Source organism: Thamnophis sirtalis, unplaced genomic scaffold, assembly GCF_051295495.1.
Source record: "Thamnophis sirtalis isolate CommonGarterSnake01/CBP01778 unplaced genomic scaffold, rThaSir2_p1.2 scaffold_4, whole genome shotgun sequence".
Taxonomy (NCBI): Eukaryota; Metazoa; Chordata; class Lepidosauria; order Squamata; family Natricidae; genus Thamnophis; species Thamnophis sirtalis.
Genome location: NW_028261384.1, coordinates 96,849,991 through 96,961,699, shown reverse-complemented (window position 1 = coordinate 96,961,699; position 111,709 = coordinate 96,849,991). Strand labels below are relative to the sequence as shown.

Genomic DNA, 111,709 nt, shown 5'->3' with positions numbered 1-111,709 from the left:
GTGAATACAGACATCTTCAGGTCTTATCATTCGAAGTAATGAGTTTATGTTGGGCAGAAAAAGCCACTAATACTAAAAAACAAACAGAACCACAAATCCCTGCTACACTGAGGGAGCACCAAATTGCTGACATCACCATAACTTTGAGATCTGTCATTTTTGACTGAGGGTTGGTTATAACCAAGCAAATTGTAAATAAATAAAGTCTCCCATTTGCTATCAAATATCTCAACGGTGGGTTTTCAGTAGTTAAGTTAGTAAACCAGTTAACTTGAATGTAATAACACTGTCATGTAATTGAGATTTAGGGTTAGTATTTTGTAACTGTCTCTGTGTACAATCACTGGGTGGATTTTATATATTCAAAGGGAAGCCAAGAATAACACAAAAGTATTCCCCTCTCCAAAATCTTATCTAACAATCTGACGATTATAATTTGCTCATTTATCTTTCCAAGCAGTCATTAAAGTAGAAAAGAAACCAACTGTTACATCAAAACTAAAATTGGTTTTAATAATTCTGCAGCCAGAATGTCAGCATGATTCTTTGGTAGACAAAATAACTGAAGAAAATATTGCTTTCCGATCTACTATGTTGCTTCTTCTTGTTTTCTTTAAAATTGCAACTTGTGGAGCATGATGTATAGAAATTAAGAAAAGACCCAAGTCAGCATTATGATCTATTTTAAGTAGCTTTTCCGTAGCTGGAAAGGAAAACCCTGAAGTTCTAATCTTCCCTTTACTCTGTTATCCAACTTGCCATTCTCCTCCGACTCCTTGATTATACCATATCTAATTCTGCAAAACAAAATTTAATTCACACCAGTAAGCTGGCAGGAGAGAGTAAGTGGCTTGACATTGGATGGCAATGGTTATACAGAAGCAACTTTGCTTCCTAGATCCCTTTGATCCTGAATTCTTTTATTTGTCATTCTAGAAAGATTAAGTGGCTCACGGGATGGTATTAAAAAATACAATTTGCACTGTAGACCCAAAGAATGAATCTCAGGGGAATAAAAACATGGGGGGGGAAGTATAAAGATCTACTTCTCTACACTTTATTCCAAGACAATCTGGTCATGTACAGTATCAACTGAAACTTTGCTTATGTTGATGTTTGATACTTTTTCTTTCCTAGAAAACAATTACGGAACTTTTTGGCCAATGTAACACTGGGGGTTGAGCTAAATATAGAGAAAGGCAAATGATCTGGAGATGGGGGGGGGGGGGGAGATTGCTATCCTAGTCCATTACATCAGAGAAAGTTATAAATATCATTAGGTGAAAATAGCTGTTTCATCATAGAAATTCCATAATTTACATAGTCCATATAGGAGGGAGGGCTAGAAAAAAAATGAGAATTTTCAGCCACCATCTTTGACAATGAAGGCTATGAATTTCAGTCCCAAATATCTGGAAATGTTGGAAAAGTTTGTTTTAAATAATCACATGTGCTGTAGGAAACTGATATTGCAGTGTTTCTGCAACAAACACAATTAACCCAGGAGAAGATTGCTCTTATATACTACGACTCCTATCCAATGCTTCACTGGGATTTTTGATGTACAAGTTTAGCACGTCACAAACTTGCTAACATTTTATCTATTCTCAATGTTTCATTGTCATTGGGAAAAAGATGTCTGCTCAACAGGGAATGTTAAAAATAATTTGCTTAGTGTCAGGAACCAAAATAGAAGTCATGATACAGATTTTAGAAGTATAGGACAGGACAGGTTACTGTTTACGGAGAAGAGATAAATTGCAAAGGAAGCTACACAAAAGAACTTTATCCATGTAGTTTCCTTTTCATCTCTGATACATATATTTTGTAGTGTTTACATGTAAGTGGCACACCTGAATCATTGCAGCATTCTGGGGTATAGATATATAGATTACAGCCACATACTCCTGCAGCATAGAAGAGGCAGAAACAAGGATGTCTCTTAAATGGGGGGGAATGGGGGGGATAAAAGTTAAAAATGGCTAGGGCCTATAACATGACATCAGACTGGGCTTTCGGAGACGTTTTATCTGCAATATAGCTGTCTTCTACTTCAGTTGTTTCCCACCTTAAACTAACATGAAATTATGCTGTTGTTTTGAGCATTTATGATCAGATCTGAGGGCAAAAAGAATACATGTGGCCTTGGAGCTATAGCTACCTTCTCACTACTTTAAGGATTAAGACAATGGAAAATGTGGGCACATCCCATAGGAGCGCTCTTCAGTTACTTTAGACTATACAAGTAGTCCCCAATTTATGACTGCAATTCAATGGACCAGATTTAGAGTTATGTCATTACAGTCATAAGTCAAGGTACCCATGCGATCAGACCTGATTTTGACATTTTTTTGCAGTGGTTGTTAAGTGAATTACTATCGTTGTTGAATCTGCAGCCATGAAGCAAACGGTGCAGTTTTAAGTGCAAACCCATTTTTTTCTGAATATTTTTTGTCCATATAAAAGCGAGTCTGTTGCCAAGCAACTGAAACGCAGTCACATGATCCTGATAGATTTTTTTGGGGGGGGGGAAGACATTTTATGATGGCCATAAAACACCTGTTGTGAGCTTGTCATAATTTCAAATAGTTAAGTAACCTGCCATAAGTCAAGGACTGTCTTTCCCCATTGGTCATCCTCATGGTACTTATTGATGGGAATCGAAGTTGAAAGGATTATGATAGTGTAAAGCTAGCCGTTTCCTGCAGTTGGATTAGCTAATCACATGTCAGCTTCTACAACTGACTTCAAGGGCAAATTGTGATTTCACATGTTGACAATGTATCAGCATACCAGTTAATGTTCAACAAACATTAACTGCTGCAACATGCAGCCAGGTATAGCCTTTCCACTATGAGGATATATATCTGCATGATGGAAGTATTTCCAAGCTCTTGAACTTTGTCTTCAGTACAAAAGGTTTAGTCAAATACGTGCTGGATGCCTTCAATGCATTGTTGAAAGGGGCTTAGTACCACAACTTCAATGAAAGCTGTTTTTGAAAGATCAAAGTACAGAATTCAAAGAAATCTGAACAGTGTGACACAGGAATGTATAGTTTCTTTTTTTATTCTCTTCTTCCTTCTCCCTTCTGCAGTCCAGATCAGCCTTAGGAAATTGTGTACCCTCACTTTTCAGCCTCTCTAATTAAAATTGAACACACCAATTCAAATATTTAACCATTTGGTCTTAGACATCACCAAATCACACTATGTTCTCTCTCAAGGCCCACCACTTACAAGAAAACTGGGTCAAGGAAAAATATTCCCCTTTCCCTTAGTTTAAATCTGTATAATCTAATTTGAACATACATTTTCCACAATCCTTTCCCTCTGTGAATCTTCTTTCGCTTCCCCCCACCCCAATTCAACAGAATTTTACTAAGTAAACGCAAAAAAGTAGTTCATTTGCATTGCAAGTTTAGGTTTAAAATTTTATTTGTTTTTGTTGGTTTTTTTCTAGCTTTGGTCTATACAAAAAAAATCCCTTAGAGAAATAATAATAAAATGTTCTAAAGTACAATTGCAGCTACATCGATCCCTTTTCCAGTGGAAGCCTTAAACCATCACATTGAGAGCTGCTTTTAAAAATGCATTAGAAGGAGCAAGGGAATAGGAGGAGGAAGAGAGCACGCCAATCACCAGGAAGATTGTGAGAAAGGAGGGAACAAAAAAGGGGACATTGGATTAAAAATATGAAAAAGGTGGCCTGGTGAACAGGAAGAGTTGTCACCTATTTTTTTTTTAGTTATTCCTGTTTATACGGCAGATTAAAAACCTGATTGGGTTGAGGTCTCAAATCCACAAATGCACCAGTTGGGTTAAAAAAAAAATGGAAGAAACTGGACAAATGCAAAGCTGTTTATTTCTTGGTGAATTTACACCCAATGGCTGATTCTATTTTATTTTTAAAAGTTAAATGTGTAAAAAATAAAAGGGATATAATAGAAATATTCTCATTTTATCCTCCTTTGATTTAGTTCTGATTTGTGTTAAAAATACAAAGAGGCAAATACAATCCTATGAAATGAAAAACTCTGCACCAAACACACAATCTATGTATGCATTTTTCTCTCTCAAACATTTTATCATCAGTGTGTGTTAGTTTTAGGGTACAGGTTTAAAAGTACTTATCAGCATCCCATGGCAGTTTAAGGATAGTGCTCAAATTTGCAAGAAAAAATTATAGTGAATGTTAACAAAAAATATTGCGGGAAAGAGCAGAAAGAATAGCTGACTGCTAATATTACAATGTTGTTAGCTGCAGCACAGATTATGGACTGGGAATCGGTCCCATAAGCCCACAGGAGGGAAACAAGAAAATAAAACCGCCTCAAAGGGAAAGGAAGAAATTTGTCATCATCTTTCTCAGGCACTTCTGTCTCCTGAACGCCCAGAACTTGAGCACTGGGGCTGCCCTCTTCTGTGTTAAGGAAACATCTGCTGATTAAGAAAAACAAAGGAAGGGAAAATTAGATTTACACCATATACAGGAAAGCAAGATTTCCCTTTAGGATGGAGGAAGCTGCTTTGAATGTCAGACCACTGTCTACCTAATAAGCCCTGTCTAATTTTATGGTCCTAATCTGGGGGACTGCCTGGTCCCTGAAAAAAAAACCCAGCCACTTCTGACTTCTTGAAACTCAGAAAATATAATGGGCCATATTTGTTATGTTGGCAGAGAATGATGAGAATTGTAATCATATACAATGTAAAAGACAGGACTGGCAATGCACCAATCTCCACCTTTTCCTATGAATAGAAATTATATATTTATTTTAGCATGAGCTTAATAGTGCAGCCAGTATGCATACTCAGTAACAAAGAGTACCCTCTACCCCCTTTTTTTAAAGCACTGGCTAGTTTCTACACTTCATGCATTGGTGTATAAGTTTTCTTTTTTCATTCACCCAGAAGTGGAAACCAGCCACAAGGATTCACAGCTACTAGAAGCAACTCATTAATAATAAAAAAAGAGAAGTAATATTTAGTAGAACACACAAAGGACATTTACAAGCATTGAAAATGGAGGTTCCATTTCAAAATGTTGTATTTTCCCCATCAATGTTACCAGGTTGTTTCACAAATTCATGAGCAATATGGCTGGAAACTATATCAGATGCAAAAAGCTGGAAAGGAGCCATATTTGGTCTAACCAAACACAACAATTGAGTTCTGTTGGTAATAAACCTGTATGACCTTTATTTTGCTTACCATTTGTCCTTCATTTACTGAGTAATCACTATAAAGATTTAATTTTTTACTAAAGAGAGGCAAGACATAAATCTATTTTCCCCTGGAATGGGAAGCAATGTTATGTTCTGCAGGTCAATGAAAGTGTGGAGGATGTTTAGTTATAAAGAACAAAAACATCCATTTTATCTTCTTTTACGTTTCATTTCCATTAACTGGTCAATTCCCAAATGCACTAAACTGGATGCTTTTACCTTGAGTCCTGCCCAACACGTCCAAGGGACATATTAGGCGAGCATGTGGTCTGGGTAAGGTGCTCGCACACCATCGCTGTATGTATCCATGGGGTAGTCTCCATCCATGTCCATGTGCATGTCCATGTGGTCCATAGGGATTTCCCCAGAATACATGGCACGATATCCTCCATCCAATTCTATTGAAGCGTAAAAAGAAGAAAGGGGTATATTGCTCATATAAGCTGAAAATAAAATAGTTTTCTAAATAAGAATCACTCCAGAATTTCCCAAAATGAGCCCTTTCAAATGTGTTCAGGCTGTATCATTATATCATTCAGAATGCCACGGTGACACTGAGAGTTGGAGTTCCAATTTATGAGAATTACAACAAGTTGGTAAAGCCTGCTCCCTCCAGCATGATCTTCCATTGCATGCGGTCTTGTCCCCAAGTAATTAAAACAGTCTGGAATGTTCAGAATACAACCTCAAATTATTTAAGCCTGCTTGGTTAGAGAAAGAGGAATTTGAAAAATTCTTGTAACATACATGAAACACAGGGGAACCAAGGCTTCAGACTGTTAATTTAACTATCATACATGTTCCCACAAACAGCCTATTCAACTACCATACATGTTTCCAGGAGCATCTTCAGAGAATAAACAATAGCTAAGAATGGGAATTTTAGCAAAGCAGTCTGGTTATATGTCATTAGGAGCCGAGGTGGCGCAGTGGTTAAATGCAGCACTGCAGGCTACTTCAGCTGACTGCAGTTCTGCAGTTCGGCTGTTCAAATCTCACCGGCTCAGGGTTGACTCAGCCTTCCATCCTTCCGAGGTGGGTAAAATGAGGACCCGGATTGTTGTTGGGGGCAATATGCTGACTCTGTAAACCGCTTAGAGAGGGCTGAAAGCCCTATGAAGCGGTATATAAGTCTAACTGCTATTGCTATTGCTATTATTCTCCCTCCCACCTGAAACGACAAGCCCTCTATACTCACCATCTGCATATGGTTCGTGAATGGGTATCATACTCTGGGCCTGTGGAAAGAAACCCAACTGTTCTCAGAACAAATACAGAAACTTGTAATGGCTGCAAGTTACACCAAACCTGCCATAAGAAGTCACTACCTAAGGATGCTGCCTATGCAACTGAGCTCTGGTTTCCCATGGCAACTTAATTATCTAATTAACTCTGGTTGCCTGTAAGCAGGATAGCAAAAATTTCAGAACTCAGCCAAGCAATCCTAAATGTTGACCAAGAGAGCCTAGAGACATCCAATCTGCTAATTTCTGGAATGACCCATCTATGGGGAATGGTTAAACCTACCCTCAGAGCCAATGGCTTAGATACTAAGCTTGCTTAGGCAAGGATACACAACAGAAGGTTTAAGACTTCTTTTATGCATAATTAACTCATCCCAAAAGGCTACTTCTTTGGTATCTTTCCCAGGAGTGATACTGGGAAGAACAAATAAATGAGGGCAAGGCATTTTTTAAAATCAAGTTCTCCCTTAGTTCTCATCCATCTGTTGTCAAAGTTTGTGTAGATGTCAACATTCACTACTGCTATTAGCAGTAGTACCGCGTTGAATGAAAAACAGATGTTGCATTGTAATCTCCGTGTGATATGTATTTGCTTTCAAGCATGAGATAAAGACTTAAAGTGGTTTTTGTCAGTATTTTGTTAAAGAGTCACTACTTTAAAAAAAGTTGACAGTGATTCAGGTGGACTTTAAGATAAATCTGAAATCGTATCCACAAATTTTGTTTTATATTGGCAGATTTCCAGATGACTTTAAATATGCAAGACTGCAATTTTCTTTCAGGGGATTATATCAGATAGAATTCCAAATATTTGCAGTTCTCCTAAGGACACACGTCCCCCTTCCAATAATGGCTAGTTCCCTCATAATCAAAGAATAAACTGCTTTGATAGAGAACTGAGGAACTGGGGAGAAAGAGTTCAAGAATTACAATCCTTCTTTCTACCTTTTTAGTACCAAAAAGGTGTAGACATGAGGATGGTAACAGACAAAACCAGAAAGTATTATTCTGAGAACTGAAAAGAACTCTCCTAGGCATGTTTGAAGTTATCTGGAAATGTCTGACTTCCCAAATATTTCCTAGGTTTGGCCTTTGAAGTGAAATTGATGGTGACAGTGGCAAGGGGGTAGATTTCCAGGAGGGAGGGGCTGCATTCCAGAGGAGTAAGAGGCCAACTCAGCCCAGATATCATGTGTGAGAAAAAGAGGATGAAGACAACAGTCCCTCCCTAGTAGTTCACAGAGTATATCATACATGCATATAGTCCTCTATCTGGCAGTCTATAGGTGTGAAAAAATAAAGAATTCAGGTTGAAAAATCGCACCGTGTCATTCTTGGTTTTGGATTTACATGGATTCTGATTAAGATCAGAGGCTTAGAACATGTACATCTAAATAACAGGAAAACTCACAGCTTCCCAAGCAGCAGGGTCGTGTTTAAAGAGTGAGTTGGTGAGTTCCACAGAGACACGTTTCCGATAGTCTGGGTTCTTGTCTTCAGAGATGCGGAACAGCACAGCAGCTGCATATGTAGCTGGAGAAGTAAGAAAAGGACCTTTAGCCTGCCAGCTAAAAAAAGCTTGCCCTTGATCAGCTGTTGCATTGACTACCTTGAGAAGTATGTGTATGACATTGATTTCCCAGTTTGCTTCCCCATACTACAACAAAACCCACTAATTTCTGATAATAAAACAAGCTTTTTGTTTTTGCAAGAATTTTAGAAGCTCGTTTTATAGTACAATTACTTCTGGTCTATATCACATTCTAGGTTTTTAAGAGAAGAGTTGTATGTTAGAATACTTTTGTATTGGAGGACGCGCCTCAATGAATCGCTGGTCATGGAAACTATCCAGGGCTTTAATATTACTATGACCATGAGCTTTTGGAGTCAATTCTTATATAATTAACTCCTTTACTGTAATAAAAATAACTATCTCTGGGCTCCAACATTAATAAAAGAATATATACAGGAGGACTACATTTGATGTCTAAATTTTTTAGAACTAAATTACAATCTTACTCCTAGATGGTGATATTCTGTTACTACCAAATGGTTCAACTACAATATAGGCAATTCGTTTCCTTTAAAATAGATTAAATAGGCAGACTCTATATTATTCTCCCACCTCACTTTTCACCTAATTTCACTCTTTTAACATTTGTTCTAAAAATTCTCAATCCTGGTAACCTATGAAAATATAAGAAGTTTGACTGGGGTACTGTGGAAAGGTACATACTGTAAACCCAATGCTTAAATTAAGCTGTGGTGATGATAATGTGATCATAAAAGAATTATACATGAACATGTGTCTACAATCCTTACCTGTGCCCTCATTTCTGGAATGCAGAAGCTCCATCAATGGTGCTGAAGCACCTTCTGCATCAATGGCATCAGCCGCCTCTTTATCCTGAGCCAACTCACACAGTACGCCGGCTGCCACACGCTGAATGTTTTCCACTGGAGAATATAGGAGCTGTTCCCCCAAATGAACAGGAAGAATAAGAATAAGTAAGGAAATAGTCCCCTCTTGGTAAATTACCTACACTCAAGTTGTCTTCTATTGTCAGTGCTTGTGTCTTTCAGAAGGTCACTATTAATCAGGATATACCAAAATTATTAAGAACGAAAGCAAACTGAGAGAAGGCTAAACCAGTGTTTTTCAACCACTGACATAGTGTAAGGTGTGCCGTGGGAAAAACACTTTATATATAGTCAATATAGGCACAGAGTTAATTTTTTAAAACATTTTCTAATGGTGGTGTGCCTCGTGATTTTTTTCATTAAAAAAGTGTGCCTTTGCACAAAAAAGGTTGAAAAACACTGGGCTAAACAATACCTGGTTAATTTTAACAAAGCGATTCTAAAGAATAAGCTTACCAATCATGATTACATTATTTTTACACAGGTATTGCAACTTTTCTGTATTTTATCATTCCATGTGACAAATGTTAGACCACAATGCAAAGAATAGTCACTCACTGCATTGTCATGGGTGTCAACCTAACCCAATAAATCTGAATTCTCACCAAGGTTGAATTCTCATCAAATAAGAAAGCAAAAATGGGTAATTTTTCATGGGCACAATATATATATTCATTCACCATTAAGCTTTGATACCCTAAATATTCAGAAAAACAAATAAATGAAATTTACTCTTTGGGAATTATTCACAGGTACTATATTATTAATAGCAATAATACATTATTAGATATTCTGAGAATCACATGGAACCCATGGGCTTCTCACCTCTGTCACAAGCCTTGGTTTACAAAAAAAAAATGGTTGAATTCTCATGTTCTGCTTAGCAATCATTATATCTATTTACTATTTTACTTCTGCAGAAATCAAACTCTCTGTTTCTATCCACACTTAACCTTGAATATTCCTCCCCTACAACTTCCATCCATTTAGAAATTCTGACCTGCACAAAGAGAGGAATGGTGTTTAGACGGAAGATTTCCATTCTGTTCATAGGGTCTCGGGCTAAAATGTGTAATGCACCTGTGCAGCCTTCTACAATTTCTTCCATCTTTACCCCATCCTGAAAAAATAAGACAACCATTAAAGAATGGAAAAAAGGCACTGCTCGTTCCTAGGCTAGCATCCAACACCTGAGAAAACATTGTTCCTTTTAATAATTATTTTAATAAAATAAATAAATATTAAAATAGATAATAAAAACAATAGGTAAAAATAAATCATAACAAAAATAAATTAAAAATACAAAGAAATTAAATAAAAAATAAAAATATATAATGAGAAAAAGAAGCTTCCCCCTTCATCACTTTTTCTAACATTTCAACCAAAGATCTCCTCTTCAGGCAGACGAGGCATCTCAGAAGGCATCAAGTTCAAATTATAGTTGGGTGACCCTCCAGGAATCCCAAATAAATAACTTCTAAAACAATTAAGATCATAAATAGAAGTTGCTCATCTCCTCTTACCGTGTATGGTTGCTGTGTGCCTGCAGCTGCATGACGTTGAGCATCTTGGTGAGCCTTTACGAGTAGCTGAACAAGGCGAGGGATGACAGCAGCTTCTTGTAGGGGAGCATGATTGGCTGGACATAAAGCCAGGTTACGGATGAGGCCAATTGTAGCCTGTGAGCAGGAAGGAGAAGACATGTCTTCAAAACACTAGCAGATGCAAAACTAGACAAGCTTTCAAATAGTTTAATCAGTTTTGGTGTATGATTTTTGACATTTAGGTCTAACAAGGAAAGACGGGTCATTTCAATCCAGGATATTTTATACTAAATTAACTCTAAAATACAAGAGTATTACTGTGAGCCATCAAGTGCCTGGGACAAAGCGCGGAGCTCTACCAGGTGCAAAGTAAGCCCTCACTCTGTCTAAGGCTTGCAACCTAAGGCCAGAGTCACTCACCACCCACTAGGGGCTACAGGCGTCAAAGGCTACAAGTCCAGGTGGATGCCCAAGATGAAATGATCCCAGTCAGGGACTACTCACAAGATCAAATTATTCAATTTCAGTAAGTCCTGAAATTCAATATAGTCTCCCTTTGGGAGCAATTCGATAACACATCCATCCTCACTGAGGGACTGATTTGAAAGCTGGGTTTGCCTAGCGACAAGGGCGTGGCTTAACATCTTCAACAGACTCAGTCTTATCAGTGAGCGGATGAAGTCAACCCATGTCTGGATGCTATCTCTATGGAGAAAGGCATGTCTTCAAAACACCGGTAGATGCAAAACTAGACAAGCTTTAAAATTGTTTAATCGTTTAATCAGTTTTGGTGTATGATTTTTGACATTTGGGTCTAACAAGAAAAGACAGGGATCAATTCAATCCAGGGTATTTTATCTAATAAATTAACTCTAAAATACAAGAGCATTGCTGTAAAGTTCCATCTCTGACTAGCAAACGGAATTATCCTCCCCCCACCTTCCGTCCTGGTTCATTCACTGGCTTTGTCTTTTGCTCCACACACACAAAAAGCTTGATTATCAAACTTCTATCATCATTTTGGCACTTATGCCTCTCAGATTACTATTCTCATTAATAGTATCCTAAACATTTATTGGGGGAAATGCAATTACATGCTTAGAGTACTTTACATAAATTGTGTAAGCAATTTTTATTGCATGGATGCAATAGTGGCTGGTATTATCATAAAACCCTATTAAAGATAAGAGCTGGGTGAAGGCAAAAGGAAACTTGCTTAACCTACCTAATCTACACCTCTGAACTGTGATTTGAAAGTAATGCTATCTTGGCTTGCAGCTTAGGGACTTAGCCACTATATCTCACAATTATTCAATGTGGTAAGAAGTCTTTTACAATCAATGCTAGTAAGATTCTTTTCTCACAGAGGGGTCTATGATCCTCACTCCCCCAATAAACATTCTGATGGCTATAGATTCCAAAATTATGATACACTTCCCTGAAAATAGTGATCACCCTGAAATGTGCCTATCAGGAATAGGAGCCTGTTGTAGTTGAAGAAAAACGAATAGAAATGCATATGTCTGCCTATAAATATTTAGCTACTATCTCCCTGGGCCTGTACCTTGATCAGTGGCCATTGGTTGGGCTGATTAAGCAGCTTAACAATGGCAGGAATTCCATAGTTAAGCCGCACAGAATTCTGTGCCATTTCAGCCTCTGGATGCCGACTGGTGAGGTGCCTGAGAGCACACACAGCTGGTTCAGTGATGTCTTCTTTGTCTCCAGCTCGGAGAATAGTGTGTATGAGGGCTTCAACTCCATTTGACTGAGTCACCAGGGTTTTGTTCTTGCTGTTGTTGCAAGTCAAATTGGAGAGGGTACCAGTGGCACAAGTCAGCACATTGATATCATCTGAACTTAATTGGTTGACCAGAATCTTCAGGACACCATCAAGACCCTCCTTTAAAGATAATAAATAGCACAGAGAATTATTACCTCAATCAGAAGCTAGGTCAACATAAGGAAGTCACCAGACAGACCCACTAGGATAGTACTACTACGAAGTTATTGGAGCAATCAGTCCTTAGTTTTAGTTCAATAGCACAATCAGGGAAGGCTCAATAGCAGGATGTGCCAGAACATATTTGGCGAATAAATCCTTTTACAATCCTTCGTAAAGTAGGTCTCCGAAGAAACAGTTATTGCATAGAAATCTTAAGTAACTAGATAAAAAAGGCTGGGTGGGGCTTAAGTTTTAATAAAATAGACTGTGGGTGGAAAAGCATTGTTCACCTGCTTTGTGGCCACATCTGAGAGGTTTCTTAGAGTCCACAGACAGTTCTGCACAAGTCTTGGACTGGAGCTAGTCAGGTGCTTTCCCAGAGCTTGCATACCACCTTTTGGAAAAAAGAGTACAAAAATTAACAAAAATGAAAGAAAGAAAATGGGAAAAATGGAATTTAAATGGTTTGAAAAATTTCTTCAGAATATTATAAACCCATTATAACATCACATTATGTATTTTTTGTTTTTAGGGCAAGACAAAGTATAACTAGGGCCCTGTTCTTTAATCAGCAAGACTTATATGGCTACTTATTGGTCTGCTTCTACAGTAATGCAGCTAAAGAAATAGAAAAACATGTATTTTTTAGAAACAACATAACATAAAAAATCTTTTGATTGTAATGAAAATTAAACCTCTTTTAAAATATGCATTGAATCTAATGTATGCATATTTTCTATTTATTTATTCAATGTTCAGTTTTATTGTGAGGCAGATTAATTTATTTAAATAAAAAATACATAAGTAACTGTAATGTTAGGGAAAATGTTTTACTTATGTTACTGAAAGAATATTTAGCACCTAATATTGATAAATTATTGTACATGATTCTTTAAAGCAACAGAATCTTAATTTTTCCTACCTAGCTATTTGCTTATCCTACACTCCCAAAATTGTCATCAAGAGCTCTATTGTTTAGGAAATTCTGGGAATTGGCCTAAAAAGATTACATAATAACCTAATCATACATGTCCTCATCAGATTGCTGTTCTGTCTCAATTGTCACCACTCACCAGCTTCCACAATGGCTGGCTTGTTGCTGGGGCAGACTGACAGGACTTTGAGGACACGGCTAGTAGTCCACAGAAGTTTCTCATAGGTGTAACTTCGCATAATTTGAACAAGAGCTTGGGGACCTCCATTGGCCAAAATTATGAGCTGCAGATACAAACATAGAGAATAGCATTCTTTCATTTCTCTGGGCAAAGGCAAGATAATTGTAATTCATTTTCTTAATCATATACTTTCTCCTTACTCCTGTCTTCAGCTGATGACCCTGAAAATAAAGCTCTTCCTCAGCAGAATAAGAAAACCTGCTCCTCAGACATATGTACACAGGTGTGCCTAAACTAACACATAAGCTGTCATCTGTCTCTTAGGGGTGATTACCTATACTGGGATGATTGCCTGTATTCTATGAACAATGACAAATTTAAATTACTGAACCAGAGTCCATCCCCCACCCACCCCCCAAAATATTTCAAGGTTAGAATACAAGTTTGTACTTTGCTTTCTTGGTTCCCATAGGCAAGCAGCTGCAAACAATCAGTGGTGATAGCCAAGAATTTAGGATTATTCTTTGTCAGCAAGGGGACCATCTTCTGAAGACCATCAGCAAGGCGAACAGCCATCTTGGCACCTTCCTGGTACAACAGTAGGTTGTGAAGAGTAGTGATGGCATAAAACAAGACTGACTCCACTGGAGAGCTGTGGGTAGAGAGGCAGGAAGATAGCAAAGAAGAATTTTGTTATTTAAGGCAAATACAACAACAAATACAACAAATTGTATGGATATATGTGACTACATATGTGAGCCGAGGTGGCGCAGTGGTTAGGGTGCAGTACTGCAGGCCACTTCAGCTGACTGTTATCTGCAGTTCAGCGGTTCAAATCTCACCGGCTCAAGGTCGACTCAGCCTTCCATCCTTCCGAGGTGGGTGAAATGAGGACCCAGACTGTGGGGGCAATTTGCTGACTCAATTTGCTAAAAATCTGTAAACCGCTTAGAGAGGGCTGAAAGCTCTATGAAGCGGTATACAAGTCTAATAAATAAATAAATACCTTTAATTCTTTTACTCTAATAATGTCTATATCAGAAGGCAACATGGTACCCCACACAAAAAAAGCCCAGCCAACATGTTTAAGGATCATGGAAATTAGTCTCTAAAATTAACTACTCTAATTTATACCGAGAGCCTGGTAATGCTTTTTTCCCCCCTTGCCATTGATCAGACCTGGAACATTTATATTATGGAAGAGTATGGAGCTAACTGTTCTTGTATTCCTTCATCAAGTTAAGAGAGAGAAAATGAAAATTTAGTAATGGAAAAGGAGAAGGCATAAGAAAAAACCTAAAGTAACTGTACTTTGAATCTTCTTGATATAAGAAGGGACAGAAAGATGCTCAAGTAGACTTTCAATATTTTGTTATTATATTTTAAATGGGTCAAGTTCTGAAAACCTTGCTGTTTCTCTTCCATAAGAATACTTCTCCTAAATTTCCCACATAATTTTTTTTGACCCTGAAGCAGCATAGGAAGCCACTAAGCAAGAGATCAAATGGATACAGTTTTTTGCAATCATAATACTTCAGCTTATTTAATTATGCCTTCCCTCACATCTAATATATTTTTCCTTCCATTTGTCAAGGTAAACTGAGGTTGAAATTGGTGATAGTGAACAGTGAAAGTCTTGATCCAATTATAATCAGAATTATTTTTGTTTAATGGGGTTCCAATATGGTGGTGTCAAAGGTAGTACTCTGGAATTTTTAAGACTTTTTCTACTGCAAGGAAAGAGCAAGAGTAAGCATGACTCAGCCGTAGCTTGCTGAGACTTGTGTTTCTACAACAAAGCCAATTCCTCCATGTCAAAGCAGCTGCTCATCAGCTCCATTTTGTGCCACTGGGTGTGGACTTATAGCAAGATCTGCCTGGCAAAGGAACAGGAGAGACAGAAGAGTTGTGGGAACAGCTGGAAGAAATTTTGCACAGATTAAGTTCCCATGGGACCTGCGATGAATAGCTAGAATCAGCATATCTTAAACAAATACCCTTGGAATTTATTAAATATTAAATTTAGTCAATAGTCCTAAAATAAGAGGTGCTCTTCACACATAATAGCAGTATAAAAGGTCCTGGTTACCACTAGGTACACTTCAAAGTATTGTTTTTGACCTACAGAGACCTATTTAGCTTGCCACTTGCAATAGTCTCTACATTAGCTACAACATAACCATCCAGCCTGTAAACAATACTATATACCGTATTTTTTGGAGTATAAGACACACCAAGATTTTGAAGAGGCACATTTTTTTAAAAAAGTTTTTGTACACTTTTCCGCAAAAACGGGCCTGTTTTTTTTTTTAAAATAAAGGGCACGAATAGGCTTTAGGAGGCTTGTAGAATGCTCCTGAGGGGGGGAATGAACAAAAAAACGGCCCATTTTTGTCAAAAAAAGAGCATGCATAGTCTTTAGGTAGCTTATAGTGCTCTTGGGGGCTGGGGAGCAAAAAATGGCCCATCTTTCACTCATTTCTGCCCTCCCCAGCCCCCAGTAACACCCTGGAAGCCTCCTAAAGGCAATGCAGAGCCATTTTGATGAAGGGGCAGGGTTTCAGGAAGCAAAAAATGCTGTATTCAGTATATAAGACGCACCCAGATTTCAGCCTCTTTTTGAGGAAAAACGGTGCATCTTATATTCTGAAAAATATGGTATTTTTTACCCCTGCATAATGAATATGAGATATAAAGAAGAGTTAGAAACCATGTTTCTCAGTTTTAGCACCAACTCGCTGGAAGAGTTTTCCTCCATAAATCTGTATGCTGCCCATCTTCTGATGTTCAGGTGACCATATTAAGATCATGGTCACTTGGATACAATATTATAAGCATAACAACAGTGAGAGTAAAGATTTTAATTATCTGAATAGTTCTACAATCATCTTTTATTTATGATATTGTTTACTCAATGCATTTGTTGTGCTATTTTAAGCTGCACACTATTATGAGTTCTCCAGAAGTAGCATTATAGAAATGTAGTAAATAAATTAATGCTAAAGTGCCCTGATTAGCTGTTGATTATGTTAATTATTGTAATCAAGTTAACTAGTTTTTTCTTTTTGGGGGGTCGCCAAATCCCAAGATAAAAAGGCTTTGAGAAGTCCTACATCAAAAATAAAATGAACATATCAGATTATAGTTGTCAATGAAACCAACAGAAAAGAAAGAGTTAAATAAAGTATTAATGGAAGCAGTTATAGTGTTTCTGGAAAAATCAGTCAAGTGAGTATAGCAAATCAAAGCCGGTTGAAAAATTGGATTTTAAGGCATGTACTTTTAATAATGTAATCGATGAAGTAATAGGAGTGTTCTGAACAGATTTTAAGATAGGCAAAAGCTCTTTGTAGCCAAGAGACTGACTGTGAAGAATCGTTGTAGAGGACTAAAAATGATGCATTTTCAAGATAGGGATATTTCTTTTGTTATTACTTCCAAAGCAGTAGTCACATGCCAAAACAGCATGGGACAATGCAAAACACACCATGTTCAGGAAAGCTTAGGAGTTTGGCACTTACTTAATCCAAAGATCTAGGCAGGAGGGATGGAGCTTGCAAAAATGGCAAAACTGACCAGTTTGATCAGAGAAAAAACGATAAGCACTTTTTAAAAAGAGACTGGAAGACTTATATGGGTTTGCATTGAAAGAAGAAAAAACAGAATTGATAATTTATTGACTTAGGATTAAAAAGGATCACAGAGGAAGAGGAAAAATAACATGGCAATTACTTAACCGAAAGAAGTGCATATGTAATTCTACATTTTCTTTTTCTTTTTTTTCTCTTCTTAATTTTCTCTTAATCTTTCTTTAATTATATATGATTTTACTGTATTGAAAAATTCTAATAAAGCCCAAAAAGATAAACTTAAAAGAGAAGAAAATTACACCAAGCCCCATGTGAACTATAATATTGAATAAAATAGATAGGAAGAGTGCATAGACAAAGCTATCGTAATACTTCCAGCGACGGAAAAAAAAAAACATTCTTAAAACCATGTGTCTTCTCTTTGTGACATAACTCCTGAGGCATTACCTAAGCATACGCACAAGGGCTGGGATACCCCCAGACTTAAAGATGGACAGCAGCCCTTCACGATGGTGAGACAGGTTATGGAGAATGCTGGTAGTGCAGCGGGCTGTATCCAGGTCACTGGTGTTTTGCATGGTGCGCACCACAGCAGCAACAATTTGAGCAGACTGCATAAGAGCCCGGCGTGAGGCTTCTTTCTTAGACAGCTGGTTTACAATCATGGCTGCTTTGCTGACTACCACCTGGGGGGGAAGTTGTAGAATGGAACAATTATTAGAACACTCTTCAGAGCATCAAGTTCTACTAAACTCCAGATTTCATGTTTCAGTGTTATTTATAATATTTACTACTTCAGAGCCAAGAAATACTACCTGGTGTACAAGGCGGTTAATATTATTATCATCATAAAACAGTAACAGACATTTTGGTACCAATGATTCCATACTCTCTCTGAAACTTTCACAAAGAGTGGGATTTTACCAACCTTTGGAAGGTCATGAGAGTCATTTTTACCCTGGGGAGTGAGAGGGGAGATGTTCCAGAGAAAGGGAAGCTCATATAGGGATGGCAGCTGCTAAGCTCTCTCCCATCGCATCTAACTTCAGAAATCATTCTCTTTTGCAACAGGTTGCAACATGCAGAATCTCTCCAGAAAACATGTCATATTAGATATATCCAATGCCATGAATCATGTAGGATTTAATATGGAAAGATCAGCATTTTGAATTTGTTAATTCAAACACACGCTAATAAACTAATGCAAATGCACTTTTGTGAGCACTCTGCATTAAAAAGTCAATGTTACTGTGTGCAACCAAGTTCTAGGTTCTGAATGAATTGATAATTAATGTTCATGTATCAAGCCTCCCTGAATAGTTGAACAATTTTTGTGAGCTGGATTACATTTTTTAAATCCTATGCAAGAAATTACAAGGTTTGAAAAATATTCAAAATTCCATCTCGGATGATAATGCTAGACATTAAAAGCAAAAATTGTTTAAGCCCTCCAAACTATACTCTATAAGGTAAAACCCAGAGCTTTCCTTTGAGTATACATGATAAATATGAGGGGGAAAAAATCAAAAGTTATTTTGGGTTGATAACAATGCATTTGGCAGCTTCTTTGTGTTTTCATGGAAAGTATCATTTTATGCATAGTATATGATTACTGAAACATTTACAATGCTTCAAATCATAGCCAATCAAGCAATTAGCTCTATTAAATCCCCCAAAAACCTTTTAAGACACCAAGGGTCTAATTGCATTTCCATACCGGATCTTCATCATTCAGCAGTTTGGTGAGTTCAGGGATAGCACGAGTGGCTAGTTCAGCATCATCTTGGTAGTTGATGAGGTGCACAATGGCTGACTTGAGCAATTGAGAGGGCTCAGCCAATCGTTGTACATTTGTCTGCTGCCCCTCAACTTGGGTAGTCAGTAGCAGAGTGTGGTCTTCAGCTGTCTCTGGATACATGGCCGCCCGGATGCGCTGGGCACGGGTCATTGCAATCTGGGACTCCAATTCCGCTGCAAGGATGATTGACAAGATAGGATTAACAAAGACAAAACTCCAATCAGAATTTTTAACAGTCATATTAGGAAGTTCCTGGGATTGCTTCAGCTCTATGAGGTGTAGGAAACTTCACATCTGAGCAAAGAGATAAGGCTGGAGTTAATTAACTAGCATGATTAAGCAGCTGTAATACAAAGCTGTTTAATTAAAAACATGAAAGTGAGATGGGAAATGGTAACTAGCATGCATAAAGACCTGAACATTTTTATGTATGCACACACAGACATACTGACACACACAGATACAGAGGGAGGGAGGGTGGGATTGGGGTGAAGAATCTTAAATTTTGCAGCAATCTAGATTTCTCTGCAGTTCTGAGAGACTTTAGAAAGAAGCTGGTGCTTCTACTTGCCTATTCTTGGTGCCTGAATTTTTTTTAACTGTTTCTCATTAAATAGTTTCTCTGTCCCATTCCCTGCTGTCTTAAAATGTAATATTAAATATCAATATATAATATGAAATGTTTGTAAATTTTTATTCATCTTTCTACTATCTGGGATCCTTGGCAATAGAAATTCCTTATAGTGAATCATATCATTTTTACTCAATCACAAAAACATAATCCTTTGTTCTTTCAACAGCCAAGATATTCTGCTTACACCTGAATGTATTGATTTGCATGAAGTAAGAAGCAGTAGTTAAAAAAAATCTCTAACTTCTCCAGATTACTTTTGTAATGCTTAGAAGACTTTTATGTTTCTATGCTTTATTTTGAAATAACCTGTTTGTGTGGGCTTTTTTCACTTTACAGAGAGTGAATTAAGTCTTAGGAAAAGTGTCATGATCAATTAGAACTTAAATGTAGATTCCCAATTCATAAAATAGAGGATTATTTCTAAAAATTGACTGATATTGACAAATGACAAAAAGAGGCAGATTAATTCCTTTCTAAGCTAATAGATGTACTGTAACCACGTACATCAATGGTGTTTATGATGTGGTTCTAAATCTTTTGCTTAAAATTAAAAACTGACCAAAGCAAACTGTTATCTTCCAAGTGTGTGATGGTAATTTCAAAGACACTGATTTAACAAGGTCTACAGTGTCAGGATTCTTATTAGGACAATTATCTGTCACGGTGTGTTACAAAAATCAAATCCAGAAAGCATACACAAATAACTGATTTAGCAGGATTCATTTAAATAAGAAACTTCTTTATATATATAAGAATATGAATATATATATACAATACATACAATACCAACAGCAGACAGCAGTTTCATTTTTTCAGTTCAGAGTTCAGCATTGCAGACAGACTAGTTTCAGTTTCAATTCTGAGAGCAGACTAGATTAGCTCTTTTATACAGACTCAGAGCTACATAGGTAAGCCACACCCAGGCTCCGAGCCATCTGGCATGGCTCTCTGTCATCAAATAGTTCCCATTGGCCATGCCTATACATTTGCTGACCTTGTTACCATGTCGTATTTCAGCCAGTCCCCAATGGATGATCTGTTGCTATGTCCTATTCCAGTTAATGAATATTCTGACATTATCTTTACCCATCTGACTAAAAATCACTATTGTAATAGACCAATAATTCAACATTACAGTCAGAATCTATGTAAAAAAAAAACTAGTGGATATAAGCCTGTAAAGCAAAAATAAGCAAAAGGCAGGCCTGCGAACCAGATAACTTTCAGTCTATAAAACTGTGTCCATTTTAATGCAGATAAAATACTGTTTCTTACATTCAATCAGTGATGTGCGGTGAAGCTTATGGCTGGTGAGGCAAAAAGAAAGAAAGCAGCTTTTGCCCCCCCCTGCAGCAGCTATGTTCGAAATAGAGGCGCCCCGCACCCCGCAGCTATGTTTGACCCAGCTGCGGGGCGCCTCTATGTCAGACAGAAGCGGTGGGGTGCTTTCTTTCGGCTTTTGTCTGCCCCGCAGGGCATACACTTCCACCTTGCAGGCGCTGGAGCCACAGGCCACCAGGAGTACGTCCCGCCCGCAGCAGAAGAGCGCCGGTTCCTGACCAGGCTGAAGCGAGAGCCGCGGAGGCGAAAGGCGAAGAGGGGTGGGGGGGTGTTCCAAGAGCCCCCCTTTTTGCACTCCGCAAGCCAGGCCCGCAGCGGCAAGAGGCTCAGCTCCGCTTCTATCCCCCCCTCCGCTCCAGAGAAGCCGGCTGTGAGTGAGTCTCCGCAGCCCCGGTTCCCTCTCCAAGCAGCCCCAGGAGGAAACGGGCCAGCCCCCCTTCCCTCCCTGTACTTCCCGGCAGTGGAGGACCCGCATTCTGCTCCCTCTTCCAAGCCCCAGTGGCCAGACTTTCACCTCCGCGGCTCTTGCTCCAGCCTTGTTGGGGCTCCTCCTCGGCAGGCCTGCTGGAGCTCTGGAAAAAAGTGGCGGGAGCCAAGGCCGACCACTGGGGCTTGGAAGGGGGAGCAGAATGCGGGTCCTCCACTGCCGGAAAGTCCGGCGAGGGAAGCAGGGCTGGCCCGTTTCCTCCTGGGGCTGCTTGGAGAGGGAACCGGGGCTGCGGAGACTCGCTCACAGACGGCTTCTCTGGAGCGGAGGGGGGAATAGAAGCGGAGCTGAGCCTCTTGCCACTGCAGGCCTGGCTTGCAAAGTGCCAAAAGGGGAGGGGGCCTCTTGGAACACCCCCCCACCCCTCTTCGCCTTTCGCCTCTGCGGCTCTCGCTCCAGCCTCGTGTGGGCTGTGGGCTCCTCATTTGAAGAAGTCAGCTTCTTTTTACCACTTTAAATATTCTTCAGGGATTCAGGGAACTATTTCTGTTTCAACTAGTGAACCAACTAAATAATACATACATGTTTCAGTGAAGAGCGAGCCTCCTCTTTCTCCCCCACTCCTCTCTCCTCTGAAGCGCGCTCTCCGAAATAACCCGCCCAACGTAAGCGTGCTCAACTGCAACAACAAGGCATGATTCGCTGCTCCCAGATCAGAAGGCGGGAAATCAGTGCCTCATTTGCATATGAAATTTTTTGCTTTTTAACTCTTTCTTAACTTTTAAAAGGCGAAAAATTTCTTATGCAAAGAAGGCCCCGAGTTCTCTTGTCTCCTGCTTTGGTTAACACTAAGCAGACACTAAGCCACTGTGACTTGGAATCTGGTAGCAACTACCCTGGCTTTAATTATTTTTAAAAAATTCTTTAAAATTATTTCCTTTTCCTGAGGTGACTGGTGAGGCCCCGCCTCCCTTGCCTCTAGTGACTGCACGTCCCTGCATTCAATTGATAACCATTTTAGAATATCCAATTGAATATAATGTAAAATTGTTATCTCACATAACTAACTTCACAGTGAACTAAACTAAATGACAGAATTTGTAGGGTAGCAATTTTATTGCAGCAATCTCGGCATACTGTGATTTGTGATTAAAGAATACATTACTTTAAGATGAATATTTTCCCAGACTAATACTCTTGTGATAGAGCAGTGCATGATCTAGGGAGCTGGGGATTCTGGACTTTATATTTCCAGCGCACTAGAAAATAAAAGGTCAAGGATAGACAATACTTTGAATTTCTTTATGGAATAAAGGCAAATCGTGCATTTAAATAAATAAAAGCAAATGTTACCTTGAGTCTGGGCCTGCCCTGATCCAGGTTGGCTGTAAGTAGTAGTTTTCTTAATGGTGTACTGCTTGCCATAGAGGTCATCTTCATCCATCAAGCCCTTGCTGCTCACTGATGGCACCTGGGTGTTCATTCCAGAATGGATGCCTGAATCATAGGTGTATGTTTGCTGCCATTCTGTCACCTTGATGGGTTGATCTATTATGTTCATCATATCCATGGCTATTCTGTAAAGACACCCATCCAGATTAGATCCTCAAAATATAATTAATAGTCAATCTTCCCAATGTCCAATTTTCAATAAATCTGCATTTGCTCTAGGCAACTTTTCAGAATGCAGTTTGCTGCTTCCTACCATTTGCTTCTAATAATCTGGATGACAAATTCCCCACATCAAAACTAAAGCTATTCAGTTAGATGTTTTTCTTGTCCCACACATGGACTCCCACCAAGCTTTAAGTAGTCTTTATAAAGTACAAAGGCTGTTATTGCTCTACCGTTAAAACTCTTTCCTGATTTAGTCCAATGAAATGATTATGGAGTTCTACATAACTACCAGTTTCAGCTCCCCAAAGGTCCAAAAAAAAAGTTTGATCCTGGCACTGTTACCATAGTCATAAGACACTGTATCCCCAATGAACCAATAGTGCTCCCTTCAACTGACCAATGATTCAATGTTACATTCCATGTCCAATTTGCACCCAGAAAAAGGGAAAAAAAACTTGGGTTGCTTACTTAAAAAGCATAATGGAATCAAAGCAAGACATTGTGCCACTGATTTCAGCACATTAGTGGTGATGAATTTCCTTCTGAATTGCAGCTAAACTGGAACTGCAACATTGTGAGAACATAGCCATGAAACAATAGATTTCCTTCCCTTTTACTTTTCTCTTCCTTTTGTTACTTTTTCACTTACATCTGCACTTTATGAGAGAACAGTCAGTGGCAGGTCACCATCATAACTAGTCCAGGCATGTATTGTGATACATATCCAAGGTTTGCGATAAGCTATGGATTCTCTCACAGGTGCACAGGTAGGGGAAGGGATAGCAAAGGTGAAGAGGAATAGAAAAGGGAAAGGAATTATGCTTCGTTGGAGGTGGGATGTGCAGAAGACAGGCAGGTAGGAGAGGAATGAGGGAACGGTTGATCACTGATTTTGCTCAGGTGCTTCCTTCATGCATCGCAGAACATTTACATAGAGAAAGGCTTTTACCTTTGGAACACATCGTTTTTCTGTCAAACTGCTTCAGCAGCATGCTGTCCCTAATATAAAGGCTCCAATATGAAGATATATTCTCAGTGATTGTTAGCAAACTTCCTTATTACACAGAGGCTCGTAGATGACCTGAGTTCAGAGCCTTGGTCCCGCTTCTATATTAAACAAATATATTTCTCTCTTGTTAAATTTATTTCATATTTATATGGAAACTAGTTTTTTAAAAAACTTTTCTCTGCCAGGGCAGCAAGATAAATATCTCTGCTTGTTAGGAATAGCTATTTTACAGAACAGAAAGAGAACAGCTACCATGAATATTGGGAAATAACCTTTTAATATTATTTCTCATTAAGGTAGAAAACTGTGACCACTGAAGAAGGAACTGCCAGTATTTGAAAGGCAGAACAACAAATGACTTTTTAAAAGGCTTAATTTTTCTAGGGCGTTCTCAGGAAACCTAAAAGAAATGCTGCCAGTTGTATTCCCTATCATGAAATGTGCTTTTAGTAATTTATTTGCTTTGGAAAGTGAGAGGAGGGAAGTAGAAGAAAGAAACTGTGCCTACCAAAATGGCATTAGTACTAAAGGGTAGAAATGGAAATCTAGTATAAGAGTTGCTTGGTAGCAACCTCCTGTCCCAGATAAATTTGCTAGCTTGTTTTCTAATGGGTAGAGACTAATAACAGGCACAATTAAGTGCTTCTCCTTCCCTAAAAACATGTTGCCCTTCTCCTCTGAGCAATCCATTGCCTCCTATTAAATCTGCACAGTGTAACTTGGGAAGGAGAAGGTATGCCTGATGCCATCAAGATAATCAACTTACAGGGCATGTATGTGCAAAGAAGGTAGGGAAAGCTTAATGGCAGCACTTTCAACAGCTGTCATTAACAGTATGTGTTTGAAAAAACTTTTCCCCCCAAGTAGATTAAGTTGTTCAAAACGCTACTATAGTCAAACTGGAGATTTATTCCCTCACCTCATCCCATCTGGGGACATCATAGAAACCTTACTCATAAAACCTTGACCAGCTGTCTGCAGTCAAGCAGCTAAAAACGTGTAGCTCTAAATAGCAGCTGACTAAACTAATATGTTGAAAAGCTATGCTTCATTCTATCTGCTATTTGGTGATCATTTTTGCAGCTGTTTCTACAGAACAACCTCTCCCCAACCTGACTTCCTCTAGACATTTTGTGGGTATTACTCCCAGATTTCCCAAAATTTACTAGTTTATGTGGTACAAATACTGTTTTCATTTTTTAAAAACATTAATAGTATGATAGGAATATAATATAGTATGATAGGAATATAATATAAACATGTCAGTTCATTTTATTTTGGAATATTATAAAACGGCAGAAGAGAACTTAATTTTTTCACATGTCCTCTCATAGGATAGAAGTTACCATACAACACCAATCCCAGTTTTTCCTGTCTATAGTATTTTTTTTTCTGTCATTGAAATTAAATCAATTTTCATCACAACATTTTTGAGGCTGTCTTCCTTCAAAGCATTTAGTGCAATGTATACAGGCTTATCCTAGTTTATACACACCACAACCTTGTGATTTTGACAAGGTAGCTTAAGTCATAGTTCTGGTATGCTTTAATTTAAAATAGAGCTGTCTGCTTAGAGTCATACAATACTTTCAAAACAGCACTTTAACACTGCTAAGAGTCAGTTTATACAATTAGCAAAACACAATGGAAAAGTTTTGTCGGACATATATCTGTTTCTTACATTTTAGTTCTTACATGAAGCTAAAAAAATAGTTTGCTTAAATATGATTTGATGATTTGTAACCAATATATGTCACAAAAATGGTTTAGTGCAATGTTAAAAATCAAGTCATACAGATAGAAACTTATTTTGTAAAATAATCCTATTCAAATGATGAAGAAAATTCAGTTATGACTAGTTCTCATTCAACATCATTAAATTTGGAGAAGAATTCTAGACAAACTGAATATTATACATATTTAAATATTCTTTAACTACTTTAACTTTTGAAAATTAGCATGCTTACCCATACATCTTTTATGTTCAGTGTTTTTATATACCATCTGCTCTCTATACAGTATAATGGCTGAAAAATGTATAATTTAAAAAGAAACCCTGAATATATAAAGTGACCTAGATAAAAGCATATTATTAATTGATGGTATCGGAAGTTCTTGAGCCAAATTTATCATTACACTGAAAAATCCTGATCACCTTCTGCTTTACCTCCAAACATCTTGGAAATTCCTAGTTTTGCAATGGTGTTGTGAGCATAACAATCATAGCAGTCATTAAACTACAACTTCCTTCTGTCTCATCTATCCAGATGCCACTTTTTCCCACTTACCGGTAGATTGGGAACACAACCCATTGATTGGGAACTATAATTTCTATAAATTCAATAGTATCACATCAGAAAGATTGTACCTAGTTTCATAATGTTGGCCTGTCTGGACAGTACTGACTGACAGACAAACCCAGTCAAATACTAAGCAGATTACACTAGGAACACTGTGTTAAAGTAAAGTGGTTCTCTAATGTCAGGGGAAGGGGAACTGGGCCAAGCACTAACAAAGGATGCATCAGCTATGTTGATGATTAGGAAGAAAGTCCCTCAAGCAAACAGAGAACAACTGCCACACCCAAGCTAGGAATAGCATTTAAGTTGCTTCTCATTTCTTTTCTCCAAAGAACACAGACAGGTTCCTTCTGCCAGATGGAAATAAATTGAAACTTGTGAAGGAAGATGTATTCCTCTAGAAAATGGCTTCTTAGCTTGGCATTCCACGTACTAGTATATCATGCAAATAGATCCAAAGTAAATTATCGATGTGTTTGCTTTATATAAATAACTGTCCAGTGTAGATTTAAATATTTGCTTGAACCAGGTGGTCTTTTGCCATGTACTTCTGGAATGATTCAAGAAGTGATATTATAGAGCTTTTTAAATGACTGTATAGCTATCACACTTTCCTCCTAAGAGTCCCAGAAGTTGTACTTTGAAATATCTCATCAAATGTGGATGGAAGAGGTAAGATTTCCAAATACACTTAGAAGATAGGAGATTAATTATCTGGTAAATTGAGTAAGGGAACATACAAAAGAAAAGAGAAAAGTAAGCCTAAAGAAGTGCACTGCTTTCCAAATTTCTGAGTCTTTAGAAAGTTTCAATCAGTCCTGAAAGTAGACTCTGATCTCCAGATGACAAACGGCTATTGTGCTCAAAGCGGATACTTATTACTCACACAAAATCTACAATGGCCAAAATTTAATGGCTGTATTGTTAATCTGTTGACTTTGTCGATTAGTTGGGTATCAGCACTTGGTTAATTTTAGATGATCTCAAAAAGTTAAGGCAGGTCATGTTTTAATATTGGAATGTGAAACCATCAAATCAGTAGGTTTGAGTGGGAAAATGAAAATTATCCTGGAGAAAGGCAGTGATAAACCCAGTTGTGTACTACTACCCACATATGGTAAAAAGATAGACATGAATGCGTTTATAAAATCACGAGGAATTGAATTTAGTTCAAAGATGCTTGTTTTAATTTTATGTTAGAAACTAGTTTGGATGTCCAGTGCCCCAATGTTTCCATTCCCCAATCAAAAATGAGAAGAATAAATCCTATTTTTTAAAGAGATGATATGGCACCCATTAAAAGAGGGTGGGAAAAGGAAAGACTATTTTTTAAATTCATTTTCTTTTCAGGCTCCAAAGGACCATTACTTCTGTCGGAGAGCTGTTGCTTCCAGAATGAATGTCCCAAAATATATGGTGAGTTGGGAGCATGAATTGCTGCACAATGGCAGGGCAGGAAATTCATTTAATTCCTTTTCAAGCAATTGTGCTGACACATTTAAAATCACTGCATAAAGAAGGTCCTTCCTGCATTGTTAAGCACGATGGCTGCAGTAGTTAACGTAACACAAAAGTAACAAGAAAATTGAGCCAAATGCTGTTAATTAAATCAGCCAAGCTTTCCGATTTACAGTTTAATAAAACTAGAACTGCATAAAGAATTATGGCCTCTTACTGCAGGTAATTCTTTTCTTGCTGTGCATGGAAACCATATGGCTCCTAGTTAACCAACTGGATCTCTGCATAATGAGTGAACCCCAGCAAAGAAATATGTAAAAATCAATAATTTATTCTTCAAAATATACACTGAGCATAAAGTAAGAGTGTTTTTGGATCCAACTTCAAGTTTCTACAAAAAATATTTTTAAAACCTGCATAGTTCAAAAATTTCAAAGTAAAATCAATTATGGATAAAGACTTAGAAATCAATTGATCATCTAGACTTTACACCAACTTGTTTCAAGCAGCAGCAAAAGTTTAATGTTTTTTTCTTTTAAAATATTTAGGGAATATTGCATGGAATTTCTTCCAGCCTTGCCTTTGAAACAACGTTTCAGATATCACAATTTACTGTCTTACATTGACAGTTTCAATGTAAGATTTGTTTGTCTAATCAAAAAAAGAAAGAGGTGGAAACATACAGAAATTCAACTTTTTAAATATACAACTGGATTCACACATTTATATGGAAATTATGTATGCAAACCAAGCCATCGTTATTAATAGCAATGCCACCATTATTTGTGTACCTAAATTTACCTGGTGTGAATTGGATATTATATAAAACAAAAAGTAGATCTGCCCACCACTGGCCTAGATCAACCCAAGCAGAGCATGTGTATGCTTTGAATTACAGTACACTTGACTTCATCCTCCGCTTTATAGCTGCATAAATACAAGTTTGCCTAAGTTTGCTGATTCTGCAATCTTTTTCAAGCAACTATAGCTGAGGAAAAAGGCTCGTTTCTAATCCAAGTCAGAGCGATAAGATGAGATTTGGTAGTTAGGGTGGATAGTACAAGGAGACCAAGTTTCAAAACCTTCCCCCCCCCCCTCCCCAGGAATCTGCGTTCTTTCTCTCTGAATTCCACTGGGGGTCCTGATTAACCAGTTCAATGATGGGAGCTGGCATTTGAGAGAGGTGAGAGAAGGAAACTCCCACACTGAATAAAGCCAAAGAGTTTCCTTTTATGGACACACTGAGATAACTGAACACATAATTTGCTCCTACTTAATAGAAAGAAGCACATTCCAGCTGCCTTCCTTATCCTCCTCCCACTCATTTCTTACAAAGGAGGCCAAATTAGAAATCCAGACCTTGCAGATAGAAAATACTAAGAGGTGACAATATTTACTTCCAGAAAGATATGGATCTCTTAAATTCTTACTCCCACACAGATTAGTAGCTAGCAGAATTTCTGCAATAGCTAGGTTATGGATTCAACATTCAGACCCAACATGGTCTGATTTAAATGACTACCAATGATTCTTTATTCCATTTCCCTAGAGAATGGGAATTTACAACTCCAAATCTATTGCCACCCCTGGCTCAACAATTACTTTCTTCGCCTCATAATTATGCTGAAAAAGTTAACATGGCAACTCTTCTCCAATATATAATTAACAGTAATGTAATTAATTTACAGTCCTCTATACAACAGTTGTACCCTTATCTTAGTTTGATATTTTTTTAGTAGAAGACTGGTATTTTTCACCATAATTATACTTTGTTCATGTTCTATAGCATGTTACGCATGTGATGGAGCGCCACAAAGTACAGTATTGGAAGAGAGTTGCACTAAGGAAAATGTTGACTTTTATTTAAAATGAGAGCAGATGTCAACCCTCATGATATAATATTATGCAAAAATGCACCACGCAACAGACAAAAAATTAGCAACATCAAGTACTTTTCAAAAGAGCTCCAGTGCTGAATGAGTTATTTTTGGCACTCTTTGTGAACATAAAACTAAGTATGTCATATAAAATAGTGGAATTATTAATGAAAAAGTATAACAACTAACAAATAAAAAGCACACTAAGCAATATGCAGATTTTCTATAAAACTAGTGTGCTCCATTTAGCTTAGTTTTCAACTCGGATCAGTTTCAACCAGGATGAACCATGGCAAAGAAATGTAATGGTAGTAAGTGAAGGAGAATGGTCAAAGGAGGACACAAAATTGCCTATTTCTAATTTACAACATTATTAATATCAAGGTTTTTTTCTACTTCAAAGTTTTGAACTGTATGCAATTCTGCACATAAACTCATCTAATAACTACCCCGTTTTTCTCCATTTGTATTTTAATTCTTTCTGCCATATTATTACCGTCTAAAATAGTTCAACCCTATTCCAAGCATTTCAAGACCTGTTATTACCCACCCAGTGATTTCAATCCATTTGTTCCTGTGGTTTCTGGATCCACATGGACGTGCACAGCACGTGTGCACAGGTGCACAGCGCCCGCATGCATCTTAGCTCCTCTGCAAGCCTCCGCAATGCTCCAGCTGCTCAGCGGAGCGTCACACAGGTGCTGTACCTGCCATGCGCAAAAGCGCAGAAGACTTAAAAGACCGGTTAAGGAACTCGGGTGGGTGGGTGGGCCCTCTGGAGCACCATACCAGAATGGTAGCAGGTGCTCCAGGCTGGCTCAGGTATGTCTGTACTGGGGCATACCGCCTGCAACCCACCACTGATTGGTTCTAATGAGACCTGGAGTTGCCAGTGATAATTCTGAAATATGTGCAGGGAGGTTTTAAAAAAGGCAATAAATGGGGACAATGTATTTTTTTAAATTGGTACATGGGGAAAATCCTGGACACCTTATCAGCCAGGCACAAGGTTAAATGTCTACATTAAAAATATATAGAACTTTCCCTTCATTATTCATGCATAGAGATAACAAATAAAATACTAATGTTAATATTTACAGGAAGATGTCCATATTAAAAAGATGGTAAATTGTCAAAAGAAAGCAACAGCTGTAAGCATGTCACTAAATATTTTTAAAAGGTTCAAGTTTTTTGACACCCAGTGCCTGCACAAATGCTGGCTACAATACAGGAGGAAGCATCTGCTGATAGGAGATACTATCAAAGAAAATGAGTTCCTTGCTCAGAGGGATTTACATCTGACTGAAATTATTTATCCCTTCCTTAAAACAATCAGTCTAAAGAAAACAAAAAGATTGTTGCATGTAATTCTGTAGAATTACTCCATTTTCCCATTCATGAAATTAAAAATGGATCAATAATTCTAACATTAAAAATAAAAGTAACCTTTCCTTCCAATTGGTGATAACTGCAGGTGACATTGTTTTAAAAACAATAAAGTAATTTTCCATTGCTTTCATCCAATATAGTTTTACTTCCTAGTTTAACTTAGGAATCCCCTGCCAAAATATTAATCAATTCCAACAAGGCTCAGGTTTTAAAATCAGCCAAGATATATATGATGTAATATTTACGAATATTAGACAATATTATTGTCTTGTCTAGACATATCATCTGAGATATAAAGCATTTATAGCTAAAAAGTTCAATTATGCATTATGAAAGAAGAAAAGAATAAAAACAAAAATCTCTTTTGGGCTGAGTTTGATGTATCCATGCAGTTTTCTTGGCCAAATCAAAGTCTAGTCTAGCAAGTGTTAGGTTTTCATATTATTCCTCTGGAAGATACATTGCAAGTTGAAAGGACAATGATTTATTTGGCTGGAAAAGGATTGCATAGATCAGAACACTAATCTATTTTTATATTATCTGTTTTTCACTTTAAGCATGTTTCATCTACTGAGAAGTTATTCAATGAGACAACTACCTTAACAATGTGCAACAAAGCGACTGCATTTTTCCCATTTGTTAGAAAAGGTAGGGCAGTGATGGCTAACCTTTTTCTTGTTGGGTGTCAAAAATGCAAGTGTGCTTGTGCGATAGCGCACACGTGCCAGCACCCATAATGCAAAGCATGCCCTCACATGCGCATGTGTGCACAACCCCCCCGTTCCCCCCCCTACACGTGCTGCTCTGCTCGCCTCCAAGCTGAGCTTGGTAATACCACCAGGGGGCCGGGGGGAAAAGCCTCTGAAACCTGGGGAGGGTGAAAAATGAGCCCAACTGACCTACAGGAAGTTCTGAAGCGGCCTTCCCCGGAAGACCGAAAATCAGCTGACCAGTGCACACATGCGTGCTGGAGCTGACAGCTCTGTGTGCCACCATGTGTGCCATCATAGAGGTAGGGGTTAGAAATTGAAAGGGGTGGGGCAAAATACATAGTTTGTACAAACAATAGTTATTGTAATAGCTAAAAAGATTTAAAAGCCTAAAGGGCTACTTTACTCCCGTTTCAGGTACCATACTGAGATAGGCAACTAATATGTTGACTGAGGACTGCAAGTAAACTATTGTTTGTTTTCACATATTGTACATGGGCACACATATATATTCACAATAAATATTCTAAGCTGGCCAAACCAAAGTAGCACAAAATGCAGCTTTGTGGAAAGATATCAGCATTTCCATCACCTCTTTGACTGAAGCATAAATTGAGGGGATATATATGCATAATCGTACCGCAAAACCTGTAATACAGGGAAACAACTTCAGCAGAATTCAGCAAACTGCATTTCATATAAAAAATGGAGAATTACTTAGTCCCCATATTGTAGCAAATTACTTTTAGTTGCCAACAGTGAGTCAGGTTATCTACGTATTGATCGTATTGCTTTGGAGGATGTTCCCACCCACTACATTTTTTAAAGTTTGTTGGGCTTTCTTATTTTTCTCTTTTCTTTCTCCAGCTCCTTCCTTGTTCTAGTTCACTATCTAATTCTTGCCAACAAACATCTGATTGGCACCTATTCCTTTCCTAAGTCTAGATTTCCCTGATGCATACTATTTTCCTAAACTGATTTGAATTTCTTTTCAAATCCTCTGCCGTGAAAGGACTACCATATTATTCATTTTAATGATATAGAGATAAATCTAATCTGTAGCCTTAACTATAAAAGAACAAAGAGTTGTATGAAACACTTCTATGAAGATATTTTTAACAAAAATAGTCTCCTTTATTTGTTTGGGTGTTTGTTTGCTAAATGTATATGCTACTCTTCTCATTATCTGAAGGAACTCTTTTTGACTCAAATCCTGCAATTCAGACTTAAGGGATCCTTGATCTCTCTTGAGCTTTCTTGTTTTCTTGCGGATGTCTCATTACCCCAATTAGGTAACATCATCAGTGCTAGCAAGGAGTGCAGTTTGCCTCAATTTATATTCTGGTGTCTTGCCTCTCAGTGTTGGTAGAGGTGGTCTTAGAGATTCTTTGCTTGAGCTGTTGGTTTCATTGGCAGTTACTTGATTGGGGTATTGCTTACTTGATTGTTGGTCTGAAGTTGACCTTGGAATTAATCAATGCTGATCTGGGTGATGATTGCTGGTGAGAGGTGCGTGTGTCTTTTTGTTCCTTTTTTGAGCTAGATGATGATTCCTTTTGCATAGTCTAAAGAGGTTGTTAATGTCTATATGTCTATTGACAGCTGATTTGCCAGAGTGCCAGCCCCTTCTAGAAATTCCCTGGTGTTTTTGGATTTGGCCTGGTGTAGGATGATCACATTTTCCCAATTGAAACTATGGTTATAAACGTGTATATGTTGGAAAATTAAAGAATTTTCCTCATGTCTTCTGACTGCTAGTTGATGTTCTTGGATGCATTCTCCCAGTTTCCTGCCTGTCAGTCTTACATAGTGGTTATTGCAGTCCTTAATTGAATGCTGTAGATGCCTCCTGTTTTTTCTTCTCGGGTTGTTGAGTATTTTGATCTGTTTAGGATGTTTTGTAGGGCTTTAGTTGGCTTGTATGCTACATTGTTACCTAGTTGGGGAATGAAACATCTGCAAGAAAACAAGCTAGCTCAGAGAGCAGTGGCCCCTCATGTCAAACCTGAGTTACAAATATTTTACTTTATTAATTCAGACTTAGTTAGAAACATTCATTTCTTTTATTTTAATTAAAATGCAAATAGGTTAGTAGATCATGCATTGTATTAATTTATCAGTTCAGATAGAAGATATGCAATTGAAATATCCCTGATAAATTAATGTAAGAAATAGTAGTTCTGTACATATTTATTGTACATTATATTTCTTCTGTAGAAAATAGTTCTTTTGCACAAATCTTAGAAACACAAATCTGGAAGATATCTTGGAGATCATCTAGTTCAACCCTGTGCCCAAGGAGGAATCCTCATACCATCCCAGAAAAATGGTTGTTCAATGTTTTCTTGGAAATTTCCAGTGATGAAGTAACCACAACTCCAGGGAACAAGCCATTCCTCTGATTAATCATTCTCACTATCAGGAAATGCTCCTTATTTCCAGGTTGGATCTCTTTCTGATAAGCTTCTAGCTATTGTTTCTTTTCCTTCTTCGGGTGCTATGGAGAATAAATGAACTGTAACAGCCCTTCAAGTATTGGAAGACTGATATCACAATGCACTTTTCTTCATTTGAGCAGTTATGTGAAATTTAGAGATAATGATCTGAAAAAGAGATAGCTCCTAACACAAAATCTACAGGTAAGAAGAGATCATTTCTCAGACAAAAATGGGGACATACAGAAAGATATTTTCAAGACACCAAGCCATGAATTATAATATGCCAGTTCCTATATGCTACTTTATAGAAAGCAGTTAAGAAGAAAAATTCAGGTTCTCAGAAAGGAAGTCTGAAGTTCACAAATGAATTATGCATACAGATCCATGTTCTCTATATACACGGGGGGGGGGAGAGGGGGAGATAGACTTCAAAAAGAACATTTCAATGCAGAAATTGTACTATTCATATAGAAATGAATGCCAAATTGAATTATAACTTCATATGTTTGATAATTCAAACCCATTGTTACTAGTTTTATTTGTTCAATACAATTTTTATATATAATCATTTTAAGAAGACATTTACAATTTTTGGCTGTATAAGAACATCATATTGCATCAGGTTAGTTGTTTAGCTTCTTTACAATGCCTAGGTTATCACCACTGTGTTGAAATCCTTCATTCAGTCTATCCCCTTTTCATTATATTAAACATGTGTATGGCATATTGACATTTATGCTGGCTTAAAATATTCCATCTTCAGAGCTAAAGATTTTCAAACTGCCTTGGGATATAGAAACTATTAGTTTAAAAAAAATAATTTGCAGAATCCCTGATCAGGAGATAAAACTCCAGTGATAGAAAACTAAATACAATTCTTCTCCTCTCCTCACAGTTTCTCGGAGTTTGAAAAATCCCACTCTAAAAAATCATCTTAGTGTAACATAAATGGTACATACATCTAGACCCTTTTCCTATAATAGAAGTACTTAACATGGTTGATATGGGCAGTTTGTTGAAAAGAGGCATGTATGCATCTGTTGTAAAAATTGGACCTGAAATTGGACACCTCTGTCTAGTGCCATGGATATATTAACATTTTACATAGTTGTAAAATTAAATAGCAGTGTTTCTCAACCTCAACATCAAAATGTATGAACTTCATCTCCCAAAGAACTCCACCCAGCATGTTGTGGAAATCTAGGAGTTAAATTCAAAGAACTTAAATTTGCTAAATTTTATACATTCAGAGACACACAAAATCCAAACATGCATGATGAGAATTTCTAGTAAAAGGAGATATGTAAAATAAGAATCAAGATGTTTCAGGTTTTGATAAGTGAATAGATTAAAAGGTTGCAAATTGAAAAGATAATTAAAAGGATTTTTGAACACTCCTTCACTCAATATTTAAATAAACTATGCATCACTATATTTTTTAGAAAAGTGGATAATAGCATAATGGAGTTTTAATCCATATCTTATTTTGGTCTTGAAATCTATCCAAACAAAAAGCAGGTAAAGTCTTTTGCTTGTTTGCCTGATGTTTTTGATGTTACATTACTGAAATAGTTCTTGCAAAGAGGCTCTTAAATACTAGGAGATAAAAATATTTATTCAGTGGACTGATGTGATTTTCAGATTCAGATGTACATATCAAATGAGTAGGGATAATGAATACAAAATGGATAGCTACAACTAAATCCATTTATTTATATTTTTTGTCTTAAACAGTCGGGGCTTAATTATATTTCTTAAGAGTAGTAATAACAATCAAACTTATTTGTATATTGCATTCCAAGCTATAGTTCAGGCCTATCCCCAGATATGAAAACCTATGATTCAGAGAAAGTTACTGTGCAAAGTGGCGGAAAGGCACAAAGCAAAAAACAAAACAAAATAAGGAATTTCTTTGGCAGGTAAGAAAATAAAGTAAGTAACATGCAATAATGAAACTCAGAATGCAATTTATGCTTTCCAAATATTACATACATATTTTAATTAAAATTTATATCCACCCCTTCAAAAATGAGCTGGTAATGCTATTATCCTACTGTAGATGGGAGGGGCATGTAAAAAAAAATAGCATGTCTAATGCCACTCTGCAAATCAATGGCAAAAATAGTTTAGTATTATTTAAAAGCCATTGCAATGTAACTAATGCATAGTACCTATGAGAGGCTTGTAATGAAGGACGTGGGATGAGCTAAGTTAACCTAATGTTATGAATGGGTGAGGTTCAGCATTTTAATGATTTTGTTAATCTGTGACTTAAAATGAGTAATGGATTTATGTGAACCATTTAGATCTAAAACCATCCTGAAAGGAATGAGATTACATCTTCTACACCACTTATTACATTGTTAAATTACTAATACTGTACAAACTGTGCTTCTTCTTTAATCAAAATACATCCTCCTATGCAAGCAAATGTTACGCTCAGAGCTTCCTAATGTTTTTTTTCCAAAATAAACCTTGATAAACCCTCAAAATTTGTGTAATTCTGCATGGTGTCCAAATACTTTGAAATAATTATTATACAGTAGTCGCTTTATGTGAAATAATTATTATACAGTAAAGTAGTCACTTTAGTTATAAGTTCCTTTTTAGAAAGCAAGGAATTAAACTTATTAACACGTTCATTAGATATCAAGACTTTTCTGTCTTGATAGAATTTACAGACACTAAATTTTTCCATAAATCTTGCTGATACACAAGGCTGAAATCATACCCAAAGACTAGCTTTCCCAATCTTTGTTCTCTTTTCACCCAGAAGGCAAGATTCTTCTAACAGCAATCTTTTGCTCAATTTGCAGCTCTCTCAAGAGCTTATCAATGAAATTCTGAACACAAACAGTCTCTGCATAACTTCAATAAGTATTTTCTCTATTCGGAGCTGGATCATTCTGGTTTACAGAATAATTTATTTTGTTCTTTTCACTACCATTCTCCTTTTTACCACAGACATGCCAAACTGCTTCCTTGAAGCTTTATCCTAAGAGTTATTGTGTGGAAAACTTGGGAATAGGGGAAGAGAGTAGAATTCAGAGTAGGTGGAAAAAGAAGCGTGGAATTAGTTTGCATAGGATTTCAATCAAATCAGTTCAGAATCAGAAGGGTTTTACAAAGCCCCAATCTTTTTTCCACTCAAAAGCCAAGGAAGTCCAGTTAAGTCAACATCTCTGAGAGTAGAAAGAACATTTTTCTCCTACCAGGAAAACTCAAAAGCACTCTGTGTTAATTTCACAATTAACAGCCATATTCTTTCAAAAAAGTCAAAGAAAGCAAGACAGAGTTTTATAGAGGTTCTTTATGTGCCAAGTGCTCACCATTTTCAAGTTCATTCTGTTTGATGCTTGAGCCACCAGAACAGATACAGTGTTATTGGTATGCCAAGTCATCATTCTTCACACCAACCATTTAGAAAAACAAAATATTCAGAACTAAATGTTGATGTTATTAAAAATGATTAAATCAATGTATTAAATCAATTTATTTCTATGATATGGTTAAATTACTAAGCATTTTTAATAAGGAAATAACACTGTTGAGTGATTATTGCACAGACCTGTTTTGCTCAGGGGTGGGCTTCAAAAATTGCACTGGATTCATTGCTCCATTGCTAAGTGGGCATGGCAATGGTAGGCGTAGTCTAGTCAGCCTCCTGCACCATTGGGGGTGGGGCATTTTTCACCCTCCCCAGTCTCTGGAGGCTTTTCTCGAGCCTATGTGAAGGTGAAAACTGCTTCCCCTGGGCTCCAAGCCAGTTTCCGGAGCTTCGCCTTCCCCAGCCTTCACGTGGGCCCTGCACTTACCTGCCATGATGAATAGCCCACAAGAAAACTCCTGAGATGGGATGGGTAGGAGGGGTAGGGTGGGGTGGGTGTGACCAGCCAAAGGTGGTATTTGGGGGTTCACCGAACTGGGCGGAATCTTAGCTAGAGGTTGGCCTGAACCCATGCGAACCCCCAGCAGCTTACCCCTAGTTTTGCTGGAGTGCTCATTTTTAAAAGGCAATACATTTGTGTATTTGAGCATTTGTGGCTTTACAGCTTCCTATCTTCTGCAAGCCTTTCCAATTCTTCTGTGCAACTCAGAATTCCCCCCTCCCCTTGCTTCTACAGACTACATACCAGAGGTGGTATGCTGCCGGTTTGCACTGGTTTGGACGAACTGGTAGTGGTGATGGCATGGGGCTCTGCCCACCCACCCATCCTGACATCATCACGGATCTTCTGTGCATGCACAGAAGGTTCTGCGCATGCCCAGATGTGCCACATGTGAGTGTAGCTACGGAACCAGTAGTGAAGAGAATAGAATACCATTAATGGTCTACACATCTCATTTTGGAATATATAGATTTTCAAACAATAGAATGTACTAGCAAGAACAGAAAAGGTTCATAGTTCCCACTTCTTTATAATCAACAATGTCTAAAGAAAGATAGATAATAATATTCAAAAGTAAAATGTTTATGGCATGATAGTACACTGTTCATGTATGAAAATGCAATGCCATCTATAACACTCCATCATTGTAAACTGTTAAAAAAAACATTTTTATGTTTGATGTTGATGTTTTCTCGAGCTAGTTATGAAGCCAGAGAAGGAAAAAGAAATGTTTATGAATACAAGAGGACTTCCCCTACTGTTTATAAAGATTTCCTTTTCTCTTCCAATTTTATGCATGATTCCAGATAACATCAGAATAAAAATACAAGAATTACAAGAATAGAAGAAAACTATCAGAAAAATGCCCTATTTCTTCAACAGTAAAGGGACAAGCAGTCGGGAAATACACTGCAGTCTAACACTTTTGGAGTAGCTATGAAATCCAACTTTCATTTCCATAAAGTGTAATAATTAGTAATAATATTGTCTGCTCTATTCTAATGCATTAATGGAAGTAAAAGTTGGATGCTGAAGAAAAATATTGACATTTTTGAATTTTGGCCAGAGTACAGACATACTCTCTTGAAGAAAATCTTTGTATGTAATGCCATTGATACCAACTTGATATATAATCAATCAATCGTTTTTTTCTGGTTCATTTCTTTATTATATCACAAAAATTCCCAATTCCACCTAAAGATCTCAATTATGCATTTATAAACATCTCTGCATAACTGCATACATTCTTTTCAGCAAACTGGATAGGGACATCTAAGAGGTGCCTGCCAAGTTATAGCTACATAAGTGGCTGCTGTACTGTTGCAAGTGCAACAGACGCTTATGTAAAACCAAACCATTCTTTTCCTAATAAATTCTGGCTCTATAATAAAGGAAACCAGATCAGAAGCTAGGAAGGTATTCTAGGCATATTTATATCCACAATTTTATATCCCAATCCGTTAGGTTGTGTCTTCTGCCATAAAATGTTTATTAAAATACTGGATTAAAGATTAGAGGCTATTGTTTATCATATATTACCCTTACATATTTGAAAGCATTTCATTTAACAAACATTATTCTATGCAACTGCAGACTCAATTGGTGAAGCTTTCCACATATTCTGCTACTTCTGGATAGAGATGTTTATAAATGCATAATGGAGATCTTTATGTGGCATTTGGAATTTTAATGATTTTTTTTTCTCTCTTAAAGAAAAAAACAATGAGCTTGGAAAAAGCAAAATGCACTAGTAAACTATTACACATTTATCAAAATGTAATGTGGAGAAATTGGATTATACTTCATGCAAAATGTTTACTACTATTATTTCATGCACACCTCATTAGAAAATTAATATGGATTTATTGTGATACTGCTTACATAATCACAGAATTGGGTTTTAAATTTTTGACTTGCTAGAGATACTTTTGATATAAGATTCTTCAAGCCAAAGCCAGAATATGAATTTTGTTTGCAAAAACAGACTAGCTCTGACAGGATGTATGATACTAAGAGAGCTTACTGGGTTGAAAAAAATAAATAAAACAAACCCACAATCACATGCATGCATCATTTCCACAGTTTCCTATCAGTATCCTGCTATTCATAATTGTCTCAAAACTATAAAACTAGCTTTCCTCAATATTTATATTCATTGTTTCCTGATGAAAAAGGGGTAAAGCAATTATTGGCTTTCTGGCACAAAATGGTATTCAAGCTAGTGATTGAAATGAAGTGTTTGTAATTGAAGCAAAAGTCACTAATGATTTTGGAGACTGATCTTGTGTATTTAAACATAAATCTCTAGGATAGGATTTTCAAGTGGCCAGAATCCATCAACAGAGTCTATAGTATCTTTTAAGACATCACCAAATAATATTTTATGGAGAGCCTATTGTTCTTTGAGAAATCTAAAAATAAATTTGGCGTGAGCTTTTAGGAATTGGGCAAATAATATTATATAAGACAGGAACATTGTAAAGCAACTACTCAATTGCTAAAAAGTACAAGCTAAAGGAATTTCAGTCTAGGTTTATATGCTAAAGCAGTCATCTAACAATAACTAAAAGCAGCTGTATGTCTGACATTTATATAAGGTATAATGTATAGGATATACCTATATAAGATATAGGAGGTATAGGATAGGTATATGATAGGGCAACCTACTTCTTAAATTTTAATAGGTTATATTTTTCTCATTTCTCAGCCTAGATGCATGCATGCTAATACTTTTTTCTTTTGCTCAAATACAGATATGGGACAAAGATAGAATACCCTTTTTGAGTTCTATTGTTTTATATACCAGGACATAGAAAAAGTTATCTGGTCCTTAGCAGTTCTTAAAAATACAACCTCAGATGAAAAATAACACCTGACATATTACACCATCATTTAATTACAAAAAGAAAGCCAAGGTATTTACCTACTTTTAAGAATTGCTAAGAACCAGATGATTTTTACCATGTCCTAATACATAAAACCATTGAAAACCAAGCAGGTGTATTTTATTTTTCATATGACTGTATCTATTTCTTGGCCTACATTTAAAAATTGAGTCAAATGCTATAGCTTGTATATTTTAAATTAAAATGGTCATGCGGGAGTTCAAAGCAGTTTTGCTAATTTCTACAAGAAGCACAGAATGGTGCAGGGAAAGGGCAACTGATGCTAGCTTGCTCCAAAACAAATATTTTTCTTTGAAAATATCTGGTATTCTTTGCCAAAAGAATCATCTGCCTTTGAAAGGCATGTCATTAATTAAAAGAGTTAATTAAAAGCAACAACTTTAAACATTTTTCCTAGCTATTTACAGGGGGTAGTTTAATTGTGGGTGATACCTTAATACTAGGGTGTCCAACCCACAGTCCTGGCCTGCATGAGACCCTGGATAACTAGTAATAAGGTCTCACAAAACTTTTAACATTACTATATGTTATTTACATGCATTAACCGTATTATATATTTTATATGCAGCCTAAGACAATTCCTCTTTACTCAAGCAGTAGCAAGCCCAAAGGTTGGATACTCATGCCTTAGTACAAAAAGAATAGAGTTGATCAGTTCTGTGTTATGTTTATCTGGGTTTTCTTACAAAAGCTCCCTTCCCTTCATTTGCAAAGTTAGTCCAGTATAAAATATGTGTTTTGTGCCTTGAATGTACACGTTGAAAAATGTCTCTAATATTTCCCTACAGTTTGACATAAAGTTGTATGGTTGCTATACTATGCCAATATGCTATGCGAGAATGAGCCCATTCTTTGTCAAGGAGTTCCCAACATATAAACTGAAATTTAAGGTTGAATTTAATTTGAACTAAACTGTTTAATCTACATAGTAAGCTCAGTTTCAAAAGTTAATAAAGGTGAGTTCAATATTCAAAAAGATGAACATTTGAAAGATTGGGGACTTGTGAGATAGTGGCCAATGGCTGGGTTAAGTGCTAACATAAGTGTACTACAATTGGCACATCAGAAGAACCTCAGTCTGAAGACCAAGTGTGTACATAATCTGCAAAAGGTACTGAAATGTTTGCTCCAATTTTGGAGCTTAAAATGTAGTCTTTCCTTATCATGTAGACTTATGGTAAGATGAAATATTACCAAAATAGATTTTTAAAAACTGGCATAGGAATGGAACTCTGCAAATGTAGACATATTAAATAAACTGTAATATGTTAGCCAAAATGAAATATCTATAGTTAATTTCAGCTACAACCATTTCTTGATTTTCCCCCACAAGCATTTAAAATATTTTACAATTAACTGAAGGCAGAATATTTTAAGAATTCAAGATTAGAATGTCAAGCATTCATTAAAATCTTCCAGGGAAAGAAAAATGGGGGTGGAGATGGATGGAAGAGAATGAAATTGAAAGGGATCTATGTATCTCATCCAAGTCAAAACAATATTCTGAAAAGGGGGAGGGGGGCTTTTTGCTATCATTTGTAAAAAATAAAACAGATATTTATAGCCCCTATAAGTGATGGGGGAAAGCAACAGAATCTCAATTATTTGCAGAAGGCAAGTTATACACATGTAACTACAACCAAAAGACATATCAGTCAAAGCTCGTATTGATACTACCAATCAATTTATTTCAGTCAATCAAAAATTTGCTCATGTAAACATTATTAACACCCAAAAGTAATTCAGCCTTGTTGGTCACTTTCTGTTCAAGTAATCAGAAAGTTCAAATGACTTAAGAGAATTATTTTCTTACCAGAATAATTTTTCAAAAATCCAATTTTTATATGATTGGGATATAAAATTGTATACCAGGCCCACATACAGCTGTGCTTTTATAAAATGCTAAATAGAAAGGAAAGGATTTTCATTAGAGAAGACTTAATTAGCTTTATCCCCGCCAGCTACATTCTCACTGCAATTCTTGTCTAAATTTTTAAAAAAACATATTCAGTTTCATATATTTATAAGAACAAAAAGGGAAAAAAACAATCACATTATAGTAAGAATTAAGAGTTGGCGGGGTTTGGTGTGTGTATGTGCACATTCAAGTAAGCACTGATTCCTGACAAGTCTCTGTAATTCTCTTGGCAAGATTTTCTGAAGTGGTTTGCCTTCTCACAGTATGTATGACTGGCTGAAATGGCTTTGTAACTAGAACTCACAATGGAACTAGAACTCACAATCTTCTGGCTTATAGCCTGATGCCTTAACCACTAAATTAAGTAAGAATTAAACACTAAAGATTTTTGCTTTGAAAGCTTATTTTCAAAAATATAGCATCAAAATAATAGTCAATTACATATGTGATTGCAGATGATATAAGTTGTGCTTAAGAAGACTTTAGCAACACATCAGAGTCAAGGTGATTCTATTTCAATATGACTGCACAATTTAATGGCAAACCATGAAATTCATTTCCTGCACCTAAAAGGGCTGGCAGGCCCTGGGGATAGATTTGAGTATGGCTGCTTCAGATACGTTCCTCACGGTTGCCATACAGGGAGGGCTTGGGATGATATAAATAGGAAACACATGTGCAGGCTTCATCAGCACAGGGAATGAACATCCCACTCCCATGAAATATGTCTCGAGAGTGTCAGTGCTTGAAAACATCATTGCATCTCATGAAGCGACTGCTATTTCAGGAATGCATGAGTGAATTCTGCATTTCAATACTACACAGCAAAGCATTCTTTTTTACAAACTAGTAAAAGAAGAGAGTCCTTTTGCCCTTTTACACAACCTCATAGTAATCAGCAAGACATGTGGGGTAGACTCTAATGATAAAGTATTAACTTGCTGCGACAGGCCAGTCACTGATGGGTGTTGCTTTTAATTCCTTTTGAAGGACTTGAACTTTCCAGATGTAATTTGGCTGGAAGTAGAAATTAAGTTAGGACACAAAGCCATGCAAATGAATCAGCTTGCATTCGTTTATCTTCCTTTCATTAGAAGCCCTATATTGTACTCTATTGAAAGTGTTTGTCCAACACCCAAATTTTTAAAATTGAAATATATGCATAAAGAATACATTTACTAAATAAATGATATTCTACCTTCAACTTTGTACAAAGAAATACTGTAAGAGAAACAAAGGGAAGGGAAAGGGAAACAAGCTGTAAAAGACATTAAGCTAAAGTTCTCCATTATACTGCAATATTAAAATGTACTGCAAATATGCATTTTTACACTCTTAAGCACACAAAAGTATTTTACACGGACTGATAACCACTCTTGCATGCTGCACAGATCGATATTATTGTCGTTTTGCAGACAAGAAGGGAATTGAAAGATTTTGCCTTGCTCAGTATTACCCCATGGGAACATTATTGAAATCTCACCTCTCCTATGAACCTTAGTTATTACTATGGCAGCTGTTACACATCTTAAGTTTTTTTTACAAAATTAGCATCACACAAACTTAGCACCTCAGTAAACCAATAAAACATGGATGGAGCCGCTGTTAGTGCTGTTCTCCACATTGTTAAAAATTACTGGAAGGAGAAAGAATATTATGACCACCCTGGAATCCTTATCAAAGATGGAAACAGTCCTGTAGAACCCAGGATTTGCAGGGAACCTTTTAGAAGCAGAGATCCTGTTGATTCAGAGTTGTAAAAAGTAGATACTTATAATGTCTGGCTGCAAGAAAAAGCTCTTTTAAAAAACCTGGAAGATATGGAAGAAAAATGTCTAAATCAACAGCATCCTGATTGTCCATTTCCTGTTACATGGCTGAACTTTGGGTTTCCTGGATTACATTTCTTGCTCATACCCCAATGCTGCTGTTTACATTTTTGGCCTTTGTTGTTGAATTTCTGGCTACCTTTGTTCTTTATCCTTTACACTGATTTGCTATTGTTCCTGTGAATTGACTTTAGTCTTCTGATGGATGACTCTGTTTTTGTGTTTTCTGACCTCAAGCATTGCAGAACAGTAAGAAAGACAAGATTATCAACTTTATAGTCTTGCAAAGAGAGTACATTGTGATGCAGTGTACAATTTTTGTGCTTTGAAGTTTATGTAAAAAAAACCTATTCAGCTTAAATCCAGGTAAGAGTTTTGTGCAGTACTCTTAGCCTAACATTAAGTCTATTTACAAATGAAAAAATCTGTAATCTGCCTAATGGCATCAACCAATATGCTTTGAATGGAACAATGGCCATGAGCAGAGGAGCATGTAGAGGACATGTGGCTACTTCTATTGGTGCTATATATTGTAACAATAGAACAATGATGTCATTATCATCATAATCCTTATTATTCAGGCAACTGACAGAAAAACTAAATATATGAAAATTGCAAATGAGTTGGACATCTCTTCTAATCATCTGTTAGTATCATGTAGATAAAAGGAGCCATATCAGAATGAATTAAGAATTTGGGTGGTTGTATATCACACTGGTACTTTGCATAGAGATGCTGGATCTACTGATTCAATTTAGCATCTACAAAAATCCTAGTTGTTATAATCAAAAGACATGCTTTCTCATCAAGAAAGCTTGGTGACTATCTCCTCAGCAGCAATTTTTGGGAATCTACAAAAATTGGAGTTTATATTGTATGTAGACTGGGCAATGTTACTTAATTTATATTTGAGTCAAAAATGTATTACATCTAATGGTTTTCAGTCCAATATTCTACATTCAGTGGACTAGGACACAGATGCAAATTTGGAGGGGTAAGGCTTCATATGGCCTTTCAGTGCTGTACTAAGTAAGAGCCCAAGTAAAAGGTGGTGCCAAGTTATTTCAAACATTGTTCAATTAAAGGAGACATGAGTTTTGTAGTTACAATGCTAAAATGATTTCAACTATTAAAAGCAAGAATAATTTCAACTGTGAGATTACTGCTGGCTACCCAAAATTTGTGATTACTTAAAGCTGGATCCTAATTGCTAGGGTTTAATATTAGAAAACAAAATAAAAATGCAAAGAGTAATTGCTTAATTTTATCCTGTATTCATAAGTGTGCTGGACACTCTTTCAGGCAATTCAATCTACTTAATTTGGGTGGGGAAAGTAATGAAGTCTATGAAGTCTACCTAGGTCTCTCACATGTGTACAAAAATATGCAGTTTTAATTTAATAGAATTCTCAACCCAAGTTATTAGGATTTACCACATCTATGGATCAGCGAATATTTGTATTTGTGTATTCATCCTATCCCAGAAGAGTACAGTGTATGGCCCACTCTTCCTTCGGGTTTATAAGAGATATCAGAAGCTCACCCTCTGCAAACCAGCTGAATTTATGTGTAAACTGGTTTGGAGATTTCAGCTATTTCTCACTGCAAATATTTTAGATGCTAAAATTATACCAAAATATGTATTAGAACATGTATAAATATGCCAGGGAATATTTATGTCTTGGGAGGGGGGAAGAATCATCAGATAAAGATAAAAGACAGTTTATTTATAAAATGCTTTCACAAGAAGCAAATCATAAGATGTTTTGAAGTTATGCTGAATGTCTACACTTCACAAAATCTAATTCACAACTGGGGGAGGGGGAAGAATTGCTAGAACAACACACCCACGCTAATTACTAATATTACAAATGGATGAACAAGTTATTCTTGAAATGATTAGCTTAGTAACATCTAAAAAAATATGAATCCAAATTAAATGACTGGTTAGATAGTAGGAGACAGTGGCTCTCCAATTCTAAGTGTTGACATTAAATAAAAAACATTGCAGTTTACTTTCAAAAATTATACCCTCTGAGTCAACACTCATTAAGAATTTTGGAAAACCTGTTAGAGAGAAGGACAAACAATACTTCTATGTACATGGTAAACTTTTCCTTAATATCTTTTTCTTCCTGAAGAGATTATTATACTGATAGCTGTCCTACTCTCTTAAGAGAAGCATCATGTTCTCTTTTTACATTTGTAAGAGAGAGAAAAAAGACACGACCAACAAAAGAAATTCTTTTCTGATAATGTTCCTGTGAACAAAGAGCCCAAGTTTAAAAATGAATTTATTTCTTCTGTGATTATCTTAAATTCTTTACTAACAGAAAAATATAGAACATGAATTAAAAATAGTATGAATCTAAAACCTTTAGTTCACCTTCCTGGCAAGGGTTGAATCCAGTGATGTTCAGCACCCCTTCCAACTCTGTGATTCTATCATCATGGCCAAGGTTAATTCCTCAATTTAATCTGGACTTTTACAAATGAAACCTGCCTTGTCATAACTGAAGGAAGGTCAAAGATGTGATCTAGCTGTTCAAGTAAACACAGTCCTCAAGTCTCAAACATTTCTGTATTCAGCATGCTTTAAATATTTCAAAAAAGAGACAGCATGACAATTCACAAAATGCTACTTACTTCATAAAACCACTGAAGCAGCAGCGAGGACTGTTTAGAGGACTGATACATATCACCTCAACCATGAATGTGAACTGAAGGACTACAAAATATGTGTTCCCTACTATAAGTTACAAACATCCTGTAGCACAATGCCACACAGACATCATGGCCTTTCAAACAATTTAAAGAATCTCCAAATTCTGATATTGCCTTCTAATTCTTTCTGAAACAGTTCATTTTAAACAATAACAATAAAATATCTAGATCTCAAACCCAAGAGTGATTTTCTGCTTAAATTCAAAGCATTAGGGAATTGTCTATATGAAATGATGATGATGATGATGATGATGATGATGATGATAATGTTTGGTGAGATTCACAGCCTTTGGGGTTGGTTGGTAGCTCAAGAGCTTGAGCCCTAACCAAGGACCTAGGAACTGTTACGGTAATGTTGGATTATTATTATTATTATTATTATTATTATACAATTGTTATCACAGCGGCCAGTTGTTTCGCTGGATTTGGCATTGGTTATTAGTCGGGCCCCACCCAGGGGCCTAGGACGTCCTAACGTATTTTCGTAATATGCGTGCAGATCCAAGCAGTGCGGCTTTTTGCATTTGACTGATGGTGATTTTGTCAATTTTTAACTGTTTTAAATGTAATTCCAGTGCTTTTGGAATAGCACCCAGTGTGCCAATTACCATTGGAATTACCACTGCTGGTTTGTGCTGGTTTATTTTTTATTATTATTATTATTATTATTATTATTATTATTATTATTATTATTATTATTATTATTATTAATTGCACAGTCAGCCAGATATTTAGACTGGGTTTGGCATTTTTGTCTACCTAGAGTCCTTACCAAGGTCCTGGCATAGGCAAATCTGGATGTTTGACTGTACTGTTGTTGTTATTAATTAGATTTTTATAGGATGTTAAGTTTATAGGTTTAAGAAAGTGATGGAAGAGAATCAAAATACCATTACTACTTGTCTCAAATAAGCTTATCTGAACAACAAGTACAAAGCCACTATAATATGCCATAAGTGAAATGCACTTAATTTTCAAACAACAATTTCACACACACTGCTAGACCACAGTTTGAGTTTTTTTGGCTTAACACAGGAGTAACCTGTGGATCCTCAACTCCTGTTTTATGGTCCTCACACCATTCTCAAATTATGCCACTGAAATATTTTATCATTTAAAACTCTTACATTTAAATCTCCCCACAACTTACAATGAGGGAAAAACCAGTAAAAGAAAAAGATTGCCTCACCACATCATCACACAAACTACCTGTAACTCTTGGAGACTAAAATAATTTTAAAATATATATTGCTGCTTTGAAGCCACAAAAAGCTTGCTTACCATGTTGCCTACTATGATTAAAAATTCAATTTGGTGCTATGTGTGAACACAGCCAAACTGAATGACACAGGGAGGTTGTCAACTAGTCTAGCCTTAGGGTAAATCTAAATATGTCACCTACCCTCTAGTTAATGGCATATTGAAGAAATGCAGTAGCATTAAGTGGTGCAAGGAGACAGTGTACAAGCAAGGGTGTATTTATGAAGAGTTGGCTACATAAATTAATCCTTAGCTGCTTCTAGTCACAAAGTCAGTAAATAAGGAATAGCAAACATTCCAGTAAACTACAACATTAAGCAGCCATGGAGAAAGATGTTGAGAGTCTGAATTCATTGGCATCAACAGATTCCCCCTCCCTCCTGCTTTAAACAAATACTGAGTGGTGTTTTTTTTTAGAGTTATAAGGCCATGCTTTTTAGAATTAATTGAATGCAAAAGAAAATGTAAAACAAAGTACTACACTCTGTTTTTAATTATATGTTTTCCTCCTCCATATATGTAATACAATACAAACTAGCTTGAACCACTGATGTTTCCAAAACTAGTTATATAACAGGAAATCAATCCTATATTTAAAGAACTATAACACATATGTAAATAAAACTACCAGCACATGTATTTCTGGGGGTACCCCTGAATTTTAATGTGGTGTAAGAACATTGTATATACTGGTATTTCAGACCCAAATTCTTTTTTCTCAAGGAAAAATACAGAAAACTTCCTTCAACTCAAGTCCCTTATGGTTTCAAAACTTCCAAAAATATTAAATCTAATTTTATGGCTAGTTATTGAGGGGATTGTTTAGTCTCTAACCTTTAAAATTGGAAGTATCACCTGTTCCTTTACTTTTTTTTTATAAGCCAAACAAGATCTATCTCTGGAATCTGATCTAAGAAAGTTTGATTTTTCTACTGAATTAAACAAGAACTGTTCAAATATTACAGTGAAATTGTTGTGAACTAAAATATATTTATAAGGAAACCATTGTTTCAATTAGATGAGAAAGCACAGAAACATTTTTTTAAATGGTCCAAAAATGTTACAAATTAAATTAAAAGACCCTTCCATATTTGACATATTACACAGTCCTGTCACAATACAGGCAGTCATTGACTTATGGCCATTCATTTTAGCAATCATTCAAAGTTATGATGGCACTGAAAAAAAGGTGACTTACAACCAGTTATTACACGTAACAATCATTGCAGTATTCCCATGGCCACATGATCATGAATTAGATTCTTGGAAGCTGACACTTATTTATCAGGATTGCAGCAATATGGGGTCATGTGTTTGTCATTTGTGACTTTCTTGATTGGCTTCTGACAAGCAAAGTCAATGAGGGAAGCCGAATTTCCTTAATAGCTGTGTGTTTCATTTAACAACCATAGGGGGAAAAAAGTCAGAAAATCAGATGTGGTGATGTGATACTCACTTAATGACCCCATCTTTCCATCCCAATTGTGGGATTATCTATGGAATACCACTTGGACTGATAAGTAAAAAAAACTGTAGAATGCTACTGGCACTACCCAGGTTAAAAAAACAACAACCTGTCCACTATTTATAATGTCTATCACAGTTCACCAAAGCCTAGTGAGTTCTCTAGCTGTAAAATACTCTCAATATATTTGGAAGGAATCAGCCTAAGGAAGGTTAATCTAATCTATAGTTGTTTAGCTAAACCTACTGTAAAGATATGTGAGAATGACTTTGAGGGACAAGATAAGAGATGCTGCCTAGGAAAGGCAATCACAGGAAAGATGTGGGGAGGGAATGGAAGCCAGCAGCTAATAGTTAGAAAGAGAAACTTAGGGAAGATTCCCCCTAATAGATCAGGCAGTTAAAAGTGATTGTAGGAAATTTGTACTTTAAGATTGCAATATTTTGTTGCAATAGCTTTACAATAAAGTAGAATTAGTTCATCTGGTCATGTTTCCTGTCGGTTTACTGGGGAGGATGACCTGCCTGGTTTTATCCAGGGTTGCTCATGTTCCCTATTTCTTTAAATGAAAATACCAAAATATAATGTGTATTCTCATAAAACTGCTGACAGACCAAAATTTGTCAAAATCTAGTTATGTATTCTGAAACCACTTTGCCATATCGTATGATAATAGTACTAACCAGATCCTTTAAACATCCCTTCTTCTAGTGTGTCTAATAAATCTTTAGCACCTAAGAAGGGCAACCTTATATCACTGTAATACAAGAGCAGAATTAAAAGACTGCATATAAACAGAAATGAAACAAGCATCAATTCCATTGTCTATTAGCAAACATACATGTTTCTGCCAAATCTAAACCTGGCAGTTATACTGTCAAATTAGATTATTAATTGAACTCAAAGTAAGATTATATAAGATTATCTTGAAGATATAAATCTTGAAAAGCCAGAAATTCCAACTCCAACATTTTAGAATTTCAACAAATTAATTTCAGTGTTCAGATTCTATTTTAAGATAATGTACTATATATCATTACTGTTTTTAATAAATTCTTAACCATATCTTGTAACTATGAACACACTCTTCATGGAAGGATAAACTATAAACATTATTTATAAATAGGAATTGTGCAACATAGGTACAAAACTTTAGGGCTTCCAAATGTTAATTTGGAAGAATTAGATAAAGCCTGTAACAGTCATACTTAACAAACCCACACTTATGTTTCCTACCTGAGAAATGAAAAATCTCAAGCAAGCAAACAACCAAGTTCAATTAGTATCAAGAATTCCACAATTCAACTACAAATGTTGTTACAAATGTTCCCTTTGAAAGGAAATTAACTTTTACTATAAAGTCCCAATATTTTTGAACTCCTTGTTTGATAGGAAAGCTGCCAGTCTTACACCCGACAAAGCAATCATTAAAAGTGTTACTACATTCTCTAGAAAAGCATCCAAGTTCATTTAAGCCAAATTTGTGGAGAAATTGATTTTCCATGACGTTGTCTGGAAGCTTTCCAAACTGAGGTATTTACAGGATCCAGGGAGAGCCTAATTGAGTCATTAGAGTTTTTATAACTGATAAATGTCACTGAAGAATATGACTGGCTGAAGGCTTTCGTTTCATTCATTGTTAAATCTATCTATTTATACATAAACCATATACATTAAAGCATCTGAGATTCTCTTCATTTTGTTTTCCTGAACAGAATGTTGAGCATCAAGGCCATAGCTCTAGATATATTATGTATATCAATTCAGCCAATGTGTTCAGGTTTGCTAAACAAAATGACTGATATGGCTATTAGGGGGAAAGGGCTTAACTTTATTTTCTATCTTCTATATAGATACCAGTAATAATTAAATACATCAGAAAAGTTAAATACATGAGGTTAAGAAAAGGTTTATAACTGAATAGCAAAGGGATGTTTTTGTCTTTCCCTATCTCGGAATATTGCCCAGGCAGCTTTTGATGCCAAATGTCATTAAGGACAACACCTGCAAGGGTTAGGCCTTGTTCCTGTCATACAGCTTTAGTGTATTTGCCTCACGGCTGCTTTTTAACTTACCTACTGAAATCCAGTGAAACAGGAAAACTTAGGACTTTTTGTCTAAGACAAGTACATATTTGAATCTTCTTGAGGGAACTTGCTACTCAGGGACATAAAAAAGAACACACAAAAGACATAAGCAGGGACACATCTTTTAATACTGAATAATAAAAGTATTGAAAATTACCATAGTACTAGCCCCTCAGAAAGTTACATGCAAACATTGAGGAAAGAAAATCTAATATGGTATTAATTTAGAAGCTGATATCCAGTTTGGCCTTATAAAATTGAACCCAATTTATTTTTTGCTATATCTTTCAATAATTTGCTAACAAATCTGTATATTTTTATTGGAAATTTGTCCAATTTTAACTCTTTCAGATAGGTTACAAAATGTTTGCTAGTGGTGATGATCTTATTGATTAAACCAATAATACATCCTGATAGTAGGCTTAAGAACTGAATATTAATGTATGTCACTAAAATATTAGGAAACAAATTTTAATATGATATGATTTCAGCAAATAGCATAAATGGGGAAATCAGTTAATACCAGACCTTTTAATAGTATCAATTTTCATCCCAGGCAATGGAAGTTATGGTATTATTTCAAACTACTTGTCTGTTATCAACATCTTTCTTGCCACAATAAAACTAACCCATCCACATGGGATAGTTATATAGCTATACTATATTTCAGTCCCAAGTTTAACTAACATGAACTTGGAAAAATGCATTCTAATGCAGTCAGCTAGATTGTTCAGAATTACTTCAGATACATAACTTGCCATTTATCAATCAGTTTTCTCCAAGTTAGGTCCCATATGTGGATTTCAACTCTCATAATAATCAACAATGCCTATGCTGGCTGGAGAATTCTGAGAATCAAACTCCTGATGTCAGAATGCCACTCACACTGGGGAAGGCCATTATAGAATATTCCTTCAGAATCAATTCAATATTGATTCTGAAGGAATATTCAACTTAAAATAAGAATTGCTTCCATCATTATTACTTCAAGAGAAATAAAGGGGTAATATGCATTATAAAATCCACACCTTGGGAAACAATGCTTTTATAGTTATACCTACAGAACCTCACCTTCTCCATTTCTTTCCAAACAATTTCAATAATCAAATTTATTTTAAGGACTAATCTAGTTTTATTTCAAAGACTTCTGAAGAAAACTAAAAATAAGCCCAGCAAGCAGTATGTATAACTTATTTTAAGTGTATTTTCCTATATACACTCATATGTGAATGAACTGGGAATTTCTGGTATGAATGGAATCAGTAGGAATGAAGTGAAATTAAAGCTTTCTTATTTGCATATAAATAATTTAGTAAAGGTTATCATACCACCTCTAACTTCTAGTTTTTGTAGTTTTTGTAGTTTTTGGTTATAGCAAAAAAAACACCTAAGTTTAAGAATAATTCCTAAATCGAGGAAATGTGTATTTAAGCAAACTCTGTCAGAATTATGTAATCTCTGTAATCTTTCTCTGCAAAAAATTATATTGAAATAGAGACTAATATAAATGAGAATTCTAAATTTAATTTATGAAACATTCACAAGATACAAAAACTCCCTGTGACCAAAACCACAGGTTAATTCATTGATCTGTCTTAGAAAGGTAGAAAATATGCATATCCAACCTTGATACTAAATGATTTTACCATCATTTTTTTCAACTTCATCTTAAAGCATTGAAGAGCTGAAGGACAGACTTCAAATAGGTATTAAAAGATGGTAGATATAGACAACAAAAAAGAGAGAAAGATATTAGCAGTACTCATGCATACAATCTAATTAGTGATACTAAATGGAATATTCTAGGAAGAAGGAAAGGAATAATAAGAAGACCCATCCAAGTTTCTTTGATTTCTGAACTAAATATAATTTTAGCACCTTAGGTAGAACTTAAATATAATATTTTTATGTACTGGCTGGGCCTGATCACATTTAAAATATACAATACTTAGTTTACAGAAGAAGACACAATGTAATGCTTGCATATACACGTCCACACACATTTGATTATACTGAATTTCCATCAGAACTGGATCTTTCACTTGTTTTTTTCCCCAGCAACTTATTAGAAGCATAAGTTGGATCTTTCACTTGTGTTTTTTTCCAGCAACTTATTAGAAGCAAGCAACTTCTTTCCCAAGCCAACTCCCCACACTTATCCTTTAATCTATGCTGCAAGGCTGATTAATTAAGCAAATCATTTGGCTAATGTAACTAGAACACCCCTTGCCTCACCCTCTGCTAAGATTAAAAGGCAACTGAAAAAGAAAAGAATTTTCAAATTCACCAGCTTCTGCCAAGCAATGAATGACTAAACATGCTTATCAAATATAAATGTAGTATCTTTTAAGAAAATATTTAGGGGAAAACACTATTCTTTAATGAAAGAAATTTTTATTTAAAAAAAACAGCCATGAGACATGAGCAAACCAAAAAAGGAAGCTTCAAGTTGACTTATACATCTACGCATTCACACAGAAATCAGAATCTTTACAGATTTCTCCACTCAAATTTCTCAAGATAGGAATTCAGACAGTGCAGTTTACCAACTTTTTTTCCAGCCTCCAGAATGGAGAATGCAGTCCCTTAAAAAGATGTAGCTTTTCAGTGGCATGTAATAAAAACCTTCCTGCATAAAATAAAGACATCGGACAAATAAAAAATAGATCTTAACTTTTGAATATTTGGTCCATACTTGATGTCACTAACAGAACACTTCTAATATACTACATAAGGGCAAACAAAAACAACAAAGTAAAACAGAAAAAAATATACAATTTGTTGACCATAGTTACTGGTTAAAAGTGAAGCTAATTTCCATATTTTTCAGTCCAACATTCTTAGTTTCAGATTTCCAAACTTGATTTTAGCAAGGATTGATAAATGGTAATAAAAATTCAAACTCAGAAAAAGAAAGTTCATATAACCCTATATTGGCATTTTTTAAATAAAAAAATAATTTTTGCACCCATAAAATATAATTTCTCTTTAATGTTTAGCTGTTAACATTTATAAGTTAAAGGTAACCATCCTAGCTCAATAGACTGGCTTCTTCCAACATTATTCAGAAGTTCTACTGCAGAACCTACAAGAGAAAATGTTATCTTCCAGTGCTCCATTTCCTTTTTTCTAAACATAAAGTTGTGCTTCTTATTTCCACAGAAACATTACTCTTCATTTAAAAACAGAAAAATTGTTATTATACTGGAAATAGCTGGGAAGCAGGGAGATGGAAGAGACATGACAAATGCATACATGAGAGTCAGCTTTCCTTCCTGCCACCCCCCTCTTGTGAAACTCACCAAGATTCCCATATGACTCACTCAGTACACAGACAAAGCAGTAAAATGTCTGGCATTCTGGATCTTTTATGAAGCAATAATAGAGCTGCTTCAGAAGTCAAACATATTATGATTTAAGTATGAGCAATGAACACAAAGTTGAATGTCCAATGATCCACAATTCCATCAACCATAAAATCCTTTTTAGACTATCTCTATAAATGGACTATTTATATGGGAAAAATGGGTTCATATTCTTATATCTGTATCTCTTCCAATAACATCATATAGTTATTGAACAGCTACAGTTTTTTCTTTATAAACTTGTAAAACATAAAAGCAACAGAAACAATCAAACTCAGCCTCAAGAAACAGAAAATTTCAAGAACTAATTATACTTCTTTTGTGGTGATTCAGCGTAAATCAAGTTGCAATCACTAATTCAGTATGACTATTCTTTGTAACTTCCCTTGCGTTTTAATTGGCAATACAGCTTTTCACAGCAATAAGAACTCTTTGACCTCCTCTCTGCAGCCCATAAGGGACATCTTCAGGATTGCTCCTAGTCATAGAACCCAGTTAACTTAGTCTGCATTGTCACAAATATGCATATTGAGTGCAAAAAAGTACTCAGCAATTACTTAGTCTAACAAACAATGTGTATTGTTATTATCATTCTTGCACTTCTAAGCAATCCCGTAAATCAATTACAAGCTTTTACAGAGGTATCAGCAAAGCCTTTTGTTTTTAATCACATTTATTTTATTTTTTATGAACTGGTTAATCTTTAAAAGACAACTTTTAAAGGAACAGAGACTTCTTAGCAGTCTATGCAGATAAGACAAAATTAAGAATTATATCAGTTTTATATCTATTTTGTTTATACAGTACTAAATTATCAACAACCAAAATAGCTAAACATCAAACAACATCTGCAGATTAAAAAGAAATTCTGTCCATACAAATATGCTTAAAATCCCATTTGCCATTATCTTCATCCCACTTATTATAGTATTTATACTTCAGGACATTACAATTTTTTTTAATACAGTAGACAACTATTAAAATGGCTGAAGGGTAATGAACAATTCGTTTTGGGACAACATAAAGGGTGTGTCTGGGAGAGACAAACTGGATTATGAGACTTCTAAATGCAACAGCTCAAGTTGAGCAAACAAGAGCCAAATTTAATTAGCACACTTCGGAAATCAAAGTATGAAAGAGTCAAGGAGTATGCACCCTTTGTTCACAAATCAGTCACATAAATGAGCACACAGCATACTTTTCTCTGAACCAGCATTCATGCACAATGGTTTTTTCCTATCAGTGCTCCAGAAGGGGGAGTGCTATTCATCCATAATTAACACACATTAATTTTAACAATTAATTATTTTATATATTTTCTAATACGTACACAAAGATTCACTTTTCAATGAATTGTAAATTCATTCTTGCACATTCAAAACTAAACAAAAGAGCAGGCATATTTTATCCCTCAACAGTAGACATATACTTACCATGGTTAGGTGAACTGAATCCATAAACTAGTAAACCAACTTACTGGGATTTCAATCCCTAAACCCAATAACTGATATTATTCTTGCGCTAAAACATATGGTATCCTTTGAAACACTGACCTTGAAACAGAAGCAGAGCAGCTGACAACTAGAAATATTTCCAGCTCAATGCCAGCCCACTCCTCCAAGTATTCTTCTACCTCTATTAATCAGAATGGTCTCTTTTACTGTCTTCAACTCCACATTCCCTTAACCTCACTCTGTAATGTCTTGCCCTGCCCAACTTTTTCTCAACAATTCCTGGAATGTATATCATCACCATCACTGAAAAAACCAACCCTCATTCTCCAAGGTTTTCGCTGCAGAGCCAAAATCAATGCCCCAACTCAAGCTTATCTCACACCTACCACTTCAAAATGGTCTTTTGTGCTCCTATTTCCATGACGGGATTACAGCTCATTTCCAGCACCTTGCTCTCCCTGTTCCCCCCTGGGCCAAAAGTCTTGTTTCTTTTCAGCTTCGATGAGCGCATCTGGAAACTACCTCAACTGGCATGAGCTTCCCACTTCACCCACCACCATTTCAAAACCACCTTGAATCCAAGAGCAAGCTCCCCATATCTTGGAGGCACAAACCACCAACCGGCAGTCCCATCCCTATCCAGTTGCACCCCCCGGTTTATCCACAGGCCTCCTGACCACGTCCCTTCTCCACAAGTTCCCGCATTTCTCTTCAGACTCCAAAGGGGGGGAAAGCCCACCGAATTTCATTCAGGCAGTGGCGTATTTTTTTTAACACCGCCCCCCCCCCGCTCGCTTCCTTTTTACCCACCTTTCCGTTTCTTTTCACCCACCCCAAGGAGCTCCACTTCCACCACCTCCAAAGACCCTCTACCCCCACCCCCAGGGAGCAAGGAAATACCAACCCCTTCGACATATGGTAGAAAGCGGGGAGAGAAGTTTGGGGTGTGGAACCTAAACTCGTCCCTTATTCCCTTTCTCCCCCGCCCCCCGCACGAATCCCCTCCTGCATGCCACTTCATTGCCGTGGGGACAGCGCCCAAAGACTTCCTTCGGCGGGAGGGGTCTTCTTCCCTCGCCATCCCCTTAAGCATACTTCCTGACACGGGACTGTGTCCCCCAGCCCGCTTCCCCGGAGAAAGCTCATACCTTGCCGTCCCCACCCCCATACGTCCCCTCCGAAGCGACCTCTCGCCCGGGGGTCCCTTCCCTGCCCCTTCCTTCCCCCTCCCTCCCCGACCCACCTGCTGGCCCCGTCGCCACCGCCTTGATTGCTTCTATCCACTCCGCCCCGCTCCAAGTGACTCGATTCAGCGAACAATGGGGGTGAACAGCGAGCTTGGCAGAGCCCATCCCTGGTCCCCATGGACACAGGCCACGCCCCCAGATCTCTGAATGGCCTATTCCGTCTGGAGGAGGCGCAGTCACCTCTCCCGCTGCCACGCCCAGTTTCGCCCTGCCCTGGAATGGTGTTTACCGGCCAAGTCTCCTGATTAGACGCGAAGAGCAGGTGGCAATCAGAGGCCGGAAGGAACTTTCGCGCAAACTAGAAGGGCGAGTCGAGGACTGAGGGAACGGCAGGTGTGGGAGGGGCAGGATACAAGGTGGGCGGGGCTAGCGACAACGAGCGGGGTGGGGGAGGGAAGGCTGGTTTTGAAGAGAGGCAAAACATGTGCTTGGCGGGCGGAAAGTCTCCAATTCTGCCTTAGAGGTACCAAACAATGTAGAAAAACCTCTCCTTCAAATCCTATGGGACACCGTAAATGACATTAGGATCCCATAAGTGATAGTAGACCAAGTGGGGGGAAAAGATAACTTGACATTTTCAAATAAAAATGATAAACTTGTGAATAGCAAAAAACGATAATTTATCACCCTTGGCTCTTCACAAATTTGTGGGGTCCTTTCTTTACAAATTCCTTTTTAATAAAAAAAAATGCTTTCAGTAATTACTCCCCTAGAATTCTATTAGGTTCTCAATCCAAAGCCATAAATATTGCCCTATGCTATTTACTAGCTGGATCAGACAAAAGCAAATCCAATTCAGAAAGTTGTTCCTACAGTGGTCAACCAAGTGTTTCTGGAAACACCCCAGCTGGAGTGAAAGCTGTCATGCCTCCCCTCTTTTTCCCAACTATCCGCATTCAGAATCTATAGCCTTTGTGATTTACCCTTCATTTTTATATTCTGTCTTTCTCTGAATAACTCCTGCGGACTGCAGCTCTTTTTTTGGTTTTCATCTTAGTTCCCTTTTTTCTTATACCTAAACCTCCACTCACACAACGTTGTTTCCCATTTTTCTTTCATCTGAATTCACTTCTAAAACTATTGTCTTTATCCTTCAGTTTGTTGACTCCTGGTAACTGCCTGAACAAGTCCCTGCAATTTTCTTGGCAAGATTTTGGAAATGGTTTACCAACACCTCCTTTCTGACTCAAGAGTTAACTGCCCAAGCTTACCCAGTTGACTTTGTATGTAAGGCAGGACTAGAATCTATGATTGCCCAAATTTTGTTTGTTTGTTTATTGGATTTATATGCCACCCTTCTCCCGAAGGATTCAGGGCGGCGTACAGCATTAAAAAAACATATTACAAAAGTTAAAAAGGAAATTAAATAAAGTAACCAAAACAAACCCAATTAATATTAACAATAAAAATTTAAAAATTAGATTAAAATTAACAATTAAATTAAATTAGTTTTTAGTCTAATGCCTTAACCGCTACATCAAATTGGCTCTTAATTGTTCAGGAACTTTCACAGTATGTCATCCACTACCTCCTAGCCTTTTCTCATTTAAATATTTATATCCTGATTTATTTCCAGAAAGAACTCAAAAGAACTAACAGATCATTTAATATATAAGAACACAGACAGATGTTAGTCATAAAAGTACAATTTTAATGTACTAAAAAGAAACACTCCCAAATTTTCCCTACCCCTTTAAATTATCTCTACAATTTGCTCCCCAAACCTCAAATGGCATTATATATCTTACTAGGTTTTTCCTTGTAAAATTCCTCATCTATCTCTTTCTATATTTTATTTAGTTCGATCTCCTATTCCCATAAAAGCTATCCTTGATGCTCCCCTCTTTAAAGTAGGGGAGTATTCTTTCCCTTAAGGAAAACCAAATATGTTTTCCACTAGAAAGAGAATAGAATCCTTGCAACTATAAACACATACAACACCAGTTCATTGCATCACTTTCCCAATTTGTTGCGCAAGGACTGGAACTGCCTGGAACTAATATTGCATTATTCAGATCTAATGTAGAAGGTAAGTTCTGTAAGGTTAAAATGGAAGGTTAGCGTTTGATTAATATCTTTCCTGCTGCCTATAATACTTATAACTTCATTTAAAGACTGCTATTCTACTTCATTAGCAATCTCATATTTCTCAGACCTGGGATCTGCCTGGAGCTCAAATATACCTTTAGAGAGTGATTTTTTTAAAAAACTTCATACCATATACATGTCTTCTGGGACAAGATGCTGATTAAGTGAACTGTAGCTCCTGAAAGCCTACACCATAGTAATATGTATTAATCTTAAAATATGCCACCAGAGTTCTTCTGAACTTTAGCGTCTTTGGACGAATCAGACCGTTTGGGAGTCTCCCTTTACCCAGAACGTGACAATGACAACAGTACATTAGACTGCTGTTATGTTACTGTGATAGGGGCTTTAAGCATAGCCCCTCCTGCAGATGGTGGACTTGGCCACGTTTTACAAATTAGTGTACTATAACAACAAGACTGTCTTTAAAAATCTTTGGAAACTGCATCTGGCACAAAATGCTGCTGTCAAAATAGCACCAGAAGTCAATAATTTGAAACACATTACTGCTGTGCTTATACAGTTGCTATTGTGAAATTGATCTAGAATAGTGATGATCTTGTGATAATTTCTTTTAATATGATGCCTCCTGTTCTCAATAAGGTTCTTCCAATTTTTCCTACAACAACCTAAGTTGGGCTAAGACAAAGTGACTGACATAAAATCTGGATTTGCACATTTCACTCTGCCACATCATTTGTTTGACTTGGCAGATGTGTTGTGTGAATCTAATTGTTTCCCCCACAAATCATGGTTTAAACAAACCACAGCTTAGCATAATGTACAAATCTAGCTGCAGAGTTCATCTGAAAAACTAAATGAGAAGATTTATGTTCCAGCTGGTAAGGTTAATGCTCCAGAGTAACCATCTGGGGAGGTTGTGAACACCTATTAACCCTTGAAGAATTGATTCATGCCTGTGGTATTATACCTGCCCCCCTGCTCAGAATTATAATAGTCATTCAAACACAATAATAGTTAGAACTAGTCCAGAACTACTATTTTATTTGATCACACATTTGTCTTAAAATAACTATCTGTATTAGTAGTGTAACATATCCTAAGCCTTTTGCTGACTTTTGTTGACTTACTATTACAGAACATGAATTGAGAGAACAAAGCGTGCAATGATGAGTGACAAAAACAAAATTGAAAATAAGAATGGCTTTTTTCACTTCAGATTCAAAAGCAAACAGCAGAGAAATGGACCAAGGCAGTTCTTCCAAACCAGGCACAAAAAGATTTCCCATTAAATGGCAATGAGATAAAATGAAACCCGATCTGGAGGAAGAAAGGATTGAATCAATCAATCAATCAGAATAGAGCTGGAAGCAACCTTGCAGGTCATCTAGTCCAGTGGTCCCCAACCTTTTTATTGCCGCGGACCAGTCAGCCTTTGATAATTTTACCGTGGCCCGCTGAGCGCGCGCAGGGGTGGGGGGGGCGTTGTTCGCAACTATCTTTTCTAACTAACGTTAACTTTAAAAAGATGTTACATCAGACTACAATACAAGTAATTAAATGAAGACTAAAATAAGTGTTTTGGCATATTGAGCTTTTTATATTTCTTTCTTATATTGCTTCCTTAGTTGAGAACTTGCTCCTCAGCTTACGCATTAACTGTTTGTTGCTTTTATGGTTTATTCATTCACTGCTCCATCTTCAGTTTTTTTCACAGGGGGCAGGGCTTCCTTCCTCCCTCCCTCCCTTCCTTCCTTCCTTCCCTCCCTCCATTCCTTTGGCCACCAATTTTGATCCAATTCTCTCTCTCTCTCACACACACACACACACACACGTTCTTTGGGGGGGTTGAATTACTCCGCCTCACTGCGCAAAGTCGGCTAAGCATGCGTTCGGCCCCCACTTATGCCGAATCAAATCCGCGGCCGGCGGGACCAGGGGGTTGCATTTCAAAGCCGCCAGTCCTCTTGCTTCTTCTCCTTCACTGGCAAAGCTCCCGCTGGCGGCTCCGCCCATGGCAGCAGCGGTGGTGCCTCCCCCTCTGCTCGGAGCACCTCAGCTGGGCTCTGGGTTATCCCTGCCGCCGCCTCCACCTCCGCCGCTTTCCTACTAGCTCCCGCGGCCTCAAAAGCACGGCAGAGGAGGAAGGGGGAGGGATAACGCGGGGGCCAGCTCAGGTGCTCCGCGTGGAGGAAAGGCACCACTGCCATGGGCCGGGAAGCCAGCGGGAGCTTTGCCGGTGAAGGAGAAGAAGCAAGAGGACTGGCGGCTCATCAAAACAAGACTGGGGAGGTCCTTTGCGGGAGGCCAGTTCTAGCCGCCTGCAAAGGACTTCCCCACATTTGCTTTACAGAAAACTCTGCGCGGCAGATAGAATCTGCTGCACGGGCTTTCTTTGTGACGTGCGCGGCCGCGCAGGCGCGCACCTTAGAGGGAACAGTGATCATGGCCCCCGGTCGCTGCGCGGCCCGTTGCCAGGTACTCCACGGCCCGGCACCGGTCCGCGGACCGGGGGTTGGGGACCACTGATTCTAGTCCAAGCAGGAGACCCCACACCTTTTCTGACAGATAGCAGTCCAGTCTCTTCTTGAAAGTATCCAATGATGAAGCTCCCACAATTTCCAAAGACAACTTCTATTCTGTCGATTGATTGTTCTCACTGTCAGAAAAGTTATCCTTGTTTCCAGGTTGAATCTCTCCTTGATTAGTTTCCATGAACACCTTGAAATGCTAGAACCCCGTAGACAGCTTCTTGATGATTATATAATCCAGATTGCTATATTTGAACCTTTATTGAGAACAAATATCTCTTTCCATCTGGTCTTTTTCTTGGATACAGTGTATTTGAATGTCTCCCTTAAAATTCTGTAAATTTCAGATGTCCATGATATAGAGGAATATACTTGCTTTACAAAGTCAGCTTTGAAATAAAACAATAGGTTTTCTAACTCATGAAAAAACCATCCCCAGGATTAGTCACAGAATTCAGATGTAGCATAACAGTAAGAAATATACAGTTTGCTAATATGCTGCAATTAGAATTTCCTTTGTTAACATCCTTATTGTTACAAAAATGGTCCTTTCTCCTAAGTAGATTAATCCAATATTTAATTCCAACTGCATCTACATTGTAGGATTACCATGTTCCTTTTTGTTCTATGGATGTAATACTACATGCAGAGTTTATAGTGACAATCCAGTCCAATAAAAAAATAATGGAACAACGTAATCTGTTATACTACATTTCCATCAGGTTTGGGGGAAAAAAGTATGAGAGATTTATCTGTTCTCCGGCAAATCATTTCTGAGGCTTGGGTTGTTATTTAAAGAATGGAGTTCAAGCAAGGCTTTATTGTTCTTCATGATGATACCCTTTGTATTTACAGAACATCTTTTAAAATAAGTATACAGTTTTAATATCCAGCAATTTTCCTTGATGGTTCATCAACCACAGTATTTTCTGGAAAGCTACAGAGACATCTTTGTTTCCAAATCAATACAAAGGTTACTACTTTACATTAAATAGTTTTGGCTTCCATTCTTACAGGTCCCTCTTCCCTCAATAGCTTAACAGAGAAAGGAGATCTACATTTTCGAAAGAGCAATGTTGGAATTTGTTCTGGACACCTGGGATCTATTTCACTGCCAGCTATGGAAGTTCACCAGAAAATCTCAACCTAACTTACCTCTCAGTTTGTTGTGGGGGGGGGGGGGGGAATAAGAGAAAGAAGTAAGTATCTTGAGCTCTTAAATGAAAGGTGAGATATAAATCAAATAAGTAAAAGAGAGTATCTTCTTTTTGCTGGTATTTTGACTTTGCATGCTAATTTTGCTTTCCTTTTAGTACAGCACCAGATCAAAATGAACCTTTAAAAAAAAGCCCATATGCATTTTCTAAAATATTATGTACTTAAGCTGCTTATTTTTTGTTTGAATTGCTGTGTCTCTTATATTGAAATGTTGGAGCTATGTGATTTCATTGAGGTTCCTTACCAGGCATTGCCCTGTGATCCCTTGGGGCAGAAGAATAGTCTATACATTTGAGAAACAAAATTACAAGAAATAAAAATAAATAAATTCAGCAAAGAGTGGTTGTTGCTTAGGCAAGCTATATGGACGTACAATTATAGTGTTACATAACTTACATAGTTCCTATTATTTAAAAATTGGTTTTTAGTTTTTTAGCTGTAAGCCATGTTCTCTTTCAGAAATACTCCTGTATACTCATTGGTTGCTTGTCTGTAGCAATGCTATTTTTAAAGGGCTCAGCACTTGAAACATTCCTGTTGTACCATATCTCTTTCCACCCCCGCCTTCTGCAAACAAGTCTAATCTGACATTTCTCTTTGTCCAATAGAAATATTAACTCATTGCAATGGACTTTTATTTTAAGCAGCAGGAGACTTTTTTTGTTTATTTCAACTCGAAGAAATGTTGGAAAGAAATTATATAACAGGACTCCAGGCCCTGTGTTTCTACTAGCAGAACAATTGTCCAAAAACAGATCACTTGGCCAAAGAAATATCATGTTTGACTGTCGCTTGATCTGGCTTCAGGGTGCAGGGAAACCACTTTCACCAAATGCTACTTTTGGGGGAAGGCGGGTGGGCGCTGACTTTGAATGTTGTCATTGACTCCATTCTACCCCCCCCCCAAATCCTTTTGTCCCTTGGCCATTTGACCCATACATAGCTTGACTTGTGTTCTTAGTGTATGGAAATACATGCAAAACATGTATGTGTGTGGAAAATAAGGAAGATTGCCTTGATAGAAATAGACAATAGTATAGCTTTTACCTATTTTCCATCAAGGTTATCTTTTTTTACTGTCTACAACACAGTTGAATAGAAAGAAGTAAAAATATCAGTTCCCCCACCTGCATGCACACCATACCCCAATGTTTTTCTATGGGCATTATTAGTAAAAGAACTGGCAATTATTCCACAAGTCATTTTCTGCATCATTTCCTCACTCCTTGAAAATTTGTATAAAAGAAAACTAGCAATACAATTATATGCTAGCAACAATATCAATAGTCCAGCAATATTAGCACCATTATAACTGAGCTGCAAAAACATAGGTGATTGCTAATTTGATGCTGTATGCAGCTTTGTTTCCATATGGTTGCTGCCCAGAATTGTGCAACCCATTTATGGCAGCTGTAGACAATATGTCCATATTGTATTTGTCTATGGTCTTCCACACCTGGTTGTCAATTTAACTGGATTTACTGCACTGCCTTATCTCTTCATCAATTTCAGTTTGCCCTAACTTTTGTCAAGGGGCCATAGGATTCTGAATGGGTTACCTGATTGATAAGAACTGTGAAACAACTTTTACTAGAAGGACTTTTTTCACTGCATATGAAAAACTATGTCTTATTAGCTTTTCCAGAATGATCGTCATCTCTGATTGTTTTTACTATGAATACAAAGGCTGAAACATATTTAATTATTGAGGGGAAAATAATACCAACCACAGCTTTTTTAAAATATAAAACTTTAGTTCAGAAGAAGAATCTGTAAGAAAATGTGGCCTTCTGAGGGAAGTATGGTGAACTGATGACAATGGCAAAGACTAAGAAATCCCTGAATAGTCTGGTTCCTTGGAACCTTTTGGAATAAGGAGAAGACAGGAGATTGCCCACATGTACTTCAGATGGCTGTTCCTCATGAAAGGATCGCAAGACAGTGGTTTTTAATGAGTCTGAGCACTGGGAGACAGTGGGATTGGCCTTCCTGCTCACGTGACAGCAGAAACTTTGAAAGAACATTAAGTTTGCAAATGTTACTTTCTAATCACTTTCAAAAATTGACTATCAACTATTCTAAAAAATAAATTACAAGTTTAAGAACTTAAAGAATTTGAAATAAACAGCAAAAAGTTAAATTAGATTTGATCTAAAAAAGTTATAAATGGATTAACGGTCCAGATAAATTTGAATTATTATTACTATAAGATTTTGGAATTAACTATAAAAAGTAAACAACTTTTTATGGGAAACAGACTTATTTTGGTAATTATAGCAAGTCATAACAAAAAATAAGTAATGATTTTAGAAACAACATAAAGGGGACTAATTTTTTTTAAATAGAGGAAGAAAAAAATACAACACATGTCAATTCAAAATGGGAGTTACATAATATTAGACAATATTATAACATTGGAAATATTAATGTAGCTCTTTAAAAATGGAGACATAAGTTAGTAAATTACAATATCAATACTGTCAGTAATGATGTCTGCTTACATAAATAGAAAATGTCTAAAAGATGGAAGTGACAGATGTGGAACAAATTTTATCCGATAAATAGAGTACTGAGTGTAGAACTGCAAATTACAGGCAAAGAGAATGATTTCAAAAATCATTTGAAAAATATGGTGGAATATAGTATGGAGTCCCTTAAGTGCATGAAGTTTAAATAGTTTCTCTGTGAAGAAGAGAATTCTCAGATTATCTGTTTAATGATGTAAGTCTGCTTTATTTTGGCAAGATTTCTGGCTATAGGCAAAGGAACAATAAAAATATTGTTTATTTAAACAATAAACAGCTTAAAAGAACCTCAGTGTGTCTTTCTTGCAACCTGACAGAAAAGGATATGTTACTTCTTTTCTTTACAAAATAAACTGGTTGAATTTTTAAAAATTAAAAAAGCAAAAGCAAATGATAAACCAAAGGAATGTCCTGGAAAATTTGATCAAGAAAATAGGCTTCTTAAAGCCTTGAAGAAATTTAAGTAATGGGATAAAGAAGAACTGAAGAGAAATCAAACCCTATGATAATATATGATTGAATTAAAGGTTAGAATTAAATATAAAGGAATATAAAGTAGGCTTACTTGACCAAGTCTAAAATAAGGCGCCCCCCCCTTTTTTTGTGTGCAATGTTTTGGCAATTTTTAAATGGACTTTTTGCTGTCAACCAGGATTGAAAAAGTAGATGTTATCAGGATTTGCTTATAGATAAGAAATGGGATGAAGAGATACATGTTTAACCTTGTGGGAATGAAAAGTTATTAACTGTGCTTATACTTTGTTGTTATAAGGATTCTAAGTTACTTCTTCATTTATTTGTTCTTGTTCTTCTTTCTTTCTTCCTACTGTAATTAAAATTCTTAATAAAAATATATTTTTAAAAGAATCAATAACAGGGAAATAAATATAATACAAACAGCATAATAAATGGACTGGATCCAGAACTCACAGTCCTGAAACTCAATTGAAATCCTATTAATAAAAACCAAGCTACAAGCCACCCAAAGTAACTACACAGTAAGATATGTACAATTGAACAAAATATTTGTTTATTATTCAGTGTTTTCCCTACTTAAAGGCTTCTTTACAATACCTAAAAAGTATAACAGTATTCATAATTAGGAATGTTAAAAATGTTTTTCCTATTATATAAAATAGGAGTAATGTCAAAAAAGAGTTTGGCTGGTAATAATAGTTCAGTATTTTATGGCTCTAAGGTCTGAGCTATAAAGTACCAGTCAATTCTTGAGTTACGTATTCAAATGTTAATTTTTAACATGGCATATATGCAGAAATAGCTTCATGTTTTACTAATATTAGATGCAATTTAGATACAGTTGCTAATTAAGGAAATGTGCTATATACCTTGCTTGATTAATTATTGTACCATAACTCAACTGAAAAACTAATATTATTTCCTTTTTGTTGGCTTAAAATGAATTTTGCCTATGGGTTTCAATTTCTTCATACTTATAAGACATTGTAAGCTGGTCTGATTGTGCTAAAATTAACATGATATAATTACAATTTCTTGAAAAATTACAATAGATGGCTTTTGACATTTTTGGAGACACACATTTTTTTCTTTAAAATATTCCCATGATATATTGAAGCCTTCATCTTTAAATATATGCACGCATCTATATTAAACAAGCTAGATATGTCATGCTCATATGTTTTCAGTTTAAATATGCGGAATCTATAAAAATCTCTTTTATTCTCGGAAAAAATTGTAAAGAGCTTAATGATGATATTTTGAAAATCTTTGAAAATATGATTGCTTTTCCAGGCCTTGGGGCAGGATGATTGTTGAGACCCTGTAGATTATGTTTTGGTACCATTTATGGTTATTACTTCTGGAGGTGCATTTCTCAATTTTGGGTGTTTCTTATTTTTAACTGTAAGCTACTTAGAGACATTTGGAGTTTTGGTGGCTTCTAAATTTCACAAAAGTGTAAGCTTTTGTTCCCTTGGGCATAATTCTTGAATTATTGTTCAGTGTCAGGACGACGCAGGGAGATGTATAGCAAAACTAAAGAAAAACATTCCCGTTCAGGAGTATAATATGAAGCATGGTCAACCACTATCCACCTGCAGTGCAACAAAACAGAAGTTAGGATTCTCAAGGAGGTACAACTTCTCAATTTTTTTATCTTGAAATTTAAAAAGACAACATCTCATTTGAATCAGGCTCAATTGCCAATGATTTCTGGACATAATGATGCAGCTTTGTGGCCAGCCATTAAGAAGGGTTTTGGGTTAAAAAGGGTTTTGACATTGCTTTTTTCCATGATATGCTTTTAACATCTGGATCTAGACAAGAGCTCTGACATTTCGTGGTGGTCACCTATCCATCTTATTGGTCGGGCTCAATCTTGTTTACTTTTCAAAATCAGTGCAAGTAAGATCAGGTTAGACGGTGACAGTGGTTTTGTTTAAATATTAAATGTCCCTCGAAAACCTGATTTTTTCCCCGTAGTCTAAGCATTTAGTACAATTTTGTTAAATGAGACTAAATCATCTGGAAGCCTAATAGTTGGGCATGACAGACTACACAATTGGCATTTATCGAATCAACTGTATGAGCAGAGTTATTGTTTTTCTAACATTCATTTATTTTAATGAGGAATCAAAGAGATAGCAGCTGATAACTGATGTTTTTTTTCATTTCTCTTTGTCTGGCTTCTAGTGTAAAGTAACATAGTCTGCCAAGGGATGGTGAAGTAGGCAATAATTATCTTCTTCAAACACCTTCTATATTAAGGCATTGGCCAAATAATGACAATATCTGCTAGTGCACTTAGCTGCTGGTGTCTAGACAGCTATTGGGACTGAGCTCTAATTATAACTGCATTTCCTAGCAGGTTTTGGTTCATATTCCCATTAAAAAAATATCAATGCCCAGAAGCATTTGCACGATGGAAGGTCTGCCTGCCCCTGTGGAATTCAGTGGAAATGGCTAAGCCACATTGGAGAACAAACTAGCTGTCCTATATCTGAGCCCTTTGAAGATGCCGCTTCAAGCAACATGCATTTTACCAGCTATCAAGGGCTTAGATGGGGTCAGGTCATCCCTGTGGAATGTCTTATGAATTAGAAGGTTTTATCAAATGGCTTTTGATGTCGCTGAATGGATCCATTTTGCTCTCACTAACCAGGTATAAATGATAGCCAAATGTATGGTCAAGAAGCAATGCTTTCTCCTTCCCCAGAGCAGCTTGAAATTCCAAATGGTGGCACATTTCTACTGCATTCTTCTTTTGAAGCCCCAGATTGTGTTCCAGCAGATTTTCATTATATTGGCAAACAAAGTAGATAATGTTTGTGGGCCTTGATACTTTGAATATATCTTGTTTTAAATGCATATGTAAAGTATTTGAAGTTAAGCCTCTATCCCTGCAGTTTAAAGTAAGGGTTAAATTTCCTTTCAACAAAGATAGCTCAAGAACAAAAATGTCTTGAAATACGGGCATAATGAGGAATATCAAACTTCCTTTAAATTAGAATTTGAAGCAATATCTCCTGAAGAGCCACAGATATATCTCAGTTGGGAGTCATATCTAAAGAGATGAGTTTTTCCTCTCTGTTCTGTTAGCAAGCATATAGAAACACAAAAGCCATCATGAATTCTTATTTGCAGAGAGTGTATTAAGTTTTTCTTCATTTGTTGGTGATTAGCATGTTGTTATATTTCATTTAATATAATGTTCCATTGTTATATTTGTTCATATTTTACTGATCTGTTTAACAGATTTGTCTACAGTAATATTCCCCAACCTGACTGCCTCCAGAGATAGTGGCAATGTACCTCTGGCTTGCATCATAAAGTAGGCTAGAGCTAGTTTTCCCAATCTACCTTTCTTTGAATTCCCTTGCTGGTAGAAATTTATATGAGGGTGGAGTTCGGATGTGCCATGAAATAAGGAATGTGTTTCTGACCCCACCTCTTAAAAAAGGATTCATTCCTAAAAAACAAATCCATTATTCTTATTTGCTTATTTGATTTTTGTTCTAGTGTGTAATGATGCAAGAAAACCTTAAATTATAGAATGTAAAAGCACAATCCCTTCAGAATTTGACTGACTATATTTATTCATGTGATGACTTTAATAACTGATTTTAATTATATAAAAAATGATTACACCGTGTTGTTTTTTTCTTTTCTTTATTGTATGAATGTGTTGCTCAATAGTAAAGTTTCCATTTGCTTATTTCTGTAGCGTTTCTGGATGATTCTTTCAATTTTTCCAAAGCTTCTGCTTTGTATCTTCCAGTAGAGGGATCACTGACACATTGACAAAAATAGTACACCCTTTGATAAGTGTGTATGCATTCATGCATTTATAAACACACTGAGAGAAATGTAAACATAATCACTATAACAAAGTATCTCTTCATGTAAGAGGAAAACATTGAATTAATTTTTAATGGTAACCTTCATAGGTTCTTTCATTTTTAGGATCCTGAGCTTTAAACTGGCTTCTGAATGAAAGGAGTTTTGAAGCCCAGGATTCTCACCTTTATATGTGAACATCTGTCACCCACCTAAGCTCAAGTAGGAATCAATTGTTCAAGAACAAGAGACAGATTAATCTTCTTTAAAGATCCAATCACATCAACATCATACTCATACATAATGAACCAATATCTCAAATGGACAGGTGAACATGTTGGAACAGGTTAGCTGAGCTCAGTCAGCTCCATAATAAGGTGGCAAAAGTCAGAGAAGCCAAAGGAGATGGTCTATTAATCAAAATTAAATATAGAACCAAAGATAACTCTATGAGGAATAATTCTGTCAGGAAGGATCCATTCAAAAAGCATTAAGATGTCCTCTAGCCATAGTCAAGAACAGAGGTGAAGTTGTATATATTACATGTCTTCTCAATCATACTCTTCCAAATACCCTGATCAAACTGTTTTCCTACATTAATGCTATTGCCAAAACATTCGGGGGGGGGGAATTATTTGCCTAATTTAATTCTAATTGAATACACTTGTTTAACAAAGTAAATCATCTCCTTAGGACATTTCCTTCTCTGGTTTCTTTTTGTTCATCCAGCCTACATCACAAGGATCCCCCACTACATGTGATAACATGCCATAGTTATATGCATAGTTAAACTCAATATTGATAAAATATGCCCCTTCTTGTTCTGTAGAACTTTTTCCCATAGCCATTGCTTAGTTTTGTAATGTGTAGAGGGGAGAGTGATATTCCTGCATACTGTTTTGTTTGCCTCACAAAAAGTCTGCCCTCTTCCATTATTAACATTGCTTTTTCTTGCTGTTGCAACACAATGGACAATGCAGGCAGTATGATCATGAGACTGCCAGCACAGCAACCTGCAGGGAAGAGAAGTGTCAGTGGCCAACCCCCTCCACTCTCCACTAAAAGCTTCGATTGTTTGGTTGCATTAGCAAGAAGAGGCAAACCACAAAGCCCATTAGCATCAAGTCCTCAATCATTAATGGAAAGAAATACTCTGAGATGTCAAATCCCAATGGCAGCCTTAAGTCATTGGGCATGTTATTCTGTGGAGATATTCCATGAATACCACCCTTGCTTCCTAAACCAGTGGTGGGTTCCTACTGGTTTGGACAAACTGGTAGTGGTTTGGCAACCTGGATCACTGGAGCCAGCAGTGACCCAGGCCTGCCACACCACTGAATTGGTTCCCCGGACAGCGGCGGCAGTGCCGCCATCTTGTTTTTCAGTTCTTTGCATATGCAGAACAATTTTAATTGCACTGTGCATGTTTGTGCATGCAGTGCGCACACGAGTAAACCGGCAGTATTGCCTGCTCGAACGCACCCCTGTCCTAAAGCCCAATATTTCTCACCAACCTTGCTTTCCTATGTGTAATGCTATGTGGTAAAGACCTTGGGAGATGGAGCAGTTTTATGCCAACCTTACCAGGTAGACCAGACAGGAAACATGACCAGAGAATCAACTTTATTATAAAGCTACATTAACAGAATCTTTCAAATCCGAAAGTGAAAGGCATGATCCAAAGTCAAGCATCAATAGCAATCCAAAGCAAAACAGGAAATGAACATGTTCCCGGCATCGGCTCTATCTGTCTTCTATGCTACAGCTGTGTGGAAAAGTCCTGTATGCTCTATGGTTTATGACATTTTTTTGGATAGGCCATTGATTTTATGATATTTTATGCTAACTGCTATGCAAATATTGTTATATTTAAATAAATACTGGTGGTTTTTAAGTGAAAGGTATAAGCCTTTTTTAATTTGGTGCTGTTTGGATGGGGAGTTTGAATTTTCTTGCATGCTTACAATGAGTATGAAAACAAATTAACTGATGCATACCCAGTGGCATACGTGTTGCAATTACTAACGCCGATGCTACTGTTTTGTTAACACTTTTATTGTTTGTGGCCCTGGAAAGGACCGTTTAGGTAACCAAACATGGTTACTTATATGAAATGTAAATACAACTTAAAACTGAGTGTGCAGGACTTTTTCACACAGCTGTAAATAGCCAACTTCTGGTGCAGCCCATCAAAAGGGACAAGATTGCTTCCTCATAGGTACTGTGTTTCCCTGAAAATAAGACAGGGTCTTATTTTCTTTTTACCCCCCCAAATGTTGCTTAGGCCTTATTGGTTTGGGGTTGCCGGGTGGCTGCTCTCTTGCGAGCGGGAGCCCGAACAGCCAGGCACACCCTCAGGGGCAAATGGCTGTGTTGCGCTATTGCAGCATGAGGTGACCATGCTCATGAGCAGCTGCCCGGCAACCCCCCCTTTCTAGCCGGGCAGAGCGCCACTCACTGACCCAGTAATATACCAAAGGCACTAAGCCGTGTGGTGCTCTGCCGGGCTGGAAAGGGAGGTTACGTGAGTGCCTGTTCTGCCCCAGCTCATGTGCCTCCCAGCCTCACCATGGCCTGTGCCAGCTCTCCCTGCAGGGCCAGGGTGCCGCCACCGCCGCGCTGCCACCGCCATTGTGCTCCAAGCATAACCGGCTTCCAAACTCTGAAGTTCCGCTGCTGAGTCTTCCGGCAGCGGTCGCTCTGGGACTATGCTCTATGGTTGTGGGTTGGCTGTGGGAAGACTCTCTGTCCCACCAGAGTCTCCAACAGCCAGCTCACAACCATAGAGCGTAGTCCCAGAGCAGTCGCTGCCAGAAGACTCAGCAGTGGAACTTCAGAGTTTGGAAGCCGGTTATGCTTGGAGCATGGTGGCGGCGGCGGCAGCAGGGCGGCGGTGGCAGTGGCAGTGGGGCCATGGTGGCGGCTGCGCCCTGGCCTGGCCCTGCAGGGAGAGATGGGCATGGTGAGGCTGGGAGACATTCGAGCTGGAGGCAGAACAAGTGCTCGAGCAACTTCTCTTTCCAGCCGGGCAGAGTGCCACATGGCTTAGCGACTTTGGGATATTACTGGGTTGGTGAGTGGCGCTCTGCTCAGCTGGAAAGGGACGTTCATCAGGCAGCTGCTCGTGAGAGCAGCTGCCCGGCAATCCCCCACTCCAGCTGTGCACAGCGCCACCCACCAACCTAGCGGTATCTCAAAGGTGTCAAGCAATGTGAATGTATTTGCCCCCTTCCCCTGGCTTCTGCAGTTTTGCGCCTTTGGGATATCACTAGGTTGGTGAGTGGCGCTCTGCCTGGCTGGAGAAGGGGGTTACCCAGGGGGCTTACTATTGGGGGAGGGCCTATATTTTTGCCCACAGGAAAAATATAGCATGACATTATCAGGACATGTAGTAATTTCGAGGAAACACAGTAGTAGTCAAGTTTGGCTACTCCTGCTTTTTTTCTGCCCTACATGTTCTTTGATCTGGTGCAGATGGCAGTTCCTCCTCCTCATCACTAACTGGCTGCAGTGTGTGCTTTCCCCACCTGAAGCTTCAGGGCTGTCCTGCTGCAGCTGTGCTTCAGCCCAATCACTCTCAGATGGCTGAGCCATTAACCAACTCCTATCCTGATTTGCCTGGGACTGGTTCATCGTCCTCTGAACTGACATCTGGGTATCTGGGGATATGTCTGGAGGAGTCATCACAAATGGATGTTGGAGATTCTGGTACAGAACTTCCAACTGTGGCATCATGTTTGTGGGAACTCTGAATAAGATGTTTTCTTGAGGCATCTTTTCTCGGTCACACTTCCAGACCACCTCCAAACCTCTAATGCTTTGACTTACTAATTTCAGTATAACCACTCTATCTGGCTACTGCTACTCAAGAGTTTGAAAACTTTTATTATTTAAATTGAATCACAATCCAGATATGGTCCCAGGTCTGGCTGCATGACACTTACAACATACTATTTGATTCTAAGGTTGGTTTCATTTGTATCTAAGCCCTATGGCTAGCTGTAATAATGCATTTGTGCAATGAAGTTCACCATATATGGGGAAAAACCTTTCTGCTCCTGGAAACATATTTTCCTTCATATTTTCCCTCTATTAGTTGCAATCTAGCAGTGATGTGTCCTGATACTCCAAACCCGATTTTTCCCCCCCTGGTTGCATTCCAGATATAACGGGTTGCATGTTCAAATAAATTAAGTTAACCATATCCTTTTGCTCTTTCATGTCTATAAAATAGAGAAAGTAGAAAGAAGTAGCTGGCTGGGTATGAAATGAACTCATCTCTAGAGGGTTTAAGTAACTTCCTGATCCTATAGCCTGGGGATGCTGCTGCTTGGAAATTGGAGCTATGAGAAAAGCATAGAGATACTTCAGTGATGCTGGGGTTGGTTCAGGAGGATTTAGACCTAAAAAGAAAAATAGTGTGATATAGTACAGTATCTTACAGTAGCTTACAGTACATTTTCCCATGGCTATGCTGGTGTGAGCAAAACCGCTTTCTCTGGGGGAACATTTTCTATAATGCATAGAGCTCTTTCAGACATCTCCTAGGAATAGATTGCTTCTGTAATGGCCACTACCAGAGACTCCAGCCAGAAAGTCGGATGTCATCTTTAACACCTCTAATGCTGATTGATACTAATTCAGAATATTTTAGTTGCATCTATCATTTCTACAAGACAGGGTGCATACAGAGGTTTTTCAACTGGTTTGCCATCCAAGCACTCCTGTCTGGAATCAGATTTATTTCTCTTCAGCAAAGATAGCTGTTCTGTTTCTATTGTTGAGTTGTAAAATTGTTCAGAGCACTAAGAATTCTGGAATTCTACACTATATTTACATCTTCTTAATAGAATTATGTATGTATGTATGTATGTATGTATGTATGTATGTATGTATGTACGTAAGTACGTACGTACGTATTTATGTAGATGTATATTATAGAGAGGGGGGAGGGAGAAAGAGAGATTGGATAACCCTAGTATAACTTGTACAATCTCATTATTTTCCAGATGTGTGGACAAAGCACCAAAATTTCCCAACCAGTAAGGCCATTATTGAGAAATGTATGAGCTGAGTTCCACTTGTCTTGGGGGACATTCAGGTTTGAAAAGGCTTTTTTACTGTCATCGTAGAGTTCAGAAACTGGGGACAAGGAAGGCTCCCCAAATCTGGATTTCATAACCTTATTTTGATATTGCTTTATAATCACAGGCTGTCTGAATTTTGTACATGTTGATTAGGCTTCAGACAGAATAAGAAAAAATCCAGAAGAAATTTAGAAGAAAAAATATGAAAGCAATGAGTATTAGAAAAATAGGGTATTTTTGCAGTAGTAAATCATCTCTGAGGGTTCAAAAAAGTAGGTTGAATAAACCCCACCGGTCTACAAACAATATCTTCAATATTTAATTGTCTCTGTATCCCCCCATTCTATCTTGAACACCAGGGGACCAGTAGATTCTGATTTGATTGGTTGATTATGTGCCATCAAAACTGTGTTGACTATTAGCAATCACATAGATTCATTTTTCTCCATGAAAATTCTAATTAAATGATAATTTTAAAATCCCATTCACTCCGCTTGCAAAAAATGAAAAAAATAAAAAACCTATTAAATAGACAATTGCAACTATAAAGTTTGATAAAAGGTTTGAAATATTTATGGTAATTTTTTTTTTAAAAAAAGCCACATCTTCCCGCAATAAGATGGACCAGAGCATCCATTTGCCCAGATACTAAAGGTGTTCAGATGCACACGCACATACCTTAGTTTTTAAAATCTATTTGATCTCACATTGAAAGATGCCTTCAAATAGAGAAATGCCACTTGGCAACTGTTCAGGCATGTTAATGTCCTCCGAAAAGTAGAATACTACAATTATGTCTACTTGTTTAAAGATCAGCTTCTAATTTTACCTACAACTTCTGAACGCAAGGGATAGTGATAGGAATTCCCATTTAATGGACTTTCTGGAGCCACCGAAGATCTGAAATCTACTTTCTGAACTGATGAAGCTACTGGTGATCAGAAGGGCTTATAGTGGATGAACTTTTGTTGTTGTTGTTGTTGTTGTTGTTGTTTATAGCCTGTAGAGCAATGTTTTCAAATTTGCGGGATGGTGAATTTTTTGAGCTGAAGTCCACCCATTTTAAAGTGACCTAGGTTGATAAACATTGCTTTAGGCCATTCAAGATTTTATGTTTTATACATTTGCATTCCACTTTTCATAAAAGGACCCCAAAGCAGCATTCTGCTTTGTAATTCTCTCCCCGCTTCCTTGACAACATTGCCTCCCACATTTTATCTTACCGCAACCTCCTGAGACAGGTTAGGCTGCAAGACAATTTTTCATTCATAATCATACATTGAAGATTATGGTTGAGAGGAGATTTGAATACTGAGTCTTCCCTAAAACAATATCTAGGGACTCGTCCTTTGATGTTTGCAAACTCCTGGTCTCATTTATTAAAATTTAACTTTGAAAAGATCAATAGGAAACCATATTTCAAACAAAGAAAGTATAAGCCTCTTTCTTTTATGCTTTTATTGCAATTAGCTAATTAAGCAAAAATAAGAAAAATATTTGCATGAAAAGGTTATATAACATCAACATTTACCATTTCTCAAAGATAGGATTTGAAACAAATTTCTTTGTACAGATGTCTTGAAAGTCTTACTCGTTGCTCCTTTGTTTTAAAAAACAAACAAAATTTCAACTATATCTAATTCAAAAATTAATCAATTACTACAAGCCAGGTGTAGAATGTGTCTTTCCAATATTTTTTGAGAATCCCTGATCCATGTAAAATCCACAATTCTTGATGTCTTGATATATTTAAAATGCTTGGAATATAGCCAATTATAGGCATCCTTAACTAATTAATGACCAGTCTAAAGCCATGTCAACAATCCTGTGGATTCCAGCCTAAGATGTGACAATAATAGCACAAATACAGACTATGTGAGTTAATGATCCAAATTCTAAATTGTATCACCAATAGTAAGACAACTATATGTGGAATTTTCTGTTCTTTTATAATCTTATTTTAAGAGAAAAAGGTTAATTTCACATTAAAAGTTTCCACTAATTCCAAACACACCTACGCATTTCTTTATCAAATCCAGGTACTGCCCATTTCACTCCTCAGTCTTATTATTCCAAAATTCCCCATTTATTTATAAAATATGTGGGCACCTATCTTAAGTAAATAATCCTGGGTGGACCATAGCATAAAACAATAAAATAGCATAAATCAAAACATAAGAAATATAAAATCCCAAAGTTAAGGCACCTTAGGGGGAATCCTCATTCACAAATTCATTAATATCAGGCTCTGCTAACTACCAGCTCTAAGGATTTTGGGAAAAGCCAGAGTTTTACAGCTTTCCACAAGGCCAGCACAGTAAACTTCCTTCAATATCCTGTGAAAAGAACTTGGTAGCATAGTGTCAATCCCCAAATCTCAGGCATGATGAAAGAAGCAAGATTCCTGAAGACTTTGATAAGGAAATGGAATGTAACAATTAAGATAAAGTACAAAAATCTTGGAAATGTGATAGGAATGACTAATCTTTATTTATTTATTGGAATGTTTTAGATCTCTTCTTTTGAGGCTTTTTGTAAGAGAGCAGCTATAGAAGAGATTAGCTTCTAACAATCTTCTCTCCAATCTGTTGGCTGTTTATATTTAACATTCCTCCCATCACCCCCATTTATCAGAAAACTCTCTAACTATTTGAAACTTCAAAGTTATCAATGGCATCAGCACAAAACAGCCCAAAATATTATAGCATAAATGGAAGAAACTGCCAAGCAACAATCTGATGTTTAACTGGTCCAAATAAATATTAGGAAAGACTCAATTTATCCTATAAACAGATTTGCCAGCTACTTTAAAACTTATTTATGTCACAGTGTATGTTTTTCACAGATAAAAGGATTAAAGTTATATCTGCAACTGAATATTATTTATTATATCATAGGTATATGCATATACTGATTCAATTCAAGTCAGTTCATTTTATTATGGGCATAGATCAGTTCAAAATAAATTCAAAAGTAAAACATATACAATAATGACAAGTGAAAATCAACAATAGTATACAAAATTTTGAAATCTATATATGGTCAGTTAATAAAACATAATAAAACTGAAAATTAGTTATTAGTTTGTTTGGACAAAAAGACACATAAAAGCTGCTAAATGATATGCTATCATAGATACTCCAGATCATAAAATAATATTTAGCTGTGTTCATTGAGACAGTCAGACTGATTGTAAATAAATATAAAAGGAATCTGAGCAAGCAGGATATCTGTCTGAGAATGGGGATAACAGATCCTGGAATGAAACCGTTAAATAGGAAAAGTACAATGCAATATGGCCCCAAATCTCAGTGTTTTTTATTAAACAGAATGTCTTGATATTAGTGACAGTTGTTAGTGACAGTTGTTCAATCTGGTCAAATCTAGTTAAAGAGAAAATTCTCTGAAATGTAGGGGCTGTTATTTAATTAATAAATCATATGGGTTAGAATGTGTGAAAGAGATTGTCAAAACATAGGCATGGTTACACATTGAACTGTGAATGCAAGTTTAAAACTGTAGCACAATTTCAATATGTTACAGAAAAGTGTTCAAGCTGAGTCCCAAAAGAAGCAAATTCTGAAGCTCCCTTATCGCAACAAATAACAAATAAGATAATATCTACTGAATCAGGTTGCCCTATTATGAGCATAGGCCACTAGTCATTTTTGGAAAGCAGTGTTAGCTTCTGCTTATTTCCAGACTGCTGTAAATGCAGTTTCCACATATATTCCTATCAATACTATTTTCCAGCTTGTGTTGACTCAAGTGCTACTATTTGCATTTTGATCAGGTACTTGTAAAGGAATGCAGGGATGACCTTGTGAAGGAATGGATGAACCATGAAGAGAGGAGAAACAGCAACTTGAGTCCCAGGGAAGTAGGATGTATGCGAGAGAGAAAACCTCAAAATAACCACATCTTGGTTTTGTTGGTATAAAATGGGGAAGAGAGAAACCGACAATTTTTTAAAGATTCTTTTATTATACCCTGCAATAATAAAGTAGCATTCCTGGAGCCCTTGCAATGTGTGTTTCCTAACCTGGCATACTCTGAATGGCTAATACTATGGGGCAAAGTGAAAGTCCTTCAAAATGTAACTTTTTGTTCTCAGACCTACACTACAACTACTATGGTAACTCCAGACTCTCAAAACACAGTGGTTATAACAGTTGCCTGATATGCAGAATATTACTAATTCGCAATTTTGTACAAACTTCCTTAATATATTTTTTTCTTTCCATGACATTTTTAAAATTTTATTTTTTGTTCCCTAAGCTTTTCTAATGGCTTTTTTATCTTTTTTTTTCCAGCAAAGGTCATGAATGCACTGTTTCATCATTTTTTCCACCATATTGAATCTCTTGCAAATATATCTTCCAAAGTATCATACCCTGGACAATTTTTTTCTTAGAATTTAGCTGGTATTAGCATAGGACAAGAGCAGCTTCAGGGTGGAGAGAGGATTTGCTCCATATCAAAACAAAGTCCAATGATAAATTTTTGAAAATTAAATTTTCCTTCCAGAAAAAAAAAGTGCAATTTACATAATGAAGCCCTGAGGAATGCTCCATAATAAAAATATGTTTACAGTCCTATAAATTCACTCAAAATTATATGGAGAAAAAAACAGGAAGAACTCTTACCTCTGAATTATGTTCTCCTTAACTACATTTTCGCTGCCTTGTATATGCAAAAATAGTAGAGCATTCATTTAGATCTTTCATTTGCATTAATATTAAAAAGTTAAATTTTACCAACGAAGAAAGCTTTCTAGGAACCTCATATCAAATTACACAAAGGAGTAATCCCTCCCCGAAATAATTCAGCTTGAAATATTACTGATATGCAGTGACTTCTACTTTGATTTATTCCAATTGATAGACTATCAGAAAGGATACCACACTCATATATTAGCAAAATGAGATTAGGAAAGCATTTAGGGCTGAGATTCTATTCTACTTTCAGATTTAATTATAGGTATAGGTGTCTTGAAGAGAAAGATAAAATAAGGTTAATAACTGCCTTTGTAATAACTATGGTAATGTCATGTTCTGATAATAAAAAAATTTCTCATCTGTTAATGAGAGGTTGGAATTATACAGTTAATAAAAATAATAAAAATTTTAAAGTCATTGATAGATTGTACTAGAAGTATATACTTTCCTATATGTATCACAGATAAAAGAGACACTACTACACTGTTTAATTTGTTGAAATAAGCAGTTGCTTATTAGATGTTTTTCTCTTTATCTAGTATTGTCATCTAGTACAATGTAATAATAATTCTGTTTTCTGTCATTTCATGTATTAAGTTCATATTTAGCAGAGGCCAAATAGTTATATAGTTTAGAATATAAATGTGTGTGTGTGTGTGTGTGTGTGTGTATGTATGTATGTATGTGGGGTGTGTGTGTGTGTACGTGTGTGTGTGTGTGTGTGTTTTTGTAGATTTTCACAGGTATAGGTTTGCAGGTCTTGGTGTTTTCAAGTCTTTTCCCGTGTAAGATTGACAGTATCTTGGTGACCCATAGTCAGCTCCATAGGCTCGCCTCTACAGAATCTTGCCAAATTTCTTGCCAAACAACTTCAACCTTACCCAGAATCCATCACCTCACACGTACAAAACTCAATACATTTCATAGAAACAATAAAAAAACAAAACCTACAACGACCTACTCATGAGCTTCAATGTCATATCCATCTTTACCCAAGTGCCTATTAAAGGAGCCTTGACAGCTATCCAAAACAAATACAACCCCCCCAAGCACATCCTAGATCTGACCAATCACTGCCTAACCAACACATACTTCATCCACAATGGACAAAGATACAAACAGATAGAAGAAGCACCTATGGGATCACCCCTCTCACCCATCATCGCAAACCTATACATGGAACACTTTGAAACCAATGTCTTAGATAAATCTGAACCCAAACCCAAACTCTGGCTTAGATATGTTGATGACACTTTCGTGATTTGGCCACATGGGAAAGAAAAACTGGACAACTTCCTCACACATCTCAACAGCCTACACCCCAAAATACAATTCACTATGGAAATAGAAGCAAACAACCAACTTCCCTTTCTGGACATCCTAATCTACAAAAAACCCAATGGCTCCCTAGGACACACCATCTACCAGAAAAACACACACACCAACCGCTCCTTAAAGGCACAATCCCATCACCACCCTGCACAGATCAACTCTGTAGCCAAGACCCTCATCTCCAGAACCAAACGCCTAGCCGACAAAGACCACCTGAAAACTGAATTACACACTCTCACAAATGTATTAATATCCAATGGATTCCAAAGAAAAAAAATTACCAACCTAATCCAAAGGGAGACTCCCCCCCCCAAAACCGAGAGACAAAACAGGATGACGGCATCACCCTCCCCCCTTACATCAAAGGCACCACAGATAAAATTAACAAACCTCTTCACAAACACAATATCAAGACAGTCTTCAACACTGACCAAAAAATAGCCAACATCTTAAGAAACCCCAAAGACAAAATCTAGCTAGAAAACCAAGGAGTCTACGAAATACCATGCAAAATCTGCCCTGCAATATACATAGGACAAATGAATAGGAGAATAAATGCACGCATTGCAGAACACAAGAACACAGTCAGAAAAAAAAAGAAAAAACTTCCTCCCTTTTCCAGCACCTTAAAGCTACAGGACATGAAATTAATTTTGAAGGAACCAGGATAATCTCCAAAACTGAACATTCAACAATACAATAATTATGGAAGCTATCGAAATAGAGAAACACCCCCACAAGATGAATAAACATGATGATACCTCTCCCTACCAGACATCTGGAAACCAGCCCTAGTCAACAAACAAGCCCCACCACCACCCAGGTCATCACAACACGAAACAAAAATGGACACACAGCCAGCACCAATCAGCACCAATCTACCAATCATGATACAACCATACAACCAATCATTCCACTTACTGAAACAAAGCCAGCACTCCACACACCCCGACCAAGATTTATAGAAAGACGGCAGATCTGACCACGCTTTAAGCCCAAAACCCAGCCTGAAGATAGCAAGTGAGACCTCGCCGAAACATTGCCAAGACAATCTCAATCTTACATGGGAAAAGACGTGAATACAACAAAACCAGCATATATATGTATATGTATATGTATATGTATATGTATATGTATATGTATATGTATATGTATATGTATATGTATATGTATATGTATATGTATTTGTATTTGTATATGTATATGTATATGTATATGTATATGTATATGTATATGTATATGTATTTTTACCTTTCTCTACTCTTGTGTATAATATTCTTTTCTATGTGTGCTTCAGGGCCCCACATATATCACAGAAATGTTCTCAGAGAATGAAACCAATAGAACTTAAACTTTTCTGCTAAAGCAAACTTTATCAAACATTTTGGTCTCAGGAACTGTTTACGTTTTTAAAAATGATAAGGACCCACAAAGCTTTAGTTTTGGTGGGGTATATCTATCAATATGTTTTAAAATTGTTTTAAAAATAAAATCTGAGAAATTTAAAAATATTTATTTATTTCAATTTGTAGAACTCCTGAAAGGGTCTCAGGAACCAGACTTTGAGAACTGTGGTACTAGTGATGTCACCATTTTGCTTTTTAGTACATCAGCATTTCATATTGGACCAAACCTATTGGATAACCACTTTCTGGAATTAATCATAATTTACTAAAATTCCAGACATGCTCACTGGTTAACAAAAGCTAAAAGCTCCCACCAAACAATATACATAATGTGTTTTTGCAAAAAGCGATGCTTAGACATCTTCTGTTTGAAGCCCTTTGCTTTCCTCTTCAACTATTCTAAAAGGGCTTGGAGTCACCCAACTGCCTGAATCCTATAGCAGAAATATACCTTTGCTCTGGAATAAATAAAATATACTCATGAATTCTGATGAGATAGAATGAGCCAACTGGGGGAAAAAGTTAGATTGAACCACACAGATTCATATTAATTATCCATGCTAACTATCTGTTAACCACTTTTTCCAGATTACAGTGGTATTGTAGATAGTCATGAATAGGCATAAAGAGCCTCATGAATCTTTCAGCTGCCAGTCCTCAAGCTCAGTGGTATTCTTATGCTACAAATTAAAGACTACAAGGGCAATCATGTCACCTTGGAAAACTCAAAACCTACAGGCGAAAGGCTGACCTCATCATAAGAAGGGAAAGAGATTAATACAAAGAATGCAGTCAGCGTCAATATTTCAACCAACCCATTAAGTGCAGTCAATTTCAGTTGGGGGCTGTTCTACTCTAATGCATAATTCAGTAGTGCAGCCCTAGCAGGGGGTTATCTTCTCTGCAACCTTATGGCCTTTTAATAGCAGCACTTCATGCAGTGGGATGGGTGGCATGAAGAGTCAAAGTATAAAACTCTAGATTACATTAAGCGGCACATTTCGTGAGTAAACCACATGGCATTGGGGAGAATACATGCTGCCTCTTTGCCCACAAAAGCCATTCCAACCTCTGAGCAAAAGCTTGCCTAGCTTAGTAAAAAGCACAACTGTTTGATGACTAGCTGTGCACAAAGGAAATTGCTGCCTTTCTTTCATCAGACAGAAACGGTTCTTCCTCCAGGGAGATTTGGTTTGATGGTTAAGGGTGGGAGATTTCTAGAAGGGCAGAAAATCTCTCTCTGTATGTGCAAATGATAGTAATGATGGCACAGATGAGGCAGTGTTAGTAAATGAGGTGGAACAGTGTGTTCATTAAAAGAAACAAACTAGGAATGGCAAGAAGACATCTGAATTCTGAGAAATAAAATAATTGAGTCAGATCACTTAACTGATTTGCCACTTAATATTTAACTAATAGATAAGGGCTAGAAACAAACAGAGATTCTGCCATTTGGGAATCTTCACAAATCCATCAGAATGCAATATCAGCGTCTTTCTCAGAATTTCAAATGTTATAAGGATATAAAAAGGTAAAGGTTCCCCTCGCACATGTGTGCTAGTCGTTCCCGATTCTAGAGGGCATTTCTCATCTCAGTTTCAAAGCCCAAGAGCCAGTGTTGTCCAAAGACGTCTCCGTGGTCATGTGGCCAGCATGATTAAACGCTGAAGGCGAATGAAACATTGTTACCTTCCCACCAAAGGTAGTTCCTATTTTTCTACATATATTTTTACATGCTTTTGAACTACTAGTTTGGCAGAAGGTGGGACAAGTAACAGGAGCTCACTCTGTTACTTGGTGCTAGGGATTCGAACTGCCAAACTGCTGACCTTTCTGATCTACAAGCTCAGCCACTGAGCCACTCAGCCCTTTTATAAGGATATAAACATACCCATGTTTCCCCTAAATAAGACAGGGTCTTATTTTCTTTTGACCTCTGAAATAAGCACTTGGCCTTATTTTCAGGGAAGTCTTATTATTTTTGAGGTGCAGGAGGCAGTGAGCATGGTCACCTCACGGCTGCTGCTGTGTTGCAATATTTTCAGGGAGGACTTATTTTAGTGCATGCACTCAAAAGCATGATTGGACTTATTATCCGGGGATGTCTTATTTTCAGGGAAACAGGGTAGGATATAAACATAGACTTTTCTTTTAATTTGCATCTTATCTGAACTGTAACCCTTTTTTTTGTGTTTCCTCCCTCACACTCTCATTGCTGCTAACCAAGGTGGAGGATGACAAAAGTGTTAAAATACTTATGAACATTCATGCAGGTTAACATTACTGATCAAAGGGACGGAAGCCAGGTCTATTTATTGGTTGCTGTACACATGTAAAACTTGACTTAAAGGATTACCACAGTAACAATACAACACCAGAAGCATGCATAATTCATTGATTATAAACAAGAATTCAATCCACTATACTGCTCCCTACAAGACATAGATGATGTTTTATTTATAGTCTGGATGTTGAACTACTGGCAACCATGCAGCAAATAGCAATTGGTTGGGCAATGATGATAGCTCAAGAATTGCAACACAGCAAGTGAAGGAGGAGCTGACATCACAAGAGTGAAGGAGGAGCTGACATCGCAATGACACAACATGCAATCTTGGAGCTCCAAGATTGCAATCAATACTTTTGCTGCTGGACAGTCCTTTTGGACCTAAACCGTCCCAAAGAGATGGTGACAAGGAAGAGTATGTCCTGCTGATCTCAGGGACACCACAAAGTCCCTGATTGATTCGGGAGAATTTCTTTTTGCCGGTGACAGAGGCACAGCCATTGAAGCTGCTGAAGTTGGGGCAGCTCCAGGGAGGAAAACGGAAAGAAAAAGTGTGTCCATCTGGTGAGGAAACCTTATTATTATAAAATAGACTACGCCAAAAAATATTAAAGCTAAATTAAATTTGAAAACAGAAGAGAACAAGCGGCAAAATTAAGCTATATTAGACATTGTGTTATCCTTTTTTTAAAAAATTCTTTTACGGATGGAACTTTTGCAAATGTTTCCTATTCTTTAAATTGAATGGATTAGTTTTTCTTCTACTACTTTTTATATTTTTTTTTATATCTATGGATTAAAATCTTTTTCCTTAATTTTACAATGCTGCATTGGATGGTGGTTTTTTTTTCTCCATTTAAAAATTTTGTTTTCTTTAAGCCTGGAATATAAAGATATAAAAGGAATACAAAGAGGGCTGTAATAGAGGGAAAGGAAGTAACACTGCCACTTGGAGGCTGGAGGCTTAGAAGGCTTTGAAATATTTTTTTATTTTTTTCTCTTTGATCATTTGACTCTGCATTTCAAAGTTCCTCAGCTTGTTCACAGAGAGTGATAGTGAGAAGAGCATGGGTTGTTTTTACAGGTGCTCTTTGGGAGCCTTATTGGCAGCTGGAGTGGAGTGAAAACAAAGCCTTGTCTTGAAAGATTATAAATGAACTTGCTTTAAATTTAATAAAAAGTTTTGATGCCAGAGTGGCAGTGTTTACAAGTTAGAAGAATGGCGCAACATGAAAAAGAAACCTTAACATTGCAAAAGATTATGCTTGAAATTCAAAAATCATTAGAAGTAACAGAGAAAATTGAGAAGAATTTGGAAAACATAGATTGTAGAACAGTAAAATTTGATTGAAAAATTGAGGATGTTCGTCAAATGAAGAAAGTGGAGGTCAGAGTTCTAAAAACTGAAGGAAAAAAATAAAGAGACAAGAAAATTGTTGATACTGACAGTGAACTGAGCGTGGTTGGAAATGGGAAGAGTGGAATATGGAAAGGGGAGATAGATGGACTGTAGCTCTACCCCAGATTTCAAAGAATAGAAGAAGAAAAAAGAGAAGAATTGATGGAACTAAGGAAAGGAATTTTGTCCGAAGCACTAGTGATAACCAAAAATAAGCTGATCGAAGAAGCAGATGGAAGGTTTTGAGCTTATACAAGATATGCAGTAAGCAATAAGTTGCAAAGAGAAGTCCATACAAAACTTACTAAGGAAATAACCAGAATATTAATGCTACAAATAGTAAGAGACATAAGATTGTGCTATTACTGGAAAGACACAGGTTGATGTAATGAAAGCTTATAATAAAAAAATTAAGTCAAATTTAGTTAAATTTAGAGCATTATGTATAAAATGAAGTGATAATGGATACAATTAAATAATTAATTGTTAATGATAATGCATATATATGTATTGGTTTGATAAGAGGAAATTTGATATAATGTGCAAATGGTGATTATGAAAGGAGGTTTAGAAATTCTGTTATTAAATATAACCAATTTTTATTTAGAACATGTTATAAAGATGTAATGTTACTGAATGATATTGGGGAGAGCTAATGGAATGCCATTATGTGGTTTTGCTTTAAATCTGGAATATTTTATATAAAAGGACGTAAAAACAATCATAGTCAAATGAAGGTTGAGGTATAATGATAGTAATATATATGATTTAAAATATATGATTTGATATGAATTGTAGGTGATGACTGTGGAAGGGATGCATGGAGGTTTTTGTAACCAATCAGCACACTTTCTACAATTTGTAATGGAAGATGGTTTTGTGGTTTTTTTTTATGTGTTTTGTCTGTTTGTGTTTATTCAAAAATAAAATAAAAATTCGTTATTAAAAAAAAAAGAATTGCAATACAGCTTCCAACACTATCAGGAAGTTCTATATCTCTCTTTCTCTAGATGATCAATGTGTCATGAATGAGAATCAGAAGATTGTTCAATCTGTTTCAGCTATTTGTCCTGACTGCTGGTTCTCAAATTAGGGATGAAAGATCAATGTGAATATAATACAATCTAAGAAAACATCACTGTTTAGGTTGTTGTTGCATGTACTATGTTGCGATGTGATTTGCAAGTGTTTGATTATATAGGCATTTCTTACAAATATTAATTCTGAAATATTCTTCAGCCTTTGAATAATCAGTCCATTTGTGGCTGGGTGCTGATGTTACAGGTAGTCCTCAACTTAATTGAGCCCAAAGTTTCTACAGCTAAGTGAGACAGTTTTAAGTCAGTTTTGCCTTTACAACCTTTCTTGCCACAGTTATTAAGTGAATCTCTGCAGTTGTTAAGTTAGTAACATGGTTGTTAAATGAATCTGGCTTCCCTATTGACTTTGCTTGCCAAAAGGTTGCAAAAGACGATCACGTGACCCCGGGACACTGCAACCATCATAAAAGAAAAGTCAGTTGCTAAGCATTTTGATCATATGATCATAAGGATGCTGCAATGGTTGTCATAAGTTATTTTTTTCAGTGACATTGTAACTTTGAATGGTAATTAAATGAACTATAGTAAGCCGAGGACTACTTGTACATTATATGCCTGATTTTTTTTTTTTTAGGAATGTATGAAAAGATTCAGCTACAAATATGATTATATTTCACTAACTGTTCTGGAACATCTGGTTCTTGCAAAAGGTCATCTCTACATCTACAGTGTGAGTGACTAATAAAATAATTGCAAACACTTCTGGATACTCTGAATATGCATTTATTAAATCTAAAAAGGCTATGCCTGTAAATGGTCTTACAAAGTCTTTATGAATTCTTTGCCGTCAAGACAAATCCTATCTATGCGTGAGTGGGACTGGCATTGCAGATATGTTAGCAACCTGAGAAACTCCTTGCAAGGTATTAAATGTTTTAATCTACTCCCACTTACAAAACAAAAGTACAAGCTAGTGCCTTCATCTTTACTCCAACAAGTACCTACTGCAATAGTTAGTCTCTCAGCTTATTATAATGACTTTCAGTTGCCAGATAATACAAATACAAAACTGTGTAAACTGAGATTTTTTTACACTATATTTGCCCAAGTGTTCTGGGTTGCTCAGTAAACTTGAGACACTGCTGGTGTTCCAAGTTTCTCTTTGGATCATCTCAGCTGTGATGGGAAGACTCTTGATCTCTGTGAGATAAACATGTCAAAATGATTTTTCAGATTCTTATCTTGTGAAGATTTGTGTGACTTGTGCCCTTTGGAATTTGATTTTGTATTTGTGCTGCCCATGGAACAAAGCCCAAGTCTACAACTGAGCAGCTGCTGTAAGCACATCTCTTTTTGTGGGCAGTAGTGAGAATTGACAGTAGTGTCGTATGACCAACAATGAGAGTAAACACTGTTCTGTGCAAGTATTGGTTGAAATATTTCACAGCTCGGAGGAAGCTCAGCAGTCCTGTCTGTTTTTTTTTTAATAATGTTCTCTGTGACAGTGATCCAAAAGCTATCAGGCGTTCACTGCCATCTTTCATGAAGTGTGACATAACTACACCGAGGCATATTGGGGCTTCACAAGCCAGCTTCACTGGTAAGTGTGATCGGAGCACATGTCACATGTCACCATATTTTTCTATGAAAACTTAATCATGTGGTTGTCTACTGCTAGATCTTTCCCATTAGTAAAGTGTAAAAGAGTATTGCTAAATTTATGGGATAGTTACAGTTTTTACTATGAGCCTGTCATAATACTCAGCAAAACGATTTTTTTTTTGCTTCAAACTTATTCACACTTTTCTATATATATATATAATGTGGTATTATCAAACATTTTAATTATTGCAATAATTTCCCCCTTTGTCTTCACTCACTGTGAGCAATTTATACATAGCACTGTTTTCCTTGTTCAGTTTGTTTTATTAGCCTTTCTTTCCTTCTGAAGGTAAAGCAAAGCTTGAAAGGCTTTTAAAAATTATTATCCCATTTTGTGGTCACTGTTATGACTTTTCAAAAAAAAAATTCTCTAGAATCAAAAAGTTGGGGACTTTTGATGCTTGGCAAGCCAAGGTAAAGCAGTAAGAGTATAAGGTTATCCACATGCTTTATCAACCAGGAGCAACAACTGTATAATACACTACAGTAATTTCTATGGAAAATAAAAGATTGGTGAGGAAAGTGCAAATAGCATGGTTTGGGAAATTCTTTCCAATCTTCTACCAACAGTGGCTATAGGAGATATCTATATTTTCTTCTGTGTAATAAAGTAATGTATTTATATCTATGTGTGAGGCTATCTTCAGCGTTACTTCATAAGTATTGCATTTCCTTTTGGTCTCCTTTCATCTTGTGTGTGCACCTGTGAGTGTGTAGACTAGAAAATAAAGGGCAGGTGGCATGTGTTATTGGTCACATGACTGGAAGAAAATTAAAATGGAGCAGTTGCCAACATCCATAATCTCTCCCCAAATGTTTTTTTTTTGCTCTGGATGCACTGCGGAAATTTTCAGGATTATTTTTTTCAACCATTAGTCCATTTTCAAACATAAACTTTCTTTATTTGCTCAGCTTCTCCCTCTGCCCCAGATTTAGTCCCATTCTGTTCAGAGTCCAGAGAGAAAGTGAGTCTTTAGTCTCTTCCCTTTCAATTTTCTGTTGGTTGGAGAGAGCAGCAAGAAAGCGAAAGCCAATAGAGAATGACTTCTGACATTCTTTTCAAGGCCTTTACCACTAATGGCGAATAAATACATCTGCACATCTTCTATGTAACATAGAGGTGTCAAATCAAGGCCCGCAAGCCAGATCCGGCCCACGTAGTGCTTACATCTGGCCTGTGGGATCACCCTGGAAACAGCGAAGGTCCAGCACGCAGTACCTCTGCTAGCGAAAACAGAGCTCAGGGGGGGCCCATGTGCATGCACCCCTCAGCTCTGTTTTTACTGGAAGAGAGCTTCAGGAGGTCATTGCAGCCAAAAACGGGGTCAGGAGCCCATTTTCACTGGCAAAGTTCTCGAGCCACCACAGGTGTCCCCCACACAAGTGATGTCATGCTGGTCATTTCCACCCTGGTCACGCCCCCCCCAATCCGGGAGGTCTAACACAATCCTGATGTGGCCCTCCATGAAATCGAGTTTGACACCCCTGATCTAACAGAACAACCTGCTACATGAATAGATAATTCTCGACTTACGACCACAATTGAGCCCATAACTTTTGTTGTTAAGTGAGATAGTTTTTGAGTTTTACCCCATTTTATGACTTTTCTTGCCACAGTTGTTAAGTGAATAACTGCTGTTGTTAAGTTAGTTAACATGGTTAACTGAATCTGATGGTTGAGGATTGCCTATATATGTCTTTCTATGTGCACATGTTTGGAAGTGTATGTACATGGGCAAGCCCTTTTGACACAGATACTAATTAAACTTTGTACATCTTGGAACCTCATTGGTATCTTTATCTGTCCCTATAAGAGATTGGTTAGCTCAGATATGTATGGCTTGCATCCATATGTCAAACGCATCTTGCCAATCCTTCAAAGTAAATTGGTTAAAAAACACTGAATCCACAAGATCAGAACCCTAATTTTAAAAAGATGCTATCATAACAGAATCTTCCAAGTCTGTCTGTATCTTCTCTGCCCTTCTTCTTATGCATTTCTAGATACATTTTTTTTGGCTCATTCAGTAAAGATGTCCACTAGGTTTAAAACCTAACTATGCCAATTTCTTTTCAGTTGATTATTTATTAAACTAAGCTAGGGCTGGCTCTATCATTAATCCAGATGAGGACACTGCCTTCTATGGCAGATGCTGAGAAGCAATAGTGCCAAGCCTTCTGGCCCTTTCTCTCCATATTTATTTATCTATTTAATTATCTAATTTATACGGTCTCCCATCTCAAATATATCTGATTGTCGGAATCTTATTGGCTGAGTTCTATCTGCCATTTTGCAATGTGTTATATCTATGACTTGCAGTTTGTCTGAATCTTCAAATGGAAGCAATATTTCCATCAAATTTCTATTTTATTTCTCCATGCGGCACTGTCTTATCTTTTCTTTTGCCTCCGATTGCAAAAATATTTTTGTGTCAATGTTTTCACTACTTATGACATTTTTTCTTTCTGGAAATCTCCTCATTCAGACATTATTTACAATGTATACCATTTATCTGAAAATATTGAAAGGGGTTTGAGGGGGAAACTGTATAACTTTTCCCTTCCCGGCTGTTTCTCTTTTGTGAACTCATCTCATATATTGCTTTTCAATATAAACTGAAAAAATATATAATCATCTATATCATTTTTCCTGTAGGACAAAAAACAATGCATATAATGGTATGCTTTTGAATATATCATAATCCCAATGAATTGGTCACAGATTGGATTATATGATTTGTTTATTTATTAAATTTCTATGCCACCCATCTCTCTAATATAACGTCTCTGGGCCAGTGGTGAAATTCAGTTTTTTTTACTACTGGTTCTGTGGCCTTGGCTTGTGGGCATGGCAGGGAAAGGATATTGCAAAAACTCCATTCCCACCCCACTCCAGGAAAAGGATACTGCAAAATTCCCATTCCTTCCCAACTCTGGGGCCAGCCAGAGGTAGTATTTGCCTGTTCTCCGAACTACTCAAAATTTCTGCTACTAGTTCTCCAGAACCTGCTCAATTTCACCCCTGCTCTAGGCACCTTACAATGTAATAAAAATAACAAAGTAAGTAAAATTATAGCCTCAGTAGGCCAATTGCTACATTTTATTCTCTTGATTTGGATTTGAAGAAAATTATCCCATTCCAATAGGCTTAATCAAGCCAAGGATAAACATGCTATATACATTCTGCATTATGAAAAGCAGAAAATAAAGTTCTGCATGAAGGAAAGCTGATTTTATATATTATGCAAATTGAGCTTATTTTGCATTTAATCTGTTCTACTGTGGCTAATCATCAAGACAACAAAGGATTCAAAGTTACTGAAGCTGTATGTTACTGGCCACCAAAATATCTGTTCATGTTTTAGCAGAGGCACAAAACTGGCTCTGAGATTTTTGTCACCTTTTCCCTTCCATCTTGACATCTAGAAAAGCTGACGTGAGAAATTCTTTGAAAGAAAGAAGATGCTGAGTTTTTCAGAATGCTGAATTCATCATCCAACAACAGGATTTGATTTATGCCACAATTATAAGATCCCCACTTCTCTGATCCAATACTTTTGAAGGGAAAAGTTAAGATTCCAATAAAATTGCTGAGCCAATCACAACTAGATTGGTTTAACTAGTCCAAATGGCAAGAGGAAATTCATGATCCTGATGGACTTGACCCAACTCAAATGGAGATGTTTTGCAAAACACTTGGAATCTTGATCACTTTTAGCGGAGAGGCCAAATTTCTGCACACATAGGTTGCATTCCTAAATGATTGATTGATTGATTGATTGATTTAGCTTATATGCCGCCCTATTCCCGAGAGATTTGGGAATAATTTAGCGCATTAAATTACTCTAACACAGTGGTTCTCAAACTTCCCAATGCCGCGACCTTTTAATACAGTTCCTCATGTTGTGGTGACCCCCAACCATAAAATTGGTGTTCCTAAGACCATGGAAAATGTGTTTTCCAATGGTCTTAGGTGACCGCTGTGAAAGGGTCATTTGACCCCCAAAGAGGCCCCGACCCACAGGTTGAGAACCACTGCTCTAACACAAAGGTGTGAAACTCAAGGCCTGCAGGCCGAATCCAGTCCATGGATCAGGTGGTGTTTTGAACTGACCTGCAGGGCTCCCCTGGAAACAGTGAAGGACTGACCAGCAGTGCTTCTGCCAGTGAAAACGGTGCTTGGGAGGGCTGTGCGTGGCCCTCATGACCTCCATTTCAGCTGTCATGGCTTCCTGCATCCCTCTGCCAGCGAAAACGTGCATTTCTCCCGAGTTCCATTTTTGCTGGCAGAGCACTCAGGCCACCACAGGCACCCCGACACAAGTGATGTCGAGATGGCCATACCCACCTTGGCCACACCCACCCGCCTCCCAAGGTCAAACATGTGGCCCTCAATGAAACAGAGCTTTACACCCCTGCTCTAAGACTATAAATCTGAGCAATTCCTTGGCTAACCTGCCACAGTAAAACTCAGACTGGAAGTTCACTACACAGAAGGGTGGCTGGTTCGGAAGCAAAAATCCCATCTGTCCGTAAAGACAAACATTGCACATGGGTCATCACATACAGTCACCTGGGAACAGCACCAGAGTCCTGGATGACCTGAGCTGCTCTGTTCCACCTTGCCCTGGGATTAGAGGTGATGTCACACCCAAAATTCAGATAGTCCCATCGCAGGGAGCAACTTCTACCTCAGCACCCAGGACTGGGTAACTCATGCCAGGTTTGTCCTCGTGGAAGAGAGATGTTATTACAGGCAGTCCTGAGCTTTAGCAGCAGCAGAGAAAAACATGGGCCTCCATATAATGAAGTCATGACTGAATAAATTTATATATCGCAATTCTACAAATAGAATTAGTGTCTATTTGTCTATTTTGTGAAGATTGATTCTCCGGTTTCATCAATCTTATTTTATCCAAAATAGTTTTCCTGCATCTCTTGCAGATCGGCCACAAAAGCTTAAGGCACTGCAGGAAATGCTCAGGATGGAACGTATCTCCAGGGTATAGGCTCCTTTTATAAACACATAGGTCAATGTTGCTGATAGGGATGCATTGCCATCCCATCCCCCTTCCACCCACCCACCCACCCACCCACCCACCCATCCTGTACTAAAAGTACATTTGCCGCTGGCATCCAGGATCAGTATTACCGAGCACTGCCCCCCCTCCACTCCTACTCCCCCAGGCTTTCTGCTTGATTGTTTCCTCTTGCTGATGCTATCTGTCTTCTCCAAGGAAGAAAATAGTGAGAAGAGCCAGGAGAAGTAGCTGCCTTCCTCCTCCTGTTCAGTGTTGCAGTGATTACACTCAGAGATTCAGTCAAGTGAGCAGGCAGCAGCAACAAAATATGAAAGGGATGGTGGTCTTAGCTGGGGAGTGGTCCTACTGAAAGCAGCTTCTCATGGCATTGGAAAGAGCACTAAGCAAATCCTAGATATGGGAAGAAGGCTGGTAGTTTGGCACAAGATGCCTTGCCAAAAGCTTGTGACGTGTGAAAAATATGGCAGATGGGCAGAATCTGTTGCTTGTTCTGTCTGTCTCCATCTTGGGAATGCAGGTTGTAAAAATAATGTGCTGTTCGTGAACCTCACTTAAGAGGCTGGAGTTGAATGATTAACTTGGAAATCCCGATTTCCCAATTCTCTAGCAATATAAACCGGGGCAAAGTACAAGAAAGAAACTGACAGTGCTAACAACAGGAGTGGGGGAAACTAAATGATAGATTTAAAAACCATATTTTACAGTAGGATGGGAACGGCAGCGATTTCAGCCCACCCTCTCAGCTTAGCTCTGAATAATCAAAGTGTCGGGGGTTGGGAGAGGGGGGGGGATTGGAGACACGCTTCTGCAGGGCTTGAATTCTTTTGATCAAATCCGGGAGCCGTGGCAGAAGAGTCGCCCAACCCAATTATTACAATGCCTTCTCCCCAGCTAGCAGCGAGCGCCTTGAAGTTTCAAAGCGCTTTGAAGCTGTGCGAGACCCACCGTGCTCCCCGGAAGAAAGGGGGACGGCTCTCTGAAGATCCCACGCCGGACTGCTTTTATCTTCCAGCCGCGCACACTGCCCAGCTGTCGCATCGCGGCTCTTGCTCGGTGCCATAATGAGCCGCGCTGCCATTATTTATGCATTTATTCCGCGCCCTTCTGCCATCGCCGGGAGAAGCGCGTTAGAAGAGTTCAAAGCCACGTGGGCCGGGCGGAGAAACCCGTCAGGAGCACCGCAATACATAAGAGCAGGGTTGGGAAGGAGATGAGGCATTCGTGAAATATATTCTGGAAAAGCCTCTCAGAGAAGTATGCCCGCTGGATCGCGGAGGGAAAGCTCCACATCATTTTGTGATCCTATTCAGGATGGACCAGTCACAACCAAGTGCCTGATTCCTTTGGCATCAGAGGTGTGGCTGTGAAAACCAGGAATCCGTTGAATCAATAGAAGCCAAGTGCTGGGATGGCAAAATGGTTTTTAGGCTTGCAATGATAGTCCTGTTTCGACATGCTCAAGAAACTGAACTGAGACACTGCCTATTTCTCTGCCCCTTTTTCTCACGCCTCTCTGCCTGTCTCTCTCTCTCTCCCTCTTTAACATCAGGTTTTTAAAGATTTTTTGAAAGTAAAGGTAAAAAAAGGCCATATTTTGGGGATGTATGATTCATCACCCTAGTTTAGGTAGAAAAGCCTGGCAGGTTTTAAGTTTGTTTTAGAAACCTGAAAGACCTGTAGCAAAGCCTTGTGGCCAGATGGGTGGGAAACAGATTTAATAAATAATAATAATAATAATAGTAATAATAGTAATAATAATAGTAATAATAAAATTAATAATAATTATAATTATAATAATTATAATAAAATTATAATATTAAAACAGCACCAAACTGGTGGGAACATCAGCCTGAAAAAGTCATCGAAAATCAGATGGTCAAGATCTTGTGGGATTTCCGTATACAAACCGACAAAATACTGGCGCATAATACACCAGACATCACATTGGAACCGACCAAGTGGTTCCGCCCCAGGCGACTTATGGACCCCTTGAGGTTCCAGACGGACCTTGGGGTTATTCCTGATACTCTCGCCCACAGTCCGGTGGAGACTCTGGTTGCTGCCTGGCACTCGGCAGCATCAGAGACCCTTGACCGGATTGCGCCACTATGGCCCCTCCGAGGCGGCGGATCCCGGAGGCCTCCTTGGTTCACCGAGGAGCTCCGGGAGAGGAAGCACCGGAGGAGACGCCTAGAGCACCTGTGGAGGTCCGATAAGTCCGAGTCGAACCGAGCATTCTTAACAACTTGCACCAAGGAATACATCAGGGCACTTAGGGCAGCTAAAAGATCTTATATTGCCACCTTGGTTGCGTCCACTGAGTCCCGCCCAGCCGCCCTGTTTAGGATAACCCGTTCCCTCCTAAATAGGAAGGATACGGGGGAACCCTTGCAGGGTAGGGCTGAGGATTATGTCCAATTCTTAGCGGACAAAGTTGCTCGGTTTCGGTCGGACTTGGACTCCACCTCTGCAGATCCAGCCGAGGCACAAGAGGATGAATTGGTAGACCACCCCTGGGTTGAGTTTCAGGATGTTGCCCCTGGGGATGTGGACAAGGCCATGAGAGCTGTGAGTGCCTCCACCTGTGTACTGGACCCGTGTCCCTCCTGGCTGGTTGCCAACAGCAGTGAGGTGACACGAGGCTGGATCCAGGCGGTTGTCACCGCCTCTCTTCGGGAGGGACACTTCCCCACCGCGCTTAAGGCGGTGGTGGTGAGGCCCCTCCTGAAGAAACCGTCCTTGGATCCAGCAGTTCTTAATAACTACCGTCCAGTCTCCAACCTCCCCTTTGTGGGGAAGGTTGTTGAGAAGGTGGTGGCCTTGCAGCTTCAGCCGATCCAGCCGAGACACAAGGGAATTACTTGGCTGACCATCTCTGGGTTGAGTTTCAGGATGTTGCCTCCGGGGATGTGGACAAGGCTATGCGAGCTGTGAGCGCCTCCACCAGTATACTGGACCCGTGTCCCTCTTGGCTGGTTGCCAACAGCAGAGAGGTGACACGAGGCTGGATCCAGGCGGTTGTTACCGCCTCTCTTCGGGAGGGACACTTCCCCACCGCGCTTAAGGTGGCGGTGGTGAGGCCCCTCCTGAAGAAACCGTCCTTGGATCCAGCAGTTCTTAATAACTACCGTCCAGTCTCCAACCTCCCCTTTGTGGGGAAGGTTGTTGAGAAGGTGGTGGCCTTGCAGCTTCAGCGTACCTTGGAGGAAGCTAACTATCTTGACCCCTTCCAGTCTGGCTTCAGGCCCGGTTACAGCACAGAAACCGCTTTGGTCGCATTGACCGATGATCTCTGGAGAGCCAGAGATGGAGGCCATGCGTCCATCCTAGTTCTCCTTGACCTCTCAGCGGCTTTCGATACCATCGACCATGGTATCCTTCTGCGACGACTGCGGGAGGTGGGGGTGGGCGGCACTGTTCTACAGTGGTTCTCCTCCTACCTCTCGGACAGGTCGCAGTCGGTGTTGGTGGGGAGGGAGAGATCGTCCCCGAGGCCCCTAACCTATGGGGTGCCGCAGGGTTCGGTCTTGTCCCCCCTGCTATTCAACATATACATGAAACCGCTGGGCGAGATCATTCGGAGGCACGGGATTAAGTACCACCAATATGCGGACGATACTCAGCTGTATCTGTCCACCCCGTGCCAACTCAATGAAGCGGTGGATGTGATGAACCGGGGCCTTGAGGCTGTTAAAGACTGGATGAGAGCTAACAAACTGGTGCTCAACCCGGAAAAGACCGAGTGGCTGTTGTGTTTCCCTCCCAAAAATTCGGCTAACGTTCCATCAATCAGGCTGGGGGGGCAAAATTTATACCCCTCAGACAGGGTCCGCAACTTGGGAGTCCTCCTGGACCCACAGCTGAGTTTTGACCACCATTTGTCAGCTGTGACCAGGGGGGCATTTGCCCAGGTTCGCCTGGTGCGCCAGTTGTGGCCCTACCTGAACCGGGAGGCCCTCACAACAGTCACTCGAGCCCTTGTGATCTCTAGGCTGGAATACTGCAATGTGCTCTACATGGGGCTGCCCTTGAAGAGCATCCAGCGTCTGCAGCTAGTCCAGAACGCGGCCGCGCGAGTGATCATGGGCGCACCACCTTTCGCCCACATCACACCGATCCTCCGTGAGCTGCGCTGGCTACCTGTTGATCGTCGGGTGCACTTCAAGGTCCTACTTACCACCTATAAAGCGCTCCATGGTAGTGGATCTGGCTATCTGAGAGACCGCCTTCTGCCAATTACCTCCCTGCGTCCCATCAGATCGCACAGGGAAGGCCTACTCCAAATTCCATCCGCCAGTCAGTGCCGACTGGCGACTACGCGGAGGAGAGCCTTCTCAGTTGCAGCTCCGACGCTATGGAACAACCTCCCCGTGGAGATCCATACCCTCACCACAGTCCAGGCCTTCCGCACAGCCCTCAAGATCTGGCTATCCCGTCAGGCCTGGGGATAGGATTTACTCTCACCCCGCCCGAATGTTGAGTGAATGTTGTGTTTTATAGTTAATTTTTTTTATTCACGTTTTTCTTTTATGTCTTGTTTTGCACTCCCTTCCCCCATTGTTGTAAGCCGCCCTGAGTCCCCTCAGGGAAAAGGGCGGCCTATAAATGTTCAATAAATCTACAAATCTACAAATCTTCAGGAGGGGCACTTCCCCGCCGCACTTAAAGCGGCGGTGGTGAGACCCCTCCTGAAGAAGCCATCTTTGGATCCAGCTGTTCTTAATAACTATCGTCCAGTCTCCAACCTCCCCTTTGTAGGGAAGGTTGTTGAGAAGGTGGTGGCCTTCCAGCTTCAACAGTCCTTGGAGGAAGCAAGTTACCTTGACCCCTTCCAGTCGGGCTTCAGACCTGGTTACAGCACAGAAACCGCTTTGGTCGCATTGACCGATGATCTCTGGAGAGCCAGGGATGGAGGCCATGCCTCCATCCTGGTTCTCCTTGACCTCTCGGCGGCTTTCGATACCATCGACCATGGTATCCTTCTACGACGACTGCGGGAGGTGGCGGTGGGAGGCACTGTCTTGCAGTGGTTCTCCTCCTACCTCTCGGACAGGTCGCAGTCGGTGTTAGTTGGGGGCAGAGATTGACCCCTACGCCCCTAACATATGGGGTGCCGCAGGGTTTGGTCTTATCCCCCCTGCTATTCAACATCTACATGAAACCGTTGGGCGAGATCATTCGGAGGCACGGGATAAGATACCACCAATATGCGGACGATACGCAGCTGTATCTGTCCGCCCCGTGCCAACTCAATGAAGCGGTGGACGTGATGAACTGGGGTCTTGAAGCCGTCAGGGACTGGATGAGGGCTAACAAGCTTGTACTCAACCCGGAAAAGACCGAGTGGCTGTTGTGTTTCCCTCCCAATAATTCGGCTAGTATTCCAACACTCAGGCTGGGGGGTCAAATTCTACACCCCTCAGACAGGGTTCGCAACTTGGGAGTCCTCCTGGACCCACAGTTGACCTTTGACCACCATCTGTCGGCTGTGACCAGGGGGGCATTTGCCCAGGTTCGCCAGGTGCGCCAGTTGCGACCCTACCTGAACCGGGAGGCCCTCACAACAGTCACTCGGGCCCTTGTGACCTCTAGGCTGGAATACTGCAATGTGCTCTACATGGGGCTGCCCTTGAAGAGCATCCGGCGACTTTAGCTAGTCCAGAATGCGGCCGCACGAGTGATTGTGGGTGCACCTCGGTTCGCCCACATAACACCTATCCTCCGCGAGCTGCGCTGGCTACCTGTTGATCTCCGGGTGCGCTTCAAGGTACTACTTACCACCTATAAAGCCCTTCATGGTAGTGGATCTGCGTACTTGAGAGACCACCTCCTGCCAATTACCTCCCTGCGACCTATTAGATCGCATAGATTAGGCCTCCTCCGAGTTCCATCTGCCAGTCAGTGTCGACTGGCAACCACGCAGAGGAGAGTCTTTTCAGTAGCAGCTCCGACCCTCTGGAACGATCTCCCCGTGGAGATTCGTACCCTCACCACCGTCCAGACCTTCCGCACAGCCCTCAAGTCCTGGCTATCCCGTCAGGCCTGGGGATAAAGATCGTAATCTGTCCCCACCTGAATGATGAGTGAATGTTGTGTACTATTTTTACTCATGTATTGTTTTATGTTTATTGTTCTGTTCCCCCTTCCCTATATTTTGTAAGCCGCCCTGAGTCCCCTCAGGGAAAAGGGCAGCCTATAAATAAATAAATCAAAATAAATAAATCAAAAAATCAAAAAAATTAAAAAAAAATAAGGTCACAATCATAGACATCGCAATACCAGGTGATAGCAGGGTCGCCGAGAAGGAACATGAAAAAATCGCAAGATACCAGGACTTAAAAATCGAAATTCAACGACTATGGCACAAACCAGCAGTGATAATTCCAGTGGTAATTGGCACACTGGGTGCTATTCCAAAAGCACTGGAATTACATTTAAAACAGTTAAAAATTGACAAAATCACCATCAATCAAATGCAAAAAGCCGCACTGCTTGGATCTGCACGCATATTACGAAAATACGTTACAATGTCCTAGGCCCCTGGGTGGGGCCCGACTAGTAACCAATCCCAAATCCGGTGAAACAACTGGCCGCTGTGATACAATTGTATAATAATAATAATAATAATAATAATAATAATAATAATAATAATAACAACAACAACAACAACAATAATAAATAATTAACTAATAAATAATTAGTAACAGAGTCACTAATCCTGGCTGCGCAAGAACAAGCTATCCGCACAAATGCCATTAAGGCCAAAATCGAAAAATCCTCTGATGATGCCAAATGCAGACTTTGCAAAGAAGCTGATGAAACTGTTGATCACATACTCAGCTGCTGTAAAAAAATCGCGCAGACTGATTATAAATTGCGGCACAATTCAGTAGCACAAATGATCCATTGGAATTTGTGCAAAAATTATAATATTAAAACAGCAACAAACTGGTGGGAACATCAGCCTGAAAAAGTCACCGAAAATCAGATGGTCAAGATCTTGTGGGATTTCCGTATACAAACCGACAAAATACTGGCGCATAATACACCAGACATCACACTGGTTGAGAAAAATAAGGTCACAATCATAGACATCGCAATACCAGGTGATAGCAGGGTCGCCGAGAAGGAACATGAAAAAATCGCAAGATACCAGGACTTAAAAATCGAAATTCAACGACTATGGCATAAACCAGCAGTGGTAATTCCAGTGGTAATTGGCACACTGGGTGCTATTCCAAAAGCACTGGAATTACATTTAAAACAGTTAAAAATTGACAAAATCACCATCAGTCAAATGCAAAAAGCCGCACTGCTTGGATCTGCACGCATATTACGAAAATACGTTACGACGTCCTAGGCCCCTGGGTGGGGCCCGACTAGTAACCAATGCCAAATCCGGCGAAACAACTGGCCGCTGTGATACAATTGTATAACAACAACAACAACAACAACAATAATAATAATAATAATAATAATAATAATAATAATAATAATAATAATAATAATCCGCTGTTGCCGGTCCCAAGCCTGGATGAGAAAGGAGGAAGGTTGGGGTCAGGTTGGCATCTGGTCCCGTAAAAAAAAACCCGCCAACCCATACAATATGGTGAAAAAAACAAATAAGAATTCCATACCGCATCGGTCGTCGCGCGGGTTAACAAGGGCCGCGGCGGATGTTGGGGTCCCTGGACATCCGTCAACAAGTGGGCTACATGTGGACCAGCCAACAAAACGCCAAAAATATAGTGCAGATGAAAACCGTGCCATAATGGCCTGTTACTACAACTCAGAGCCAGAAAAAAGAGGCTATTTAAAGAGAATGTATGAATTATGGAAATAACAATATCCACATTCAAATGTTAGTGAACAACGACTAGCAGATCAAAGGCGATTTATTATACGGAATAAAGTGTTTAGTGAAGTTGAACATGAGGAAATTCAGGCAAATTGCAAAACCCCAAAAACAATATCACAAGCGGAAATAACTGATATTCAAGACACAACTAAAGACATTATAGTAGAACTCCCAGAGGAAGCTCTCGGGGAGGAAATAAAATCACCACCACTAGAACCAGTTATCACTGAACCAACTGATGAACTAACTCAAAAACAAAAAGAATTGAAGGATAAGATCATGGAGCATTTTCTGCTTAATGAGGAAAGGCAACGTTTACCATCACTAAAAACTGTGCCTAAGAAAATTTTGGCCCCTATCATGAAAATGGTTAATGCAGTGTTTTCAACAATTGAACCGGGATCCATCTTGGAAACAAACCAGTTAATGTACAGCGCAGCTGTAATAGTCGCAAATGAACTAGGCATTAAAATTAAAGTACCTAGTCACACAACAGAAAAAGCATCAAAGCCAAAGTGGAAAATCCGTTTAGAACAAAAAATCAAAAAATTAAGGGCAGATGCTAGTAACTTAAAGAACATGCATGAGCAACGGCTTAAAAACAACAAAATCATAGATCGGCTAATCAGGAGATATAGATTGGATACAAGAAACATCAATGAAGCTGTAGAGATTGTAAAACAGCAGATAACAGCAACAGCTAGAAAAATTGAAAGATATGAGGCACGAATCATCCAATATAAACAAAATCAGAAATTTCGATCAGACCAACGGCGTTTTTATCAAAGTCTTAATGTAAATGGTGACACCAAAAGTGAAAAACCAGAAAAACAGGCCACAGTTGAATTCTGGAAAGAATTGTGGGAAAATGCAAAGGACTACAACAAGGAAGCAAAGTGGATACATGACTTTGAGAAAAGCATTGGCAACAAACAAATGCAAGTATTAGAAATAACAACTGAGATGGTCAAAAATCGAGTTAAAAAGGTAAAGAATTGGACATCACCTGTAAAGGACCAATTACATGGTTTCTGGCTCAAATATCTGACCAGTTTACATGCAATATTGGCCAGGCAACTGAATGAAATTTTACAAAAGGGCCAAATTGATGAATGGTTGACAACTGGAAAAACATACTTGATTCAGAAAGACGCAACTAAAGGAACAACACCTGAAAACTACAGACCAATAACATGCTTGCCAACAACCTTCAAATTACTCACAGGCATTATTGCAGATAACATGATGGATTATTTGGAAACAAACAACATCTTGCCAGTAGAGCAAAAAGGCAACAAAAGAAGGAGCAGGGGCACAAAAGATCAGCTTCTAATTGATAAAATGATATTAGAAAATTGTAAGAACAGAAAAACAAACTTGAATATGGCCTGGATTGATTACAAAAAGGCATTTGACTCACTGCCACATAGTTGGATCATAAAATGCTTAGAAACAACTGGCATTAGCAAAAATACTACATCCTTTACTGAAAAGGCGATGAAACAATGGAGAACTGAGTTGGCAGTAGGGAATGAGATCTACGGAATGGTTAATATCAAGCGAGGAATTTTCCAGGGTGATTCACTTTCACCTCTTCTCTTCATCATCACAATGATCCCACTATCAGTTAATCTTAAAAAAAATGAAATTAGGCTACCAAACAGCCAAAGAAGCTGAAAAAATTTCACATTTACTATATATGGATGATTTGAAACTCTATGGAAAGTCAGAAATAGAAATCCAATCATTGACAAACACAGTCCGAGTATTCAGCACCGATATTTCAATGCAGTTTGGCATGGAAAAATGCGCCACTGTATCCATAAAAAGGGGCAAAATCACTGCATGTGAGGGAATTGAAATGCCCAATGGCCAATTAATTAAATGCAAAGAAAATGAAGCCTACAAATACTTAGGCATTCTGCAGTTGGATAACATCAAGCATGGAGAAGTAAAAACTATTGTCAGGCAAGAGTACACCAACAGAGTTAGGAAAATTTTGAAATCTAAATTGAATGGTGGAAATACAATCAAGGCCATAAATAACTGGGCAATACCAGTTATAAGATACACAGCTGGTATAGTTAACTGGACACAAGCTGATTTGGACCTTTTGGTCCGAAAAACCAGGAAACTAATGACAATGCAGTACAGTTTACATCCACGTGGTGATACTGATAGACTATATCTGCCCCGAAAATCAGGTGGCAGAGGATTATTACAAGTGAAGCAAACAGTTGAAGAAGAAAAACATGCACTGGCTGATTATTTAAAAGACACTCAAGAACATCTATTAATCGAAGTAAAGAACAAAAATCTACTGAAGGCCCAACAGACGAAACAAGAATACAGAAAAGATGTGATAAAATCAAGAATGGAGAGTTGGCAGAACAAAGCACTGCATGGCCAATTTCTGGAAAAAATAAAAGATAAAGTGGACAGTGAACAAACTTGCTTATGGTTAACAACAGGTACATTAAAGAAAGAAACAGAGTCACTAATCCTGGCTGCGCAAGAACAAGCTATCCGCACAAATGCCATTAAGGCCAAAATCGAAAAATCCTCTGATGATGCCAAATGCAGACTTTGCAAAGAAGCTGATGAAACTGTTGATCACATACTCAGCTGCTGTAAAAAAATCGCGCAGACTGATTATAAATTGCGGCACAATTCAGTAGCACAAATGATCCATTGGAATTTGTGCAAAAATTATAATATCAAAACAGCAAAAAACTGGTGGGAACATCAGCCTGAAAAAGTCACCGAAAATCAGATGGTCAAGATCTTGTGGGATTTCCGTATACAAACCGACAAAATACTGGCGCATAGTACACCAGACATCACACTGGTTGAGAAAAATAAGGTCACAATCATAGACATCGCAATACCAGGTGATAGCAGGGTCGCCGAGAAGGAACATGAAAAAATCGCGAAATACCAGGATTTAAAAATCGAAATTCAACGACTGTGGCACAAACCAGCAGTGGTAATTCCAGTGGTAATTGGAATTGGGGTGCTATTCCAAAAGCACTGGAATTACATTTAAAACAGTTAAAAATTGACAAAATCACCATCAGTCAAATGCAAAAAGCCGCACTGCTTGGATCTGCACGCATATTACGAAAATACGTTACGACGTCCTAGGCCCCTGGGTGGGGCCCGACTAGTAACCAATGCCAAATCCGGCGAAACAACTGGCCGCTGTGATACAATTGTACAACAACAACAACAACAACAATAATAATAATAATAATGACAACCAACTGTGACAAAAGCAAGCAAAAGTAATACTAATAGTAATAAGCGCCAGGTGCAATCCCAAAACAACTAAAGCACCATTTGAACACCATTAGCATTGACAAATGTACCATCAGTCAACTGCAAAAGGTGACTTTATTTGGAACAGCTCTCATCCTGCAATGATACCCATAACATAATCAAACATCCAGATCTGCTTTTGCACAAAATTGGAAAAGTGAAGAGATTCCTACAGAGGAGAATGCGATTAGGAAAATATTAAAATGTGCAGAAATGAACAGATTAACATTGGCAATTAAAGATAAAGAACAAACTAATTACTATACTATATGAAGTGTATTTTACCGATGGCTAGAGAATAAATATAAAAATTAGAAGTTAAATTAGCTGTATTAAAATGGATTAATTAGAGTTAACAAAACTAAAAGAGCTAAATAAATTAAGAAGGGTGTTATAATATCAAATATGTAAAATATTGGCATTAAGTGGGAATATTTGATTTGATTTTTTGATTTGATTTGATTTGTCTTGTATGCCGCCCACTCCCGAAGGACTCCGGGCGGCTCACAATACACAAGGGAAAGGGGGTAAATAGACAAAGACAAAGACAACACTTTAAAAAACACAACATTCACAATTTCCATGGGGCTGGATGTTTCACAAGCCCCCCGGCCTGCTGGAGTAGCCAGGACTTGGTGGCTTTGCGGAAGGCCGGGAGGGTAGTAAGGGTCCGGATCTCCACGGGGAGATCATTCCAGAGAGCTGGAGCTGCAACAGAGAAGGCTCTCCCCCGGGGAGTCGCCAGCCGACATTGGCTGGCAGATGGAATCTGAGGGAGACCTAACCTGTGAGATCTAATCGGTCTGAGGGATGTAATTGGCAGGTGGCAGTCTCTCAGGTACCCAGGTCCGATGCCATGTAGGGCTTTATAGGTTATGACCAGCACCTTGAAGTGGATCTGGAGACTAATGGGAAGCCAGTGCAGCTCGCGGAGGATAGGTGTGACTTGGGTGTACCTAGGTGCACCCACAATCGCTCACGCAGCTGCATTCTGGACTAACTAAAGTCTCTGAACACTCTTTAAGGGCAGCCCCATTTGGAGTGCATTACAATAATCCAGTCTTGAGGTCACAAGGGTGTGAGTGACTGTCTGAAGAGCCTCCCGATCCAGGTAGGGTCGCAATTGGTGCACCAGGCGAACCTGGGCAAAGGTCCCCCTGGTCACAGCCGACAAGTGATGTTCTAAAGTCAGCTGAGGATCCAGGAGGACTCCCAAATTGCGAACCCTCTCTGAGGGGCGTATAATTTCACCCCCCAGCCTGAGAGATGGAATAGTTGTCCAATCTTCGGGTGGGAACATCAGAAGCCACTCGGTCTTGTCTAGGTTGAGTGCCAACTTGTTTGCTCCCATCCAGACCCTAATAGCCTCCAGGCACTGGCACATCACTTCTACTGCTTTGCTGAGTTGGCACAGGGCGGACAGATACAACTGCGTATCATCCGCATATTGATGGTACTTAATCCCGTGCCGACACATGATCTCATCCCGCGGCTTCATGTAGATGTTAAAAAGGAGGGCGGACAGGACTGAGCCCTGCGGCACCCCATAATTGAGGGGCCTTGGGGTCGACCTCTGCCCTCCGACCAACACCCACTGTGACCTGTCCGAGAGGTAGGAAGAGAACCACCGAAGAACAGTGCCTCCCACCTCTCGCAACCGTTGCAGAAGGATACCATGGTTGATGGTATCGAAGGCTGCTGAGAGGTCAAGAAGCACAAGGATAGAGGGTGACCCCATGCCTGGCTCGCCAGAGATCATCGATCAGCGTGACAAAACCACTTTCCATGCTGTAACCAGGCCTGAAACCCGACTGATAGGAATCTAGATAATCGGTTTCATCCAAGGACCGTCAGAGTTGAGATGCCACCAATTTCTCAACAACCTTCCCAACAAAGGGAAGGTTGGAGATTGGACGATAGTTGCTCAAAATGACTGGGTCCAGAGGGGTCTTCAGGAGGGGTCTCACCACCGCATCCTTTAGGAGGAGCGGGAAAATTCCCTCCTGGAGAGAGGTGTTAACAATCGTCCAGATCCAGCCACGTGTCACCTCCCTGCTGGTCGAGACCAGCCAGGAGGGGCACGGGTCCAGTATACAAGTGGAGGCACTCACCGCTCCCATGGCCTTGTCCACTTCCTCAGGAGAAGCAGGTTGAAACTCAATCCATAAAGTATGCTCAAGACCTTCCCCCGGTACCTCGGCTGGTACCGTGCAATTGGAGTCCAGCTCTGTCCGAATCCGAGTGACTTTATCCGTTAAATACTGAACAAATTCCTCAGCTCTTCCTTGTAAAGGGTCACCCGCATCCCTCCCTTTCAAGAGGGAGCGGGTCATTCTAAACAAGGTGGCTGGGCGCGATTCAGTGGATGCAATAAGGGCGGCAAAGTGCGAACATTTCGCTGCCCGTATTGCCACGAGATAGGCTCTGATAAAGGCTCTCATCAGTGCTCGGTCTGACTCAGATTTACTGGCCCTTCAGCGGCGCTCTAGGTGTCTCTTTTGGCGCTTCATCTCCCGGAGTTCCTCGGTAAACCAAGGAGCCCTCCTGGATCCGCTGCCTCGGAGAGGTCGCAAAGGCACAATCCGGTTTAGAGCCCCCACCGCCGCTGTATTCCAAGCAGCGACTAAGGACTCAACCGGATTGTGGACGATAGTGTCAGGTATTTCTCCAAGCGCCGTCTGAAATCCCATAGGGTCCATCAGGTGCCTGGGGTGGAACCACCTAATCGGTTCCCCCTCCCTACAGTGGGGGATTGGTTTCCGAAAGTCAAGCCTCAGTAGGAAGTGATCAGACCATGACAAGGGCAAGGTTTTAATGCTCTTCAACTCTAGATCACATCTCCACTGCTCCGAAAGAAATACGAGGTCAAGTGTGTGACCAGCTGAATGAATCGAACCCCGAATTACTTGGGTCAAGTCCATGGCTGTCATGGAAGCCATGAACTCCTGCTCCCCGTCAGAACATTCACCAAGTGTAGGCAGGTTGAAATCCCCCAGAACCATAAGCCTGGGGAATTGTATCGCCAACTCGGCTACTTACTCGAGGAGCGAGGGGAGGGCTTTTGCAACGCTGTTGGGAGGTAGGTACTTTAGCAACAAACCCACTTGACCACCAAGGTCCAACTTCATCAACAGGGACTTACACCCGACAAGCTCCGGAGCAGGGATCCTACGAGGAACTAAAGACCTTCGGACGATGACAGCCACTCCCCCACCCCATTCTCTGGGGTCGCGGATGATGAAGCACCTGAAATCCTTCTGGGCACATTTCGGTGAGGGAGACTCCTCCCTCCGGCCCAGCCAGGTTTCAGTAATACATGCCAGGTCTGCCCCCTTGTCTAAAATTAGGTCCCGGACGAGGGGAGCTTTGTGAACCACAGATCTGGCATTTAGCAACAACAGCCTGAGACCAGGGCCCTGACAGTTCTCACCATCTGGCCCTGGAGTGGAACTAGCAGGGCCGGAAGGAGGGATCTCTGTGATGTAGCGAACCCTCCTTCCCTGGTAATGGCTAGCCCTGAAGTTCCCGTTGTACCTGCCCCTCCCCATAGTGACGGTAATGCTCCGGCCCACCCCCGCAACCGTAGACCCCATAACCCCTCCCACAGGCTCCGCACCATCCAGCAGGCGATTTTTCATTCATTCTGGGACGGGAGGTAGGCCTGGGCCCACTACCACTTCTGCAATAGCACTCAGTGGAGGAGGCACCAGGCTGTACTCTCAATCCTCTAATACACACACAGCCACTCACCCATGCATTCCCCACATATATTAATTAAAACACAAAAAATACAACAATATGAGGTTAAAAAGGTGGGTACAAACATCAGCCAGGCATACCATTCACACTACATTCCTAAGAATTCGCGGAGCACTACGCTAGTGCGATATAGGACAATGTTGTGCAGATGGAGGGCGAGTAAAATAGATAAATAATGAATATGACTGTAAAATTTAATTGTTATTGCACAAAACATTTGTACCCAGACAACACATTGCTTAATAGACTGTTTATATTAAGATAAAACAAAAACTTTACAAACAAAAACCATCCAGATCTGCCTATTCCAGGTACTCAGTACGAAGACAATCCAGTCTGAATATTGGGTTGACTGTGCAATGAACCAATAGCAGCAGCAGCAGTAGCAACAACAACAACAACATTATTATTAAAAGTTTCAAAAAGGTGGCTCTCATTTCTTTTTTGTCTGCCAAAGGATTTTGCCCTCCAGGAAGTATTGCATCCCCCCTTTTTTCCTTACCTGATGGTTTATGATTACGATTGTTAATCCATGGTCAATAATTATCTCTTCAAATTAATGTACCCATACTATAAATGTAAGGCAATGCTTCAGCCCTGACCGGCAAAAACCTCATTGGAGATTAGATTGTAACAGTACTGGCAGCAAGAAAATAGCTGAAAAATATTTTTAAAATATATAGTTCTTTAATGACACAATTGTGCAATTTTTGCAGTCTGAAGGCCATATTTAATTGATGGGCATGGCCATGTTATAAAAATAGGTAGGGCCACGATGAGAAAGACAGGTGTGGAAAGTGAAAAAGAAACGTAGTATGGTACAGAGGACACTGTGCCAATTGTTTGCAGTGCATAGGCTGTATTCCCATCACAAACCTCCTGATCAGTTTTGCTACAGCAACTGCTGCAGGGACTGCGTAGGTTCCCAATGTGTTTCCAAGTAAAAACATTACATGGACTAGAAGCTTAAAGATGAAAGAACGGTTTAAAAAAGCAGCAGAAAGAATCATGTGGTCATGCAGTATGAAATAAGGATTGTCTGAATGTTAAGGATAAAATTAGCTTGGGGAACAATATCATCAAGAAATAGATAAACTACACTTGGGGAGCCCAACCATCTACGTTGCACACATCAGCTTTGGCCTTGAGCATCTCTGTAGCAGATTATGCTGCTCCACTGCGGGGCATATCTGCATATACAAAACAAGTTGATATCACCATCAATGAAGCAGTACAGTGACAGGCGGTCTCAAACCTACACTGATTGGAGGGGAAAAAGTCCTCTTGCTGGCATTACCCCAACTAAGATTAGGAGAGAAATAGCAGCGGATGCTGAGAGAACTAAGCAAGAAAATTATCCTCACCATCCTCATTGGACATGTGCCCCAAACCTGCCAACTCAAATCTAGGAAGAGTTTTGTGGCAAGAACAAACATTCTTGAAGGTACACACAAGAACAAAAGTGAATTAAAAGATGGAGGAAGGAGACCATCCAGCAGGGAATAACATTAAAGAAGGACATAGCTGAAGGATCTAACCTCTCTTATATTACTTGGAGGATCCTGAATAGAGTTGGAGTGCCTAAATGTAAAGCCAAAATGCTCAGTTGGAAGCTGTTGGCAGATAGCAACACGCTATGTGAATGTGGAGAGACACATAGCCCAGCCTATCTGCTGGTATGTCAGCTACTTTACCAGAAACATACAATGATTAATTTTTTGTGAATGACAAAACTAAGAAAGTGGCTTCATTCTGGAAATTTTAAGTTTGATGTAGACATAGAGGAGGAGGAGGAGGAGTTAAGGGAATATGGTAAGCTGGTGAATGAATGGACAAAAGGATAACTATTGAAATTATTTTTATCTTCACATTTTGGCTTTTGAGAAGAGTACTGTCTGAAATCCTTCTGATCAGAAAGCTATATGTTGAAACATT

The 111,709-nt window shown here is 38.4% G+C and overlaps 1 protein-coding gene across 2 annotated transcripts; it reads right to left on the bottom strand.

Annotated features, from left to right (window-relative positions):
- Positions 1 to 3,412: 3,412 nt before the first annotated feature.
- JUP (junction plakoglobin) lies at positions 3,413 to 58,374 on the bottom strand. 2 transcript variants are annotated; one of them, XM_014063805.2, is made up of 15 exons: positions 58,226 to 58,374; positions 22,640 to 22,863; positions 18,804 to 19,057; positions 17,534 to 17,772; positions 13,947 to 14,148; positions 13,455 to 13,599; positions 12,672 to 12,775; positions 12,001 to 12,339; positions 10,416 to 10,571; positions 9,893 to 10,012; positions 8,794 to 8,944; positions 7,883 to 8,004; positions 6,426 to 6,465; positions 5,447 to 5,625; positions 3,413 to 4,442 (listed from the first exon to the last, which is right to left on the bottom strand). In XM_014063805.2, the coding sequence occupies exons 1-14, from the start codon at positions 58,345 to 58,347 to the stop codon at positions 5,480 to 5,482; spliced, it is 2,364 nt and encodes a 787-aa protein (XP_013919280.2). In that variant the 5' UTR covers positions 58,348 to 58,374; the 3' UTR covers positions 3,413 to 4,442; positions 5,447 to 5,479. The 2 variants fall into 2 exon arrangements, with proteins under 2 accessions (XP_013919280.2, XP_087569639.1); XM_087713513.1 differs by having other exon boundaries at positions 3,413 to 4,439.
- Between the last annotated feature and the right edge of the window lie 53,335 nt (positions 58,375 to 111,709).

Coding starts and splice junctions, on each gene's coding strand:
- JUP (XM_014063805.2), bottom strand. CDS start 58,347: ATGGGGACCAGGGATGGGCTCTGCCAAGCTCGCTGTTCACCCCCATTG. Junction 12,776..13,454: donor GCCAGCCATTGTGGAAGCTG/GTGAGTGGTGAC, acceptor TTTTTCCAAAAG/GTGGTATGCAAGCTCTGGGA. Junction 8,945..9,892: donor CCATTCCTCTCTTTGTGCAG/GTCAGAATTTCT, acceptor TTGGGGGAACAG/CTCCTATATTCTCCAGTGGA.